The sequence below is a fragment of the Pelodiscus sinensis genome, chromosome 18 (genome assembly GCF_052426305.1).
Source record: "Pelodiscus sinensis isolate ZL-2025 chromosome 18, ASM5242630v1, whole genome shotgun sequence".
In the NCBI taxonomy this organism is placed as follows: Eukaryota; Metazoa; Chordata; order Testudines; family Trionychidae; genus Pelodiscus; species Pelodiscus sinensis.
In genome coordinates, this window is record NC_143069.1 from 13,667,908 (window position 1) to 13,809,795 (window position 141,888).

A 141,888-nucleotide genomic window follows, 5' to 3' on the forward strand; every position below is an offset into this window, starting at 1 on the left:
TGGAAGTTGCAAGTCAGCTGGAGGAGAGAGGGGCCCGGCCCGGCCTGCGCACGTGGCTTTCACCGCAGCGCTCACCTGCCCTCACGCCCCACGCTCCTGCTTTTCCCTCCCTGCGTTGTTCGACCCAACCCTCACCCAGGCATCCACCCAGTTCACCCCGATTCTCACCCCTTTTTAAACTTGTTCCTAAGAAACCCCGATCGGTTCCTGGGAAATTCCAAACAACTCTTATCAGTGGTGCCTGTTACATACCAGCTGGGTTTTCCCTTTGATATTTACATACCCACTGCCTCCTTTTCCCCCCTCCCATTTTTTCCTCCCCTATTCATTTTGGTTCTGGACATACAACACTCCAGTCGTCTGAAGAAGTGGGCTATGCCCAGGAAAGCTCATGATCCCATTGACACGGTTTGTTAATCTTTAAGGTGACTATATGTTGTGTTTTAAGTTTTTCCTGTTACAGACTCACTCAGCTACCCCTCTGAAACTCGTGGGCTCTGTCTACACTGCAGGCTTCTTGCACAAGAACTGTTTTGCAGAAGAGTTCTTGTGCAAAAGGTCTTCCATACGAGCGCGTCCACACTGCCATGTGCTTTTGCAGAAGAGATGTGCTTTTGCACAAGAGCATCCATGGCAGTGTCGACACTCTCTTGCACAAGAAAGCTCTGATGGCCATTTTAGCCGTAGGGGTTTTTTGCGCAAGAAATTCATGTTGCCTGTCTACACTGCCGCCTTCTGGAAGAGCTCTTGTGCAAGAGGGCTTATTCCTCGTGGGGAGAGGAATAACTCTTCCGGAAGAAGCCCTGTTTGCTGATGCTGTACTGTAATACTTGTGCAAAAACAGAGGAGGGAAAAATAGGGGGTAAGGGTCAGAGAGGAAAGGGCTTGTGCTGAGGGGAGGGGGGCATGTCAGGAGATGAAAGGGGAAGGCACCAAGGGTCAGGGTGTAGGAGAGAGACAAATGCCCGGGGGCCAAGTGGAGACAATGAGGAAAAGGGCAGGAGGGGAGGTGTCAGTGAGGGGGGGGGGACAGGATGATGCTAGGAGAGGAGAGGGGAAGGGCTTTGGGGGCTAGAGGGGAGAAGAGGAGGTGCTGGGAAAAGGCTTGAAAGAAGGGGTGGGCATGAGGAAGGCAGAGATGGAGCAAGGCACGTGTAAAGGCACAGGGGCATGAGGGGAACGGGGGCAGAGGGTGGTGAGGGAGTGGGCAAAGTGGGTAGGGGCAGTGAGGGAAGGGGGAGGCACCAAGAGGGTGCAAGGGTAAGGGAAGGTGCAGGTGCCAGGGAGTCCGGGGGTGAAGCAGAAGGGCAGACACCTGCAGGGGAGGGACCAGCACCAGAGGAGAGAGGCAGGACAGGTGTGTAGAGGGAGGTGTTAGAAGAGGGGATGAGGAGGGGTAGCTCACATGGTCAGAGTGGGGCTACTGGAGGAGTGGGCACAGGGGGAGAGAGAAAGGCTGCTGGAGGGGGCAGGTCTCGGGAAGGCCGAGGGCAGTGAGAAGGGCAGGAGTCAGGACAGCAGAGGTGGGTGAGGGATTGGGGGGGCAGTAGGCACCAGGGGAGCTGATGGAGGAAGGGAAGGAGACAGGGCAGCAGAGGGGACAGGTAAGTGGTTCATAAGATATTTATGAATAACTTGGGTGCCACACTGACACATCCAAACAAGCCACAAACTCAGTACTGGTGCACAACACAAAATGTATTGTGCTCATGGGAGGAAACTCTTAGAGGGAACACTTCCCCCAGCCTCCCCACCCCCCGAGTTAATGTCTCACACATGGGTTAATGCAATTGCAGGATTGTTGCATGAGGGGGGTTTGGTGAGGGCCAAACTAATCCCTATTGGTAAGTGGATGGTGGGAAAAGTCCTTGGGGGGGGGAGGTCACATGACACCTTTTATTTCTGGTCATGTGTCCATATTGCCCTAAAAGTGTTACCTCCAGAGGCTTGGTAATGCGGGTCAGGGGGCGTGGCTAATGGGGGTCAGGGGGCGTGGCTAATGGGGGTCAGGGGCGTGGCTAACGGGGGTCAAGGGGGTCAAAGAGTACATTTAAAAACATTCTTTGGGTGCACACCCTAATGAAATGTGCTGCGCACGCCTATGGGCAGAGAGCAGATCCAGTCCTGGGAGCAGGGCTGCAGCCACAGAGTTATAGACGCCGCCCAGAGAGCAGATCCGCATGCTGGGAGCAGGCCTGCAGCTGTAACCCACCCCCCTGATGTGGGTCACTATCCTATGGAGTGGCACTGAGACCACGTCCAGCAAGCAATTATTACAAGGGAGCTCTTCAGCCTACGCTGAGAGGCAACTGACTTATAACTCAAGCTGTAGCAGCTCCTGCCCTAAGCTCCAACAGTCCCAGGTTCTAATCCACCTGGTGGCAGTTGCACAGCCATGGAAGCAGAGGGGCATAGGGAACCCTCTGTACAGGACCCCCCCCCCCACACACACACACCCTTGCTTCCTGGAATCAGCCACCTAGGTGAATAAAGCTGGAAACCCCCATGCCTATAGCTGTGCGCCTTTGCTTTCAATTGCTACAGCCATTCTAAAGTGCCCAGATCTCACAACTAAAAAGAAGATGTCCCAATGAGCTGCTAAGCTGTGCTGCCTGCCTCGGACAAGTAGCTCCAAGAAGAGTGAGTGCTGTAACTCTGGAGCCTAATGATGGTGGTGTCCTCCAGCCATTTTCAGATTATTACAGCTGCCTCCCTGTGAACCAGGTGCCAGCTGGCCATGGGGTCCATGGGGTCCCATAGACCTGGCTTGTGCAGCCTAACCTGATAACCAAGCAGCCCATCCATTACTAGCCAGCCGATTACCTTGGACATGGGAGACCATCGCACTCGTAATTCCTGGGGCCTTCACGCACTGACAGGGTTTGACTCGATCGGCCAGCTAGGGAGAAAGAAATAAACAGAAGGCAGAGGAGTCACCAAGAGATCAGAAGACCAGCATGATGCCTTACAGGCCATTCAGCTGTGAAGAGTCACCAAGACAGGGCAGGTGATGCTAACCTGAGTTAGTCCATTAGCTGCGGCGAGGCTGGGCCATGAGAGGAGAGACAGGCAGTAAAACTGCAGCTGTCAGACCACAAGGAGGACACGGAGGTTTCGAACCAGCTCAGAGAACAGGGCTGGGTAAGATGCAACCCACCTAACACTGTGATCTGGCCACTTTGTGTTTAGATCCTGCTGCCCATGCCGCCGAATTCTAAGTGGTGACTCAGGCAGCGGGATCCGATTTTAAATGATTCACGGCTCATGGTTACGGCAGGGGCAGGAGCCACGAGCCCTTTAAAAAGCTGCAGCCACGCTGGACAGCTGCCAGTAGTGGCAAAGCTGTGAGCTCTTTTCTGTGCTTTTAATTGAAAGCCTCAGCCACGGAGAACTCTGAGGGTGGGCTAGTCCACAACACCGCCCCTTCTGCCTCAGGCTCCGCCCCTTCTGTGGGTGGAGCCGGCCTATGACCCCATACCAAAATCCATTAAGTGGCCCCCTTCTGAAAATTATCGCCCAGCCCTGTCACAGAATCATAGAAAAGTCTGAGTGGAAGGACCATGATAGGTCCAGTGTTTCGCAAACTTTTTTTATAATGTACCCCCTTTAAAAAAAAATGTGTAAGTACCCCCAGTACCTACAGTTTTCAGACACACACAATTTTTTTCTACCGTTGCAACACATTTGTTTAAACAACTGCATCGTAGCCGGGCGGGCGATGGCATTTTTGGGTGTAAAAGGTACAAAAAGAATAAAGCGCTGTCAAACTGAAAACTAAAATTAAGTTTTCTCCAAATTTCAGTTGTGTTGACGTGTCCCCCAGACATCTCTTGAGTACCTTTAAGGGGACTCGTACCACTGGTCGAGAAGCACTGATCTAGTCCACCCCTGCACCGAGACAGGACCAAGCATGTTTGTCTCACCTCTTGGCTCCTAGGACACGGCTTGAACTAACGCACTTGGAAAGACATTATCGTATATACGCCCAAAGTGCTTCGTCTCAGGGTATTACCATAAAATCTAACTGACCAAACTCTGACCTTTCATTTCCCTGTCACTTGGCCAGCCACAGCCTCACAAGCCTTCGGCATCGATCTCAAAGCCTTCGTCACGCTTTTACACAGCTGTGCTGACACGCTTGTGAGCCAGGCACACTTGTGCGACACGTCCCAAAGCACTTGCTCCAGGGCATTACATCGCACTTGCCTGCCTTTGATGGACAGGGAAAGGGAGACCTGAAAGGCCTCTCCAAGGTCACCAGCGCGGGAGTGAGCGCAGAATTGAGGAGCAAGGGTCTAACACACAACTCTGTGCCTTAGTCACTAGGTGGCATTAGATTAGAGCCCGGGAGTTCTTACACCCAACCCCCTGCCCCCTCCACTAGGCCATGCTGCTGGCCTCCCGCCTCTCCCCCAGGGCTTGGAGACAGACGGGAGGCTGGAGCCAGCCTGCGCAGAAGGGGCTGTAACGCTTACAGCACGTTCATGACACTGCCCCTGCGCAGCCCCTCTCAGATCCACACTTGGAACCCACAAGAAACACCCCAAGAGCGGAGATGAAACCGCCACTCACCTGCCACCCAGCTTCCAGGAAGGGCAAAGCAAAAGCGGAGCTCGCGGATTCCAGCCCAGCCTGGCACCTGCTTCCTGAACTTTGGCCCCTTTCCTCCAAGATAGCAGGAGGCTGCTCTGGGCCTTTTGTGCCCACGACGGGGCAGAAAAGCAAACTCAGCTGTTGGTTCCATCTTGCGGGCAGAGCCCCGGCAGACAGTGGCAGGCGGGGGTATCGACTGACCCTCCAACCCAGGATATTCCCCCCACACCTGGATTCGCTTCCTAGTCATCCCCATCTCCCTGCACGATCCTTGTTTCTCATCCCGCCGGTCCGAGAAATTGTCAGAGCAGGTTGATCCCGACCTTGCCAAGGGCTTAGGTTACATCACAAGGCTTTGCCGCCACAGCTGGCTTGGCTTGGGTGTGTGGCAAAAGCCCCCCCCCCGCCCCCTCCCCCCGCTGGCACAGCTATTCTGGCAAAGCCGCCAGGGCAAATGGCAACTCTGCCGAAAAGCATCTGATGGCTTTAAGCTCCCTGCGAGCTGTTCTCATCGCTCAGCCATCACCACCACTGCCCTGCCTCTGTCCTGCTCCTCATCCCCGCCCCCACTCCTATCCCCTGCTCTCCTCCATCTCCTCCCCCTTCCCTTCTCCTGCCCCTCCCCATTTCCACCTGCCCTGCCCATCCCCGTCCTCTCCCTCCCCCCGTCTGTCCCCCTCTTATGTGAGGGCTTTGCTGGAAACGCCCCCCCCCCCCCCAAGCCAGGGAGATCTCCCCTCCGGGAACAATTCAGCCCCCCCCATCTCGCTCCCTCCACTCCACAGTATTTCCTCCATTCCCCACAGTTGAAAATTGAGCTCCCCCATCCCCTCAGGTGACAGTCGGGCTCCCCCATACGCAGCTGCCTAGGTAGGCACCTCCGCAGCCAGAGCCTGCCCCTGGCGCCCACGTCCCCTCCCCGACTGCCTGTCCCAGGCGACCACCTGAACCTGCGTCCCCCATTCCCTCAGATCACAGCTCCCTCCCTGACCCTGCACCCCCCGACACCCCTCCCCCAGGCCAGACTCCTCTCTGGCACCCGCACCCCCTCCCCCAAACCCTCTGCTCCCCCTTCACCCAGGTCACAGCTCCCTCCCTGACCCTGCACCCCCCCGACACCCCTCCCCCAGGCCAGACTCCCCTCTGGCACCCGCACCCCCTCCCCCAAACCTTCTGCTCCCCCTTCACCCAGGTCACAGCTCCCTCCCTGACCCTGCACCCCTCTAGAGCCCCTCCCCCAGGCCAGACTCCTCTCTGGCACCCGCACCCCCTCCCCCAAACCCTCTGCTCCCCCTTCACCCAGGTCACAGCTCCCTCCCTGACCCTGCAACCCCCCGACACCCCTCCCCCAGGCCAGACTCCTCTCTGGCACCCGCACCCCCTCCCCCAAACCTTCTGCTCCCCCTTCACCCAGGTCACAGCTCCCTCCCTGACCCTGCACCCCTCTAGAGCCCCTCCCCCAGGCCAGAGTCCTCTCCTGCGCCCATACCCCCTCCTGGACCCTGCACCCCTATCCACCGCCCCAGATCATACCCCCCCCCCTGCACCCAGGCTCCACCCCTAAGCTCCCTTCTGCACCCAACCGCCCCGTCCCAGACCCCAAAGCCCTCGGTAGAAATGTGGCCCTTGATCAGTTGCCAAAATGGCCCCCCCATTACAAATTATTGACCAAGCCTGATCCAAATGTTTTTTGAAACATTGTTTAATGAGAATGTAAATACAATTCAATACAATTGGGAGGGTTGGGGGGAGGGGGACGCAGCTGCTGGCTCCTCAGCTCTTGCTGCTCTCACTGGGTGTCTTCCTGCTGCAAGGGAAGCAGAATCCGTCACATTCATCCCTGGGGACTCAGGGGAACTGGCCCCCCAGCATTTCCACCCTCCTCCCCCTGCTCTCTGGTCACCCCCCGTCAGGCCCGCAGGGTGAGCTCCTGACCCCCCAGAGCTCCTGACACCTCGGCCCCCTCCCGCCTCCTAGGACAGTTTCTGTGTTCAGAGCCTCCCCCACCCCCAGGGACGCTCGCAGGGGCAGGAGGGCTTCTGCCAGCAGGGACGTGGGGTGGGGGCAGCCTGAGGAAAGGGGCGGGGGACTCCCTGAGGGGATGGGAAGGAGACCCTGGCCCTGCCCCACTCTCCTGATCTGCTCCGGCTGCTCACCATGTATTCCAGGAGCTGATGGGCCTGCCCATGCAGAGCGTGGGCCAGGACCAGCCCGGCCTGGCTGGGGCGCCGCAGGGGGGAGCGGGCAGCGAGCAGAGCCTTGTCCAAAAAGCAATTCTCCTGCTCTGGTGTAAAGAGCTGCCCAAAGACCTGGAATCAAGAGCACAGGAGGTTTCAGCTGACGGCCCAGAGCCCGGCCCCAACTCCTGGGGCTAAAACAGCTTCCTCCTCCCCCAAACTCCCTTCCAGACCCTGCACCCAGACGCTCTCCTCACCCGGCACCCCAACCCCTGCCCCAGGTCACAGCTTCCTCCTGCCCCCAAGACCCTCCTACCCCCACGAGGGCCCCAGCCAGCCCCACCCCCGAGCCCTGCCCTGCCCTGGCAGCGCGTCCTTACCTCTCCCACCCTCACGCTGTTGCTGTGAGCCAGGACCCATCTTTCTTTGTAGTAGTGTCTGCACCACAGGTCCTCTGCCTGGTGGATGTTGAGGCCTGCAAGAGACACAACAGGGTCATTCTGCTGGCAGGTCTGAGCCCTTCCCCTCCCACGGGTCCCTGCAGGCATCCCTGGGCAAATGGAGGGGCACAGGGGGCAGAAGGGGAAGACAGAGGGACGCATCCCCCCTTGGGCCAGTCTGGGGGGAAAGGGCTGGGTCCCCTCCCCCCGCCGCCGGCACCCTCAGGGTGTCCCTGGGGCCCAGGTCCCGGCTGGGTTCCTTACCCCTGTGGTGCAGGAGGAGTTGATACAGGCTGTGCACCCCCTCCCGGGCCAGCCGGCTGACGTCTTCGGATGGGTCCGAAATAAAAAGGCCCAGCTGGGCCACGTGGTGACCCATCCTCGGCCAGTCGGCGGAGTTCTGAGGGGAGAGAAGAGGGGGGGTCCCTCAGCATCCTGGGGCTGCACGTCCCATGCAAACGGCTGCCGAGGCGGGTCTGAGCTCGGGGGACGGACAGAGACACCTCCCGGGGCGGGGCGGGGCCGGCCTTGCGAGGAGACAACCCAGAGCAATGGCCCCGACTGAAGGGTCACTCCGGGGGTGGAACAAGGGGATCCACTGACGGCCACTCCCCAGTCCCCAGGCCCAGTCCCTCAAGAGCCCCCCTGAAGGGCCCAGGGTCGCCCCTCCCCGGGGAAAGGAGAACGCGGCCCATTCCCGGCCCATTCCCGGCCCTGCCTCTGCCTCCCGGGGACGCTCCCAGCCCCGCGCCCTGCAGCCCCAGACCCCCCGGCTCCGAGGTCACTTACGTCAAACCCCGGGAGGGTGGTGGCGACTCCCAGCAGGGCCGTGGTGCTGCCAAGGGCCCTGGCTCGCTCCTGGGGCAGGCGGGACTCCAGCCACGGGCTCAGGTGCTGGGGGGGAAAGAGGCAGGTCAGGACCCGTAGGGAGGTGCCGGTTCTGGGCAGAGCCTGGGGCTCCTCTCGGACTGTGCCCCCCCCAGCCACTGACACTGCTCCTCTCTCGGCCCCCCGAGGAAGCAGGGACAATGGCCCCGTCCCCCCCACGGGGCTCACCTCCATTATGAGCTGCAGCCGGGCGGTGTCTGGGGACTCGGCGAGGAGGCTCGCCAGTAGGGCCTGGAGGTCGTAGGGAAGGGCCCGGATGAACTGCTGCAAGACAAGGGGGAGCCCTGGGTCAGAGGGGGGTTGGGGAATCCAGGCCACCCGCTGGCTCCGGGGTCCAGCCTAGAGCAGGGTCTGAGCCGCCTCGCAGAGCAGGGAGGAGCCCAGGCTGGGCATGGAAGGGACGGGCCCCCCGGGAGAGCAACGGGAACCCTGGAGGGAAGGATCCAAACCTGCAGCTTCTTCCCTCCCTCTGCCCCCCCCCCCTCCTCTCTGGAGCTCCAGCCCAGCCCGGGAGCAGGGCCCGGAGGGACGTACCTGTGTGTGGATGGGCTCCTGCTGCCAGTCCCCAGACACAGTCTGTCCTACGGCCGCCGTCAGCAGGGGCTCAGGAGCTGGGCCCGCAGGGGAGGCTGCAAGGTGCTGGCAGGAGAGAGGGGCAGAGACTGTTAATTCAGCAGCAGGAGACAGAGACTTTCCCACTCCCTGGCCAGGGGATCTGCTCTGGGGGGAGTCGGCGGGGGGGGGTGTCGGTACCTGAGGCTGCAGGCGGCGTTGAGGCAGTCGGCCAAGACCAGCGGGGGGGGCGAGTCCTCCATGATCTCCTGTGAGACCCAAGGAGACAAAGGGGCGTGTGAGGCTGGGCCCCCAAGAGATGCTCACGCGGCCAGCGCCCCCACCCAGCAGGATCCAACCCCACTGCCTCCCGCTGCCCTGTAGCCCCCCTGCCCGACACAGGGCCCCTCCCAGCACCCCCCTCCCAAACCGGGACCAGCTCAATCCTTGTCCCCAGGCCGTCTCCTGCCCCTCCCTGCCCTGGTGACCAGCCTCTGAACCTCCTCATCCCTGCTCCCCAGGCGCATCCCCAGCAGCCCGCTCGGCTCCCTTCCAGCCCCCCATGGCCCGGGGAGACCCCTCCCTGTCCCGAATCCCCCTTCCTGTCCGGCACCCCACACCTGCCCCATTTCTGTGTCCCTCCCTCCTCCAGCATCCCCACCCACCCTCCCCATGTCCACCTCCAGCCCTCCTGGCTCCACCCATCCCGTTTCCAGCACCCCCACCCGCCGCCATGGCCCAGGCAGACCCGCGTCCACCCCACGTATCCCCTTCCCTCCTCCCGGCCGCCGCGACTCGCTTACAATGATCCTGGCCATCACGGTGTCTTTGCAGCAGCGCGGCACCAGGGTGTCCTCGCCCCTTTGGAGGGCGGCGAGGCAGGCGGGGGTGACGGCCAGAAGGAACCGCTGCAGGGCGGCTGGGCTCTGCACCCCAGAGAGAGTCTATGAGCCTGGGGCCTGCCTGCCCCCCACGGACAGCTGCAGGGCTCAGGTCTCCCAGGAGTGGAGGTGGGAGCTGCTGGTTGTCCAAGCACCCACACTCCCCCCCCCAACTGCTGCCTCAGGCTTGTGGGGGCCCAGCTGGTGCATGACAAGAGCCCCCAGCTTGGGGGGCCCAGGTCATGCAGGAGAAGGGGCCCCAGGGGGATCCCCAGGGACAAGCCCCTCCCGGAGGGGGGGACGTGCTGGGAAGGGGCCGGACAATCTCGGGTCCCCCCCGTGTGGAGAAGGTTCCTACCGTGTCCCGGGTGTGGAGCTGCTCTTCGATGTCGTAGATGGCCCCTTCCTCCACCCGGGAGTCCACCCGCTCCTGGCAGAGCTCCGCCGAGGCGCAGGGGGGCTCTGTGCGGGAGGGAAGGGACCAGGGTGACTCCAGCGGCCAGCAGGGGTCACGCGCCCCCATGTCAGGGACCCAGGGCAGGTTGGGCCCCACACGCCCCTCGCAGGGACCCATCCCCCTTCCACCCTCACATCTGCCAACGCCCTCAGCAGAGCCCCCACCAGGAACAAGAGAGCCAAGCAGCCCCCGCCCCCATCCATTGGCCTGGCTGCAGGGCAGACACTGGGGCTGCCCCCCCCCCCGGGTACTGGGTGAGCCCCTGGGCCCAGCGTGTTCACGGCCCCTCACCTGGGTCTGAGCGGCTACGGGAGGTGGCCCGGCTGCAGCTGGAGGCCCAGGCGCTGCTGCTGACGGACTTGGACCCACAGCTGCAGGGGCTGGTGCGGGGAGCGACGGGCTGGGGGCTCCCGGAGACTGGCAGGTCCCCGGGGGCCGGGCAGGGCGATGCCCCCTGGTGGTAATGGGGGCTGGGCTCCCGGGGCAGGTGTTTCTCTCCACAGAGGAGGCCCCGGAGCCACCCTACCCGGCTCCCCCGCTGGGCTGGGTCCCGCCTGCCCAGCCGCCTCTGGAGCCAGGTCCGGGGGGGCCTGGCCGGTGGGCGAGTCGCCCCGAGCTGGTGGGATCCAGTTTCCCCGCCCGCGGGGACGGAGAAGCTGCTCCCCACCGGCCCTGGGGCCATCTTCAGGGCTTTCTTGAACCACAGCCGAAAACGTTTGGCCATGCTGGAAATGAGGGGAGCAAAGGGGAGCTTGGGGCGCAGCCTGCAGAGCGAAATCCAGGGGTTCCAGCTCCCCAGAGCGACTGCCCCCAGCCCCCAAATGGCCCCTTGCTTATCGGTTCGGTCTTGCACAGGCACTGCAAGGACCTGAGGGTATGTCTACACTACCCCGCTAGTTCGAACTAGGAGGGTAATGTAGGCATACCGCACTTGCAAATGAAGCCCGGGCTTCATTTGCATAAGCGGGGAGCCGCCATTTTTAAAACCCCGCTCGTTCGAACCCCGTGCAGCGCGGCTACACGGGGCACGAACTAGGTAGTTCGAACTAAGCTTCCTAGTTCCTAGTTCAGATTCAGAGGAATCACCTTCTGGCCCTTGACCGAGGGCTGGGCCTGCCTGGAACCCAGCCGGCCCCGGGCGGGATCCAACCCCTGGGGGCTCTTACCTTCGTCACAAAGGTGTCGGGATGTGGAACTCACAGAACGCGAATGAACCGTGAGGAGGAGACGCACCAGAGCTAAAGCAACCGGGGGTCTCCAAAGTCCCCTGGGCCCGCCCCCAGCTTTTATCAGCCTGAGATGTGGGTCCCTCTGTGAGGTCACCACCTCCCCACCTGCTCTTTGCCTTATATGCTGAGGGCTGCCCAAAGCCCCTGTGAGGTCACCGCCCCCCCCCCCACCCTGCCAGGCAAATGTCCTGCCTCTGGCCACCCCCCTGGGAAGTTTGAGCCATTACTAGGGGTCCCTCCCCCTCCCTCATAGGCTGCTCCCTGCCCTACACTGCAGGCTTCTTGCACAAGAGCTGTTTCACGCCGGAGTTCTTGCGCAAAAGGTCTCGTGCAAGAGTGCCTCCACCCTGCCATGGGCTTTTGCACAAGAGCGTCCATGGCAGTGTGAACGCTCTCTTGTGCAAGAAAGCTCTGATGGTCATTTTAGCCATAAAAGTGTCTTGCTCAAGAAGCCCCTGGTGCCCGTCCACGCTGCCTTCTTGCACAACAGCTCTTGCACAAAGGGGGCTTAGTCATCGTCGGGAGAGGAATAACTCCTGTGCAAGGAGCCCTGTTCTCTGATGCTTTACTGCAAATTTACTTCTGCAAGAACACACGTAGAGTGTAGACGCGCCACAAGTTTTTTCGCAAGAACACACAAAAACAAGCCATGTGGATGTTTTCTTTTTAGGCAAAAGCCCCTTTTTGCACAAGATCGGTCGGCCTTTTTGCAGGCATAGGGATCTTGTGGGAAAAGGGGGTTTTTTGCACAAAAAGTAAACATCCACACGGCTCGGTTTTGCGCACAAACCCCGAGCACAAAAACGGATCGGCAGAAAATATTCAAATGAGCAGCATCTCATTCCCAGACGCGCCTGTGCAGGCAGTTCTGTGCCCTTTTCACCCCCACCTGCTTGGGTTACCAGATGGTTTAAAAAAAATACCGAACAGCAGGGGCCGGGGGGGGGGGGGCGTGACTGGCTGGAAGAGAGGGGGTGGGGGGGAACCGGCCGCCGGGAAGCAGGGCTGGCTGGGAGGGGGCTGGAGGGAGCGGGGCTGGCCGGGGGCAACCAGCCGTCGGGAAGCGGGTCTAGTTGGGTTGAGGACCAAGAGGTGGGGGAACCGGCCGGCAGCGCTGCAGAGATGTACCAGAGCCTGGGTCGGATTCATCTTTGGTGGGCCCTGGCTCCTAGACCATAGACACACTCCCCCCCCCACCCCCCCACCCCCCCCGGAGGCCCTAGGGAAAATGGCACCCCGGCCCTGTGGACATGGTGCCCTCTCTGTTTCCCTTGGCCCCGTAGGCACTAAGCTCCACTCCTGCCGCCCAACTCCTACAAGGCCCGACGGATTTCTCTGTGGCCCCCGACCCAAAAAAGGATCCCCCCAGCCCTGTGTTAGGGGATACGAGGGAGTCTGGCTGGGACGTAAGTGCAAATAACTCTGCTCTTAGCAGCTCTGAACCGATGGGCTCTGCCCTGTGCCCCAACCAAGAACCCTAACATAAGAACGGCAGTACTGGGTAGCCTGTCTGCTGACAGTGGCCAGCACCAGGTGCCCCAAAGAGGGTTGACCAAAGACAATGATCAAGCGATTTGTCTCCTGCCATCCTTCTCCAGCCTTCCACAAACAGAGGCCAGGGACACTATTTCTATCTCCTGGCTAATGGCCTTTTATGGACCTAACCTCCGTGAAATTATCTAGCTTCTCTTTAAATCCTGTTATAGTCCTAGCCTTCACAGTCTCCTCTGGCAAGGAGTTCCACAGGTTGACTACACGCTGTGTGAAGAAGAACTTTCTTTTATTAGTTTTAAACCTGCTACCCATTAACTTCATTTGGTGTCCTCTAGTTCTTCTATTATGGGAACTAATAAATCACTTTTCTTGATTCACCCTCTCCACACCACTCATGTTTTTATAGACCTCTCTCATATCCCCCCTCAGTCTTCTCTTTTCTAAACTGAAAAGTCCCATCGCTTTAACCTCTCTTCATATGGGACCCGTTTCAAACCCCTAATCATGTTAGTTGCCCTTTTCTGAACCCTTTCCAAGGCCAAAATATCTGTTTTGAGGTGAGGAGACCACAGCTGTACACAGTATTCAAGATGTTGGTGTCCCATAGTTTTATACAGGGGCACCCTGAGTTACCAAACCACATGGCAGTGCCCATTAAAAACCCACCAGGACTTACCCAGCGTTTATATGCAGAGGTCCCGCACCAGCAGCGGTCTGCACTGGACAGGAAACCATCCGCCCAGCACGCGCGGGAAATCACAGGAACCCAGCCTGGACGGTCCGATGCCCCAGCCCTGACAGAAGAAAATCAAGGTGTGCTTGAAGTGCCACGCCCACCATCCCTTGGTCCCCTGGGGCATTCGTCACATCCTGCTGGGTGAAAGGGCCGGTCACAGCTCCAGGGTCTGTCACACTTCAGGGCCTTTGCCAGCTCCTATTCACCGGGGTCAGGCAGATAATCGCCCCGAGCTTTCCCAGCACTTTTCAGCATCAGCTCTCAAAGGGGGGCAGCGTGACCCCCATGGGAGCAGGGGAATGTCAAAGAAGGAATGGGGCGGGGCGGGGCAGGCAGCCAACGGCTTCTCCTAATTCAGTGGTCCCCAACCATTTGAGGTTTCCCGGCGCCAAGGGGCGTGGCATTTTGCCCGCAGGGCGCCCTGGCGCGGGGACCCCCATTGTGCACCTGGGGGCGGGGACCCCCCCATAGCCACATTGCCAGGCGGGGGCCCCCCATAGCCACATTCCCAGGGCCGCCCCCCCCCCACAAGCACCGCGCGCCCAGGGCCGGGCCCCCCGCCAAGCGCCGCGCGCCCGGGACCGGCGCTCTCCCCACAAGCACCGCACGCCCAGGGCCGGGCCCCCCGCCAAGCACCGCGTGCCCGGGGCCAGCGCACCCTGCAAGTGCCGCGCGCCCGGGGCCTGCGCTCCCCCCATGCGCTACGTGGCCAAAGCGCGGCAGCCAATCTGCGGCGCCCCCGGGGCCGGCGCTCACCATGCACCATGCGCCCGGGGCCAGCTCCGGCACCGCACATGCGCCACGTGCCCGGGGCCAGGCCAGCCCTGAGCAATTGGCGGGCGCATACAAATGCGGGCACCGTGTTGGGGACCACTGTCCTAATGTTAGCAGTGGGGACACCAAGTTCGGAAGTGAATGGTTAACCAGTAAGCCGGTTATGGATAACCAGAGGGGGCTGGAGCAGCCCTCCACCAGCCATAGGCACAGGGCACTCTGGCACGCCACGGGTAGGGTTGCTCAGCAGTCACAGCAGTGTGCCACGGGGGTAGGTGTTGGGGCTGCTCCAAGGCCATCTTTAACACGTTCTACGTGTCCCATTTAATCGGTTAACTGGTTCAACATATTGTTTAACTGGTTTTAGCTAATTAAATGAGATTTTACATCCCTGGCACCAAGGTGGCTAAAAGTAGGGTTGAACTGGGACTAGAAATTCCAGGATTTTGACTTTTTTTTCTGATCTCACACAGTTCTGCAAATAAATGCACATTTTGTTTAGATTTTAACTATTTTTAAATGTATTACGGTGGATTACGGAAGATAAACTTTAAAGAGACCAAACAAAGAGTCATTTCAGGAATGGAAAACTACATTTTAATGTTCTGAAATGGTGGAGTTTTCCCCTTCCAAACAAAAGGTCACTAAAATCAGCGTTTTCCAATGGAAAAACACCCCCTCTGAAAACTTCCTTCCAGCTCTAGTTAAAACGGACGTATTTTGAAGTGTATAATCAACCTCTGGAACTCACTGCAAAAGGATATTAATGATGGCGAAGGAAAGGGGAGGGAATCATAGAATCATAGAGCTGTAAGAGACCTCAGAAGGTCATCAAATCCAGCCCCCTGCTCTAGGCAGGACCAATCCCAACTAAATCAACCCGGCCAGGGCTTTGTCAAGCTGAGACTTAAACACCCGCTGTGTACAGCCTGTCTGATCCCTTCTGGGGAAGCATGGGTGGGAAGAAAGAATTAGACAGGGTTAGACAAACCCGTAGGTCTTGGTTGACTTTGTCCTGCTTCAGGGCAGGGCGCTAAACTTGGGGACTGCTCTAGTCAGACCAACATTTCAATCAATCTTGTCAAGAAACAGGCAAAAAAAAACCCCAACCCAAAGCAGGGAGAAACACGTTGCTTGGTTTGTAAACACAGACACAGAGAACAGCTCCTTCCGCTGGGGGGGGTGGGAATAAAGAAAATAATCCCTCGCCCCCTCTCCTTCCTATTTGGTCCTAAAGGATGAAGATTTGTGCAGGCTGCGGGGGCAGGACTGATACTCAGGGAATGGGAGCATGGGGGAGAAGGGGGCAGCTTGCTTACAATCCAGGGGCAACCCCGTGTCTCGGGGCTGGCCCAGCAGAGGCGGGATTTCTGCAGCGCAGGGGGACACGAGGTGAAACAAGCAGCGACTCGGCCGATTGGGGCTTGTTATTGTAGGGTCGCATTGAAGCAGACACTGGCACCAGCGTCGCCTCCAAGAGCGAGGGGAGCGCGTGGCCTGGTAACCCCGGACGGACCCGGACCTGGACCCCCCTGCGCTGGGGGGCCAGGAGTCACCGCCCCCCGCCCCTCACCTCCGCCTCCTGCCTGCTCGCAGCTCCCGGGCCCGCGGCAGCAGCTGTGCCAGCCGGCTCCGAATGTTGAAACACCAGCAACATTAGCCCTCGCTTTCCATTGGCTGGAGGGCCCCAGGGGCGGGTGCAGGAAAGGGGAAGCTCCGCCCTTCGAGGGCCACGTGGGCCGGCAGTGGAAGTTGCAAGTCAGCTGGAGGAGAGAGGGGCCCGGCCCGGCCTGCGCACGTGGCTTTCACCGCAGCGCTCACCTGCCCTCACGCCCCACGCTCCTGCTTTTCCCTCCCTGCGTTGTTCGACCCAACCCTCACCCAGGCATCCACCCAGTTCACCCCGATTCTCACCCCTTTTTAAACTTGTTCCTAAGAAACCCCGATCGGTTCCTGGGAAATTCCCAACAACTCTTATCAGTGGTGCCTGTTACATACCAGCTGGGTTTTCCCTGTGATATTTACATACCCCCTGCCTCCTTTTTTCGCCCCTCCCATTTTTTCCTCCCCTGTTCATTTTGGTTCTGGACATACAACACTCCAGTCGTCTGAAGAAGTGGGCTATGCCCAGGAAAGCTCATGATCCCATCGACACGGTTTGTTAATCTTTAAGGTGACTATATGTTGTGTTTTAAGTTTTTCCTGTTACAGACTCACTCAGCTACCCCTCTGAAACTCGTGGGCTCTGTCTACACTGCAGGCTTCTTGCACAAGAACTGTTTTGCAGAAGAGTTCTTGTGCAAAAGGTCTTCCATACGAGCGCGTCCACACTGCCATGTGCTTTTGCAGAAGAGATGTGCTTTTGCACAAGAGCATCCATGGCAGTGTCGACACTCTCTTGCACAAGAAAGCTCTGATGGCCATTTTAGCCGTAGGGGTTTTTTGCGCAAGAAATTCATGTTGCCTGTCTACACTGCCGCCTTCTGGAAGAGCTCTTGTGCAAGAGGGCTTATTCCTCGTGGGGAGAGGAATAACTCTTCCGGAAGAAGCCCTGTTTGCTGATGCTGTACTGTAATACTTGTGCAAAAACACGCACGCAGTGTAGACACTCTGCAAGTTTTTGCGCAAGAACAGCTGTTCTTGTGCAAAAAGCCTGCAGTGTAGACATAGCCTTAGAGGGGCAACCCCAACAGTCATTACTAACAAGGAGTCCTGTGGCACCTTGAAGATTTATTTGGGCATCAGCTGTTGCGGAGGAAAAGCAGGTCCAAGTGTTTTTTACCCCTGGAAGCGGATGCCCAAATACACGTGTTAGTCTTTAAGGTGCCCCAGGGTGCCTCTGTTTAAACAAGTGGAAGAGAAGGGCCTGTGTGCACCTCATAGGATGCCAGGCTAGACTGAAGATCACAATGGCCCTCTCTGGCCTGGAAGTTAATGAATGGTTACATCTGGCCAGGCTGCCTCTCTTTATGCTTGCATTAACTAACTGGGTTATTTGCAGGTGTTGTACTCAGTCCAGCTGTGTCGGAGCGCCTGCTGCTGGAGGAGAACGCAAAAGTTCTGTTACCTGGTTTGTAAGTCTGGAGCCTTCTCTACTGCATGAGGTACAAGCCACCTGGCTCTTCGCTAAAGTTGCAGAGCCGAGTCACTGTCTCTGGACATGGTCTCCGTGCCCAGAGTCCCCAGAGACCACAAACCAGATAAGATTCGAAATCGCCCAAGCAGATTTTTTGCGTAACAACATGCAATAATAGTTGCCAGCGAACAGACTCAGCGCTGCGCCGCTACACTTTATGGAAGCCGTGGCAATGTCCTAACACCCACTGAGCACCATCCAGTGCCCCCACACAGTCAGCTGGTGAACACCATTTGAGGTGAACTTTTATACATTCCTGATGTATCAGGTTGCTACCCCCTGTTACCTGGTTACCGTCCCTTACCTTGCAGAAGGGGGCTTACTTCCTAGTCTTCATACTGTCAACTTACTATCTGTTATGCTGTCAACTTTGACCTGGTCCTGAACATAGGTCGGTATGTACTTTATTTGTGGGAGGTGAATGGTACCAAGATGTTCCTTAGGACAATCCACAGAACTACAGACCGGTCAGCCTTACCTCACTCCCCGGAAAAATCATGGAGGGGATCCTCAAGGAATCCATTTTGAAGCACTTAGAATAAGGAAAGGGATCAGGAGCAGTCAGCATGGATTCACCAAGGGCAAGTCATGCTTGACCAACCTGATTGCTTTCTATGACGAGGTAACTGGCTCTGTGGACATGGGGAATTCAGTGGATGTGATATACCTGGACTTATTCTTGCCAGCACGTTAAGGAAGTATGGATTGGATTAATGGACTGTAAGATGGATAGAAATTGGGCTAGACTGTTGGGCTCAATGGGTAGTGATCAACAGCTCGATGTCGGACTGGCGGTCAGTTTCAAGCAGAGTACCTCAAAGACCGGTTCTACGGTCGGTTTTGTTCAACATCTTTATTAATGACTGGATGAGGGGATGGATTGCACCCTCAGCAAGTTTGCCTATGTCACTAAGCTAGGGGGAAAGGTAGATACATTGGACGTTAGGGTATATGGTGCAGAGTGTCCAAGACATATTGGAGGATTGGGCCAAAAGAAATCTGATGAGGTTCAACAAGGACAAGTGCAGAGTCCGGCACTTGAATGGAAGAATCCCAAGAATTGTTATAGGCTGGGACCGACTGGCTAAGTAGCAGTTCTGCAGAAAAGGACCTGGGGGTTACAGTGGATGAGAAGCTGGATATGAGTCCACAGGGTGCCCTTGTAGCCAAGAAGGCTAATGGCATATTAGGGTGCATTAGGAGGAACATTGCCAGCAGATCTAGGGAAGTGATTATTCCCCTTTATTGGGATGTGGTGAGGCCACGTCTGGAGTATTGTGTCCAGTTCTGGGCCCCCCACTACAGGAAGGATGTGGACGCATTGGAGAGGGTCCAGTGGAGGGCAACAAAAATTATTAGGAGGCTGGAGCACATGACTTAGGAGAGGCTGAGGGAGTTGGGCTTGTTTAGTCTGCAGAAGAATGACGGGGGATTTGATAGCAGCCTTTAACTATCTGAAGGGAGGTTCCAAAGAGGATGGAGAGAGGCTGTTCACAGTGGTGACGATGGCAGAACGAGGAGTGATGGTCTCAAGGTGCAGTGGGGGAGGTGTAGGTTGGATATTAGGAAAAACTCTTTCCCTAAGAGAATGGGGAAGCACTGGAATGGGCTAACTAGGGAGATGGTGGAATCTCCATCCCTAGAGGTTTTTAAGTCCTGGTTTGACACAGACCTGGTTGGGATGATTGAGTTGGGATTGGACCTGCTTTTGGGCAGGGGGCTGCACTCGATGACTCCTGAGGTCTCTTCCAGCCCTGGGATTCTATGATTCTAAGGCAAGGGACTTCTTTTATTTGAGAGCCCCAATTCCTTCAACAGCAGTATAGGTCTAATCCATGGAGCTCCTGAAGAGCAGCTCTGCATCCCTTTCTACGGCAGCCCAACTGTCCTTGGAACTGGTCAGACCAGTGTGACATCCCCCTGTGTAGGCATAATGAGCTAACGTGTCCTTCACTCCCATGCACCAACTTTGCCACTTATCAACTATGTTTTTAATTTGTTCGAAGGGAAAGCTGAATGAAGCCAAAATTAATGAGTGTTTTAACTTGTAACAAAATACAGGACTGTGTAGCACTTTAAAGACTAACAAGATGATTTATTAGATGATGAGCTTTCGTGGGCCAGACCCACTTCCTCAGATCCACTATTTGATCTGAGGAAGTGGGTCTGGCCCACGAAAGCTCATCATCTAATAAACCATCTTGTTAGTCTTTAAAGTGCTACATAGTCCTGGATTTCGTTTCAGCTACACCAGACTAACACGGCTACATTTCTATCACTGTTCTAACTTGTGTTTCTGTTCCCAGGAAATGTTGAAACGGTAGATTCCTAGGGACTGTCAAGTAGAAAGATTGACCCAAATTAGTTACTTGTTTACTTTCTTTGGCTCCACTGGAATCTTGCAACAGGGATTAACTAGCTCCATTCATATCTATAATTAACACAAACAAAATCTATGTTTAGTGACAGGTAAGGTTTCCTGAGCACATGTCTAACAATCCAGACATTTAAAATCAGAAGTTAGTGGAAGGAGGCTGAAAAAGGTGAGGCTTTCGAGAGAAAAATTGCCCGAGAAAGGGTTATTTTGAACTCCAATTTACTCTGTATCAACCCATTTTTCCATTAAACCAACCTAAAGTACTATAAATAGGACTCAAAGTTTATGTCCTATGTTTTAGTTTTTGTCATAAACACCACAAGAAAAAAATATAAAGCAAATGGGAAAAAAGGGAGGATGCGAGTTATGAAAAAGCAAACAGTTGATAGGAGAAGCTAAAATTGGGGGAAAAAATCTATAACCAGTAACATAAAGGATAATTAGGAAATGTTTAAATATATCAGGAACAAAAGAAATCAGAGGAATGGTAAAGATCCATTACTGTATAAGGCTGGTCAAATTGCCAATCATGATGAAAAAAAGAAACTTCAGCAACCTGCTTGGAATTTAATGCGTTGAACTACACACAAGCCATAAAGATTGGATGTCTTTCTAAAACATATGTGGTAGCTCAACCGAGGGATGTTAAATTGCGCTTAATCAGCTAATCCAGTAGTTGGTGGAATTTCCATCGACTACTCAATTAGTCAATAAGGGTATGTCTACATTAGCTCGTTAATTTGAGCTAGGTAGGCAAAGCAGGCAACCGGAGTTGTAAATGAAGCCCGGGATTTAAATAGCCCAGGCTTTATTTGCATGTTCCCGTCCGGTCGCCATTTTGAAATTCCACTAGCCCGAAGTAACTGCCGCGCGGCTATAGAATGAGATGTAACAGTTAATTCGAACTAAGGACTTAGTTCGAGTTACCGTTTCATTGCCACATGTAGCCGGCAGGAAGGGACCTCGAGAGGTCGAGTCCAGTCCCCTGCCCTTATGGCAGGACCCAGTACTGTCTAGACGAGTGTTTCTTAAACTTTTTAAGACCGAGGAACACCAAACAATTTTTTTTTAATGAGGATTTTTTGTTGACTCCTGAGGTCTCTTCCATTTATAGGATTCTATAAATGTGCTTGGTACCTGTGCCTGGACCTTTATGCTTGATCTGGCTTATACTATTTCTCTTTCCTGCCTGCGGTTCCACTGAGCCAAAGTCTTGCTTCCTAGATTTCAGGCCTGTTGCTGTTTTTATGTTACCGGCCTTTATTCGGGCCTGCTGATTTTATGTTACCAACCCGCAACTTACTACAGAGGCAACTGAGTCCCAAAAAGGAGGAGCAGCTTGTTCAAAAACACAGCAAGCCAGTGGCAGCGCTAGGAATAGGACCCGTATGTCCCAACTCCCTGTCCCCTGCTGTACTAACCAGACCAAAATACTTTGACCACCAGGGTCTGAAGCCCCACAGACAGGGGCCACGGATGGGGAGGGGGAGAGGCAAAGGGGGCAGTTGTCCCGGGAGCTGATGATTTAAAAGGGTCCAGGCCTCTGGGTCACTGTATCGACTATTATGACAGCCGCCACTGCCAGAGACCCGGGCAAATGAAATCAATCCTAGAGCTCTGTCTGGTGCAGGGTGGGTGGCGCTAAGGCCTGATTGGCCCTCGCCTTGCCCCTCCTACCTTTAGCTTTGCCCCTTTGAGGGGGTCTAGAGCCTTGCCCCTTTGAGGGGGTCTTGAGCCGACCCCCTCCCATACATTACCCAGGGCCCGACAACGTCTGTCACCAGCCCCGTTGACATGAATGTGCCCCAAATCCCTCAGACCCAGTACAGTCCCCCCCTCCTCCCCCCCGGATCCTTAATTCTTCTCTTGTCATCTGATTGCTTCAAGCATTGTTACAGGCTGGGGACCGACTGGCTAAGCAGCAGTTCAGCAGAAAAGGACCTGGGGATTACAGTGGATGAGAAGCCGGAGATGAGTCAACAGGGTGGCCTTGTAGCCAAGAAGGCTAATGGCATATTAGGGGGCATTAGGAGGAGCATTGCCTGCAGATCTAGAGAAGTGATTTTTCCCCTTTATTCAGCTCTGGTGAGGCCACATCTGGAGTATTGTGTCCAGTTCTGGGCCCCCAACTACAGGAAGGATGGGGACGCATTGGAGGGGGTCCAGGGGAGCTTGACCAAAATGATTCGGGGTCTGGAGCACATGACCTATGAGGAGAAACTGGGGGATTTGGGTTTGTTTAGCCTGCAGAAGCAAAGAGTGAGGGGGGATTTGAGAGCAGCCTTCAACTTCCTGAAGGGAGGTTCCAAAGAGGATGGAGAGAGGCTGTTCTCAGTAGTGAGGGATGGCAGAACACGGAACAGTGGTCTCAGGTTACAGCGGGGGAGGTCTAGGTTGGATATTAGGAAAAACTATTTCCCTAGGAGGGTGGGGAAGCGCTGGGCTGGGTTCCCTAGGGAGGTGGTGGAGTCTCCATCCCTAGAGGTTTTTAAGTCTCCGTTTGACAAAGCCCTGGCTGGGATGATTGAGTTGGGATTGGTCCTGCCTTGGGCAGGGGGCTGGACTTGATGACTCCTGAGGTCTTTTCCAACTCTAGGATTCTATGATTCATCCGTGCGATGTCACTGGAGTCGCAGGGAGGTACATTGTGGGCGAAAGCCCCGATCTTGCTTCTGGTTTTGTACAGGCGGCCGTGAAAGTAACTTTACAGTTTCTCACAGGTACTGTCCTGTTGCAGCCCAGGTCTTTGCAGTTCTTGCTGGAGCTGCGCACCAGGGCACTTTCACCTCTGTGTTCAGGATTCAGAGTTATCTCTTTTCCCAAAGATCTTCCCTGGAGCTGTTCAGAGAGAGCTTGCTCCCTCTCGCCACAGTCTCTCTTAAGGCAACCATGTTCTTCAGAGCCTCTGGCCTGACGTGGAACGGGACGGGGGACACCACAGAAGAGGCCAAATTCGCCGGGGGAAACACTCCAAGGAAATGGATGCTAAAGAGGGTCCATTCGCCAAGACTCATGTGCAGGGCCTCTTTGATTTCAGTGTTGTCACTGTAGACCAGCGCGCGCCCGTTGAGATTATGGTCCCTCAGCCTCTGTTTGTACAGCGGGACGTTTTCCTCCTTCAAGCCGATTGTGTCCATCTGGAAGAGAAGTGGGAGCACCCGTTAGTGCCGTGCATCTACTGAACATGTCGCCAAACACGTTTTTAGGAAGGGTCCGCTATAGCTCCCGAGAGGAACCTGTCTGGGCTTGCTCAGATTCTAGCAAACAAGGCGGGCCGGCCGGCTGTGGGGCCAGGTATGGTACCCGGCACACCCCACTGCCGTGTGCTTGGATTCTGTTAGGGGCACCGCTGAGCAAGTTGGCACGGCAGGGGAAATAGCATGCTCTCTGCAGGCAAAAGCTAGCAATGCAGGGACCACTGGAGGGGTGTGTTGAAATGAAGAGGGAAGGTTTCCTGACCCTGCTTGTAGGCTGGAGGGAAGCATGCAGTCAGCCTGACGGGGGTGGAGTTGGGCCTCTCGACCTAATGCTATATCTACACTGCGGGCCTTTGCAGGCAGAGAGTATGCTAATGAAGCACTCATTAGAAACTTCTTGGCACTCATTAGCATGCTCTCTGCAGGCAAAAGCTAGCAGTGTAGACATAGCCTCAGGGTTCTTGTGTGTTATTCTGGATAAGGGGTATTACGCTGCAGGCCTCCAGCAAGAGTATTTATGTTTTTGCCTCTCTTCTCTCTGGAGTGCATAACAGACAGCTACGGGTCTCCCAGTCTTAAAACCGACCAAAGTCACTTCAGAGCGTAAAGGATGAACCCGGGGAGAGCCAGCCAATGGCTTCGGGGTTGGAGGAAAGAGCTCCAAGGAACCGAGTTGTTCCAAGAAGAAATTTTTTGTGCAAACCAAGAGTCAGGAGCAGCAGAAAGTGGGGGAACTAGCAGAGCCCGGACTGTGGCCTTGCCCCCTACATCACCCTTTCCCCCTCATCCTCACTCTGCCCATTCCCCCTCATGTGCCCCCCTACTCCTGAGGCCTCAAACCCACACTGTGCCTTCCCCGAAAGCCCCCATCCCACACCGCCTGTTCCCCTCAACATCCTACCCCCACTAGTTCTCGCTCCTCTCCCTCCAGTTATGCACCAGTTATGTGGGACAGTTTTCTCTCAGCTCTGGGGCCCGTAGTCAGGGCTGTCCCTAGGCCCATGGGAAATATGTAGCTGCATAGGGCACCGGAAAATTTGGGCACCAAATTTTTGAGTTCCCCAATGCAGCAGCCATGTGTTCTTGTATGTCTGAGGATATGCCTCTGCCGGTTCGTTTCTGGGGACGCTCTGTCCTGTCTGCTGCAGGGCTTTTCCCTTCGCCCTCCCCCACGTGCTCCTCTCAGCTGGCAGTGTAATCCACACACCAAGTGTGTGTGGTTCACTGTCCCTTCGTGTGGCAATTGGACCTCTTACAGCCAGAGATAAGAACAAGGGAGCTCTACATCCTAAGCTGGGAGCCAGCTGCCTTCATGGCTCCAGCTGTCGAGGCCTCTAGGGGTGTGTCTAAACTACATGGCTCCATCGATGGAGCCATGTAGATGAGGCTGATCGGCAGAGGGAAATGAAGCCGCGATTTAAATAATCGCGGCTTCATTTAAATTTAAATGGCTGCTGCGCTCTGCCGACCAGCTGATGATCAGCTGTTTGTCGGCAGATCGGGGCAGTCTGGACACTCCCGTCGACATGAAAGCCCTTTGTCGACCTCCCCCTGATGCCTCGTGGGATGAGGTTTACCGGGGAGGTCGACAAAGGGCTTTCACGTCGACGGGGAAGCGTCCAGACTGCCCCGATCTGCCGACAAACAGCTGATCATCAGCTGGTCGGCAGAGCGCGGCAGCCATTTAAATTTAAATTAAGCCGCGATTATTTAAATCGCGGCTTCATTTCCCTCTGCCGATCAGCCTCATCTACATGGCTCCGTCGACGGAGCCATGTAGTTTAGACACACTCCTAGAGGGCCTAGGTTCAAATCTGCTATGGGGTTCAAATCAGCAGCAGCAGCAAGCTAGCAAGCAGGGAGGATCTGCAACTCTGTTCTAGTTCCTGAGCCCTGCTTGGGGTAGGGAGGTAGTAGGAACGACCAGACCTCCAGCAGAAGTTGCATGAGGGGAAAAGGCCCAGGCAATCCTGCAGAAGGGCCCTCAATTATTCAGGGCCCCACGATTTGCAAAGATGGCTCTGCCTGTAGCCGTCATCTGTGGGCAGCTGCTGTCACATGAATGACCTTCTTCTTGCGATGAAGAGGCATGGACATTCTATCGACAGCTGGCCCTGCTCGAAGGAAGGAAACCCAAGGGTGACCCACCTCTCGGCAGACATCCTCCACCGTCATACCCAGCAGAGTGCAGGCGCTGAGCTTGTCGAATTTCTTTGTCCGTTTCAGTCTGTGGCTGCCACGTTGCAGCTCCATCTGTCTTTTCAGGGATGGGTCCAAATTGACCGTGAAGGGGAGGTAGAAGAGGGCCTCCTCCACCCGAAACCTGCCGCACAGGAAAGTGTGGAACAGCTCGGGATCCTGGTCCAGTTCCAGCAGCTTTTCCATCTGGCCTTTCAGCATGTCCAGCTCTTCCATGTACTTCTCGTAGACCTCCCACAGAGACATGTCGGGGCGGAGCGGGCTTCCATGGCAGCTGCCCATTCGGCTCCTCTGCTCCTCATCCTCAATGCACTGCAAGAGCCAGCTCAGACGGCACGGCCACTGGTTGGCAAGGAGCACCCATTCCACCACCTTCTTCGGACACACTTCATCCTTGGGGATGTTACTCGCCAGCAGCCTGATGGTGATGGTGACGGTGTTCACGATGCGCCGCATCTGCACCACGTTGTCTGTCATGAATTCCTTCAAGGCGTCATCCAGGAGGTAGTCGAAAGCATCTTGAATGAGGTCTTTGGCTCGGATACCTTTCCCGCAGCTGCCGGTTCCCAGCGCTGGGGTTCCAACCATGAGAGGTATCTGGCTGTCCTCTGCAACTGGATTCTGGGCATCGTGGTTGGCCGAATGGTAGCGAGAGATGTTGAGGAAGTCAGAGCTGGCTTCCATCTTGCCATCCTGCCGGAAGCCGACCTCTGCCTCTAGCTGCTCCTTGCACGCGATGATATTCCTGATCAGCCTCCGCTTGGTGTCGCAGTCCATCCGAGGGACAGAGAAGGGCAGGGTGACGATGCGGTTTAAGAACTCGTAGCCGTTGTTGGCCATACCTCTCATATACTTGGAGCTTTCCACGCAGTCGACAATGATGCTGGAGTCAACAGCCAGGATGGAGATGAAAGGGGCGTCATCGTCTGAGAGGACAATGTTCATGGCATCAAGGACGCCCACCACCTTGTCAGGGCTGCATGTATCCAAGTGGGTGATCTCCAGCACCACCCGCAGCTTCCGCCGCTGGAAGATCTCCATGTACTGCAGGAACCCAGTGATTGTCCTGACTTCGCTTTTCACGCAGCTCATGAAGCCCAGCTGTGCGCTGAGAGCCGTCTGGTTCATCTGTCTCTCCAGCTGGCTCTTCTGGGTGACGATAATGTTTCGTACCACTGTGATAGTGAGCAGTATGGCAGCTGCTGCAGAGACGCTGACAGCCGTCACCCCAATGCCTTCCACGACAGCTATGGCGTCTCCTGAGGCATCCCCGATGGGGATCCCAAACACTAGGAGGAGACCACCCACCCCAATAGCTACCATGATCAAAAGGATCACAGCCACCCACAGCGGGAGGAAGAGGAACTTCTTGCTAACCCATTCCTGATCCCCTGGTCTTTCGATGATGCTACATTTCCTGTCTATGGTCCTGTAAATGCTCATGGGTAGGAGACCAAAGTGGCTTTCGATGCCGTCGCACAGTGTGGTAATGAGGCCTGCCCAGAGCTGGTCGCAGCCCGCGTACTCCCAGGCGCTGAAATGGATGAAGACGTGTTTCACGTTCCTTCTCCACTTCTGCTGCTCCGTCAGGAGCGGCCGGTAGAAGATCATGAGTAACAGGAGCTTGAGTAGATCCCGGCCAGTGTTGTCACGCTGCATCTTCTGCGTCCGCTGAAATTCCTCCTGGTCTTTCTTCTTCGATTCGTTTTCCATGTTCTCTGAGATAAAAGAGGAAGATATGTTAGGTACCTGGCAGTGCCTTAAATCTCTCCTCCTGAAGGGTCTTCCAGATTCACAATCCCTCCCTTCTGGGAAGCAATCAAGAATGGGTAGCTCTTGGCAAAGCCATCCTTAGGATTGATGGGATCCTACGCCGTACTATTAAACTGGTGCCCATCTGCCCAACAGCAGCCCAGATGGATGTTGAATTTTTAGCGATGTGATTTTATAATCCTCATCCACACACTAATAAACAAACACATTTTAAACTAAGGTCCTGTCGACTCTCACACTCTCATTCAGCAAACATTTAGCAGAGGTTGGCAAATGCCTGTTAAATGGCTTCATTACTATGTCGTCGATGTTCTGCCAGTAGCTCGAGCAGACTGTCACTTGTAAATTAACTAGATCTTCTAGAACTTCTGCTGCTGGAGGAAGCAGAGCCACAGACCATGGATAGGAAGAGGCAGGTGGGTGGAGTGGACATGAAAACCCAGTGCTGCTCCAAATTTTCAGGTCCCCTATGCGATTGCATAATCGGCAAATGAGTACGGGTGGCTCTGGCTCTTTGGAGATAGTTGTCATCCACTAATCCCCATCCCCACAAGGTTCCTTCCCCGTCTTACATTCCCCGGGGCAGTACTCACCCTTGATTTTGTGTAAGAGCAGGTTTTTGCAATGTCCCCATGGTGCATAAAACCCAGCAGTCACTGGCGTGGGCACAGTGTACAGGGCCTTTGCTAAAGCGAGGCAGTAGATATCTTCCTTGGTCTGGAACCCTGCAACGGGGATGAGGTAAAACACGAAGATTAGCCTCACCGAGCGCATCCGCAGTGGATGCTCAACAGTGTCTCTGCTAATATTTTTCGGTTCAAGGTACTAGGTACAAGGGGAGGGAGCAAACAAATGTCCGAAACCAGACAAGTTTATTTTAGGCTATAAATATTGGGGTGCCTGGCCTTACCCCCTTTGCATGGCCAAAGGGACAACAGAGACTTACTGACTGAATTGCTCCTCGTCCTGGGGCACTCATGAGGTGGTGCACGTGTAACCGCAAATCCAGGGCACTAGATCTGTGACTACACAGCTATAAACATGGCGAAGTGCCTCTGTCACCAGACGGTGCCTGTGGTCGGTCTTTGTGCATAACAACGAGATCTGCAGCAGGAGCAGGCTGCGTTACCTGCACTGACCACTGATAACACCAGAGCTCCAAGAACAGAAGCACTGAGCCACGCTGCTGAGGCAACCACATCACAGCTCTTAACACTAGGAGCCCGTAAGTACTCCTGTAGACCCTGCTTTCGCTGGCATTAAGCCAAACAGCGTCCACAGAGCCCCCTGGCACTCCTGCGCCCTGCTGTGTGATGCAGAGGGAGAGATGGAGAAGAGAAAGGCCCTTGTGTTCCTTTGCCCTGGCCCAGGCTAGCCTATGCCACTTCCCATGGTTCTGTGGGCCAGACTTGCAGGGCGGGGAAAAGAGATGTAGAGGTCATGGTGGGTAATCAGCAGAACATGAGCTCCCATTGTGGCGTTGGGGCTTAAAAAGCTATTGTAATTCTGGGATGTATAAACAGGAAACGCTTGAGCAGGAGTAAAGAGGTTGTCTCGCTTCTGTGATGGATGGGAGGCCCACTGTTCTTTTCTGAACATCCCAGTATTCAGTGACTAAAGGGTTAAACCTAGCTAGCTAGAAAGTGTTGGCAGGGATTTCAGATCTGCATTAAAAGGGAATCTGTCTGCTGTTTTTCTTTGTGAGTTTAATCCTGGAGCTGCGGAAGGGGATGAGGGGGGGGATGAATTGAACTGGGCAGGGACATCATGCCTAAAAAAAAGAATACCTGGGCCTAGAATTGGACTGGACCTTGGAAGTGTGGATCCTTGAGTAGATAGAGAATGTTTATTTAGATGCGATCAGGTTATTTTTTTGTTTTGTTGTTTGGTTAAACTCCTCTGTGCTAAATCCATATCCCCTTCTCTCCCCACTATAACTTTAAACTGAATCCCAGGGATGCAATTGTCTGTGTTTTAATCTGTTCTTTTCTCAGTTGCGCTATAACTCCTAGCAGCCAAGTCAGCTTTACAAATGAATACCTTTTTGTTTTCTTAATATAATCACCTATTTTAAGGCTATGATCTGATTTTGTATCCTGGAAAGTAATAGGAGGTCTGTGTATACCTGCCTAAGACTAAGAGGACAGCTATCAGAAATTACAGTTTGTTTTCATTTTTCTTTTTTTCTTTCCAAGTGCTAAATAAAGGGGAATAATCACATCTCTGGATCTGCTGGCAGTGCTCCCTCCTAATGCCCCCTAATATGCCATTAGCCTTCTTGGCTACAAGGGCACACTGTTGACTCATATCCAGCTTCTCATCCACTGTAACCCCCAGGTCCTTTTCTGCAGAACTACTACTTAGCTGGTTGGTCCCAGGCCTGTAACAATGCTTGGGATTCTTCTGTCCCAAGTGCAGGACTCCGCACTTGTCCTTGTTGAACCTCATCAGATTTCTTTTGGCTCTTGTGAAAAAGAGTTTGGGGTACCCTTCTGGAATACGTTCCCAAGTGACTTCTTCCTGTGTTCAAGAAGAAAAAGTTTTTTTCCACTTGGGTAGAGGCAGCAACCCTCCTAAGCTCAGGGAATCTGTGACCTTGGGGAGTTTTGAAGCAGAAGCCAATAGAGACACGGTATTTTAAGGTCTCTTTTGGGCCCACACCTTCTGCACTCCAAGTGCCAGAGTGGGGAACCGACTTAGCCTCTTTATTCGGCACTTGAACTTCTGCTGCTGGAGTTCTGTGCCCAGCTCTGGTGACCAGAATTCCAGATGGATGTTGATAAATTGGAGAGGGGTCATGTCAAGGCTGTTTCTCACTCTGGCACTCCAAGTGCAGAAGGTGGGGGCCCACAAGAGACTTTAAAATACCCTGCCACTGGAGGCTTGTGTTGGTGTTGCTGCCATCATCCAAATGCACAAACCCCTTTGAGAACCAGACAGGCGCATTTCAGAATTCCCTCCTGTGAGGTAACTTCCTTGTCCTTGACACTCCCTCCAGAGAGAGCTTGAAAACCTGTAATTTCTCCTAGTAGTATGGCTTGCTGTCTTAGGCACGTGCATACAGAACCTTCCGCCCTATAGGATGCAGGAATCAGATCATGGTTTTAAAAATGTGACTTCTATTAACAAAACAAATACACTTGGTGAAACATTACTTAGAATCATAGAACCATAGAGCTGGAAGAGACCTCAGGAGTCATCAAGTCCAGCCCCTGCCCAAGGCAGGACCTATCCCAACTAAATCAACCTATCCAGGGCTTTGTCAAGCCAGGACTTAAAAACCTCTAGGGATGCAGATTCCACCACCTCCCTAGGGAACCCAGCCCAGTGCTTCCCCACCCTCCTAGGGAAATAGTTTTTCCTAATGTCCAACCTAGACCTTCCCCATTGTAACTTAAGACCATTGCTCCTTGTTCTGCCATCTGTCACTACTGTGAACAGCCTCTCTCCATCCTCTTTGGAACCTCCCTTCAGGAAGTTGAAGGCTGCTATCAAACCCCCCTCGCTCCTCTTCTGAAGACTAAACAAACCCAAATCCCTCAGTCTCTCCTCATAGGTCATGCGCTCCAGCCCCCTAATCATTTTGGTCGCCCTCCTCTGGACCCTCTCCAATGCGTCCACATCCTTTTTGTAGTGGGGGCCCCAGAACTGGACACAATATGCCAGATGTGGCCTCACCAGAGCCGAATAAAGGGGAATAATCACTTCTCTAGATCTGCTGGCAATGCTCCTCCTAATGCACCCTAATATGCCATTAGGTTTCTTGGCTACAAGGCCACACTGTTGACTCATATCCAGCTTCTCATCCACTGTAACCCCCAGGTCCTTTTCTGCTGAACTGCTACTTAGCCAGTCAGTCCCCAGCCTGTAACTATGCTTGGGATTCTTCCATCCCAAGTGCAGGACTCTGCACTTGTCCTTGTTGAACCTCATCAGATTTCTTTTGGCCCAATCCTCTAATCTGTCTAGGTCACTCTGGACCCTATCCCTGCCCTCCAGCATATCTACTGCCCTCCAGCGTATCTACTTGGTTGCTAGGTGTTACAAAGAAACTGGAAAAAGAAAGATTAAAACACAGAAAATCGCTTCCCTGGGATTCAGTTTGAAGAGTTCCAGGGTAAAGGGGGATAGTTACATGTGCTTAGCAAAAAGAAGTCCAACAAACTAAAAAAATAAAGAAAATAACCTAGTAGCGTCTGACTAAAAATTCCCTGTTCTACTCACATCTCTCTTGTTCCAAGATTTAGTCTTTCCCTAGCCAAGAAAGTCGCTGGATTCTGCTTGCCCAGGTTCCTGGCTTAATTCACATCTTCCAGGCATGATCACACAACAGGCACATCACTGCTTCCAATTCAAAACCCCAAATTCTGTTTCCATTTTCTTTCCTGGCCTCCTGTCAACTCGCTTCCTGCTTCTCTAGCATTCCTGGAGACTTTCTAGGACCTTTTGTCTATGGTTTCAACCTTTCCAGGCAAGACAGTTAGGGTTAAGTCCCAAGACTTTCAGGCAACCGTCTGCTTTTGACACGACCTGCCTGTTTCTCTTCAGCTAACTCTTGCTTACTTTGGTTCAGGCCTCAGGCCTTACACCAGGCCCATGCTTCAGGCCCATCCTTTCTAGTACAGGATGTAGCCTGGTAACAAAGCCCTGACTGTGGTATCAGGAAACCTGGGTTCTATTCCTGCCTCTCCCACAGGTTGGAGAGGTTATTCCCTGTCTGTAAAATAAGACTAATGATACTAACCTTCCCTTTTTAGACCTACACACAGCAACTAGGGATTTTTATTAACTACTCAAATATCGGTGAGCCTGGCTCGCTAGATGAACCATCCGGTTCCTCTTGGAATCATGTTAAATGCTTGATCCCCATGACCAAAGTCTCAGATACTGGGAGAAGTGACACGGGGGAATAAAAGCTGCTGTCTGAGGTAAACTACCTGGCAGGAATCCCCTGGAATGGGAGCCATCGCTACCAGGAGCCCAGGAATAACAAGACTCCAAAAGTCCAGCTGCCAGGCAGTTTGACCATCTCCTTCAGGCCAGTGGCCCAGAATTCCAGGACATCTTTGGGCCTGGGTTTAAAAAGAGGCAGTACCGTGTGCTCAGCCCCTTTTTATCCATCCCCTTTCCCTCCATTGGCACGCAACCCTCAAATGGCCAAAGGTTTCCCTTTCCCTCCCTCCTTGGTTAAACAAGCTGCTTAAACAGCTCGAGGTGATGGAGTGATAAGCACCCACTGACAGAGTCGCTCGGGTTGCAGGGCCAGCGTAAGTCCGCTTTTAAAACTGCCGGCCATAGCTGCAGCTACGGGAGGGGACTCTAGCAAGGGCCTGGAACAAGGAACAGGGCTCCACTCCTGCATGGGATTCGGGCTTCCCCCAGGCAGATGCTCTGTTGCTGCTTTCCTGTCTCTCCCTTCTCCAGGTGGAAGGGGACGGTTAGCCAGTGTTCCCTGCAAGCTGAGCTCTTGGGCGGCCAGCCAGGAGACATTCAAATGCTGCCCAGTTTGCTAGCCGGTAGCATGTGTTTCTAGTGGTGGTGCATGTGGTGTACTGGGTGTAGACATAGATCTTGTTGTTATAGTAACTGCGTTAGGTCACTGGGGGTCAGCCCAGCTGGTTTGGGTTTTTTCTAGCTAGCTCCGTGCTATGCAATAAAATGGACACTTGCAACTACTCAAGCTCTCTGTATTTCCACTGATTTCTTCCCATACTGTGAAACTCCACGTGACGTAACAGTGCACATCCGTGCATGCCTTGGTGCACATAACAAAATGTATTCCGCACAGGAGTGGGGGAAAAAGTAGAGGCATTATTGCCGCTAGCTCCTTACTGAAACTCAGTGAAAGGCAGGGGAAATGAGAGATCAAGATCCTGAGACTGACAGTCCCCAGGAACAACGGGGAGAGGCTAAAGTCCCAGTTCAGCCTGACTGGCAGAGCAGGGAGCCAGGAGGGAGCCAGGGTCGGCAGAGTGGGACTGAGCTAAGGAGAGAGCAGGGGCCCGCACTGAGCTGGGGAGCAGGGCTGGCCTCGGGGAGGGAGAAGGGGAGGCCGGGGTCAGGATCGGGGGCAGCGCGACTGGCCTCAGGGAGGAAGGGGGGGTCAGGGGCAGCATGACTGGCCTCGGGGAGGGAGAAGGGGGGGCCAGGGTCAGGATCTGGCCCTTCCCCCCCAGAGCTGCTTCCCATCCCCTCTTCCTTCCAGCCAGTTCCTGCCCCCCCCCCCCCAGCCAGTCCCTCTTCCTCCCTCCCCCCTGCCCAGGATCAAGTGTGTCCGTTTTTTGGGGGGAGGGTCTACCTCGCAACCCTACGAGTCAGACCCGGCGCAGGCACCAAGTGATGGGGACTGCCGGAACTTTGGGAACCTGAGACTGCGGGGTGGGGGTTTGTGGCCCAAAAGGGGGCTGAGAAACCTAAGACAGACAGAGTAGGGGGAGCACCAGAAGGGTGACACAGTCAGGGCGACCCTAGAACTCTGTTACAGACCAGCTGGCGGCTGCTGGAAGAGGAGGGAAAAATAGGGGGTAAGGGTCAGAGAGGAAAGGGCTTGTGCTGAGGGGAGGGGGGCAGGTCAGGAGATGAAAGGGGAAGGCACCAAGGGACAGGGTGTAGGAGAGAGACAAATGCCCAGGGGCCAAGTGGAGACAATGAGGAAAAGGGCAGGAGGGGAGGTGTCAGTGAGGGGGGGGACAGGATGATGCTAGGAGAGGAGAGGGGAAGGGCTTTGGGGGCTAGAGGGGAGAAGGGGAGGTGCTGGGAGAAGGCTTGAAAGAAGGGGTGGGCATGAGGAAGGCGGAGATGGAGCAAGGCACGTGTAAAGGCACAGGGGCATGAGGGGAACGGGGGCAGAGGGTGGTGAGGGAGTGGGCAAAGTGGGTAGGGGCAGTGAGGGAAGGGGGAGGCACCAAGAGGGGGAAAGGGTAAGGGAAGGTGCAGGTGCCAGGGAGTCCGGGGGTGAAGCAGAAGGGCAGACACCTGCAGGGGAGGGACCAGCAGCAGAGGAGAGAGGCAGGACAGGTGTGTAGAGGGAGGTGTTAGGAAAGGGGATGAGGAGGGGTAGCTCACATGGTCAGAGTGGGGCTACTGGAGGAGTGGGCACAGGGGGAGAGAGAAAGGCTCCTGGAGGGGGCAGGTCTCGGGAAGGCCGAGGGCAGTGAGAAGGGCAGGAGTCAGGACAGCAGAGGTGGGTGAGGGGTTGGGGGGGCAGTAGGCACCAGAGGAGCTGATGGAGGAAGGGAAGGAGACAGGGCAGCAGAGGGGAAAGGTAAGTGGTTCATAAGATATTTATGAATAACTTGGGTGCCACCATGGCACATCCAAACAAGCCACACTCAGTACTGGTGCACAACACAAAATGTATTGTGCTCATGGGAGGAAACTCTTAGAGGGAACACTTCCCCCAGCCTCCCCACCCCCCGAGTTAATGTCACACACATTGGGTTAATGCAATTGCAGGATCGTTGCATGAGGGGGGTTTGGTGAGGGCCAAACTAATCCCTATTGGTAAGTGGATGGTGGGAAAAGTCCTTGGGGGGGGGGAGGTCACATGACACCTTTTATTTCTGGTCATGTGTCCATATTACCCTGAAAGTGTTACCTCCAGAGGCGTGGCTAATGGGGGTCAAAGAGTACATTTAAAAACATTCTTTGGGTGCACACCCTAATGAAATGTGCTGCGCACGCCAATGGGCAGAGAGCAGATCCAGTCCTGGGAGCAGGGCTGCAGCCACAGAGTTGTAGACGCCACCCAGAAAGCAGATCCGCATGCTGGGAGCAGGGCTGCAGCCACAGAGTTATAGACGCCGCCCAGAGAGCAGATCCGCATGCTGGGAGCAGGCCTGCAGCTGTAACCCACCCACCTGATGTGGGTCACTATCCTATGGAGTGGCACTGAGACCACTTCCAGCAAGCAATTATTACAAGGGAGCTCTTCAGCCTATGCTGAGAGGCAACTGACTTATAACTCAAGCTGTAGCAGCTCCTGCCCTAAGCTCCAAAAGTCCCAGGTTCTAATCCACCTGGTGGCAGTTGCACAGCCATGGAAGCAGAGGGGCCAGGGAACCCTCTGTACAGGACCCCCCCCCGCCCCCCACACACACACACCCTTGCTTCCTGGAATCAGCCACCTAGGTGAATAAAGCTGGAAACCCCCATGCCTATAGCTGTGCACCTTTGCTTTCAATAGCTACAGCCATTCTAAAGTGCCCAGATCTCACAACAGAAAGAAGACGTCCCAATGAGCTGCTAAGCTGTGCTGCCTGCCACGGACAAGTAGCTCCAAGAGGAGCAAGTGCTGTTGACTCTGGAGCCTAATGATGGTGGTGTCTTCCAGCCATTTTCAGATTAGTACAGCTGCCTCCCTGTGAACCAGGTGCCAGCTGGCCATGGGGTCCCATAGACCTGGCTTGTGCAGCCTAACCTGATAACCAAGCAGCCCATCCATTACTAGCCAGCCGATTACCTTGGGCATGGGAGACCATCGCACTCGTAATTCCTGGGGCCTTCACGCACTGACAGGGTTTGACTTGATCGGCCAGCTAGGGAGAAAGAAATAAACAGAAGGCAGAGGAGTCACCAAGAGATCAGAAGACCAGCACGATGCCTTACAGGCGGTTCAGCTGTGAAGAGTCACCAAGACAGGGCAGGTGATGCTAACCTGAGTAAGTCCATTAGATGCGGCTAGGCTGGGCCATGAGAGGGTTAGGGTTAAATCTGCAGCTGTCAGACCATAAGGAGGACACGGAGGATTCGAAACCAGCTCAGAGAACAGGGCTGGGTAAGATGCAACCTACCAAACACTGTGATCTGGCCGCTTTCTGTTTAGATCCTGCTGCCCATGCCGCCGAATTCTAAGTGGGGACTCAGGCAGCAGGATCCGATTTTAAATGATTCACGGCTCATGGTTACGGCAGGGGCGGGAGCCACGAGCTGTAGCAATGCCGGACAGCTGCCAGTAGTGGCAAATCTGTGAGCTCTTTTCTGTGCTTTTAATTGAAAGCCTCAGCCGCGGAGAACTCTGAGGGTGGGCTAGTCCACAACACTGCCCCTTCTGCCTCAGGCTCCGCCCCTTCTGTGGGTGGAGCCGGCCTATGACCCCATACCAAAATCCATTAAGTGGCCCCCTTCTGAAAATTATCACCCACCCCTGTCACAAAATCATAGAAAAGTCCGAGTGGAAGGGACCATGATAGGTCATCTAGTCCAGTGTTTCGCAAACTTTTTTTATAATGTACCCCCTTTAAAAAAAATGTGTAAGTACCCCCCAGTACCTACAGTTTTCAGACACACACAATTTTTTTGAACCGTTGCAACACATTTGTTTAAACAACTGAATCGTAGCCGGGCGGGCGATGGCATTTTTGGGTGTAAAAGGTACAAAAAGAATACAGGCAGTCCCCGACTTACGTGGATCCGACTTACCTCGGATCCCTAGATACGAACGGGGTGAGGCAACTCCCGCACATGTGCAGCAGCATTCCCGGGGCTCGCTCACCTGGGTCCTAGGATCCTCCTCCTCCTCGGGCCGGCTCCGACTGGGGTCCCGCAGAGCTGCCGGGCAGAGGAAAAGTGCCTCCCCACGCCCGCTGCCTCCCCCCACCCCTCTGCCAGCAACAGGCTGCCCCCTCCCCTGAGCAACAGGCTGCGGAACAGACAAAAGCAGCTTCTCTGCCCCTCCTCCCCTCTATACATGCCGGGCTCCAGGAGCACAGCAGGGTCCCCAGGGCTCGCTCACCTGGGTCCTAGAATCCACCTACTCCTCCTCTTCGGCCGGCTCCAACTGGCCTCTGCCTGCAGCAGCCGGCCACAGGGACAGGGATCCCGCAGAGCTGCCGGGCAGAGGAAAAGCGCCTCCCCACGCCCGCTGCCCCCCCCCCCCCCGGCCTCACATCCTGCACGCCTCCCCCCTCCCCCCCTGCCAGCAACAGGCTGCTCCCTCCCCTAAGCAACAGGCTGCCGAACAGCAGACAAAAGCAGCCTCTCCGCCCCTCCTCCCCCTATACATGCTGGGCTCCCTGGGCAAACAAAGACTCCACCAAAACAAACAAAGTGCTGGCCTCATTGTGTTAGCAAAAAAAGGACCCTCCTCCTAGAACCCTGGGTGGTGTGTGGAAATAAAGCTATTAGCTCAAAGCATGGTGCAGAGCTGTTTGGTATTTCATGAGTTACTCCTTTAGTCCTGAGTTTGTCACAGGGACAGAAATAGATGTGAAATCTTCTGAACAGGGGAACAGACAGCAAAACAAACATTAGAGGGGAGTTAACCTTTCCCTATGCTATCCAAAACTAAAAAAAATGTTTGGCTAGAGTTTCCCCTACAATATGTACCAGTTCCGACTTACATACAAATTCAACTTAAGAACAAACCTACAGTCCCTATCTTGTACGTAACCCGGGGACTGCCTGTAAAGCGCTGTCAAACTGAAAACAAAAATTCAGTTTTCGCCAAATTTCAGTTGTGTTGACGTATCCCCCAGACATCTCTTGAGTACCTTTAAGGGGACTCGTACCACTGGTCGAGAAGCACTGATCTAGTCCACCCCTGCACCGAGACAGGACCAAGCATGTTTGTCTCACATCTTGGCTCCTAGGACACGGCTTGAACTAACGCACTTGGAAAGACGTTATCGTTTATACGCCCAAAGTGCTTCGTCTCAGTGTATTGCCATAAAATCTAACCGACCAAACTCCGACCTTTCATTTCCCTGTCACTTGGCCAGCCACAGCCTCACAAGCCTTCGGCATCGATCTCAAAGCCCTCGTCACGCTTTTACACAGCTGTGCTGACACGCTTGTGAGCCAGGCACACTTGTGCGACACGTCCCAAAGCACTTCCTCCAGGGCATTACATCGCACTTGCCTGCCTTTGATGGACAGGGAAAGGGAGACCTGAAAGGCCTCTCCAAGGTCACCAGCGTGAGAGTGAGTGCAGAATTGAGGAGCAAGGGGTCTAGCACACAACACTGTGCCTTAGTCACTAGGTGGCATTAGATTAGAACCCGGGAGTTCTTACACCCAACCCCCTGCCCCCTCCACTAGGCCATGCTGCTGGCCTCCCGCCTCTCCCCCAGGGCTTGGAGACAGACGGGAGGCTGGAGCCAGCCTGCGCAGAAGGGGCTATAACGCTTACAGCACGTTCATGACACTGCCCCTGCGCAGCCCCTCTCAGATCCACACTCGGAACCCACAAGAAACACCCCAAGAGCGGAGATGAAACCGCCACTCACCTGCAGCCCAGCTTCCAGGAAGGGCAAAGCAAAAGCGGAGCTCGCGGATTCCAGCCCAGCCTGGCACCTGCTTCCTGAACTTTGGCCCCTTTCCTCCAAGATAGCAGGAGGCTGCTCTGGGCCTTTTGTGCCCACGACGGGGCAGAAAAGCAAACTCAGCTGTTGGTTCCATCTTGCGGGCAGAGCCCCGGCAGACAGTGGCAGGCGGGGGTATCGACTGACCCTCCAACCCAGGATATTCCCCCCAAACCTGGATTCGCTTCCTAGTCATCCCCATCTCCCTGCACGATCCTTGTTTCTCATCCCGCCGGTCCGAGAAATTGTCAGAGCAGGTTGATCCCGACCTTGCCAAGGGCTTAGGTTACATCACAAGGCTTTGCCGCCACAGCTGGCTTGGCTTGGGTGTGTGGCAAAAGCCCCCCCCCGCCCCCCCCCCCCGCTGGCACAGCTATTCTGGCAAAGCCGCCAGGGCAAATGGCAACTCTGCCGAAAAGCATCTGCTGGCTTTAAGCTCCCTGCGAGCTGTTCTCATCGCTCAGCCATCACCACCACTGCCCTGCCTCTGTCCTGCTCCTCATCCCCGCCCCCACTCCTATCCCCTGCTCTCCTCCATCTCCTCCCCCTTCCCTTCTCCTGCCCCTCCCCATTTCCACCTGCCCTGCCCATCCCCGTCCTCTCCCTCCCCCCGTCTGTCCCCCTCTTATGTGAGGGCTTTGCTGGAAACGCCCCCCCCCCCCCCCAAGCCAGGGAGATCTCCCCTCCGGGAACAATTCAGCCCCCCCCATCTCGCTCCCTCCACTCCACAGTATTTCCTCCATTCCCCACAGTTGAAAATTGAGCTCCCCCATCCCCTCAGGTGACAGTCGGGCTCCCCCATACGCAGCTGCCTAGGTAGGCACCTCCGCAGCCAGAGCCTGCCCCTGGCGCCCACGTCCCCTCCCCGACTGCCTGTCCCAGGCGACCACCTGAACCTGCATCCCCCATTCCCTCAGATCACAGCTCCCTCCCTGACCCTGCACCCCCCGACACCCCTCCCCCAGGCCAGACTCCTCTCTGGCACCCGCACCCCCTCCCCCAAACCCTCTGCTCCCCCTTCACCCAGGTCACAGCTCCCTCCCTGACCCTGCACCCCCCCGACACCCCTCCCCCAGGCCAGACTCCTCTCTGGCACCCGCACCCCCTCCCCCAAACCTTCTGCTCCCCCTTCACCCAGGTCACAGCTCCCTCCCTGACCCTGCACCCCTCTAGAGCCCCTCCCCCAGGCCAGAGTCCTCTCCTGCACCCATACCCCCTCCTGGACCCTGCACCCCTATCCACCGCCCCAGATCATACCCCCCCCCTGCACCCAGGCTCCACCCCTAAGCTCCCTTCTGCACCCAACCGCCCCGTCCCAGACCCCAAAGCCCTCGGTAGAAATGTGGCCCTTGATCAGTTGCCAAAATGGCCCCCCCATTACAAATTATTGACCAAGCCTGATCCAAATGTTTTTTGAAACATTGTTTAATGAGAATGTAAATACAATTCAATACAATTGGGAGGGTTGGGGGGAGGGGGACGCAGCTGCTGGCTCCTCAGCTCTTGCTGCTCTCACTGGGTGTCTTCCTGCTGCAAGGGAAGCAGAATCCGTCACATTCATCCCTGGGGACTCAGGGGAACTGGCCCCCCAGCATTTCCACCCTCCTCCCCCCTGCTCTCTGGTCACCCCCCGTCAGGCCCGCAGGGTGAGCTCCTGACACCCCCCCCCCCAGAGCTCCTGACACCTCGGCCCCCTCCCGCCTCCTAGGACAGTTTCTGTGTTCAGAGCCTCCCCCACCCCCAGGGACGCTCGCAGGGGCAGGAGGGATTCTGCCAGCAGGGACGTGGGGTGGGGGCAGCCTGAGGAAAGGGGCGGGGGACTCCCTGAGGGGATGGGAAGGAGACCCTGGCCCTGCCCCACTCTCCTGATCTGCTCCGGCTGCTCACCATGTATTCCAGGAGCTGATGGGCCTGCCCATGCAGGGCGTGGGCCAGGACCAGCCCGGCCTGGCTGGGGCGCCGCAGGGGGGAGCGGGCAGCGAGCAGAGCCTTGTCCAAAAAGCAATTCTCCTGCTCTGGTGTAAAGAGCTGCCCAAAGACCTGGAATCAAGAGCACAGGAGGTTTCAGCTGAAGGCCCAGAGCCCGGCCCCAACTCCTGGGGCTAAAACAGCTTCCTCCTCCCCCAAACTCCCTTCCAGACCCTGCACCCAGACGCTCTCCTCACCCGGCACCCCAACCCCTGCCCCAGGTCACAGCTTCCTCCTGCCCCCAAGACCCTCCTACCCCCACGAGGGCCCCAGCCAGCCCCACCCCCGAGCCCTGCCCTGCCCTGGCAGCGCGTCCTTACCTCTCCCACCCGCACGCTGTTGCTGTGAGCCAGGACCCATCTTTCTTTGTAGTAGTGTCTGCACCACAGGTCCTCTGCCTGGTGGATGTTGAGGCCTGCAAGAGACACAACAGGGTCATTCTGCTGGCAGGTCTGAGCCCTTCCCCTCCCACGGGTCCCTGCAGGCATCCCTGGGCAAATGGAGGGGCACAGGGGGCAGAAGGAGGGGAACACAGAGGGACGCATCCCCCCTTGGGCCAGTCTGGGGGAAAAGGGCTGGGTCCCCTCCCCCCGCCGCCGGCACCCTCAGGGTGTCCCTGGGGCCCAGGTCCCGGCTGGGTTCCTTACCCCTGTGGTGCAGGAGGAGTTGATACAGGCTGTGCACCCCCTCCCGGGCCAGCCGGCTGACGTCTTCGGATGGGTCCGAAATAAAAAGGCCCAGCTGGGCCACGTGGTGACCCATCCTCGGCCAGTCGGCGGAGTTCTGAGGGGAGAGAAGAGGGGGGGTCCCTCAGCATCCTGGGGCTGCACGTCCCATGCAAACGGCCGCCGAGGCGGGTCTGAGCTCGGGGGACGGACAGAGACACCTCCCGGGGCGGGGCGGGGCCGGCCTTGCGAGGAGACAACCCTGAGCAATGGCCCCGACTGAAGGGTCACTCCGGGGGTGGAACAAGGGGATCCACTGACGGCCACTCCCCAGTCCCCAGGCCCAGTCCCTCAAGAGCCCCCCTGAAGGGCCCAGGGTCGCCCCTCCCCGGGGAAAGGAGAACGCGGCCCATTCCCGGCCCATTCCCGGCCCATTCCCAGCCCTGCCTCTGCCTCCCGGGGACGCTCCCAGCCCCGCGCCCTGCAGCCCCAGACCCCCCGGCTCCGAGGTCACTTACGTCAAACCCCGGGAGGGTGGTGGCGACTCCCAGCAGGGCCGTGGTGCTGCGAAGGGCCCTGGCTCGCTCCTGGGGCAGGCGGGACTCCAGCCACGGGCTCAGGTGCTGGGGGGGAAAGAGGCAGGTCAGGACCCGTAGGGAGGTGCCGGTTCTGGGCAGAGCCTGGGGCTCCTCTCGGACTGTGCCCCCCCCAGCCACTGACACTGCTCCTCTCTCGGCCCCCCCCCGAGGAAGCAGGGACAATGGCCCCGTCCCCCCCACGCGGCTCACCTCCATTATGAGCTGCAGCCGGGCGGTGTCTGGGGACTCGGCAAGGAGGCTCGCCAGTAGGGCCTGGAGGTCGTAGGGAAGGGCCCGGATGAACTGCTGCAAGACAAGGGGGAGCCCTGGGTCAGAGGGAGGTTGGGGGATCCAGGCCACCCGCTGGCTCCGGGGTCCAGCCTAGAGCAGGGTCTGAGCCGCCTCGCAGAGCAGGGAGGAGCCCAGGCTGGGCATGGAAGGGACGGGCCCCCCGGGAGAGCAACGGGAACCCTGGAGGGAAGGATCCAAACCTGCAGCTTCTTCCCTCCCTCTGCCCCCCCCCTCCTCTCTGGAGCTCCAGCCCAGCCCGGGAGCAGGGCCCGGAGGGACGTACCTGAGTGTGGATGGGCTCCTGCTGCCAGTTCCCAGACACAGTCTGTCCTACGGCCGCTGTCAGCAGGGGGCTCAGGAGCTGGGCCCGCAGGGGAGGCTGCAAGGTGCTGGCAGGAGAGAGGGGCAGAGGCTGTTAATTCAGCAGCAGGAGACAGAGACTTTCCCGCTCCCTGGCCAGGGGATCTGCTCTGGGGGGAGTCGGCGGGGGGGGGGGGGGTCGGTACCTGAGGCTGCAGGCGGCGTTGAGGCAGTCGGCCAAGACCAGCGGGGGGGCGAGTCCTCCATGATCTCCTGGGAGACCCAAGGAGACAAAGGGGCGTGTGAGGCTGGGCCCCCAAGAGACGCTCACATGGCCAGCGCCCCCACCCAGCAGGATCCAACCCCACTGCCTCCCGCTGCCCTGTAGCCCCCCTGCCCGACACAGGGCCCCTCCCAGCACCCCCCTCCCAAACCGGGACCAGCTCAATCCTTGTCCCCAGGCCGTCTCCTGCCCCTCCCTGCCCTGGTGACCAGCCTCTGAACCTCCTCATCCCTGCTCCCCAGGCGCATCCCCAGCAGCCCGCTCGGCTCCCTTCCAGCCCCCCATGGCCCGGGGAGACCCCTCCCTGTCCCGAATCCCCCTTCCTGTCCGGCACCCCACACCTGCCCCATTTCTGTGTCCCTCCCTCCTCCAGCATCCCCACCCACCCTCCCATGTCCACCTCCAGCCCTCCTGGCTCCACCCATCCCGTTTCCAGCACCCCCACCCGCCGCCATGGCCCAGGCAGACTCCTGTCCACCCCACGTATCCCCTCCCCTCCTCCCGGCCGCCGCGACTCGCTTACAACGATCCTGGCCATCATGGTGTCCTTGCAGCAGCGCGGCGCCAGGGTGTCCTCGCCCCTTTGGAGGGCGGCGAGGCAGGCGGGGGTGACGGCCAGAAGGAACCGCTGCAGGGCGGCTGGGCTCTGCGCCCCAGAGAGAGTCTGTGAGCCTGGGGCCTGCCTGCCCCCCACGGACAGCTGCAGGGCTCAGGCCTCCCAGGAGTGGAGGTGGGAGCTGCCGGTTGTCCAAGCACCCGCACTCCCCCCCAACTGCTGCCTCAGGCTTGTGGGGGCCCAGCTGGTGCATGACAAGAGCCCCCAGCTTGGGGGGCCCAGGTCATGCAGGAGAAGGGGCCCCAGGGGGATCCCCAGGGACAAGCCCCTCCCGGAGGGGGGGACGTGCTGGGAAGGGGCCGGACAATCTCGGGTCCCCCCCATGTGGAGAAGGTTCCTACCGTGTCCCGGGTGTGGAGCTGCTCTTCGATGTCGTAGATGGCCCCTTCCTCCACCCGGGAGTCCATCCGCTCCTGGCAGAGCTCCGCCGAGGCGCAGGGGGGCTCTGTGCGGGAGGGAAGGGACCAGGGTGACTCCAGCGGCCAGCAGGGGTCACGCGCCCCCATGTCACGGACCCAGGGCAGGTTGGGCCCCACACGCCCCTCGCAGGGACCCACCCAGCGTGTTCACGGCCCCTCACCTGGGTCTGAGCGGCTGCAGGAGGTGGCCCGGCTGCAGCTGGAGGCCCAGGCGCTGCTGCTGACGGACCTGGACCCACAGCTGCAGGGGCTGGTGCGGGGAGCGACGGGCTGGGGGCTCCCGGAGACTGGCAGGTCCCCGGGGGCCGGGCAGGGCGATGCCCCCTGGTGGTAATGGGGGCTGGGCTCCCGGGGCAGGTGTTTCTCTCCACAGAGGAGGCCCCGGAGCCACCCTACCCGGCTCCCCCGCTGGGCTGGGTCCCGCCTGCACAGCCGCCTCTGGAGCCAGGTCCGGGGGGGCCTGGCCGGTGGGCGAGTCGCCCCGAGCTGGTGGGATCCAGCTTCCCCGCCCGCGGGGACGGAGGAGCTGCTCCCCACCGGCCCTGGGGCCATCTTCAGGGCTTTCTTGAACCACAGCCGAAAACGTTTGGCCATGCTGCAAATGAGGGGAGCAAAGGGGAGCTTGGGGCGTAGCCTGCAGAGCGAAATCCAGGGGTTCCAGCTCCCCAGAGCGACTGCCCCCAGCCCCCAAATGGCCCCTTGCTTATCGGTTCGGTCTTGCACAGGCACTGCAAGGACCTGAGGGTATGTCTACACTACCCCGCTAGTTCGAACTAGGAGGGTAATGTAGGCATACCGCACTTGCAAATGAAGCCCGGGATTTGAATTTCCCGGGCTTCATTTGCATAAGCGGGGAGCCGCCATTTTTAAAACCCCGCTCGTTCGAACCCCGTGCAGCGCGGCTACACGGGGCACGAACTAGGTAGTTCGAACTAGGCTTCCTAGTTCAAACTACCGTTACTCCTCATTCCACGAGTCTCCTGCCCATCAACAGCCCCTTCTTGGCCAATCAGGGGAGAATCTAAGGTGTGGGGGGTGGAGCGTTCTCCCCAAAGACACCGGCATAGACTTGTTCCAGCCCCACCTCCCCAGTCCCCACAATGGGGGCTGCATCCCCCACCCCACGGCTCCTGCAAACCACCCCCCGTCCTTCAGCTAGTCTGTTGGGTCCCAAGCTGGGGGAGGCAGCAAGGGAAGGTCACAGAGGAGGCAAGAACAGAGCAGAAATGTGGGGGGATGGAGGAAAAGGGAAACCAACCAGGAGAAAGCCCCAGTGGCGCTAAGGACGCAGCCCAGGTGAGGAATCACCTTCTGGCCCTTGACCGAGGGCTGGGCCTGCCTGGAACCCAGCCGGCCCCGGGCGGGATCCAACCCCTGGGGGCTCTTACCTTCGTCACAAAGGTGTCGGGATGTGGAACTCACAGAACGCGAACGAACCGTGAGGAGGAGACGCACCAGAGCTAAAGCAACCGGGGGTCTCCAAAGTCCCCTGGGCCCGCCCCCCGCTTTTATCAGCCTGAGATGTGGGTCCCTCTGTGAGGTCACCACCTCCCCACCTGCCCTTTGCCTTATATGCTGAGGGCTGCCCAAAGCCCCTGTGAGGTCACCGCCCCCCCCTCACCCTGCCAGGCAAATGTCCTGCCTCTGGCCACCCCCCTGGGAAGTTTGAGCCATTACTAGGGGTCCCTCCCCCTCCCTCATAGGCTGCTCCCTGCCCTACACTGCAGGCTTCTTGCACGAGAGCTGTTTCACGCCGGAGTTCTTGCGCAAAAAGTCTCGTGCAAGAGTGCCTCCACCCTGCCATAGGCTTTTGCACAAGAGCGTCCATGGCAGTGTGAACACTCTCTTGTGCAAGAAAGCTCTGATGGTCATTTTAGCCATAAAAGTGTCTTGCTCAAGAAGCCCCTGGTGCCCGTCCACGCTGCCTTCTTGCACAACAGCTCTTGCACAAAGGGGGCTTAGTCATCGTCGGGAGAGGAATAACTCCTGTGCAAGGAGCCCTGTTCTCTGATGCTTTACTGCAAATCTACTTCTGCAAGAACACACGTAGAGTGTAGACGCGCCACAAGTTTTTTCGCAAGAACACGCAAAAACAAGCCATGTGGATGTTTTCTTTTTAGGCAAAAGCCCCTTTTTGCACAAGATCGGTCGGCCTTTTTGCAGGCATAGGGATCTTGTGGGAAAAGGGGTTTTTTTGCACAAAAAGTAAACATCCACACGGCTTGGTTTTGCGCACAAACCCCGAGCACAAAAATGGATCGGCAGTAAATATGCAAATGACATTGTGTGTCATAGAGTCCCTCGTTAGCATATTTGTTGCCAAAAAAACTCGTTGTGTAGACGTAGCCTAGGAGAGAAGCGATCTCAGACACAAAGCCCTTCAGTAAGAGGGCATAGCCCTGGGGCGTGGTAGGAGACGTACGGCAGACATGGGAGGTCACTCTCCTAGCTATTTGGCACGGAGGAGGCCTCAGCTGGAGCACTGTGTCCAGATCTCAGGGCCATGCTTTAGGAGAGAGAGTCCAGAGGGGAACTATGAAAAGGGATTAGGGACGTTAGATATTCACTGAGTAGTCAATTAACCTCATGAAATCTTATGATTTCTTAGGGCTGCTGCCAGCTTGTGCTGCTGCCTCTGATACAGAGGCAGCAGTACGGAGTGCCAGGAGGGAACTGGTCTAAAAAGCACCTCCCCTTGCGACCTGGCTGCCTGTCATCCCACGCTGCTGCCTCCGTTTTTGGCGAGAGAGAGCCGCCTGTCTTGAGACACCGGTGGGGAGTCGGATTTTCAAAAGGCAGGTCTCTGTCCTTTGTGAGCCTTCCAAAGCGCTTCGGTGGGGGGAGGGGGCAGGAAGGCGGACGACACTCAGGAATTGTAGCACCCAAATCCACGGAGTGTTTCGCCAGCACCTCCTGCAACAGAGCCCAATCCCTGGCAGGCTTTTAGGCAAGATAGATCATTTGAAAAAATGACAGACACAGGGTTTTCCGTCACCGCTCTCCCTTTCTTTTATTTCCCTGGGCTAACTGGCTTGTTCCTCTTTGGCTAAGGATGGAAGGGTATGTCTACACTACAATGTTAGTTCGAACTAACGGACGTTAGTTCGAACTAACATTCATAGCCGCTACACTAGCGCTCCGCTAGTTCGAATTTGAATCGAACTAGCGGAGCGCTTAGTTCGAACTAGGAAAACCTCATTTTACGAGGCTTAAGCCTAGTTCGAACTTACTAGTTCGAATTAAGGGCTGTGTAGCCCCTTAATTCGAACGAGTGGGATGCTAGCCCTCCCCAGGTTTCCCTGGTGGCCACTCTGGCCAACACCAGGGAAACTCTATGCCCCCCTCCCGGCCACGGACCTCTTAAAGGGGCACGGGCTGGCTACGGTGCCCGTGCCAGGTGCAAGCCTGCCAGCACCCAGCCAGCATACCCTGCACCTGGCACGGCACAGAGCCACCCACCCGATGTCCCCCAGCCCACCCCCTCTTCCTGGGACCAGGCTGGCGGCTCCCGGAAGCTTGCCCGGGACCGCAAGAGGCGGGTACATTCCTGGGCTAGTGCGGACATCGTGGACCTCGTCCACGATCTCTGCACTAGGCACAGGAAAGTGGCCATCTAGGGCAGGAGAGCTGCCAGCCTGGCCACCCAGGAGCAGGTTTGCATGAAAATCAAGGGGGTCCACTGAGACCCCCGAACCTGAGCCCTGAGCTTACAATGGCCGTCCTGGGTCAGACCAAAGGTCCATCTAGCCCAGTAGCCTGTCTGCCGACAGCGGCCAACCCTAGGGACCGTGGAGGGGATGGACCAAAGACAGTGACCAAGCCATTTGTCTCGTGCCATCCCTCTCCAGCCTTGCACAAACTTTGGGCAGGGACACCACTCCTACCCCCTGGCTAAGACTACTCCATGGACCCAACCTCCATGACTTGATCTCACTTCCCTTTCAACTCTGTTCTAGTTGTAGCCTTCACAGCCTCCTGCAGCAAGGAGTTCCACCGGTTAACTATTTGCTTTGTCAAGAACAACAACTTTCTCTTACTAGTTTCAAGCCTGCTACCCAGTCCTTTCCTTTGGTGTCCTCTAGTCCTTCTTTATGGGAACTCATGAAGAACTTTTCGGAATGCACCCTCTCCACCCAACCCCTGCTTTTAGAGACCTCTATCCTGTCCCCCCTCCGTCTCCTCTTTTCTAAGCTGAACAGTCCCAGTCTCTGTAGCCTCTCTTCATCTGGGACCTGTTCCCAACCCCTTATCATGTTAGTTGCCCTCCCCTCTCCCAGCCTTAATCTTCCCCTCTCCCACCTCCTTTTCCCAGTCTCCCCCAGTTTTGTTCAATAAAGACAGAGTCAATGTTGGAAGAAACGTTATCTTTATTTTGTACATCAAGAAGAAGGGGGGCTAGGGAAGGGTAAATGGAAGGAGGTGAGGGAGGAATGGGGTACGAGCCCCCGATGGGGAGGACTGGGCTGGCTCTGCAGGCTTCTGGGGGTGGAAGCTCTCCTGCAGCCCCCCGATTACCCCCTCTCCCCAGATGGCAGCCTGCGGCAAGTGCAGCCGGGCTGATGGCTGAGTGGTGTGATGTGCCCAGTGTGGGTACTCCGGGCACTCCAAGCCAGGACTGGTTTTCAAGCGGGGCACCCCTTAGAACTGTCTGTCCGGGGTGGGGGTCGGGACCCTTTAAGCGCAGCCCTCGGCTAGCCTGAGACTGCATCTCCACGCTCTAAGTCCTCCTCTGATGCCCTGCTGGCACTGCTTCCGGCCATCCTTAAGCCCTGTTCAGAGTCCACTCAATGTGGACTTGCTAGTTCGAATTAGCAAAACTAGTTTTTAGTTCTAGACGCGTTAGTTCGAATTAGCTTAGTTCGAACTAGCGCTGTAGTGTAGACATACCCGAAGAGAGGAGCCAGCAGGGGTAGAATGAATTGTGTACCAGGTCCTGGAAACAAGAGCATCTCCTCCAGATCACCCATCCACACCTGAACTGTTTAAAAGCTTGGCTGCCAATAAAGACACCTTAGCTCAGCAAATGCCAAGCCAGGCACCTGTGTTTGGACACGAGGGGGCCCTGTGAGGAAAGGCTGCAGGGCAGAGCTGTGCACAGAGTTGTTAGGGTCTGATGCAGGAAAGCCTTAGTGACCTGCGTGTTGATAGTCCATCCACCTGGCTGAGTCGTAGTTTGTGACCATCTATGGGGCAGAGACTCTCCCCTTCATTGCTGATCTGTGCAACTCTGGATACAGGGGGTCCTGATTCCAGACTGGGGCTCCCGGGCACGACAGTAACGTACCTAATAAATATTGTACAGCACCTAGCACAGTGGGGCTCTCACCCCTGATTGGGGCTCCAGGGTGCTACTGCAACACAAATTACTAATCACAAGGACAATCTCTTTCATCGTCTCTTTGATCTGTGCATCCACCCAGCCTCCCCAAACCAAAGATCATTTCACTGGGTCTATCTCATCTCTCTCCCCCCATCCCAGGCACACTGGGGACAGGGGATCTCAGGGGTGTCTCTGCCATGTCTGACTGTACATTTGCTAACACGGCTCGGCCTCACTCTCATACCCACCTTTCTTCCTCAGCAAACAAAGCGCCACAGCCAGCACCAGGACAGCAGGGACTGCAATTCCCAACAGGAGCTTTAGATCCAGCCCTAGGAAAGAACCTCGCTGTGAATGGCCCCTCCAAGCAGCCACCAGCCAGTTCCCACCGGCTGGACCTGGCTGAGTCCTGTGGTAAGTGACCCCTGACGTTTCCATGAGTATACCTGGAAGCTCACCTCACGGTTACCTGCAGGTCAACATTATCTGCTGTTCTTTGGGAGTAAAAGTTCACTGAAGATTTTCAACCAATTTTTCTTCCCAAAGTTTGTTTTTATCCAAACATCGATTACAGGAAAACAAAATTTTCCCCCAAGCAATTCATGTGCTAGGACCTTCTTAGTCTTTCCTACAATAATTTGGATACGGAAGACACCGTTTTGCTTGGTTTAGAACCAACAGGCTTGTTCCATTTTAGATTTCCAAATGCAGAAACAGAAGACAAACGTCGCTTGGAAAGGAAACAAAGCCAAACCCTCTGTGTATCCAGCTGACATTTTAGGTCATGTTCTGAACAAGGAAACTGCCAAGTCAAAGTAAGACCAAAGGAAAACGTTTGTTCAGTTTCATGATTTTTTTCCCCCATCAAAACAGTGACATTATCCATGGCACGTTTTGTTCATAATTTTTTCTAGAAATAAATCTGGTTCTACCATCCCGCCAGGGCAAGTTCCTCAAGCAGGAAACATTCCTGTGGGAACTGCCCTGCTTCCAGGAAGCATCACAATTCAGCGCAGCACAAATAACTTTCCACAGGTGCTTAAAATGAAGCACATACCTAGGGCTATGTCTAGACTGCAGGCTTCTTTCGAAAGAGGCTCTTTCGAAAGCATCTTTCGAAAGAGCCTCTTTCGAAAGATCGCGTCTAGACTGCAGGCGGATCTTTCGAAAGAGCAATCCGCTTTTTCGAAAGAGAGCACCCAGCGAGTCTGGATGCTCTCTTTCAAGGAAGCCCTATTTACATTGAAGAACGCCATCTTTCGAAAGAGGAACTTTTGAAAGAAGGCGTTCTTCCTCGTGAAATGAGGTTTACCGCCATCGAAAGAAAAGCCGCGTTCTTTCGAAATAATTTCGAAAGAACGCGGCTTGAGTCTGGACGCAGGGGAAGTTTTTTCGGGAAAAGGCTACTTTTCCCGAAAAAACCCTTAAGTCTGGACACAGCCTAAGTGCTGTCCTGGATAGGGCTGGACTTGAGCTCATACTTGAGAGCTTCCTGGGCATCCAGCAGACACATGTGTGGGGCCGATCTACCTGAAAGCCACCTACTGGGTGTGGGTCCCTATCCCATATAGTGGCACTTAGACACTTACAGAGATACCATGAGTCTGCTCCACAACTGACTTTTAGCTCAAGCTGTAGAGCTGGGGTGGGGAACCTCAGACCCGGGGGCCGCATCCAACTACTGGTTTGATTGAATCTGGCCCCAAGGCTCAGGCTCCACACTGACCCACCCCACAGCCCCTACTAGGAGCACACAAAATCTACTAGGCTGCTCCTCCCCCCAGACTCTGGAGTATGAAGAGTAAATGGGCAGTGTCTGTCTCCTCATTTGGGGGCCAGGAACTTTTGTCTGGGTGTCTGGCTGGTGAGTCTTGCCCACATGCTCCGGGTTCAGCTGATCGCCATATTTGGGGTCAGGAAGGAATTTTCCTCCAGGGTAGATTGGCAGAGGCCCTGGAGGTTTTTTGCCCTCCTCTGTAGCATGGGGCATGGATCACTTGCTGGAGGATTCTCTTCATTTTGGGGTCTTTGAACCATCGTTTCAAGGACTTCAATATCTGAGATATAGGTGAGAGGATTATTCTAGCAGTGGGTGGGTGAGATTCTGTGGCCTGCACTGTGCAGGGGTCAGACTAGATGATCAAAATGGTCCCTTCTGATCTTAAATTCTATGAATCTATGAGGAATGTTTTTTTTTTTTTTTGCTTGCCACTTGTGTGTGGCCCCCAACTGATTTTCCTGCGGGTCAGTGGCTGCAACCCAAAAAAGGTTCCCCCACCCTGCTGTAGAGTCTCATGCACTAAGCTCCAGCGCTCTCAGGTTTGGTTCCACCTGTCGGCGCTACATACCCAGCAGAGCAGTTTTCTGTGGAAAACGCTGTTTCTTCAAAATAAAAACTTTTCAACGAGGTCACTTCAGTGTTGCTAAATTTCTGTTCCATGGAAAAATCTGAATGTTTGACTATTTCCCCTGATTCAGGATGAAAATACAATCGAGGAAGGTCAGAATTTGTTTGCTGATGTGGACACTTTGCAGGGAGTTGGGGCAAACAGCCAGGTTTGGGCTCTGATCAGTTCAGTTCCTGGGGCTCGGTTGCTCCCTGGGAACCAGACACTGGTGCTGGGCTGAGGTTCCTGGCAGAGGGGTTTGCCCACACGCCGGGTGTGACACTCTGGGCCAGGCATGGAGCACAGAGCATAACTAGCTAATGACACAGAGACAGAACCTGGGAGCCCAGGTGGGATGATGCGTCTGGTGCCTCCTGCCAGAGCAACCCCCCACCCAGTGAATGCAGAGAGGGGCAATAACTCACTGGCTGCTGGGTTAGCAGAGGGGGCAGGGAACTCCAGAGGAAACTTGCCCATCCCATGAATTTAGATTCCCCCTCTAGAAGAGCCATTTTCCTTCCCTGTGAAGATGTTGCCTGGCTCAGCCATGCTGGATAAAGTCTAGGAAAGGGGCAGGGAGAATGTTCTGTGTTGGAAGATCCCGTCACCCTGTTACATGTGGCGTATTTCCTACATCCATCGTCATGGTGATCACACTAAGACTCGGGCTGCCCAGGCCAGGACCTACTTTGCCCTAAATAAAGACCCCACAACACAGAAACACTTCAGAAGCATTTACCTGGGGGGAATGAACCAACGTCACTGCCTCTGCTGGAGCCATCACCTGGGCAATAAACACACAAGAGCCATTGTCATGGCAATTACACTCAGACTGGGGGGTTATCAGCTGAGGACCCACCTTTCCCTACATAAGGACCCAGAAGGAAAAATGCTCCAAAAGCATTTACCAGGAGTGGGAGGGGGAGAGAAGATCTCCCAGCATCCCCACCGCTGGGTCCATCCCCTCTAGGCAATAAACACAGCCGAGATCAGAGCAGGCCCAGTCCAGGCCCCTACGCTGCTCTAGCACAGCTAGCCACTGGCAGCCACTGGCTGGGGGTAGGGCTGCTGGGCTCAGGGTGAGTCACAAATTGGATCAGAGTCAGCAATGGGAGTGTGTGTAAGACAGGGGAGGTGTCAGCTGACAGCCCAGTGCAGCATCAGAAGCAGCCCATGGTGTGGGGGCCGCTCCAAGCCAGCCATGGAGAGAAAGGGGAGGGAGGTGCTGCAGCCCGGCCTTCGTTAACTGGTTAAACTTAATGTTTCAGCAGTTACCTAATTAAACAGGATTTTACATCCTTAACAGGTTTAGTCTTGAGAGAAGAAGCCGGGGACCATGGTAACAGTCTCTAAATCTGCTCAGGGCTGTTACACAGGGGCCGGGATCAGTGGTTCTAAGGGCCCACGGAGGGCAGGGCTAGAGGCGATGGGGCTAATCTGCAGCAAGGGAGGGTTCGGTTCAGTAGCAGGGAGGAGAAGCTCTGGAACCGGCCTCCAGGGCAGGGTCTGGAGTCCCCGTTGTCAGAGCTTAGTAACAGGCTGCACAAGCCCCGTGTCAGGGCTGGTCTAGGTTCACTCTGTCCTGCAGGCCTTGGCGGCATCTCAAGGTCCCTTCCAGCCTGACATTTCTATGATGATCCCGTCACCCTGGTGCCAGGGCTGGGCCAGCCGAGCTGAGCTGTGTGAAACATGGGACGGGGTGAAACACACAGCAGGGGTGAGGGTGAAATACGGGACAGGGTGAAACACACAGGAAGGGGTGAGGGTGAAACACGGGACGGGGTGAAACACACTGGAAGGGGGGGGGGTTTGCCTGGGACACACTTTGCACAAAGACGTTTTATGAGATATTTTGTTTCAGATTTTGGAAATTGATGAATGTAAGTTTGGATTGGGGGGGGGGGTGTCATTTAATTGCTGTTCTCACACTGTCATTAACCCCATTCCCAGGATGCTGAGTTTCTGCTGGGCAGGGCTACAATAGGATATGTCACCCACAGACACGCACGGACGCACAGCTCACACCTTACCAATTACACTGATGTGTTGTGTGTGGCTGAGCTGGGATCTGGTCACCTGATTGTCGCTGTCCTTGATCTCATACCTGCAGGAGAAATTCCCAGAACTGCCCCCGGACACCACATGCTCATAGTCGTAGGTGGCCTTCTCCTTTGAGCCCGTCTGGACTGAAACCTCCTCCCCGTCCTTGCAGAAGACGATGCGGGTGGCCAGGTGCCAGGAGGACATGAATCACCTGACCTGCACGGAGTCCCCTGGCCGGGCCAATGTCTGGTTCAGGTAGAGGGTGGGGGCAGGGAGAGCACCTGGGGAGGGGAAGGGGGCAGAGCTGTCAGTGGGGTGTTGCTGGTGCCTGGTGCTGTCAGTGGGGTCTGGGCCGTGTCTCAGATGGAGGCTCTGACCTGACCGGAGGCTTTACCCCAGGGGCTAATGGGCTGTGTACAGGCCTCAGGGCTTGGTCGGGCTGGGTGCCAATGCCTGGTGCTGTGCACTGTGCTAGAGCAGGCCCTGCTGAGGTCACTGACGGATGCAGCTGGGGCAGGACGGCTGGGAGTGAGGCCAAGGGCTGGGAGCTGGTGCTGAGGGAAGGTAAATCCTTGGGTCAGAGCTGGGAGGCAGCAGGGCAGGGAGAGGTCAGTTGGGAGGCATCTGCACCCTGCTCAGGCCCTCACCCAGGCCTGCCCCTCTTCCCAACCCATTGCTGTTGGCACCGCATTCAGCAGCGAGCAGCCAAAGGGGTGGTGGCTGGAGTGCCCGGTGGGGGAGAGGTAAAGGCCCTGGGTGCATTGAGGACAGACAGACTGGACTCACCGGGAGCTGAGCAGATCTCCTGGCTGCTGCGGCTCAGTGCTGGGAACAGAAAGGGGACGTGGGGTCAGTGCCAGTCTGGAATCTCCCCTGCGGTGAGATACCAGGGACAGCTTCTGGGGCCTCTGTTCCCCACACTGATTACAGGCTCCATTTTATGCCCTGCCTGTCCCACCAGGAGCACCCCTGCCTGTTCCATGAGGCTGTGCCAGGCACCGTGCAGAGCCCTGACCCCCAGGTTCCCTCCTGAAAAGAGCTGAAGTGACTTGGGCCCAGCCCTATAATGAGTCTGACCCCAAGACCCAGAACCCCTGAATTCTGGGTGAACTCATAACTGGAGCCCAGCCTCGAACCCATCTCAGTGTCTCTGGCCTGTCAGTAACAGGGAACTCTGGAGCCAGATGCTGATAACCCCCTGTGGTGAATAGGAGGAGTTCTGGCCAGCATTTGGTGACTAAAGGGTGAAAGTCAGATAGCTATGGGGGTGTTGGCAGGGAGCCAGAAGAGCCAACAACAGAGGGTGTTGAAATTTGAATTGAATAGATCTACCTGCCTGCTGATCTCTTTGTGTGAGTTTAAGGCTGCGTCCACACTACACCCTAAACTAGAAATAAGAAATGCATTTCTTATTTCAATGTTATTTTGAAATAGCTTATTTTGAAATTTGGCGCACCTACATGGTGCCAAATTTTTTTAAATGAAGTGCTATTTTGAGCCATCCCTGATCCCTCGTGCAATGAGGTTTACCAAGATGGCAAAATAGCGCGCCCGTTATTTAAAAAAATATTTTGAAATGACTGGCAGCTTGTGTAGACACAGGGTAGCTGTTTTGGGCTCTCTCCAGTATCCCAAAATAGCCTTGCAGTGTAGACATACCCTAAGGTAGGAGCTGGGGGAAGCAAGATGAATTGAACCTACAAAGAGTACTGGGCATGGAAATGGACTGGGCTTCAAAGTATGGATCACCACAGATCATGAGTAGATTGAAAAATGTATATTCAGTTGCGATTAGGTTATTTTTCTTTGTTTTGTTGTTTGGTTAAACTCTGTGCTAAGCCCATGTGCCTCCCTCCTCCCCCTCCCCCTGACACACACACACACACACACACACACACACACACACACACACGCTATATCTAAGCTGCACCCAGAGATATTATTATTCTCTATGTTATATTTTGTTTTTCTCAGTTGCTCTGTAACATCTAGCAATCAAGTAGTCTTTATTAGTATATCTGGGTATGTCTACACTACAACGCTAATTCGAACTAACGCGTCTAGAACTAAAAACTAGTTCGAATTAGCGTTTTGCTAATTCGAACTAGCAAGTCCACATTGAGTGGACTCTGAACAGGGCTTAAGGATGGCCGGAAGCAGTGCCGGCAGGGCATCAGAAGAGGACTTAGAGCGTAGAGATGCTGTCTCAGGCTAGCCGAGGGCTGCGCTTAAAGGGTCCCGACCCCCACCCCGGACAGACAGTTCTAAGGGGTGCCCTGCTTGAAAACCAGTCCTGGCTTGAATTGCCCGGAGTACCCACACTGGGCACATCACACCACTCGGTCATCAGCCCGGCTGCACTTGCCGCAGGCTGCCATCTGGAGAGAGGGGGCAATCGGGGGGCTGCAGGAGAGCTTCCGCCCCCAGAAGCCCGCAGAGCCAGCCCAGTCCTCCCCCTCGGGGGCTCGTACCCCATTCCTCCCTCACCTTCTTCCCTAGCCCCCCTTCTTCTTGATGTACAAAATAAAGATAACGTTTCTTCCAACATTGACTCTGTCTTTATTGAACAAAAGTGGGGGAGACTGGGAAAAGGAGGTGGGAGAGGGGAAGAGAAAGGCTGGGAGAGGGGAGGGCAACTAACATGATCAGGGGTTGGGAACAGGTCCCAGATGAAGAGAGGCTACAGAGACTGGGACTGTTCAGCTTAGACAAGAGGAGACGGAGGGGGGACAGGATAGAGGTCTCTAAAAGCAGGGGTTGGGTGGAGAGGGTGCATTCCGAAAAGTTCTTCATGAGTTCCCATAAAGAAGGACTAGAGGACACCAAAGGAAAGGACTGGGTAGCAGGCTTGAAACTAGTAAGAGAAAGTTGTTGTTGTTGTTGTTGTTGCCAAAGCAAAGAGTTAACCTGTGGAACTCCTTGCTGCAGGAGGCTGTGAAGGCTACAACTAGAAGAGAGTTGAAAGGGAAGGGAGATCAAGTCATGGAGGTTGGGTCCATGGAGTAGTCTTAGCCAGGGGGTAGGAGTGGTGTCCCTGCCCAAAGTTTGTGCAAGGCTGGAGAGGGATGGCACGAGACAAATGGCTTGGTCACTGGCTTCGGTCCATCCCCTCCAGGGTCCCTAGTGTTGGCCGCTGTCGGCAGACATGCTACTGGGCTAGATGGACCTTTGGTCTGACCCAGGACGGCCATTGTAAGCTCAGGGCTCAGGGTCGGGGGGTCTCAGTGGACCCCCTTGATTTTCATGCACACCTGCTCCTGGGTGGCCAGGCTGGCAGCTCTCCTGCCCTAGACGGCCACTTTCCGGTGCCTAGTGCGGAGATCGTGGACGAGGTCCACGATGTCCGCACTAGCCCAGGAAGGTGCCCGCCTCTTGCGGTCCTGGGCAAGCTCCCGGGAGCCGCCAGCCTGGTCCCGGGAAGAGGGGGTGGGCTGGGGGGCATCGGGTGGGTGGGGTCCGGGGCCGGGAGGGGGGCATAGAGTTTCCCTGGTGTTGGCTAGAGTGGCCACCAGGGAAACCTGGGGAGAGCTAGCCTCCCACTAGTTCGAATTAAGGGGCTACACACCCCTTAATTAGAACTAGTAAGTTCGAACTAGGCTTAATCCTCGTAAAATGAGGTTTTCCTAGTTCGAACTATTCGCTCCGCTAGTTCGATTCAAATTCGAACTAGCGGAGTGCTAGTGTAGTGGCTATGAATGTTAGTTCGAACTAACGTCCGTTAGTTCAAACTAACATTGTAGTGTAGACATACCCTCTTTTAGTTTTGTTAATAAAAACAACTTTTTTAAGGCGACGCTATGATTCTTGTATCCTAGAAAGCAGCAGGAGGTCTGTGTACGCAATCCTAGACTGAGAGGTCATCTAGCAGAGATTACAATTTGTTTTCTGTTTTTCTTTTCCAAGCTCTCTTGGCGGAAAAGAGTTTGGGGATACCCCCTTGGAAGAACTCAAAGCCTAAAAAGAAAGGTGGGTTTTTTATTCACTTGGCAGAGGCAGCTACCTCCCAAGGTGAAGGGATCTGTGACCTCAAGGAAGTTGGTTTTTATTTTTAAGCAGAATGCTGTTAAGGCAAGGTCTTTAAGGTCTCTGGCAGGTCTGTACCTTCTGCACTCTGAATGCCAGAGTGGGGAACAGAGTTGACCACCCTCCCCCTCCAATGGCAACAGCCTCCCTGCTCTCTGCCTCCAGGCTGCGCTGACACCCCAGGAGCATCTGAGCCCAGCCTGGCCTGACCCCATGGGCCTGGCGTGGGGAGCTGGGCCCAGTGACACCCCAGGGGTGGGATCCAGCTGAGTGCCAGGTCCCAGCTCCCCAGGGAACGCCGCCGCCCTGCAGCCTGGGGTCTGGGTGGGGAAGCAGGGACCCAGGGAAGGATTTAGGCCCCGGGGACAGTAACTGGCCATGAGCTCCCAGGGCACCGCGGGGCAGCTGGGCCGATGGGCCCCTGGGCTGTGTAACGAGGGGGCAGGGAGCAGGCACCGGGGGGGGGGGATTTCCCCAGCCTGAGGCCTTGGGGAGGCCGATCCTGGATCATGCACCCGGCTCGGGCCCCATTTCAAAGGCTGCTGGCAAAGTGCAGCGGGGGCAGGGCAGGACCCTCTGCTGCTAGAGGGGATTTGCCGACTCCCTGGGCTTCCTTGGCTCCATTTTCTCCCACCCCCTGCGAGTTAGCCCAGGCTCTCACACACTCACCGAGCAGCAAGAGGAACAGAGACAGGAGCATCGGGGCTGCGGCAGGAACCGAGAGGGTGGAAATGGCCAAACGACGTCTGCTTCTGACGAGACCAGGAAGGGACAATCTGCAGTCGCTGTCTGCTCCGACCTGCCCCCCGCTGCCCCTCTGGGCTCACAGCAGAAAGCCCCCCTCCCCGTGCAGAGTCTCTGCCAGCCCCTCAGGGCTGGGCTGGGAACCCAGATGCTGTCGCTGCTCTGATCCTCGTCAGGGCGTACGGTGAGGGAGCAGAGATGCCGCGGCCCTTCTGCTCTGCCCCGTCCTCTCCTCGTGTCTGATCGTCACTGTTCTTCATTTCCTGTCCTCTACATACCCCACCACCACCCACATCTTTATTTAGCGCCGGAAGCCTGAGAATCAAACACGTGTAGTTACAGGACTCAGCGAAAGCTACCATGTTAGATGTAGTCCTGGCCTCGCTGGAAGGTTTAACATGAACTACACTGAACTCATACATAGAGCTCAAAGTGCTGTATCAGGGAAACAGGTGGGGAAACTGAGGCACGGGAAGGTGGGAATGGGAGTGTCCTGAAGTCACCCAGCAGGACAGAGCCAAGAATAGAAGTCAAGTCTTTGTCTATACATTCAGCATTAAAACACTGAGCGCACCGGGTGATTTTTTACACCTCTAAGCAATGTTCCCTCTAATTATTTTCATTTGTGTGCGCCATAAATATTGTTATGTGCACTGAGGTATGTGTGGATATGCATCACCAGTGGCAACACCTATTCCTGGCTATGGGCACTGTGCTTCTCAGCTGGGCTGCATATAAATGAAGGGTAGCGGTGGTCGGAGACTCTCTTCTAAGGGGGACGGAGGTGCCCATCTGTCGCCCTGACATTTCATCCCAGGAGGTATGCTGTCTGCCGGGGGCCGTATCCAAGATTTTACGGAGGCATTGTCAAGGATTATCCGGCCCTCTGACTACTACCCCATGCTACTCATCCATGTGGGCACAAATGATACTGAGAGGTGTGACACTGAGCGGATCAAGAGTAACTACAGGACACTGGGGGTATGTCTAGACTACAGGCTTTTGTCGACAGAAGTTTTGCCAACAGATACTGTGGACAAAGCTTCTGTCAACAAAGAGCGTCCAGACTACTTACAGTTCTGTTGACAAAGCAGGCTGCAATAACGCCTTCTATTGACAGAACTCTGTTGACAAAAGGTGTTATTCCCTGTAGAATGAGACCACCTTGGCTTAACCACGAGATCTTGCATGATCTAAAAATAAAAAAGGAGTCATATAAAAATGGAAAGTAGGACAAATTACAAAGGATGAATATAGGCAAACAACACAGGAATGCAAGGGCAAGATTAGAAAGGCAAAGGCACAAAATGAGCTCAAACTAGCTACGGGAATAAAGGGAAACAAGATGACTTTTTATAAATACATTAGGATGAAGAGGAAGCCTAAGGACAGGGTAGGCCCACTGGTCAGTGAGGAGAAACATAACAGGAATGGCAGAGATGCTTAATGACTGCTTTGTTTCGGTCTTCACTGAGAAGTCTGAAGGAATGCCTAACATAGTGAATGCTAGTGGGAAGGTATTTAGAAGATAAAATAAAAAAAGAACAAGTTAAAAATCACCTAGAAAAGTTAGTTGACTGCAAGTCACCAGGGCCTGATGAAATGCATCCTAGAATACTCAAGGAGCTGATAGAGCTGAGCCTCTAGCTATCATCTTTGGAAAATCATGGGAGACAGGAGAGATTCCAGAAGACTGGAAACGGGCAAATCTAGTGTCCATTTATAAAAAGGGAAATAAGAACAACCCAGGAAACTACAGACCAGTTAGCTTAACTTCTGTGCCATGGAAGATAGTGGAGCAAGTAATTAAGGAAATCATCTGTAGACACTTGGAAGGTGGCAAGGTGATAGGGAACAGCCAGCATGGATTTGTAAAGAACAAATCATGTCAAATCAATCTGATAGCTTTCTTTGATAGGAGGCAGAGGCAGGCCGGGAATGGGCCGGGACTGAGCCGCGTTCTCCTTTCCCCGGGGAGGGGTGACCCTGGGCCTTTCAGGGGGGCTCTTGTGTGACTGCAGCTGGGCCCCAGACTGGGGAGTGGCCGTTAGTGGATCCCCTTGTTCCATCCTCCGGAGTGACCCTTCAGTCGGGGCCATTGCTCAGGGTTGTCTCCTCACAAGACCGGCCCCGCCCCCGCCCCCGCCCCCGCCCCCGCCCCAGGAGTTGTCTCTGTCCGTCCACTTAGCTTAAAACCGCCTCAGCAGCCGTTTGCATGGGACGTGCAGCCCCAGGATGCTCAGGGACCCCCCCCTCTTCTCTCCCCTCCGAACTCCGCCGACTGGCCAAGGATGGGTCACCAAGTGGCCCAGCTGGGCCTTTTCATTTCGGACCCTTCCGAGGACGTCAGCCGGCTGGCCCGGGAGGGGGTGCACCGCCTCTACCAACTCCTCCTGCATCACAGGGGTAAGGAACCCAGCCGGGACCTGGGCCCCAGGGACACCCTGAGGGTGCCGGCGGCGGGGGGAGGGGTCCCAGGCCTTTTCCCCCAGACTGGCCCAAGGGGGGATGCGTCCCTCTGTGTTCCCATCCTTCTGCCCCCTGTGCCCCTCCATTTGCCCAGGGATGCCTGCAGGGACCCGTGCGAGGGGAAGGGCTCAGACCTGCCAGCAGAATGACCCTGTTTTGTCTCTTGCAGGCCTCAACATCCACGAGACAGAGGACCTGTGGTGCAGGCACTGGTATAAGGAGAGGTGGGTCCTGGCTCACAGCAACACAGTCAGGGTGGGAGAGGTAAGGACGCGCTGCCAGGGCAGGGCAGGGCTCAGGGGTGGGCTGCCCCTTTGTGACGCTGTCCCGGCGTTTCAAGGGGGCGGCTCTTCCTAGGGGCAGTGACGCACGGAGCCCTGGATCTCCCGTAGAAGGGGAGACAGGGTGGGGGGGAGGTAACACTTTCTGATGTTGGCCAGTGGTCTAGGGCTGCTCTGTTCTGCGGAGGGGGGTGAGGTCTGGGAGGATTTTGGGGGCAGGAGGAAGGTGTGACCTGGGGCAGGGCTTGGGGTGCAGGGTCAGGAGAGCGTCCAGGTGCAGGGTCTGGAAGGGAGTTTGGGGAAGGAGGAAGCTGTTTTAGCCTCAGGAGTTGGGGCCGGGCTCTGGGCCATTAACTGAAGCCTCGTGTCCTCTTGATTTCAGGTCTTTGGGCAGCTCTTCTCCCAGGAGCAGGAAAACTCCTTTTTGGAGACGGCTCTGCTCGCTGCCCACTCCCCCCTGCGGCGCCCCAGCAAGGCCGGGCTGGTCCTGTCCCACGCCCTGCAGGGGCAGGCCCAGCACGTCCTCGGCTACATGGTGAGCAGCCAGAGCGGATGCAGGAGAGTGGGGAGGGGCAGGGTCTCCTTCCCATCCCCTCAGGGAGTCCACCCCGCCCCTTTCCTCAGGCTGACAGAATCCCTCCTGCCCCTGCGAGCATCCTTGGGGTTGGGGGAGGCTCTGCACACACACGTGTCCTGGGAGATGGGAGGGGGGAGAGGTGTCAAGAGCCCTGGGAGGGGGGTCAGGAGCTCACCCTACGGGCTGCTGGCCTGACAGGGGGGTGAGCAGGGAGCAGAACAAGTCTCAGCACTGGGGGCAGGAGGGTGGAAATGCTGGGGGGGGGCCCAGTACCCCTGACTCCCTGGGGATGGATCTTTGTCTGACAGATTCTGCTTCCCTTGCAGCAGGAAGACAGCCAGTGAGCGCACCAGGAGCTGAGGAGGCAGCAGCTGCGTCCCCACTTCCAACCCTGCAAATTGTATATAATTGTATTTTAATTATGATTAAACAACATTTGAAAGAACTTTTGGAGCAGGCTTGGTCAATCATTGTTAATCCCTCAGTCTCTCCATACGCAGCCAACAGTGGACAGCAGTTTTATATTCTGGAATGCAACATTAAAACATTAGCCGGAAAGTCACTTTAAAAAGGAAAATCGAGAGGTTCCCTTTCAATCTGCTGGCAACAACTCATTTACCTGTTTTTTTTCATTACCCAGATTTTTGTGAAAATTGACAAGTTTCTTTGAGGTGTTTCAATTTTGATGAAACTGCATTTTCCAGTGGAAAAGCATTGCGCTGGAAAAATTCCAGCCAGCTCTAGGAAATAGGTAATACACCAACCAATGGCTCTCAGGAATATGTAGCATAGCTCAAGAGTGTACTAGAACGAATAAAACGGCCTTGTCATGCACTGCAAGAGGCTTTTTGTGTTCAGTTATTTCCTTTTTTTAAAAGCCCTTCACCCCAGACAGTTGCAGCTTCCATCCGTGCAGGACTCTGCTGGAGAACACACAGCACGCTGGCTGCCCAAGTTTATCGTCCACATGATGCCCCCTCTGGGAAAGGTGAGAAGGTTGCTCTGTGGTTGTTTGGTCCTCTGGTCGCAGCTCCTCACTGGTTCCCCTGCACAGACATCCCTCTCTGAAGAGCTACACAGCACTTGAGTTGCAACCTTTCCTGTCACTTCACATAGCACCATGATCTGATCTATGTTGATTTTCATCTGGCTTTTGGCATTGTCCCTCATGGCATTCACACCGGAAGACTGGGGAAATGTGGTCTAGATGAAATTAGTATAAAGTGAGTGAACAACGGCTTCTACATTTTGTAGATTACTTCAAACTGGGATGGGTTGCAAACACATTGTAGAATGGGATTACAATTCAAACAGATCTTGAGAAACTGGAGAATCGGGCTGGTATCCCGGATTCTGACTGCACCTTTATACAGCCACAGCCTCCTGCCCTGGCACCAACACTGACAGCGGATGGTGATGGCTTCCCCCATGGCAACCACCCCGCCGGGGCTGATGGAGATGGAGGGTCCGGGCGCAGGGAGCTCTGCATTTACACACAGACAGGAGTGAGCTGGGGAGGCACAAACTCCTCCCCGTGTGTTAGCACCCACCCCCAGGGATAGCGCCGGGGCTCACAGACACCTCTCTGCACCCACAGGGGCCCTGCGGGCTGGGGACTGATCTCTGCCCCCCTTAGAACAATCTGGAGTCACCCCCGACTGCCCTGGGAGTAGGGCCTGGTTCAGATCTAAGGCCCCCAGTGTCGATCCGCAGTCACCCCCCAACTGCCCTGAGGACCCGTCCGGATTCTGATCTAAGCCCCCCAGTGTCAAAACAAGGAGGTGGAACTCAGCTTTGGGGTGAACATTCAGGTATCAACAGCTCTTCTCTGTCCCCACCTGTCCCAAAGAGAGATACTCATGTCCCAACACCCTGAATTGCTCCGCCAGCCAGCATCCTGGAGAGGAGACAGCTCATTAGGGACCAGAACTCAGAGCGATTGGATCCCACACCCTGGTCTCGGATCTCCCACACACACACCTGCCATAGGCACATGCCCCAGCTGTCTCTGATACTCACCGAGGAAGAGGACGGTGATAGCAGATGCCATGATGGGGCTGTGAGGGGCCCCTTAGCACCACCACCAACGCCCCAGTGCCCAGTTCTACCCAGTCCCATATAAGGAGCTCAGATGCTAGCTGCAGCTACAGGAAGATGTCGATGTCTTGTCACTTCCTGCGTCCGTCACACCTTGTCTCTGATCTTCAGGTGAAATCTAGTGCGGTGACAGTTAGCAGCAAAGGTCCCTGCACAAATCAGGAAACCCTGCAGCCAAGTGTCACGTAGCTCGCAGCTGGCCTGTTTGTTTTGGGGAGGGGGAAACTGGTCACCATCAAAGTACTCTGTGTCCTGGGCTAATGTGCATCTGAGTGAGATCTAGGAAGCCGCAGTCTCATCTTCCATCTTTAATCGACGACTATTTCCTGCAGATTACACACACCCCTTTTTTTACAAATGATCCAAAGGATGGCATCACAAGCCACGTGACTGAGGGGGCAGAGTTAAGGGCATTTGGGGGACAGTCACTGTGTCATTTCCAGTTGCTGGAAAGTTTGATTCTGCAGCCTCCCCTCCTAGCCTGCCCTGGTGCCATGCATGGAGAGGACGCAATGGGGGGCACCTGGGTTTGCTGCCTCTTATGCCATAGTTCAGCGGTGATGATGGCTTAATGCCTGGAGCTAAGCGTGTTTTCTCTGTGTGTGAATTAAATCAACCAAGTTCAAAAGGAAACGGAAACAAGATAAATTCGATCCTGTGCCCCCAGTAGGTTACCAATGAGGAGAGACCCAGGGACTTACTCATGCCCCACAGATACCCTGCCCCCAAGTGGCCAGTGGGTGAGTGGCCAGGTCCCTAGCAAGGGATGGGACACGGGCTGTGTTTGTGCTACCGCTGGCTAGAGAGCAGGAGAAAGCTGGGGGCCGGGAAGGTTTGATTCTGATCCTGGCTCTGGGAGGCGAGTGGGGACTAGTGGTTAGAGTCGAGGGCCTGGCAGGCAGGACTCCTGAGTGTTGCCAGCAGAGGTCGCTGTAGGGCAGAAGAGGGGGTTGAGAGAAATGGGACGGGAGCTGCAGGGCAATAAGGGTTGGGAGGGAGATGAGCCGAGGACAGTGCTGAGAGATGGGCGAAGGGGTTTGAGAGCAGACAGGATGGGGCAGAAAGGACGGAGATTTGAGGGGACATGGGAAGGGGCAGCAGGGCGGAGGTTTGGGGGGAGATGGAGGAAGGTCCAGCGGGGGCCCCAGACATTGTTGGAAGGGGGTGGCGAGAGGGGGGATGGGAACGGTTCCCCCCTCACCGAGTCAGGGTCAGCGGATGGGGTGTGGGGATTTGTTTTCCCTCCAAAACTCCAGCTGAGCTGGGGCAACTCTGTCCGGTGGGGAGGGGGGGAACAAGGGGCAGGCGACACCCCCCATGGGCATGGGGCAGATACACACTGACACACTCATGAATGGGGAACGCTGGTGGCTCCGGTGCTTTTCACTCTCTGTGTGGACAGCAAGGGCTGTGGCTGACCCTGCTCCCAGTGTAAGCGGGGGAAAGGCCCTCGTAACCCCAGCAAGGCTGGGCCAGGATCCCTGGAGGCGCGACCCCCCTGTCTTGTCCTGGGCACTTAGCACAGGGGCAGGGAGTCCCCAGCCTGGGGTGGTCTCTGTGCTCCGGATTCTTCCCGACCACAGCTCGTTACATAGAGCTCAGGGCAAACACAATTTATTAAACAGCAATTAATTAAAAAATAGAGGAAAGAGGGGGAGGTGAAAGGAAACAAGTGACCGTCCTGTGGGTACAGGGACACCACAGAGAGCCATCTTGGCAAGGGAAAGGAAGTTCACAATCTGTTTCTCACACGTGCCAGGCCCTGGCCGTGCTGCGCTGACACCCCACGGTGACCATCGTACCTCAGAGCAGCCCCCGGCAGCCCGTGTTCCCCACAGCGACAGAGCCGGGCTGGGCTGGGTACAAAGTGTTGTGCTAGCAGGGCCAGCTCGACCATACAGGCGAATTAGACGTTGCCTTGGGAGCCAGGCTTCCTGGGGCACCAAATTAAACAGAAGAGATTTTGTCTGTATTTCAAATATCTTCACGTGTGTGATCTCCTCTGAACAAAGTGTCAAACATTGTACCTGTCAAACAGCACCACGTGGCCATGTCAGAAGCTGAGCTGCTTATAGCACCTAGAGGAGCACAGTGGGGTACGTCAATCCAGTTAAAACGTGGCCGGGCACAGTTTGAAAAGAGCCACGCCGAGGTCTGCTGACTGGCAGCTCAGTTGGTTTCAGTAGCCCAGTGCTGGCCAGTCACACAGCTCGGTCCGTGTTGCTCGCTCCTTAGCGAAGGCCGGTCAGCCACCCGCAGCAGCTGTTTGCCGTGTGACGAGCCGTGATCCCGAAGGCGCTGTGCCCATGAGAATCGTGTCTTGTGCTGGACTTGAAACGTCTGGGAAGAGGTTTTATCCTGATTGTAAAAGGAGCATCACAAGTACTTGGAACATTTCTTGTCGACTACTGCAGTTAAAGTAGCAGTAAGGCCGGTTTCCTTGCTCTCTACGGCAATGAAATTCTGCCGTAGAAATTCTGCCCTTTTGTTTAATTGTTAAATAGTTTAAAAACAGTTCTCAATGAATGCTGATATGATAAAAGAAACGAGAACTTACCAGCTGTATGGCACTGAGGTGGCATCGCATGCACGGTAACATGCCCAGAAAGATGTCAGTAAAATAGAGAGCTACTCACTCAATTGTAAAGTCGTCACTTTTCTCTTGCCTTGTGTTATTTATTTCCTCCATATTCCATCATTCTTACTAATCCTTTTGTTGATAGCCCTGCCCAGAAACACTGGGTGCAACTCAAAATGGTTAGAACGCAAAGGTTTATGTTGAGCCAGGTGGTTTGGGGCCAAAAAGCTTGAGAGCCGCTGCTCTGGGATGTGCCCTGCAGCCTCAGGGGGAGGGGAGGTCAACTCCTCTGAAGCTGGGTGGGGGGAGAGGGAAGAGGTTTCTGCTGTAGGGCTCCCTAAATCTGCCGTGGCCTCTGTCACGTGGTGGTGGGGGGGGTTTCTCTGTGTTTCTGATGTGACTTGAGGTATTGCCCCTTCCTGACAGCACGTCCCTGCCCCCAAAAGTGGGAGCTGGAAAAAAAACTGTAAAGAGTCTCTGAGGAGCAGGGTTATGTGCGTGTGGGGGAGACCCCCAGACACCTGGGCACAGAAAGGGCAGCTCCCCTGGGCCCTGACTGGGCTCTCATCGCCCAGACATCCTCACCACTGCCCTACTTCTGTCCTGCTCCTCATCCCCCACCCTCCGCTGTTCCCATCCCCTGTTCTCCTCCATCTCCTCCCCCTTCCCTTCTCCTTCCCCTCCCCATTTCTACCTGCCCAGCTCTCTGCCCATCCCCATCCTCTCCCTCCTACCCATCTGTCCCCCTCTTATGTGAGGGGCTTTGCTGGAAATGTCCCTTCCCCCCCCAGCCAGGGAGATCTCCCCTCCGGGAACAATTCACCCCCCCATCTCGCTCCCTCCCCTCCACATTGTTTCCTTCATTCCCCACAGTTGAAAATTGAGTTCCCCCGTCCCCTCAGGTGACAGTCGGGCTCCTCCTTCCCCTCAGGTGACAGTTGGGCTCCCCCATATGCAGCTGCCTAGGTAAGCGCCCCCCAGCCAGAGCCTGCCCCGGCACCCACATCCCCTCCCCCACTGCCTGTCCCAGGCGACCACCTGAACCTGCATCCCCCTTTCCCCAGGTCACAGCTCCCTCCCTGACCCTGCACCCCCCCCGACACCCCTCCCCCAGGCCAGACTCCTCTCTGGCACCCTGTGACGGCACGTTGGGGTCCCCCGCCTCCTGCACCCCCGTAATGGCACGAACAGACTCCACCAGCCGGTAGAATAGAGGTGGTTTATTGCTTCTTCAGGATACAGCACAGCACAAGATGTCATCAGGCTGCAGGGCAGGTCTAGGATGCCTCAGCCCCCCTTGATATAGGGAAGGGGGTCTCGGCTTCTAAACCCCCCAGCCTGTAGCTGAGGCTGCTTCCTCCATGCTCCCAGACAGAAACTAACTAACTCTCCTCCAGCCCTGCCCCCCAGCCAGGGCAGACTTCCACCCCCTCCCTGCACCCAGGCTCCTACCCTAAACTCCCTTCTGCACCCAACCACCCCGTCCCAGACCCCAAACCCCTCGGTAGAAATGTGGCCCTTGATCAGTTACCAAAATGCCCCCCCCCCCTTAAAAATTATTGACCAAGCCTGATACAAATGTTTTTTCAAATGTTGTTTAATCAGAGTTTAAATCCAGTTCTATACAATTAGGAGGGTTGGGGAGAGGGGGACGCAGCTGCTGGCTCCTCAGCTCCCTCACTGGCTGTCTTCCTGCTGCAAGGGAAGCAGAATCCGTCAGCGGTTCATCCCCCAAGGACTCAGGGGTACTGGGCCCCCCGGGATTTCCATCCCCCTCCCCTCTGCGCTGAGACTTGTTCTGCTCTCTGCTCACGCCTGTCAGGCCTGCAGCCCGTAGGGGGAGCTCCTGACCCCCCCAGGGCTCCTGACACCTCTGCCCCCTCCCGCCTCCTAGGACACGGTTTCTCCCCCAACCATGCGGGTAGGACATGGGGTGGGGGCAGCCTGAGGAAAGGGGTGGGGGGGACTCACTGAGGGGAAGAGAAGGAGACCCTGCCCCTGCCCCATTCTCCTGCATTTGCTCCGGCTGCTCACCATGTATTCCAGGAGCTGATGGGCCTGCCCCTGCAGGGCGTGGGCCAGGACCAGCCCGGCCTTGCTGTGGCGCCGCAGGGGGGAGCGGGCAGCGTGCAGAGCCGTCTCCAGAAAGGCATTCTCCTGCTCTGGTGTGAAGAGCTGCCCAAAGACCTGAAATCAAGAGCACAGGAGGTTTCAGCTGACGGCCCAGAGCCCGGCCCCAACTCCTGGGGCTAAAACAGCTTCCTCCTTCCCCAAACTCCCTTCCAGACCCTGCACCCAGACGCTCTCCTCACCCTGCACCCCAACCCCTGCCCCGGGTCACACCTTCCTCCTGCCCCCAAGACCTTCCCAGACCTCACCCCCCTCCGCAGAACAGAGCAGCCCTAGGCCACTGGCCAACATCTTGGAGCAGCCTCCATCAAAAAGTGTTGCCCTCCCCCCCCCGCCCTGGTTCCCCTCCTACGGGAGATCCGGGCTCCGTGCGTCACTGCCCCTAGGAAGCGCCGCCCCTTTGAAACACCGGGACAGCGTCACAAAGGGGCAGCGCCGCCCTGTCCACGGCTCGAATAGTCGAGGGAAAATGCATCGACCATTCGATCAGCGACTCACTCCCCGCTCCCCCCCCGCGTCCTACCCGCACGAGGGCCCCAGCCAGCCCCACCCCCGAGCCCTGCCCTGCCCTGGCAGCGCGTCCTTACCTCTCCCACCCTGACGGTGTTGCTGTGAGCCAGGACCCACCTCTCCTTGTACCAGTGCCTGCACCACAGGTCCTCTGCCTGGTGGATGTTGAGGCCTGCAAGAGACACAACAGGGTCATTCTGCTGGCAGGTCTGAGCCCTTCCCCTCCCACGGGCCCCTGCAGGCATCCCTGGGCAAATGGAGGGGCACAGGGGGCAGAAGGACGGGAACACAGAGGGACGCATCCCCCCTTGGACCAGTCTGGGGAAAAGGGCTGGGTCCCCTCCCCCGCCACCGGCACCCTCAGGGTGATCCTGGGGCCCACTTCCCAGCTGGGTTACTTACCCCTGTGGTGCAGGACTAGTTGGAAGAGGCGGTGCACCCCCTCCCGGGCCAGCCGGCTGACGTCCTCGGAAGGGTCCGAAATGAAAAGGCCCAGCTGGGCCATGTGGTGACCCATCCTCGGCCAGTCAGCTGAGTTCTGAGGGGAGAGAGAAGAGGGGGGGTCCCTCAGCATCCTGGGGCTGCACGTCCCATGCAAACGGCCGCCGAGGACTCTGTGCCGGAGGGAAGGGACCAGGGTGACTCCAGTGGCCAGCAGGGGTCACGCGCCCCCCATGTCAGGGACCCAGGGCAGGTTGGGCCCCACACGCCCCTCGCAGGGACCCATCCCCCTTCCACCCTCACATCTGCCAACGCCCTCAGCAGAGCCCCCACCAGGAACAAGAGAGCCAAGCAGCAGCCCCCGCCCCCATCCATTGCCCTGGCTGCAGGGCAGACACTGGGGCTGCCCCTCCCCGCCCCCCCGGGTACTGGGTGAGCCCCTGGGCCCAGCGTGTTCACGGCCCCTCACCTGGGTCTGAGCGGCTGCGGGAGGTGGCCCGGCTGCAGCTGGAGGCCCAGGCGCTGCTGCTGATGGACCTGGACCCACAGCTACAGGGGCTGGTGCGGGGAGCGACGGGCTGGGGGCTCCCGGAGACTGGCAGGTCCCCGGGGGCCGGGCAGGGCGATGCCCCCTGGTGGTAATGGGGGCTGGGCTCCCGGGGCAGATGTTTCTCTCCACAGAGGAGGAGGCCCCAGAGCCACTCTACCCGGCTGCCCCGCTGGGCTGGGTCCCGCCTTCCCAGCCGCCCCTGGAGCCAGGTCCGGGTGGGCCTGGCCGGTGGGCGAGTCGCCCCGAGCTGGTGGGATTCAGCTTCCCCGCCCGCGGGGACGGAGGAGCTGCTTCCCACCGGCCCTGGGGCCATCTTCAGGGTGTTCTTAAAGAATTGTCTGAAGCGTTTGGCCATTCTGCAAATGAGAGGAGCAAAGGGGAGCTTGGGGCGCAGCCTGAAGAGCGAAATCCAGGGGTTCCAACTCCCCAGAGCGACTGCCCCCAGCCCCCAAATGGCCCCTTGATTATCGCCTCGGTCTTGCACAGGCACTGCAAGGACCTGAGGGTATGTCTACACTACAATGTTAGTTCGAACTCACGGACGTCCCCCAGCCCACCCCCTCTTCCCGGGACCAGACTGGCGGCTCCCGGGAGCTTGCCCGGGACCGCAAGAGGCGGGCACCCAGCTGGGCTAGTGCGGATATCGTGGACCTCGTCCACGACCTCCGCACTAGGTCACAGGAAAGTGGCCGGCTAGGGCAGGAGAGCTGCCAGCCTGGCCACCCAGGAGCAGGTGTGCATGAAAATCAAGGGGGTCCACTGAGACCCCCGACCCTGAGACCTGAGCTTACAATGGCCGTCCTGGGTCAGACCAAAGGTCCATCTAGCCCAGTAGCCTGTCTGCCAACAGCGGCCAACCCTAGGGACCCTGGAGGGGATGGACCGAAGACAGTGACCAAGCCATTTGTCTCGTGCCATCCCTCTCCAGCCTTCCACAAACCTTGGGCAGGGACACCACTCCTACCCCCTGGCTAATAGCACTCCATGGACAAAACCTCCATGACTTGATCTCATTTCCCTTTAAACTGTGTTCCAGTTGTAGCCTTCACAGCCTCCTGCAGCAAGGAGTTCCACAGGTTAACTATTTGCCTTGGGAGATAGGCCGGCCCTTGCCCACACACAACCCGCCAACCTGAAGCAGATTCTCACCAGCAACTACACAACGCACCATAATCACTCCAACTCACGAACCAATCCTTGCAACAAACCTCGCTGCCAACTCTGCCCACATATATACACCAGCAACACCATCACAGGACCTAACCAGATCAGTCATACTGTCATTGGTACATTCTCCTGCACATCCACCAACGTAATATATGCCATCATGTGCCAACAATGACCCACTGCTATATACATCGGCCAAACAGGACAGTCCCTACGGAAAAGAATCAATGGACACAAATCTGATATTAGGAACGGCAACATACAAAAACCTGTAGGGGAACACTTCAATCTTCCTGGACACACAATTGCAGATCTAAAAGTAGCCATCCTGCAGCAAAAAAACTTCAGGACCAGACTTCAAAGAGAAACTGTGGAGCTACAGTTCATCTTTAAGTTTGACACAATCAACTCTGGATTAAACAAAGACTGTGAATGGCTTGCTAACTACAAAAACAGCTTCTGCTCTCTTGGAATTCACACCTCCAGATCAGCTGCTAGAAGTGGGCCTCATCCTCCTTGATTGGATCCACCTCCTCATCTCCAGCCTGATCCTGGCCTGCATATTTATTCCTGCCTCTGGAAATTTACACTACATGCATCTGACGAAGTGGGTCTTTGCCCACGAAAGCTTATGCTCCTACACTTCAGTTAGTCTATAAGATGCCACAGGACTCCTCGTTGCTTTTGCAGATTCAGACTAACACGGCTACCCCTCTGATACTTAACTTTCTCTTACTAGTTTCAAGCCTGCTACCCATTCCTTTCCTCTGGTGTCCTCTAGTCCTTCTTTATGGGAACTCATGAAGAACTTTTCTGAATGCACCCTCTCCATCCAACCCCTGCTTTTAGAGACCTCTATCCTGTCCCTGCTCCATCTCCTCTTTTCTAAGCTGAACAGTCCCAGTCTCTGTAGCCTCTCTTCATCTGGGACCTGTTCCCAACCCCTGATCATGTTAGTTGCCCTCCCCTCTCCTAGCCTTTCTCTTCCCCTCTCCCACCTCCTTTTCCCAGTCTCCCCCAGTTTTGTTCAATAAAGACAGAGTCAATGTTGGAAGAAACGTTATCTTTATTTTGTACATCAGGAAGGGGGGCTAGGGAAGGGTAAGTGGAAGGAGGTGAGGGAGGAATGGGGTACGAGGCCCCGATGGGGAGGACTGGGCTGGCTCTGCGGGCTTCTAGGGGTGGAAGCTCTCCTGCAGCCCCCCAATTGCCCCCTCTTCCCAGATGGCAGCCTGCGGCAAGTGCAGCCGGGCTGATGGCCGAGTGCTGTGATGTCCCCAGTGTGGGCACTCCGGGCACTCCAAGCCAGGACTGCTTTGCAAGCGGGGCACCCCTGAGAACTGTCTGTCCGGGGTGGAGCTCGGGACCCTTTAAGCGCAGCCCTCGGCTAGCCTGAGATAGCATCTCCACGCTCTAAGTCCTCCTCTCATGCCCTGCCGGCACTGCTTCCGGCCATCCTTAAGCGCGGTTCAGGATCCACTCAATGTGGACATGCTAGTTCGAATTAGCAAAACGCTCATTCGAACTAGTTTTTAGTTCTAGACGCGTTAGTTCGAATTCGCTTAGTTCGAATTAACTAATTCGAACTAAGTTAGTTCGAACTAACTCTGTAGTGTAGACATACCCTGAGTCTCCTACCCATCAACAGCCCCTGCTCAGCCAATCAGGGGCGAGTCTAAGCTGTGGGGGGTGGAGCTTTCTTCTGAAAGACACCGGCATAGACCTGTTCCAGCCCCACCTCACCAGTCCCCACAACGGGGGCTGCATCCCCCGCCCCACGGGCTCCTGCAAATCTCACCCCATCCCTCAGCTTGTCTGTTGTGTCCCAAGCTGGGGGGGGGGGGGGAGCAGCAGGGGAAGGGCACAGAAGAGGTAAGAACAGAGCAGAAATGCGGGCGGGATGGAGGAACCCAGCCGGCCCCGGGCGGGATCCAAACCCCTGGGGGCTCTTACCTTCTGCACAAAGGTGTCGGGATGTGGAACTCACAGAGCACAAAGGAACCGTGAGGAGGAGACGCACCAGAGCTAAAGCAACCGGGGGTCTCCAAAGTCCCCTGGGCCCGCCCCCCCCTTTATCAGCCTGAGATGTGGGTCCCTCTGTGAGGTCACCTCCTCCCCACCTGCCCTTTGCCTCATATGCTGAGGGCTGCCCAAAGCCACTGTGAGGTCACTGCCCCCCCCTCACCCTGCCAGGCAAATGTCCTTCCTCTAGCCATCCCTCTGGGAAGTTTGAGCCATTCCTAGGGGTCCCCCCCACTCCCTGACTGGGCATCCTGCGGCCAGCAGCTCCAGTAGCCCCACAGGCTGCTCCCTGCCCTACACTGCAGGCTTCTTGCACGAGAACTGTTTCACGCAGGAGTTCTTGAGCAAAAGGTCTCGTGCAAGAGCGCCTCCACCCTGCCATGTGCTTTTGTACAAGAGTGTCCATCGCAGTTGAATGCTCTCCTGCACAAGAAAGCTCTGATGGCCATATTAGCCATAAAAGTGTCTTGCTCAAGAAGCCCCTGGAGCCTGTCCACGCTGCCTTCTTGCACAACAGCTCTTGCACAAAAGGGGCTTATTCCTCATGGGGAGAGGAATAACTCTTGTGCAAGAAGCCCTCTTTTCTGATGCTTCACTGCAAATTTACTTGCGCAAAAATTCATGTGCAGTGTAGACGTGCCACAAGTTTTTGCACAAGAACAGTTGTTCTTGAGCAAAATGCCCGCACTGCAGCCGCAATGTGTACGTTAGGCATGTCCACTGGGAGCAGAGGAGAGGGTAGAGGAGCGGGGTCCTGGGATGGGCATGTTAATGTGGGGTGCACCCTTGGCTCACTCTGCACCTTTTGGGTGACCCTGCCTTGTTCTGTGCCTCAGTTTCCCCCCACTGCACCATGGGACCAGGGACTCTGCCCCACCTCGGTGTGCTTGGATGCAGTCAGGCCAGTCTGTGACAATTATAAAATTGTCAGACATATGGATGAACATAATTTGTTGGGGAAAGTCAACATGGTGTCTGTAAAGGGAAATCATGCCTTACTAATAGCCAGAGTTCTTTGAGGGAATCAACTATCATGTGGTCAAGGGGGATCCAGTGAAGATAGTGCATTTAGATTTCCAGAAAGCCTCTGACAAGGTCCCTCACCCAAGGTTCTTAAGTAAAGCAAGTTGTCATGGGAGAATAGGCTCGGCTTATGGTCTCCCCATAACCCTCCTGCAGCTGGTTCTGCCGCATCCAGCCGCTCAGACCCATACCCTCCCCATTGGACACATGCCTCAGTTTCCCTCCAATGGGCACATGCCCTGGTCTCAGATCTCCCCACAGGCGCATGCCTCTGGCTCTCTGCAATACTCACCAAGGAAAAGGATGGTGAGAGCAGATCCCATAATGGGGCAGTGAAGGGTACCACCGATCCCCTAATGCGCAGCTCCACCCCTCCTCAAATAAGGTACTCAGCTGGTGGTTGCAGCTACAGGAAGTCAATAATATTTCATCTCTTCTGGTATCCCTTGCCTCTTATCGGCAGGCGACATCTCGTGCAATCACAGTTAATTAGAGGTCTTTGCAAAACCGAGGAAATGATCAGCCTGGCTCAGTGTCCTGCAGCTCCAGCTTGTCCGTATCCCTGTGGGGAGAAAGGGAAGTCTCCTCTGTCTGTGGGGAGCCAGGAGACCACAGGTTCTGAAATTCAATCATTGACTGACCATTATTTCCATGACGATTCCCCTCCCCCTTTCTTTGTTTCTAGATCCAAGTGGTTGGTGACTCATGTAAATAAAATCAGGAAGTGATCATGCAATTAAAGGAAGCCGTTGTGAGGCCTGTTAGTGAAGGGACAGAGTTAAGGGTGTTTAGGGAACAGTAAGTGGCATTTCCTGGCTTTGGAGGCTTTGATTCTTTAAAGCCTCCTGCTCAGCTTGCAAACCTGCCCACGTGCAACACAAGCCCTGGCAGCATGCGAGGAATGGGCATGAAGGGGAACACCTGGGTTCACTGCCCCTTGCACCATAGCTGAGCGGTGTTGGCGGCTTTACGCTGTAACGCTTGGTTCTAAGGGTCTTTAGTCAGCCTGTGAATTAAATCAGCCAGGTTCAAAAGAAAATGGGAGCAAGAGAAATTCCATTCAACCCAATGGGTCACCAACCAGGAGAGACTCAGGGACTTTCCCATGTGCCACATAAACCGTGCCCACTGAGATGCCAGTGGGTGTGTGGCTAGGCCCCTAGAGAGGGACATAAGCTGTGTTTGTGCAGCTGCTGGCTACCTGGCAGGAGTAAGCTAGAAGTCAGGCACATTTGGCCCTGGTCCCAGCTCTCGGAGGGGAGTGGGGACTAAGGGTTAGAGGAGGAGGTTGGGAACTAGGACTCCCATGTAACAGCTAAGAACCAAGCCCTTTCTGTTTGCAGATCCTGGTTGGGCCTGGGCAGCCCTTAGACCTGCTGTGGGGAGCCAGGCTCATAAGCCTCCCCCAGCAACACACAGACAGCCCCTTCCCTCCCACTCTCCCCCCCCCCCCCCCCGACAGCTGCAGAACGATACAGATGCTGAGAGCATCTCTGGGCAGGCTCAGCTGAAGGGACTTGCCCCAGGCCAGGTGTTCCCCTCCCTTGGAGACCAACATCATTCCCCTTCTCATGGGCCCACAGGTCACATCCACACTTGGCCCGTTGGCCCTGGGGGAACCCGCTTCAGGGCGACAGCCCCTTCTCGTATGGTCCTTGGGGCCACACACTCCTGGGGGGGCACTAGAGCCCTTTATTTCCAACCTTCTACTGTGCTGCTTTCCATGGGAACCTCCCAACCAGCACACACAGGGACAAGGGCCGGCAATTCCTCCTGTGGCCGCTAGGTGGCGCTGCAGCCTTGCACTGCCCCATTCCCCAGAGAATCTGGATTTGTGCTGATCTGATCTGGCCCCTCTGCATTTGATGGGATAAATGAGGCCCTGTTGCACTCGCGGCTGGCTGAGTCAGGCTATGTCTGCACTCGCGGCTTCTTGCCTGAGAAATATGCAAATGAGGCTAAGCGTGGAATATCGCCTAATGAGCCACCATTTTTGCAGAAGAGGCTCTTGCGCCAGAAGGAGCTGTCTGCACGGCCCCTTTCTGTGCAAGAAAAACCCTCTTGCGCGATGCTGTTACGCCGATTATTTTCAGGAATAACGGCATTGCGCAAGAGTGTAAAGCTGCAAAGTTGCCATCCCCACTCAGCTATGCAGTAAAGAGCAGCAAACCCATCACACCTGCTTTTCTCCCCATCACACCTGTTCTTCTCATGGTGCCAGGGCTCATGTTGCACATGGGCAGGATTGCAGGCTAAGCAGTAGGCTTTGAATAGTCAAACTCTCCGGAACCAAGAAATGCCACTTACTGTTTCCCAAACACCCTTAACTCTGCCCCCTCAAGCACATGCCTTATGACACCTTCCTTTAAATGGTCAGTCAAAGACTGAATTTCAGATCCTGTACACATCTGTGTCAAGGCTGTCCCCAACTCTGGCATGATGAATGCAGAAGTGGGTCCCTCAAAAGCACTCCAAAATCTTGCCTCTGCAGGCTCTGGTACAACTCCTCCCCCTAAAAAAATCCTAATACCCAGATTTTGGGGAATCTGCTGCCACCACCTAAGTAAATCCAAGAAAACCAGGGAAGAGATCACTTGGGAAACCTCCTACCTAAGGTAATACTCTCCCCGTGCCCCAAGCTCTGTTTTACTTGGAGTTGGGAAAACAGGAGATTCACAGACAACAATGAACTCTGCCCTTGTAAGTAGGCACTGAGTCCTAAGGACACAACAATCAACCAATCCCGGTTAATTACAAGATACAACAATTCTTTATTATCAAAATAAAACTACAGTAGCAAGCACATTAAAGTGGTTAGATGGAAAGAGCCACCAAATTGATAAAGATACTCAGGGAAACCCCATGGGCTAAAACTTGGTTACAAAGAAAAAAGAAAAACACAATTAACAGCTTAGACATTATTTCCAAATCCCCAAACAAGGAAAACAACAAATCCTGACGGACTAGCTAAACTTTTCCCTACTTACACATTCTAAGAAATCCGTTCTTGGAGAGAGAATCATAGAATCATAGAATACTAGGGCTGGAAGGGACCTCGAGAGGTCATCGAGTCCTGTCCCCTGCCCCCTTGGCAGGACCAAATACTGTCTAGACCATCCCTGATAGACATTTATCTAACCTACTCTTAAATATCTCCAGAGATGGGGATTCCACAACCTCCCTGGGCAATTTATTCCAGTGTTTGACAACCCTGACAGTTAGGAACTTTTTCCTAATGTCCAACCTAAACCTCCCTTGCTGCAGTTTAAGCCCATTGCTTCTTGTACTATCCCCAGAGGCCAAGATGAACAAGTTTTCTCCCTCCTCCTTATGACACACTTTTAGATACCTGAAAACGACTATCATGTCTCCTCTCAATCTTCTCTTTTCTAAACTAAACAAACCCAATTCTTTCAGCCTTCCTTCATAGGTCCTGTTCTCTAGACCTTGAATGAGTCTTGTTGCTCTTCTCTGGACCCTCTCCAATTTCTTCACATCTTTCTTGAAATGCGGTGTCCAGAACAGGACACAATACTCCAACTGAGGCCTAACCAGCGCAGAGTAGAGCAGAAGAATGATTTGTCATGTCTTGCTCACAACATACCTGTTAATGCATCTCAGAATCATGTTTGTTTTTTTTTGCAACAGCATCACGCTGCTGACTCATATTCAGCTTGTGGTCCACTATAACCCCTAGATCCCTTTCTGCCGTACTCCTTCCTAGACAGTCGCTTCCCATTCTCCCATTTCCCTCAGTCTTGGAAGAGACTACTCTACCTCTCAAACACAGAAGAGAGAGAGAAAACCCCTGTTTTTCAGTTTGAATTTTCTACCTGCATTGTTATTGACTTACCACCTGATACTTGGCTAGCTACAGGGTTAACCCCTTAGTCACCAGACACTGGTCAGCACTCCTGATTATGACAACCCGGCTCCCAGCCTAGTGTACCCTCCCCAAAGAAGACGACCTCCCTCCCTTCCTCCCTCCCTCCCTCCCCACAGAGACATGGACAAGCTGGTGCTGCTGGACATTTGGCTAGGCTGATGATTTCAGGGTTTCCTCGGTTTTGCAGAGACCTCTGGTAACTGTGACCACATGAGATTTTGCCTGCAGATGAGAAACAAGGGGTGGTGGATGCAGGGGAACTCCTTATTTGAGGCTGGGTGGAGCTGGGAAAAGGGGTGTGGCTGGTGCCCCTCACTGGCCCATTATGGCATCTGCTCTCACCATCGTTTTCCTCAGTGAGTATTGCAGATAGACAGGAGTGGACAGGGGGGATCTGAGACCAGGGGGTGGGCCCATTGGGGTGGATCTGAGACCAGGGGGTGGGCCCATGGGGGTGGGTCTGAGACCAGGGGGTGGGCCCACAGGGAGAGGGGAGGGAATCTGAGACCAGCGCATGTACCCATGGGACTGAGGGTGAGGCATGTGACTGGGTGGGGCAGTACCAGATGCGGGCGGGGGAAGGGATTCAGGAGAGACCATAAGCTGAGCCTGTTCTCTGGGGGTTGTCACTGCATTACTCTCTGGGGACCATCCTCCCTGCCCCATTGATCTAGTGACTTCCTCTATGGGGGCAGAGGACAGGTGCTGACTGCGGCATACAGGATGGGTTTGGGGACAGGGCCCCCCGCTTAGTCTGCAGCGCTGGGGGGTCTAGTTCGGCATAGGTGAGTCCCTCAGTGCTGGGGTTGGGCTCCTGGGGTAGGGAGGGAAGAGAGTCACTATGTGTATGAGTCAAAACCAGCACACAAACACACACAGCCACACACCAGACAGTCCTGATCCCAGACAGCAGGGGGTATTCATATGCAGTGAGGGGATGCATGGTGCATTGGTGTGGGGTGAGGCAAGGCACAGAGCTGGGGAGTTTTGGGGGGCACTTACAAAGACATCTTGCAGTTTCCCTTGGCCCACGAGGGCATCTGTGGAACAAAGACACTCAGGGGCAGGGAGGGTGTGAGAAAGCCGGAATCTGTGCTAGTTATACAGGGTGTCTATACACCATGGGCTGAGCCAATTCCCTGGAGTGAGGATGGGACACAGGGACTGGGGCTGGATCAGTGTCCCTGGGATCGCAGGATGGGTCCCAGTGAGACCCTCAGCGAGATACGGCCCCTGCCTGGCTCCATGGAAACCACAATCCCTAATGACTCGTGCTAATCACCAGGAGCCCTGTCCTGGGTGTGAAAGTAGAAAGAATTATACTGTAAGAAAAAGATGAATTGTGCTGTATTAATTGAATAAGTTGAAGGAATTCTGTTTGTCTTTTTAAGAGGAAGAAGAAAAGTATGTTAATGTTGATTGTAGGTATGCAGATCAAGGTGCTAGCCAATTTGGGCCTGAGTTTAACAGGAAAAGAAACATTAGGTGTTAGACAGGAAACAATTCCAGATAATCAGGGAGATATAGCCAGGAGATTGCTGTGTGCTTAATACTGAAATGAAGAGTACTTGAGTAGCCTCACACTAACTATGTGAAGTTTTGCCCCCCTTTTAATCCTGTTAATTTTGGCTTTCTTTTGACTGTATAAATCAAGAGGTTTGAACCTTGTATGGCACTCACATTTTCTGAATGCATTTTAGCAAAGCTTTGCTGAAATAAACAGAGCAGTCTGCCAAATCTGTGAGTCCTGTCTGACTTTGACAATTTGGAGGTCCCACTGAGATGGCAACCGTCTTCGCTGAGGCTGTGTGATCCCTGACCGTCTTGCAGGATGACCGTGGTAGCCGGCACCTGGGCATTTGGCCTGAGCGGTCCTCCACCAGAACGGAAAGGTGCACAACCATAGCGAAGTCTACGCCATCGAACCTGTTGGTTCCTGCTCTGTTCTGGTAGGGATCCCGGGATCTAACATCAGGACTCTGGTCAGGTAATTATTTTGTCCGGACTGAGGACTGTCTTGTCTCTGTGTCTATCCGTCTTCCCTGTGGTGTGAGTGAGTCTGGGAGCCATCCCTGTCCAGGGACTGGCCGACCAAGGGGCTCCTGTCCCCGCGGTCTGTGTGACTGGAATCTGCACAATCGCAGCCGCACCGCACCTTGGATAAAATCCTTGGAGTGAACGCAAGGGCGATTGAGGCAGTAGCCTGTGGGCTTCTTTTGTGTGTTGCACTGGGCACCGCTCTGACGAACCCGAATTTCCTCCTTGTGTGATTGGTGTATGAAGTCCTCCTGTATGGGTAACTAGACGTCTAAGCAGGGATAGTTCCCTAAAGGGACCCTGGCTCAGTTTATATATTTTAGAAAGGGTCCGGACTCCTGTAAATTTCTGGAAAAATGATCTAGATTAACTCTGGGGGGATCCCAAAACTCAGTGGCCACTGTTAGGATCTTGGAACAAAGACCAAGTGGACGTCTTAAAAGACAAACTTGGCCTTCCCAAAACTAAATTGGCTAGAGGAGAGGTAGATTGCTTCATGCAGTGGTGGGACGAGGCAAATCTTAAATGAACTGAATCGAAGCTCGCCTCCCTTAAAAATTCTAATTATAAGAAAAAGCTTTATTGGAAACCTCCTCTCCCACCACCAGACCGAGCGCTTCCCTTTACCCCGTCCTCCAAGAAGACTCAGACCGGTCCCACTTGAAGCTATAAACCCTGGACCCACACGGAGCTCCACTCGATTTTAAAAGGTTTTCCAAAGCCCCAGGAAAACCCTACCAAATTTGCAGAGGAATTTTGCTAGTGTGCAATGCCTATGAACCCTCTGAAGCAGACCTCCTGCAACTGTGTAAACTACTTATAACCTCGTAAACAGCAACAAAGAAAAAAACCCGGGCAACTATCACACAGACTGACTGATGGTTTTTTTGTTTGTTTGGTTGGGTTTTTTGGGTTTTTTTGGGATACAGCAACCAGGTAAAAATGGACAGGGCGCCCTGGCGCATGCGTTTGTTAATAGCCTCTTATCTGCTATTAGCAGTATGTTAAAGCAAATAAGTGTTGGATGGGAGGCCAAGACCATGGACAAATTGCAAGCAGTGGCAGAGCATTGCCACTGCACTCTAAAAAGAAAGAGAAGCAGTCCTCACAAAAGTTGATAGCTCTGCAAATACAGCATTATTCAGGGCAGGGCAGACAGTACTGGGAATGGGGAGGGTACCAAGAATGGGGATAAGGTCAGAGAAGGGGTCGTGGCACCGGGTTTTTGGGATTTAAAGGTTTCAGCTCCGGTCATATCCACCCTGTGGGAACAAGGCATTATTGTCCCCTGTTCCAGCCCCTGTAACACCCCTATCCTCCTCCCAGTTCGAAAAGCTGATGGTAAATCATGGTGGTTTGTTCAGGATCTTCAAGCTATTAACTGCATTGTTGTACCCACCTTTCCTGTAATCCCTAACCCAGCAACTAATCTGGCTTCTATCCTGCCAGATGCAACTCATTTTACTGATGTTGATCTGTGTTCTGCTTTCTTTTCTGTCCCGGTTCACCCTAAGTCCCAGTATCTTTTTGCCTTTTCTTACAAGGAGCAGCAGTATGCTTCCCAAGGGGTACACGGAAAGCCCGTCTTACTTTTCCCAAGCATTAGCCAAAGACCTTGTTGACCTGGTCTTCCCCTCTGGGTCCACATTGGTCCAATGTGTAAATGATCTACTCCTCTGTTCCCCTTCATTATCTGCCTCAGAAACTGACTCTTTAGTGCTTCTCACTGCCCCCCCCCCCCTCCGCCACCTTAGGGTTACCTGACTACTGTAAGCCTTTACCCTTTTCTGCCACGAGCAATCTGGTTGTGCACTTGGGGTTCTTACTCAGGAGCATGGTGGCAAAAATCGTCCAGTAGCTTATTTCTCTGCCACCTTGGATCCTGTTGCCCAAGGTCTACCCCCCTGTCTGCGTGCTGTGGCTGCCGCGGCACGCCTAATTGAAATGTCTGAGTCCCTTGTCCTCCGCTCTCCTGTTTCTCTCATGGTCCCTCACTCTATAGATACTCTCCTGCTACAATGTAATACAGCTCACCTTTCCTCCGCCCGCCTCACTTTTACTGCTTTCGGCTTCGCATATCACCATAAAGTGCTGTTCTCAGTTGAACCCTGCCACTCTCCTTCCTCTGTCTAATGACGGTGAACCCCACGACTGCCTTGCAAGTGTCTCTGCTGTCACCGTCTCATGCCCCAACCTTTCTGATGTCCCTCTCCCTAACTCCGACCTTGTGTTACTCACTGAAGGTTCCTGCTTTAGAGATAGCCAAGGTCGTCTCCTCGCAGTTTACGCTGTGGTATCACTCTCTGAAACCCTAGAAGCTGCGCCTTTACCTTCTGTCACCTCAGCACAAGTCGCTGAACTAGTTGCCCTAACCCGCGCTTGCTTTCTGGCTGAGGGACGCTCCGCCACCATTTATACTGATTCTCGATATGCTTTTGGGGTTGTACATGACTTTGGCACCCTCTGGCAAGCTCGGGGTTTCCTTACCTCTGCTGGTACCCCTATCAAGAATGGCCCCTACATTGCTGCTCTCCTGTATGCACTCCCATCTGCATTAGCTATTGTTAAGTGCCCTGGTCACTCCACAGCAGATACTGATGTTGCTAAGGGTAATGCTGCCATAGAACCTTCCCCAGGTGCGTTTCTCGGTTCCCTTTCTGTTTCTGTACCACCGCAGTCTCTTTCTAAAGTCACCCTGCTCCAAGACTCTGCCTCAGAAACAGAAAAGGGCTCCTGGGTCGCCCAGGGTTGCTCTCTACACCCTGATTCCCTTTGGCGCCCCCTTATTGGTGCCTTTGTGGCCCCCTTTTCGCTCTACCCAGCTCTGGCCGCCCTGCTACACGGCGTTTCGCATGTCGGAAAGGAGGGTATGATCTCTGCTGTAACTAAGGCAGAATGGTGGGCCCCCCATTTCAGCTCTTTTGCAGCTCACCACTGTGCCGCCTGTACCACTTGCCAAAGCTACAATGTTGGCAAACCTGTAAAGGTAGCTCAAGGGTTCTGGGGCCTGCCCCAAGCACTGTTCTTGCATTGGCAGCTTGATTTTGTACAAATGCCTGTGTGTCAACTATATGAATTTATTTGGGTTATTTTTGGGTTGGATTGAAGTCTTTCCTTGTCGCAAAGCTGATTCGCTGTCTGTTGCCAAATGTTTGTTAAATCATATTATACCTGCCAAAGAAACTCCTGCCACTCTGTCCAGTGACCGGGGTACACATTTTACTGAACAACTTGTTCAGCACCTGGATCGTGTGTTACATGTCACACTCCTGCTGCACTGTCCCTACCATCCCAAAGACATAAACTAAGTCCTTTTGAAATTGTTTATGTGAACAATGGCTACCATTACTCCAGTCTCAGACTTGAACTTGACTCACAGTACACTCCTTCAGTACTGCAAGGGACTAATGCAAGCTGTAAGTCACTTCCATTCACAGGTTCGAGCCGCCTGGCCGACGGAACCCACCTCGGATGCCTGCCACACTCTCGAGACAGGTGATTGGGTCTACGTACGACACCACCAACGAAAACACGCCATGGAACCCCGGTGGAAGGGCCTGCATCAGGTGCTGCTCACTGCCCAGACGGCTGTTAAGCTATCCGGCATCGCAGCATGGATACAGGCTTCGCAGTGTAAGAAGGCACCATCCCCAGCGGACCAATCATCACCTCAGGACCATGCAGAGTCAATTTTGACTCCAGAAGAAGACGTAGAGGAACAGCCTGCAATACCTTACAACCTACGTTCGCGTAAGGATTGCCTGAAGCAGATGAGGACCAAAAGCAAGGCCCAAGAAGAAGCAGTAGTGAGCCTAGCGCCTGCTGCCTGGTGGACATAAAACCGTAACTGCGGTTCCCTCAGTGGAGGTTGTCAGAACCAAAAGGGTCTTGCCTCCAACATGTGCCTCTGGTGGGGCCTGTTCCTCGGCCACTGGTGTCTTAAGATCTGGGGAATCCACAATGACAATGACAATTCTTTTATCCACCAGCAAGTATGGATCGCTCAGACCCTTAATATCTCTAATTGCTGGGTCTGCAGCCACATTCCATCCCACTCACAAGCTGGTTCCTGTCTTGGCAATCCCACTTAATTCCCCAGGCCTCACCCGTTTAACAAGACATGGAACAGTAATGACACTTGGGAAGCAGTGGGAATAATTGTGGGAATAAATGTATCTAAACGGATAAGTGTGGAGGAGAAAAAAGGTCACTGGTGTTTGGTGTGTAATGGGACGGGGCTGAATCTGGGGAGGAGCAGTTGTCTCCAGCATATTGTAACATCAGTACAATCTTTAATGCCATGCAAATAACACCACTCCCCGTAAGGAGAATCACCGTGTGCCCTTCGGGGGATATTACTCCTCCTTTGTAGACACCTATATGGCAAAGGGGTGCAACCGACCCTTCCCGGCTTTGATAGGGCATCATTGGGTCTGTGGAACAAAGGCCTATACCACATTACCAGTTAACTGGTCAGGTATCTGTTATCCCGCCCAACTCTTCCCACAATTCCGAGTGTTAGAGTCCTTCCCATGAGAACCCCTCGGTAATTTTAGGCGAAAAAGAAGGGACTTGTCGGATGCCCAATGGTATGTGAATCACATAAGCCCTTTAACTTGGGAAGAGGCTATTGGTGGTTCCTTTGACCCACTTGGGGGAGTAATACATCATGCAAAAAGGCTTCTGAGGTTACAAACAGTAGTTAAAATCATGGAAAATGAAACTGGAAAAAGTTTAAGGGCCCTGGCCAAAGAAACAGGAGCGATCAGACAAGTGGTCCTCCAAAACCGTCAGGCATTGGATATAGTGCTGGCAGCAAAAGGAGGGACCTGTGCTCTCATTGGCAAAGAATGTTGTGTATATATACCAGACAACACCAATGATATAATAGATCGCGCTAGCTACTTAAAAAAGATTGCATACCTTTCCAACGAAGAGCCAAGTTCCCTGTGAAAATGGCTAAGTAACTTGTCCAATTTCTCTGGCATAGGAAACTGGTTGTTTCAGGAAGCCCTGACTATCCTATTTGGAATCTTAATAATTTTTGTATGTTTTCAGTTAATCTCCTGTTGTATCCAAAACTATGCAAGACATGTCACAGACATGTCCCCTCACCAGAGTGCTAATCTGATGCTTTTAAATATCACTAATGAACAAAAAGACAAAGAACGGTTAATGCAAGGAACCCAGTAATTGTTGGTCATAGGCGAGGCTTGACCAAAAGGAGGGATTGTGAAAGTAGAAAGAATTATACTGTAGGAGAAAGATGAATTGTGCTGTAATAATTGAATAAGTTGAAGGAATTCTGTTTGTCTTTTAAGAGGAAGAAGAAAAGTATGTTAATGTTGATTGTAGGTATGCAGATCAAGGTGCTAGCCAATTTGGGCCTGAGTTTAACAGGAAGAGAAACATTAGGTGTTAGACAGAAAGCAATTCTAGATAATCAGGGAGATATAGCCAGGAGATTGCTGTGTGCTTGATATTGAAATGAAGATACTTAACCACACTAATAATGTGAAGTTTTGCCACACCCTTTGATCTTGTTAACTTGGCCTTTTGACTGTATAAAATCAAGGGGTTTGAACCTTGTATGGTACTCACATTTTCTGAATGCATTTTAGCAAAGCTTTGCTGAAATAAACAGAGCAGTCTGCCAAATCTGTGAGTCCTGTCTGACTTTGACACTTCCCAGGGTGCCCTGGTGGCCACTCCAGCCTCAACCAAGATCACTCCTCTCCTTCCTCCCTCCCCGGAGCCTTTAGGGGTTGACTCTGGCCACAGTGTCTGTGCCAGTTCCAAGCCTGCCAGGCCAGAGCCAGCAGTCACTACCCCTGATCCAGTGGCCCCCAAACATGAGCCAGCAAAGACTGGCAGCCAGCCCTCCACCACTCGCCAGGAGCAGTCTGCCAGCTCCCAGGAGCCTGACAGGGGCTGGAGAAGGCGGGCACCTTCCTGGTCCAGGGTGGAGATCATGGACCTTATTCAGGTTTGGGGGGATTGCCCCCAATGTCCATGATCTCTGCACTAGAGAGAGGAATGCGGCCGTCAATGGCAGGATAGCTGCCAGCGTGGCACTAAAGGCCACATGTGAACCCAGGAGCAAGTTTGCATGAAAATCAAGTTGGTCTGGAGAGCCCCCCAACCCTGAGCCTTGACCTTCCCCTCCCCTTTCTTCCCCTTGCTTCCTCCCCCCAAGTTTTCCCCCTTCCCTCTCCCCCCCTCTCTTCTCCCCTCTCCCGCCTCCTTTCCCCAGTCTCACCAGAGTTTCATTCTCCCCCCTCTCCCCCGGGGTTTTGTTAAATAAAGATAGTTTGTGTTCATGAAAATACGTGTATTTTATTTGACATCAGGAAGGGGGCTGAGGGAGAGGTAAGTGGAAGGACGTGAGGGAGGAATGAGGCACAAGCCCCCAGTGGGGCAGACCAGAGAGGCTCTGAGGGCTCCTCAGGATGGAAGCTCTCCCGCAGGGCCTCCTGGATACTGACAGCCCCCTGATGGACCTCTCAGATGGCAGCCTGCAGAAAGTTCAGACAGGTCCGCAGCAACGCGTCCACGAAAAGCACCAGAGTGCCCAGGGGCAGCTCTGGCTTCACGTTGCAGAGTGCTGTGATGTCCCGAGTGAAGGCAACCAGAGCACACAGAGACAAAATGGTTTCCTGTCCCTCATGGAGGTAGGCAAGTGTGACGGCGCGTTGGGGGTTCCCCGTCTCCTGCACCCCGAAATGGCACAAACAGACTGCACCAGCCAGTGGAATTGAGGGTGGTTTATTGCTCCTCCAGCACAGCGCAGCACAGATGTAATCTGGTTACAGGAACTGGGCTAGGATGCCTCAGGCCCCCTTGAGATGGGGGAGACTGGGCCCCTAAACTCCAGCCCCTTCCCCTAGGCTGTCTCCTCCATGCCCTCCGACAGCCAGCAACCAACTCACTAACTTCCAGCCCTGCCCCCCCAGCCAGGGCAGCATTCCACCTTCCTTTGTTCCTCTCCATGGGGGGTGTCTGGCCACTGGTTTGCATAGTGACTCATCCTGTTTTGCTGGGTCGTGGTCCCCACGACAGCCAGTGGGGGTTACTCCAGAGCCAGCAGCATAGAAACCAGCCAGGTACCCCCACTACGTCACAGTTCTCCCCCCTCCGAGAGCGAACTGAGCAGGGTCACTCCACTCGTGACCTAGGGAAGTTCGGGTCCTCTGCGTGGGAACCCGCCCCGGGGACATGGGTGCTCCCCTTGACTCGGGCCGGCCATGGCGAGGCCCCACATGAATTGGCTTCCCTCTGTCCACTCGCTGCCCCGCTCCAGGGCGACTGGCACAGGCCTGTCCTCGGGGGTCACACCCACCCTTCCACTGGCCTTGATCTCTGGCCAGGGTCTCTCGGGCCGGGGCCATGAGCCCAGCGAGCCTTCTCTGGACAGCCAGGGCGGCTTCCACCCCCGATGCTCCATCCAGGGAGGACTTCCCCTCCCATAACTCTCTCAGCAAGCCCAGAGGGTCCTCTATCTGGGGTAGAGACCCCCAAGCCGCTTTCCTACTGTCTTGGGCCTTCCCGCCCCTCTGGCAGGAGTCACAGGACCGGCAGTACCGCTGCACGGCTGTAAAGATTCCCGGCCAATAGAAGTGCTGGAGCAGCTTCAGCCGGGTGCTCCGGATCCCCCGGTGGCCCCCATCGGGGACATCGTGGGCCAAATACAGCAGCTTGAGGCGATACTTTCGGGGGACGACCAGCTGCCGCTCTACGCTCCATGCCCTCGCCTTCCTGGGGGGGAGCCACTCACGGAACAGGAGCCCACGCTCCCGCAGGAATCTCTCCTGGCCACCTCTCCCCCGGGGCTGAGCTGCATGGAGGTCAGCCTGGTCCCTCAGCCTCTGCAAGGAGGGGTCTGCCTGCACCTCAGCCTGGAATTCAGCTCCTGAGGCAGGGATCGGGACCTGTCCCCCACCTCTGCCTAGGTCCGGAGTCCCAGCCTGGCTGGACCCCGTGTCCACTGGGATGGGACCCTGAGGATGCTGCCAGGAGTCCTTCCCTGGACCCACGTTGTCAGCCCCCCGCTGGCTCTGGTTCCGGGTAGTGACTAGAGCCCGCTGGGATTCATGGGGCCACTCCTCTAGGTCATTCCCCATCAGCACCTCGGTGGGCAAGTGCGGGTGCACCCCCACTTCCTTGAGGCCTTCCTTCGCCCCCCATTTCAGATGCACCCTGGCTACAGGCACCTTAAACGGGGACCCGTCTATGCCCTTCAGGGTCAGCTGCGCGTGGGGCAGTATCCGCTCCGGGGCCACTATGTCGGATCGGGCCAGAGTCACCTCCGCCCCCGTGTCCCAGAAGCCCGTCACCTTCCTACCATCCACCTCCAGGGGTATGAGGCACTCGCTCCGCAGGGGCCGTCCTGCCCCCACCCGGTACACGGAGAAATCCGCCTCCTGAGAATCAGACCTCCCAGGGGAGGTGCACTGAGCCTCCTTCCCCTCTCTCTGAGCTGAGGTTTGCCTGCCAGCCCCTGCCTCTGGGGCAGCCTGCCCTTCCTCCCGCCCCAGCCAGTTAACCCTGGAAAGTCCCCGGTCCTGGGACCTGGTGCACTGAGCCCTCTTGTGGCCTTTTTGCCCACAGCGATGGCAAGTTAGGCTTTGGACTGTCTCTGTCCAGGCCCTGGCTGGTTCTCTGGGGCGCAGACGACCTGTTCCTTGGTCTCGCCCCGTAGTTGACTCCCTCCGTCGCTCAGCCGAGATCCGGTCTCTGCGCGGTTCCCTCTCTCTCCGGGACTCCCGTTCACACCCGGACCGGCTCTCCGTGAACTCATCCGCCAGTCTCCCGGCCTCCTGGGGGTTCTCTGGTCTCCGGTCCTTGAGCCACAGCCTCAGTTTGGGTGTGCACGCTTCATAGAACTGCTCCATCATAACCAGCTTGAGCAGCTCCTCTGCGGTCTGGGCTCCGGCTCCAGACACCCACTTGCGGCAGTATTGCGCCAGGCGGGAGGCCAGGTCCACATAGGTCTCCCGTGGCCCTTTCTGTACCCCCCGGAACTTCTTCCTGTACATCTCGGGGGTCAGCCCGAACTTGTGCAGCAGGGCCTCCTTGACTCGCTTGTAATCCCCTGGCTGTAGGTCCCCCAGCTGACTGAGCACTCCGGCCGCCTCCTGGTTCAGTGCGGGGATGAGCTCCTGCAGCCAGTCAGCCGGGGGAACCCGTTGCAGTCCACAGGCCCTCTCAAAGGCACTGAGGAACCCGTCTATGTCGCCCATGTCCTTCATTTGGGCCACCACGGGCCTCTCCAAGCGCCTGGCAGCCCCGGGACCCTGGGGCCCATCCGCACTTGGCGCAGCCGGTGCCCCGCCGGTTCTCCGCTCTGTCATGGCCAGCTCATGCTGTCGCTGCCTCTCTTGATCTTGGCGCTCCTTCTCTCGATCCTGGCGCTCCCTCTCTCGGTCCTGGCGGTCCTTCTCTCGGTCCTCTACTTCCAATTCCCTGATCCGCAGCTGGATCTCCAGCCGCCGCAGCTCCGCTGGGCTGGCCCCTGCCCTAGATGGGCTACGGCTTGCAGGCCTCCCGGGAGACGCTGTCTCATCTCTCCGGTGGGTTCCAGCGCTCCTCCCCCTCTCTGAGCCTGACACACTCTCCGGGGGGGTCTGGCTGCTTCCCCTGGGGACAAGATCCTGGCCCTGTGGCTGGTCATTCTCTTCCAGCTGGGTAATCAGCTGGGCCTTGGTTGCTTTCTGCACAGGCAAGCCCCTCTCTCTGCACAGCCCCACCAGCTCTGCCTTCAAGAGTCGGGCGTAGGCCATCTGCCCGCTGGGCCCCTCGGTGCAGACTCACCAGGCTAGTGCTGCAGCGCCCCACGATTCCCAGGAACCGCTTCGCTCTGTCTCCAGCACGCCTGGCTCCAGGGCTCTTGCTTCTACGGCGCCTTGTCACTTGCCGCTGGAAGCTCCATCCACGGGGTGCAGTGCATCCCACTTCTGACACCAGTGTGACGGCACGTTGGGGGTTCCCCGTCTCCTGCACCCCGAAATGGCACAAACAGACTGTACCAGCCAGTGGAATTGAGGGTGGTTTATTGCTCCTCCAGCACAGCGCAGCACAGATGTAATCTGGTTACAGGAACTGGGCTAGGATGCCTCAGGCCCCCTTGAGATGGGGGAGACTGGGCCCCTAAAACTCCAGCTCCTCTCCCTAGGCTGTCTCCCATGCCCTCCGACAGCCAGCAACCAACTCACTAACTTCCAGCCCTGCCCCCCAGCCAAGGCAGCATCCACCTTCCTTTGTTCCTCTCCATGGGGGGTGTCTGGCCACTGGTTTGCATAGTGACTCATCCTGTTTTGCTGGGTCGTGGTCCCCACGACAGCCAGTGGGGGTTACCCCAGAGCCAGCAGCATAGAAACCAGCCAGGTACCCCCACTACGTCACAGGAGGGTAGTGTAGACATACCCTCAGAGGCTTGGCCTGAGCCAGCTGGGCTCACCACTAGAGGGCAACACCAGCACACGCAATGGGATGGGGGGTTAGCCTCCCACTGCAGAGAGGGCCATGGGGCCTAGCAGTTAGCGCAGGAGGGCTGGGAACCAGGTTTCATCCCCAGCTCTGGGAGGGGAGTGAGACCTAGTGGTTAGAGTGGGGGGTGGCTGCCAGGATACCTGGGTTCTGTCCCTGGCTCTGGCAGTGGCCGTGTTGTGCAGGGACTTTGCACCTGTTTCCTCCCCCATCCTGGGTCATCGGCAGGGATTAGCCCTCCCCAGGCCAGGACAGACCCTCAGGGAGCTCGGGGGCTGAGAACAGCCCTAGTGCTGGGTGCGGGTACCTGGGCTGGCGACGGCGGCTCCGTCCTGGGCACCTGCAGCAAAAGGAACGGTCACAGTAAAGGGAGGAGGGGGCCAGAGGGGCCAGGGTTGCAACTGGCTCTGGGAAGGAGCCAGACACCAGCAGAGGGTGTGAAGGGAATCCCTGAACTCCAGCCCCTGCCCCCTTCTATCCTGCCCCCTTCCAGCTGCGCAGAGACCTGGGCAAGAACAAGGGCCAGCAAGCAACCTGCCTGCTGGCTAGCTGGGCGGCCCATAATGCCAGCCCGCCCCTCCCCTAATCCCAGCCCCCCAGCTGGGCACCAGACCGCTCCTCTAATCCCAGCCCCCCAGCTGGGCACCAGACCGCTCCTCTAATCCCAGCCCCCCAGCTGGGCACCAGACCGCTCCTCTAATCCCAGCCCCCCAGCTGGGCACCAGACCGCTCCTCTAATCCCAGCCCCCCGCTGGGCACCAGACCGCTCCTCTAATCCCAGCCCCCCAGCTGGGTACCAGACCGCTCCCCTAATCCCAGCCCCCCAGCTGGGCACCAGACCGCTCCTCTAATCCCAGCCCCCCAGCTGGGCACCAGACCGCTCCTCTAATCCCAGCCCCCCAAGCCACTGGCAGCACCAGTCATGAGCAGAGTTTGGGAAGAGCCCGCAGAGCCTCTGACCCTGCTTGTGAAAATCCAGCCAGCCCAGGCTGTCACTATCCTGCTGGGCTCTCTGGCACCATGGGGTGCTCCAGGAACCGGGGCTGTTCTGGGCTGTGCCGGCCCAGCCAGCTCCCCTAGACACAGTGATGGGGGGCAGGGAGTCCCTGCCCTGCAGGAGGGGTGTGATGGGGGCTGCTGCCCACACATGCCAGCTGCCCCGGAGCCCCTTCTGTTCAGCACAGCCCCTGGTTCCTGCCCCAGCAGTGGGGTCCGGCTGCTCTGGGTGGGGCAGGTCTGGGCCTCAGGGCCTCACCGGTCACACGCAGCATCCTGGAGAGGCTCAGGTTGGAATTCAGCAGCTCCTTATTGTCACTTCTGTGCTGGTACCAGCAGGAGAAATTCCCAGCGTCCCCCGGGCCGGAGACGCGACGGGTGAGGTGGTAGGTGAATGGCCCGGGGGTGAACACTTGGCTGGCAGCCTCCCGCCCGTCCTTGCAGAAGATAAAGCGGGTCACAGGGGACGCTCCAGGGACCAGACACCTCATGGTAACAATGGCCCCAGGGACGCGTTCAGAGAGAGCAGGGGAGCCGGCAGGCACCCTGAGGGGAGACGTGGGAGTGAGAGCCCAGCCGGGGAGCCGCAGAGAGACTAGAGTCAGTCTAGTATCGCGTGTACAGCTGGGGGAGAGCTAAGTTCCCCGCAAGCTGTTCTCATCGCTCAGCCATCACCACCACTGCCCTGCCTGTGTCCTGCTCCTCATCCCCGCCCCCACTCCTATCCCCTGTTCTCCTCCATCTCCTCCCCCTTCCCTTCTCCTGCCCCTCCCCATTTCTACCCACCCTGCCCTGCCCATCCCGGTCCTCTCCCTACCCCCCCGTCTGTCTCCCTCTTATGTGAGGGCTTTGCTGGAAACGCCCCCCCCCCCGACCCAAGCCAGGGAGATCTCCCCTCCAGGAACAATTCACCCCCCGCATCTCGCTCCCTCCACTCCACAGTATTTCCTCCATTCCCCACAGTTGAAAATTGAGCTCCCCCGTCCCCTCAGGTGACAGTCGGGCTCCCCCATACGCAGCTGCCTAGGTAGGCGCCTCCCCAGCCAGAGCCTGCCCCTGGCGCCCACGTCCCCTCCCCGACTGCCTGTCCCAGGCGACCACCTGAACCTGCGTCCCCCATTCCCTCAGATCACAGCTCCCTCCCTGACCCTGCACCCCCCGACACCCCTCCCCCAGGCCAGACTCCTCTCTGGCACCCGCACCCCCTCCCCCAAACCCTCTGCTCCCCCTTCACCCAGGTCACAGCTCCCTCCCTGACCCTGCACCCCCCGACACCCCTCCCCCAGGCCAGACTCCTCTCTGGCACCCGCACCCCCTCCCCCAAACCTTCTGCTCCCCCTTCACCCAGGTCACAGCTCCCTCCCTGACCCTGCACCCCTCTAGAGCCCCTCCCCCAGGCCAGAGTCCTCTCCTGCGCCCATACCCCCTCCTGGACCCTGCACCCCTATCCACCGCCCCAGATCATACCCCCCCCCCTGCACCCAGGCTCCACCCCTAAGCTCCCTTCTGCACCCAACCGCCCCGTCCCAGACCCCAAACCCCTCGGTAGAAATGTGGCCCTTGATCAGTTGCCAAAATGGCCCCCCCATTACAAATTATTGACCAAGCCTGATCCAAATGTTTTTTGAAACATTGTTTAATGAGAATGTAAATACAATTCAATACAATTGGGAGGGTTGGGGGGAGGGGGACGCAGCTGCTGGCTCCTCAGCTCTTGCTGCTCTCACTGGGTGTCTTCCTGCTGCAAGGGAAGCAGAATCCGTCACATTCATCCCTGGGGACTCAGGGGAACTGGCCCCCCAGCATTTCCACCCTCCTCCCCCTGCTCTCTGGTCACCCCCCGTCAGGCCCGCAGGGTGAGCTCCTGACCCCCCAGAGCTCCTGACACCTCGGCCCCCTCCCGCCTCCTAGGACAGTTTCTGTGTTCAGAGCCTCCCCCACCCCCAGGGACGCTCGCAGGGGCAGGAGGGATTCTGCCAGCAGGGACGTGGGGTGGGGGCAGCCTGAGGAAAGGGGCGGGGGACTCCCTGAGGGGATGGGAAGGAGACCCTGGCCCTGCCCCACTCTCCTGATCTGCTCCGGCTGCTCACCATGTATTCCAGGAGGTGATGGGCCTGCCCATGCAGGGCGTGGGCCAGGACCAGCCCGGCCTGGCTGGGGCGCCGCAGGGGGGAGCGGGCAGCGAGCAGAGCCTTGTCCAAAAAGCAATTCTCCTGCTCTGCTGTGAAGAGCTGCCCAAAGACCTGGAATCAAGAGCACAGGAGGTTTCAGCTGACGGCCCAGAGCCCGGCCCCAACTCCTGGGGCTAAAACAGCTTCCTCCTCCCCCAAACTCCCTTCCAGACCCTGCACCCAGACGCTCTCCTCACCCGGCACCCCAGCCCCTGCCCCAGGTCACAGCTTCCTCCTGCCCCCAAGACCCTCCTACCCCCACGAGGGCCCCAGCCAGCCCCACCCCCGAGCCCTGCCCTGCCCTGCCCTGGCAGCGCGTCCTTACCTCTCCCACCCTCACGCTGTTGCTGTGAGCCAGGACCCATCTTTCTTTGTAGTAGTGTCTGCACCACAGGTCCTCTGCCTGGTGGATGTTGAGGCCTGCAAGAGACACAACAGGGTCATTCTGCTGGCAGGTCTGAGCCCTTCCCCTCCCACGGGTCCCTGCAGGCATCCCTGGGCAAATGGAGGGGCACAGGGGGCAGAAGGAGGGGAACACAGAGGGACGCATCCCCCCTTGGGCCAGTCTGGGGGAAAAGGGCTGGGTCCCCTCCCCCCGCCGCCGGCACCCTCAGGGTGTCCCTGGGGCCCAGGTCCCGGCTGGGTTCCTTACCCCTGTGGTGCAGGAGGAGTTGATACAGGCTGTGCACCCCCTCCCGGGCCAGCCGGCTGACGTCTTCGGATGGGTCCGAAATAAAAAGGCCCAGCTGGGCCACGTGGTGACCCATCCTCGGCCAGTCGGCGGAGTTCTGAGGGGAGAGAAGAGGGGGGGTCCCTCAGCATCCTGGGGCTGCACGTCCCATGCAAACGGCCGCCGAGGCGGGTCTGAGCTCGGGGGACGGACAGAGACACCTCCCGGGGCGGGGCGGGGCCGGCCTTGCGAGGAGACAACCCTGAGCAATGGCCCCGACTGAAGGGTCACTCCGGGGGTGGAACAAGGGGATCCACTGACGGCCACTCCCCAGTCCCCAGGCCCAGTCCCTCAAGAGCCCCCCTGAAGGGCCCAGGGTCGCCCCTCCCCGGGGAAAGGAGAACGCGGCCCATTCCCGGCCCATTCCCGGCCCTGCCTCTGCCTCCCGGGGACGCTCCCAGCCCCGCGCCCTGCAGCCCCAGACCCCCCGGCTCCGAGGTCACTTACGTCAAACCCCGGGAGGGTGGTGGCGACTCCCAGCAGGGCCGTGGTGCTGCCAAGGGCCCTGGCTCGCTCCTGGGGCAGGTGGGACTCCAGCCACGGGCTCAGGTGCTGGGGGGGAAAGAGGCAGGTCAGGACCCGTAGGGAGGTGCCGGTTCTGGGCAGAGCCTGGGGCTCCTCTCGGACTGTGCCCCCCCCCAGCCACTGACACTGCTCCTCTCTCGGCCCCCCCCCGAGGAAGCAGGGACAATGGCCCCGTCCCCCCCACGGGGCTCACCTCCATTATGAGCTGCAGCCGGGCGGTGTCTGGGGACTCGGCGAGGAGGCTCGCCAGTAGGGCCTGGAGGTCGTAGGGAAGGGCCCGGATGAACTGCTGCAAGACAAGGGGGAGCCCTGGGTCAGAGGGGGGTTGGGGTTGGGGAATCCAGGCCACCCGCTGGCTCCGGGGTGCAGCCTTGAGCAGGGTCTGAGCCGCCTCGCAGAGCAGGGAGGAGCCCAGGCTGGGCATGGAAGGGACGGGCCCCCCGGGAGAGCAACGGGAACCCTGGAGGGAAGGATCCAAACCTGCAGCTTCTTCCCTCCCTCTGCCCCCCCCCCCCCCCCTCTGGAGCTCCAGCCCAGCCCGGGAGCAGGGTCCGGAGGGACGTACCTGTGTGTGGATGGGCTCCTGCTGCCAGTCCCCAGACACTGTCTGTCCCACGGCCGCCGTCAGCAGGGGGCTCAGGAGCTGGGCCCGCAGGGGAGGCTGCAAGGTGCTGGCAGGAGAGAGGGGCAGAGGCTGTTAATTCAGCAGCAGGAGACAGAGACTTTCCCACTCCCTGGCCAGGGGATCTGCTCTGGGGGGAGTCGGCGGGGGGTGGGGGGGTCGGTACCTGAGGCTGCAGGCGGCGTTGAGGCAGTCGGCCAAGACCAGCGGGGGGGGCGAGTCCTCCATGATCTCCTGGGAGACCCAAGGAGACAAAGGGGCGTGTGAGGCTGGGCCCCCAAGAGACGCTCACGCGGCCAGCGCCCCCACCCAGCAGGATCCAACCCCACTGCCTCCCGCTGCCCTGTAGCCCCCCTGCCCGACACAGGGCCCCTCCCAGCACCCCCCTCCCAAACCGGGACCAGCTCAATCCTTGTCCCCAGGCCGTCTCCTGCCCCTCCCTGCCCTGGTGACCAGCCTCTGAACCTCCTCATCCCTGCTCCCCAGGCGCATCCCCAGCAGCCCGCTCGGCTCCCTTCCAGCCCCCCATGGCCCGGGGAGACCCCTCCCTGTCCCGAATCCCCCTTCCTGTCCGGCACCCCACACCTGCCCCATTTCTGTGTCCCTCCCTCCTCCAGCATCCCCACCCACCCTCCCCATGTCCACCTCCAGCCCTCCTGGCTCCACCCATCCCGTTTCCAGCACCCCCACCCGCCGCCATGGCCCAGGCAGACCCCTGTCCACCCCACGTATCCCCTCCCCTCCTCCCGGCTGCCGCGACTCGCTTACAACGATCCTGGCCATCATGGTGTCCTTGCAGCAGCGCGGCGCCAGGGTGTCCTCGCCCCTTTGGAGGGCGGCGAGGCAGGCGGGGGGGACGGCCAGAAGGAACCGCTGCAGGGCGGCTGGGCTCTGCACCCCAGAGAGAGTCTGTGAGCCTGGGGCCTGCCTGCCCCCCACGGACAGCTGCAGGGCTCAGGCCTCCCAGGAGTGGAGGTGGGAGCTGCCGGTTGTCCAAGCACCCACACTCCCCCCCCCAACTGCTGCCTCACGCTTGTGGGGGCCCAGCTGGTGCATGACAAGAGCCCCCAGCTTGGGGGGTCCAGGTCATGCAGGAGAAGGGGCCCCAGGGGGATCCCCAGGGACAAGCCCCTCCCGGAGGGGGGGACGTGCTGGGAAGGGGCCGGACAATCTCGGGTCCCCCCCGTGTGGAGAAGGTTCCTACCGTGTCCCGGGTGTGGAGCTGCTCTTCGATGTCGTAGATGGCCCCTTCCTCCACCCGGGAGTCCACCCGCTCCTGGCAGAGCTCCGCCGAGGCGCAGGGGGGCTCTGTGCGGGAGGGAAGGGACCAGGGTGACTCCAGCGGCCAGCAGGGGTCACGCGCCCCCATGTCAGGGACCCAGGGCAGGTTGGGCCCCACACGCCCCTCGCAGGGACCCATCCCCCTGCCACCCTCACATCTGCCAACGCCCTCAGCAGAGCCCCAACCAGGAACAAGAGAGCCAAGCAGCCCCCGCCCCCATCCATTGCCCAGGGTGCGGGGCAGACACTGGGGCTGCTCCCCCCCCCTCCGGGTACTGGGTGAGCCCCTGGGCCCAGCGTGTTCACGGCCCCTCACCTGGGTCTGAGCGGCTACGGGAGGTGGCCCGGCTGCAGCTGGAGGCCCAGGCGCTGCTGCTGACGGACCTGGACCCACAGCTGCAGGGGCTGGTGCGGGGAGCGACGGGCTGGGGGCTCCCGGAGACTGGCAGGTCCCCGGGGGCCGGGCAGGGCGATGCCCCCTGGTGGTAATGGGGGCTGGGCTCCCGGGGCAGGTGTTTCTCTCCACAGAGGAGGCCCCGGAGCCACCCTACCCGGCTCCCCCGCTGGGCTGGGTCCCGCCTGCCCAGCCGCCTCTGGAGCCAGGTCCGGGGGGGCCTGGCCGGTGGGCGAGTCGCCCCGAGCTGGTGGGATCCAGCTTCCCCGCCCGCGGGGACGGAGAAGCTGCTCCCCACCGGCCCTGGGGCCATCTTCAGGGCTTTCTTGAACCACAGCCGAAAATGTTTGGCCATGCTGCAAATGAGGGGAGCAAAGGGGAGCTTGGGGCGCAGCCTGCAGAGCGAAATCCAGGGGTTCCAGCTCCCCAGAGCGACTGCCCCCAGCCCCCAAATGGCCCCTTGCTTATCGGTTCGGTCTTGCACAGGCACTGCAAGGACCTGAGGGTATGTCTACACTACCCCGCTAGTTCGAACTAGGAGGGTAATGTAGGCATACCGCACTTGCAAATGAAGCCCGGGATTTGAATTTCCCGGGCTTCATTTGCATAAGCGGGGAGCCGCCATTTTTAAAACCCCGCTCGTTCGAACCCCGTGCAGCGCGGCTACACGGGGCACGAACTAGGTAGTTCGAACTAGGCTTCCTAGTTCAAACTACCGTTACTCCTCATTCCACGAGTCTCCTGCCCATCAACAGCCCCTTCTTGGCTAATCAGGGGAGAATCTAAGGTGTGGGGGGTGGAGCGTTCTCCCCAAAGACACCGGCATAGACTTGTTCCAGCCCCACCTCCCCAGTCCCCACAATGGGGGCTGCATCCCCCACCCCACGGCTCCTGCAAACCACCCCCCGTCCTTCAGCTAGTCTGTTGGGTCCCAAGCTGGGGGAGGCAGCAAGGGAAGGTCACAGAGGAGGCAAGAACAGAGCAGAAATGTGGGGGGATGGAGGAAAAGGGAAACCAACCAGGAGAAAGCCCCAGTGGCGCTAAGGACGCAGCCCAGGTGAGGAATCACCTTCTGGCCCTTGACCGAGGGCTGGGCCTGCCTGGAACCCAGCCGGCCCCGGGCGGGATCCAACCCCTGGGGGCTCTTACCTTCGTCACAAAGGTGTCGGGATGTGGAACTCACAGAACGCGAAGGAACCGTGAGGAGGAGACGCACCAGAGCTAAAGCAACCGGGGGTCTCCAAAGTCCCCTGGGCCCGCCCCCCGCTTTTATCAGCCTGAGATGTGGGTCCCTCTGTGAGGTCATCACCTCCCCACCTGCCCTTTGCCTTATATGCTGAGGGCTGCCCAAAGCCCCTGTGAGGTCACCGCCCCCCCCCCACCCTGCCAGGCAAATGTCCTGCCTCTGGCCACCCCCCTGGGAAGTTTGAGCCATTACTAGGGGTCCCTCCCCCTCCCTCATAGGCTGCTCCCTGCCCTACACTGCAGGCTTCTTGCACGAGAGCTGTTTCACGCCGGAGTTCTTGCGCAAAAGGTCTCGTGCAAGAGTGCCTCCACCCTGCCATAGGCTTTTGCACAAGAGCGTCCATGGCAGTGTGAACGCTCTCTTGTGCAAGAAAGCTCTGATGGTCATTTTAGCCATAAAAGTGTCTTGCTCAAGAAGCCCCTGGTGCCCGTCCACGCTGCCTTCTTGCACAACAGCTCTTGCACAAAGGGGGCTTAGTCATCGTCGGGAGAGGAATAACTCCTGTGCAAGGAGCCCTGTTCTCTGATGCTTTACTGCAAATTTACTTCTGCAAGAACACACGTAGAGTGTAGACGCGCCACAAGTTTTTTCGCAAGAACACGCAAAAACAAGCCATGTGGATGTTTTCTTTTTAGGCAAAAGCCCCTTTTTGCACAAGATCGGTCGGCCTTTTTGCAGAAATAGGGATCTTGTGGGAAAAGGGGGTTTTTTGCACAAAAAGTAAACATCCACACGGCTTGGTTTTGCGCACAAACCCCGAGCACAAAAACGGATCGGCAGAAAATATGCAAATGACATTGCGTGTCATAGAGTCCCTCGTTAGCATATTTGTTGCCAAAAAAACTCGTTGTGTAGACGTAGCCTAGGAGAGAAGCGATCTCAGACACAAAGCCCTTCAGTAAGAGGGCATAGCCCTGGGGCGTGGTAGGAGACGTACGGCAGACATGGGAGGTCACTCTCCTAGCTATTTGGCACGGAGGAGGCCTCAGCTGGAGCACTGTGTCCAGATCTCAGGGCCATGCTTTAGGAGAGAGAGTCCAGAGGGGAACTATGAAAAGGGATTAGGGACGTTAGATATTCACTGAGTAGTCAATTAACCTCATGATTTCTTATCGGTTACTTGACTTTTCGATAGTCCCCAGGGGCCAGCTGTCTCAGTCCCGGCTCGCGCTGGGTCCGGGACCTACCCCCTCTGCGGCTCTGCATTTACAGTGTGTTAGGAGCCAGGCAGGCAGGCAGCCTCGCTCAGTTCCAGTTTGCACCAGGTCCAGAAGCTCAGACCCAGCCCCCAGGCAAGGGCTGCTGCCAGCTTGTGCTGCTGCCTCTGATACAGAGGCAGCAGTACGGAGTGCCAGGAGGGAACTGGTCTAAAAAGCACCTCCCCTTGCGACCTGGCTGCCTGTCATCCCACGCTGCTGCCTCCGTTTTTGGCGAGAGAGAGCCGCCTGTCTTGAGACACCGGTGGGGAGTCGGATTTTCAAAAGGCAGGTCTCTGTCCTTTGTGAGCCTTCCAAAGCGCTTCGGTGGGGGGAGGGGGCAGGAAGGCGGACGACACTCAGGAATTGTAGCACCCAAATCCACGGAGTGTTTCGCCAGCACCTCCTGCAACAGAGCCCAATCCCTGACAGGCTTTTAGGCAAGATAGATCATTTGAAAAAATGACAGACACAGGGTTTTCCGTCACCGCTCTCCCTTTCTTTTATTTCCCTGGGCTAACTGGCTTGTTCCTCTTTGGCTAAGGATGGAAGAGTATGTCTACACTACAATGTTAGTTCGAACTAACGGACGTTAGTTCGAACTAACATTCATAGCCGCTACACTAGCGCTCCGCTAGTTCGAATTTGAATCGAACTAGCGGAGCGCTTAGTTCGAACTAGGAAAACCTCATTTTACGAGGCTTAAGCCTAGTTCGAACTTACTAGTTCGAATTAAGGGCTGTGTAGCCCCTTAATTCGAACGAGTGGGAGGCTAGCCCTCCCCAAGTTTCCCTGGTGGCCACTCTGGCCAACACCAGGGAAACTCTATGCCCCCCTCCCGGCCCCGGACCCCTTAAAGGGGCACGGGCTGGCTACGGTGCCCGTGCCAGGTGCAAGCCTGCTAGCACCCAGCCAGCAGACCCTGCACCTGGCACGGCACAGAGCCACCCACCCGATGTCCCCCAGCCCACCCCCTCTTCCCGGGACCAGGCTGGCGGCTCCCGGAAGCTTGCCCGGGACCGCAAGAGGCGGGTACATTCCTGGGCTAGTGCGGACATCGTGGACCTCGTCCACGATGTCCGCACTAGGCACAGGAAAGTGGCCATCTAGGGCAGGAGAGCTGCCAGCCTGGCCACCCAGGAGCAGGTTTGCATGAAAATCAAGGGGGTCCACTGAGACCCCCGACCCTGAGCCCTGAGCTTACAATGGCCGTCCTGGGTCAGACCAAAGGTCCATCTAGCCCAGTAGCCTGTCTGCCGACAGCGGCCAACCCTAGGGACCGTGGAGGGGATGGACCAAAGACAGTGACCAAGCCATTTGTCTCGTGCCATCCCTCTCCAGCCTTGCACAAACTTTGGGCAGGGACACCACTCCTACCCCCTGGCTAAGACTACTCCATGGACCCAACCTCCATGACTTGATCTCACTTCCCTTTAAACTCTGTTCTAGTTGTAGCCTTCACAGCCTCCTGCAGCAAGGAGTTCCACCGGTTAACTATTTGCTTTGTCAAGAAGAACAACTTTCTCTTACTAGTTTCAAGCCTGCTACCCAGTCCTTTCCTTTGGTGTCCTCTAGTCCTTCTTTATGGGAACTCATGAAGAACTTTTCTCAATGCACCCTCTCCACCCAACCCCTGCTTTTAGAGACCTCTATCCTGTCCCCCCTCCGTCTCCTCTTGTCTAAGCTGAACAGTCCCATTCTCTGTAGCCTCTCTTCATCTGGGACCTGTTCCCAACCCCTGATCATGTTAGTTGCCCTCCCCTCTCCCAGCCTTTCTCTTCCCCTCTCCCACCTCCTTTTCCCAGTCTCCCCCACTTTTGTTCAATAAAGACAGAGTCAATGTTGGAAGAAACGTTATCTTTATTTTGTACATCAATAAGAAGGGGGGCTAGGGAAGGAGGTGAGGGAGGAATGGGGTACGAGCCCCCGATGGGGAGGACTGGGCTGGCTCTGCGGGCTTCTGGGGGTGGAAGCTCTCCTGCAGCCCCCCGATTGCCCCCTCTCCCCAGATGGCAGCCTGCAGCAAGTGCAGCCAGGCTGATGGCCGAGTGGTGTGATGTGCTCAGTGTGGGCACTCCGGGCACTCCAAGCCAGGACTGGTTTTCAAGCAGGGCACCCCTTAGAACTGTCTGTCCGGGGTGGGGGTCGGGACCCTTTAAGCGCAGCCCTCGGCTAGCCTGAGACAGCATCTCCACGCTCTAAGTCCTCTTCTGATGCCCTGCCGGCACTGCTTCCGGCCATCCTTAAGCCCTGTTCAGAGTCCACTCAATGTGGACTTGCTAGTTCGAATTAGCAAAACGCTAATTCGAACTAGTTTTTAGTTCTAGACGCGTTAGTTCGAATTAGCTTAGTTCGAATTAACTAATTCGAACTAAGTTAATTCGAACTAGCGTTGTAGTGTAGACATACCCAGATATACTAATAAAGACTACTTGGTTGCTAGATGTTACAGAGCAACTGAGAAAAACAAAATATAACATAGAGAAAAATAATATCTCTGGGTGCAGATTAGATATAGCGTGTGTGTGTGTGTGTGTGTGTGTGTGTGTGTGTGTGTCGGGGAGAGGGGGAGGCGGGAGGCACATGGGCTTAGCACAGAGTTTAACCAAACAACAAAACAAAGAAAAATAACCTAATCACAACTAAATATACATTTTTCAATCTTAAAGTATTTACGCAAGAGAGCGTCTACACTGGCATGTGCCTTTGCACAAGAGCATCCGTGCCAGTGTAGATGCTCTCTTGCGCAAGAAAGCTCCGATGGCCATTTTAACCATCGAGCTTTCTTGCGCAAGAAATTCATGTTTCCTGTCTACACTGGCCTCTTGCGCAAGAACAGTTGCACAGGAGGGCTTATTCCTGAGCAGGAGCATCACAGTTCTTGCACAAGAAGCACTGATTTCACACATTAGAACGTCCGTGTTCTTGCGCAAGAACTCCCCTCCAGTGTAGACAGGCAGCACGTTTTTGCGCAAAAGCGGCCACTTTGGCGCAAGATCGTGCCAATGCAGACACAGCCTACATGTTCCCTCAAATGTTGAATGGCTATTCATTTTCACTAGGGCAGGTCAAAAACTTCTCTCTAATCTAATTATTAATGGAAAGCTGGACTCTCAATTACATCACATTTTTCACAAAAAGTGATTTTTCACAGAAAATGTCTTTTGTCTACAAATTCATAAGGGTTTCACTCCTATTCAGGAGATGTGGCTATTCTTTAGATCGGGGTGGACAAAAGTCTCTCAGCGGGCTGGATCCAGCTCGCTTTGGGCTTTGATCCGGCCCGCGAGGCAATTACAGACCCCTCCTCCTAATGACAGGACTCATGATGGGGAGGAGCTCAGCTGAGCCCCTACATGCCCCACACTGCCACTGGAGAGGAGGCAGCGCCAGGACTCAAGCACCTCTCTAGGGCCAGCCTGGAAGCATGGCTACCGCAGCCAGGCAGCCAGGGGCCAGCCCAGGAGACACTGCTTCTGCGGCCACGCAGTCTGGGGTTGGCTCCGGAGGATGGAGACGCTGATACCACGGCACCTCCAGGGCTGGACCCGGACGGCCTGGCTGCAGTAGTGGTGCCTCCAGGCCAGCCCTAAGACACAGTAGCAGCACCTTCAGGGCCAGCCCTGGGTCACATAATTGTGGTAGCAGTGACTCCAGGGCGAGCCCCAGGCCATGTATCCGCAGTAGTGGCACCTCTGGGGCTGGCCCCGGGCCATGTGACTGCAGTGCCTCTGGGGCAGCCTATAGGGCCTGCTGTGTAGCCATGACAGTGGCACCTCCTGGGCCAGCCCCAGGCCATGGTGCCTCTGTGGCAGGTGGTACCTGGGGTCCGGCCGCGTGGCTGCGGCAGTGGCACCTCCAGCCTCTGGGGTGGCCTGTGGCTGCAGTGCCTCGGGGTCAGCCCTGGATCGCATGGCCACAGCCGCAGTGTCTCCGGCCTTCGGAACCACGTGGCCCGCAGAAGCAGGGCCTCCCTCTGGGGCAGCAAGGACAGCGTGGCTGCAGCCATTGCTGCAAGGGAGCACGAAGCCAGGTAAGGTTCCCCCGCATGTCCAGACCCCCTCACTTACACCCTAATCCTGTCATTTACCTCCCCACCAACACCCAGCATCCCCAGCTTACTCCGACACCCTCCTTTGTCCTTTAACCCTCTCTCCTGGCCACACACTGCACCCTCCCTCGTTCTTGCTCCCTCCAACTGGCCAGAAACCCTACTCCCAGCCTGCTTCTGCACCCCAGCTACCTCCCAGATCCTGCACCCTGTCCCTATCCTACTTGCTGGGAGTCTTGTCTCACACACTGTCCCCTTGGGGACAGCCACCACCAGTGTCACAGAGAACCAACCTGGCACCCTTGAACACAGGAAGGATAAAGGGGGCCCTGAAGGTAGGGAGGTTGGAGGGCTCCTTCAGTGTCACAGTGGATAAGGTACCTACCTCTGAAGCCTCATTTTTATCCCTACGCCAGAGTCTAATCCACTAACTCCAGAACTCCAGAAAAATAAGTCTGGTCTATGGGAAGCCTGGAACCTCAGTTTCCCCCTTCACTTTCCCTCACTCTGTGGGGGAAGTTGTGGCCACGAGGAGTAACGGTAATTCGGACTAGGAAGCCTAGTCCGAACTACCTAGTCCGTGCCGCGCGGCACAGGGTTCGAACGAGCCGGGATTTTAAAATGGCGGCGCCCGGCTTATGCAAATGAAGCCCGGGAAATTCAAAGCCCGGGCTTCATTTGCAAGTGCGGTATGCCTACGTTACCCTCCTAGTTCCAACTAGGAGGGTAGTGTAGACATACCCCTAGAGTCCCAGGAGAGAACAGCATTGGCAGTATTTAATGATCACACAGCGGTGTCAGAGCTGTTCACATTTCTCCAGCAGGGAGAAGGGCCATTTGCAATGACCATGCAGAGCGAGAGCCTGGATGGCCAGGTCTCAGCTGAGCTCCTTTGGGCACTAGAAGACATGTTGATCTCATAAACAAACTTTGCCATTTGCTAGAAGTGCCTTCTCCTACCAAGTACTGCTGGCCCTTGCCCATGCTATTGGCTCCTCTGTCTCCTGCTGCCTCTCATCCATTTATCCCTCTCTTTTGCTATTTCTTTCCTCCCCCTTCTCTTGGGACCCATCTAATTTTCATCCTTCCTGCTGCTGCCACCTCTGCTCCTGCCCTGTCACCCATTTGCTGGTGCTTTCTCCCACTTTTAGCTGTCTCCACCGTCAATTTGCTGCCTTCTGCTGCTGCTATTACCACAGGCTTCTCCCTCCTCCCTTCCTAACTACTCTGTGATCTTGTCCAGGAAGACTGCTGATGCTGGGGGGTCTAGATTGGGATCTGATAAGAGCTGATCCAGCTGCTGTGGCATATGGTGGATCTGGCCAGCAGGAAGGTGTTTGTCTGAGAACGGCCCCCACAGACTCAGGGGATGGGATTGCCCCTGTGCATTCAGCAGGGAGTCTGGAATGATAGGATGGGGAGGGAGTGGAGATTATAACAGATTGGCTATCCAGCTGCCCAGGGGAGTTGAGGCTGGAGCCTGTGCGCACTGAGGAGAAGGTGCTGCCTTGGCTAGCAGTGCAGATGGAGTTAGGCAGTAGCCGAGACCACCCCATGAGAGGGCTTGTGGTCAAGCAAATTACTGCACCAAGCCCTGTTGTGCGCCCACCCACACAGGCTTTTTCCTTGGGCCTCCAGCCTGGGAGGCAGCTGTCCTGCATGCTAGGGGTCACTGAGGGGGGAAATGCAAAGCCTTGCTTCCCATAAGCATTCAGAGACTTTCTCCTTGGCCTGGGTGTTTGCTCAGTACTCTATACCTCACCTGCACCCTAACACTGTGCTCCAGCCTAGAGCCCCTTTCCTGCACCCAGTTTCCCTCCCAGAGCTTGCATCTCTTACCCCCTCCTGCTCCCAGAACTCTTGGTTCCAGCCTGGAGCCTGCACCCCCTGTCCCAGCCTAATGAAAGTGTGTGTGTGGGGAGAGCAAGTGATGGAGAGAGCGGGGAATGAAGTCTGTGGAGCCTCAGGGGTAGGGTGGGAGTTGCCCTAATACTTAAAAAATGTTCTTGTGCATAAAAAGGTTGGAGGCCACTGGTGAAGACATTAGGGATGTAGGCAGTTCCCAGGGATGTAGCTTCACTGTGGCAGGGAAACCACTTCCCTGGGAGCCAGGCCAGCAGGGGCTGACAGGCCTGCTCTCAGGGAGGCATCGCTGTGGGCTCAGCAATATAATGCTTATTTAAGAGCATGCAGCATGTTGCCCATGAGATTTTCAGTGGTCACGTAGTTACCTATTTAATCAACTTTTAACATCCCTAGTAGACATACCCTGTCTGCTCCATTCACATTCTCACTCAGCATGGGTGCTTGATACGAACAAAGGAATGGCCAGACTGGGTCAGACCAAAGGTGCATCTAACCCAGTATCTTGTCTGCCAACAGTGGCCAACACCAGATACCCCAGAGGGAGGGAATACAAGTAATCCTCACGTGATCCCACAGATCCTCTCCCCTGTTCAGTTGGAAAACAGTACTTCTCGTGGGATAGCACTCATCAGGCTTTCTAATGCACTGCAAGAGCCCAGCATATAAATTACTTCTAACATGTTATTAATATTTCTAAACCCAAGCATAACAAATATCTCAGGTCAGGCCTGAAAAAAGTCATTCATTTGGCTTAAAAATCATGAGGTTTTTTTAAAAAAATATTATTTTTGGACTGTTTTCTGGATTCTGAGTCATTTGGGTGAACTCATGTCATATTTTAAACTTCTCTGTAATCATGACGGATAGAAACTTACTTTTTGAAGGCAAAAACTGAGTTGTACATAATCATGAATCCAAGAGCTAGGGCTTGGAGGAAAAACAAAACTAAACAAAACAAAATCCTGCTAAAGTTGGCCACACACATAGATAATCATACTGTGCTGAGAAGCTCTCAGTATCTGTAGCTCCCACTGACATCTGTGGAAGTTGATGACACTAAGACTTTTGCTCATTGCTTTGGATCCGACATGCCAGCCTTGGAGTTTATGGATGTAGACTGTCGCTCTCCATAGACAGCTCAGCAAGTGTGTGGATACATTTCAAAGTGCTTGCTATTCCCTGCCTACATGTGCTCTGCATGTTAGGAAATAAAACGGGTTTAAGTTGTATTTCCTAATGATTATAGTTGTACAAGTTGACAGGCATATATCACTACACGTTTTTATGAGTCCCTGCCTTTGAGTCAGCCTTATGTGTGTCACATCATTTCTTTAAAAGAACAAACTAACTGTTGGGCTACTGTGTATGCAGGCATGTATGTGCGTGTCTGAAGAGATATATCCCAAATAAATATCCTTTACTCCTTAATCTTTCATTGTGTCTGTGTAGAGTACCATTGACATGAATGCAGACACACAGATCTATCTGTGTGGATCATTTTGTAGGAGTAGGGCCCAGATCCATAAAGGTATTTAGCCTTCTAACATCCATTGAAAGCAATGGACTTTAGGGCTACGTCTAGACTGCAAGCTTCTTTTGGAATAAGCTTTTCTGGAAGGGTATGTCTACACTAGCCCCCTAGTTCGATCTAGGGAGGCTAATGAGGGTGACCGAAATTGCAAATGAAGCGCAGGATTTAAATATCCCGCGTTTCATTAGCATGTTCCCGTCCAGTCGCCATTTTAGAAATTGACTAGGCCGAAGTAACTGCCCGCGTCTACACGCGGCAGTGAAACGGGATTCCAAATTAAAGCCCTACATTGAATTAGCTGTTATTCCTCCTGCAATGAGGTTTACCAGTAGTTGCTTCTGGGTGCTGTTGCCTAAGGCTAGCTGAGACATGTGCTTAAAGGGACCCCGCTGCTTGCTTACCTCTCCGAGGGACAGCAAAGCTTTTGCAGTGTGTGCTCTGGTTGCCCGGCTTTTGGACACCACAGCATACTCTTTGCCATGGAGCCGAAGCTGCCTGTGGGCATGCGATGGCCCCACACTGCTGCAGCTTCTGTTTGTGCAGGCTGCTTCCTGGCCCTGCACGAGCTCCACACCGAGCTCATCATTGAGACCCTCTCCCTGTGTGCGGAGCAAGGCCCTGGCAACTGCATCCCACAGTGAAGAGACGGTTTTGGAGGCTGGACACCAGTTCCGACTGGTGCGACCAGCTGGTCATGGAGTGGTGGGACAACCAGCAATGGCTCCATAACTTTCATATGAGGAAGGCCACCTTCATGCAGCTGTGTGCCTGGCTTGCCCCTGCCCTCCATTGACGGGATACCCAGATACGACCCGCCATCCCCCTGGACAAGTGGGTCAGCATCGCTGTCTGGAAGCTCGCCACCCCAGACAGTTAGTGGTCTATGGGCAAGTAGTTTGGCATGGGAAAGTCCACTGTCCGGGCCCTCCTCATGGAAGTAAGGTGTTCTCAGAATCTCTGGGGGGGGGGAGTCTTGGAAAAGGGGACCCTAGGGAAAGGGGTGCGAGGCTGTGGGGGGTGGGCTGGGAGTGGAGGGAAAGTCCCATCCCTGGGGGGGATGTGCCATCCCGCCCTCACACAGCCCTGCAGGGGGTGGGGGACGACTCATAGGGGGTGGCTCCTGCGGTGTTTGAGGGGGAAAGGAGGAAGAGGGACTCCGGAACCTCCCAAGGGCTCAGGCACCCCCTCTCATTCTCTGTTTTCTGTATTTCTTTGTCTCCTTCTGCAGGTGGTGAAGGCCTAACTCCATCCTGCTATACAGGGTCATCTGCTTGGGAGACCTGGACCCCATCATGGCCAGATTTGCCACCCTGGGCTTCCCCACCTGCGGTGGGGCCATAGATGTAACCCATATTCCCATGCATGCACCACAGCATCGAGCCACCCAATACATCAACTGCAAGAGCTATTTCTCCATGGTGCTGCAGGCCCTGGTCTACCACCATGGACAGTTCATGGACATTTTTGTTGGGTGGTTGGGCAGAGCTCACGATGCACACATTTTCAGGAATTCCAGCCTCTACCACTAGCTGGAGGTTGGCACATTCTTCCCCCAGCGTGACTGTCAGGATGAGGATGTGCAGATGTAGGGATAACATATTAATATATTGAAAATGATTCCCCCAAATGAAAGTGACTCCCCATAATTTGTTCCCCACAACTTAAAGTGTTTAGATTTATTATTAATTCTTCTTCTTCTTCTTCTTATTATTATTATTATTATTTGTTAAGATTGTTAAATGTTTAGATTTATCATTATTATTGCCCCTTTAGAATATAATGTATTAGGTTATGTAATTTAGAACTGTTAAGAATATAATCGTATGTAGCCAGAAACAGCCCCCCCTCTGTGCTCCAGGGCATGCTCAAGCTTGTGCAAGGAGGCTGCTTGAAATTGACATTGCAGAGATACATTGTAACAATGCACTGTCAATCCACTAACTCTGCTATGGGAGCCAAGCCCTGTAATTGACTAAGGGCATTATTACTTACTTAACGCCTGTTCTCTTTAAAACATTGTAACTTTATTCAGCACTCAGAGAATGTTTTAAGCAATACCATCCAGAAACTTTTTGTAACTACAACTCTGAGATATGTAAAGTTATTATTATACAAAAATATTGTATGGGAAACATTAATTAAGGAATGTATGTAAGAGAGAGAGTGCTTGGATGATGAGTGAATGGTTCTGAGAGGTGCCAGCCTGAGAATACAGCAACAAAGGGCTGAAAAAGGCGTCAGGTGCCAGTGCAACCAAAAGGTGTCAAATACTGAAGGTCCACCCGACGAGATCACTGTCAAGCACCTGGCAGCCACCCTGGAGACATCAGCATGATGCAGCAATTTCCATAGACTGGCATAGGAAAAAATTCCTATAAGAACTGGACTAAAAAACTATGGAATCAGAGTCCAAGGTTCTGCTGCCAGCCTACCAGGAGCTTCAGATGCACATCTGATCAGGACTTCGCTCCCCACTACCATCACTTGTGTACAGAATACCTGGCCATTTTTCTGTCACAAGCAACTTCCAGGCTGGTAACTATAACAAATACACAGAACCTGAATAAATGGATGAATGAATGTTTATATGTATAAGGGTTAAGTAGTTAAACAACGTTGTTTGCTTCTATCTTTTCTTTATTTTTTATTATTATCTTTACAATAAACGTGGCTTTTTGCCTTATCCCCCTCATAAGATCCTGCTTGCTTTTATTTGGTATAACATAGATGCCACTGTGCATCATGGGGGATGTGGCCTACTCCTCATGCCATGGCTGATGAAGCTATACACCTGCCACCTGGACCTCAGCAGGGACCAATTTAATACCCACCTAAACAGGGCCTGTATCCATGTGGAATGCGCCGTGCACAGCTACCATCCATCAGGCCCATCAAATGAGGGTGCACATCTGGGAAGCTCTGAGGGAGAGTTTCTTTGAAAGACCCCACCAACTCTCCCCATGACCCCCTCCCCCCCCCACTAGAGGCCTGTGCCTTGCCCCTCTCTGCCTTTCCCACAACAATCTTTCCCTTCCTCCCTTCCTTGGTATCAGTACAGATATCAGTACAAGAACTTTGTATTTTGTCCATAATAAAGGTAACTAGGGAGGAGCAGGATTCAGAACCTAGAATCATAGAATCATAGAACCATAGAGCTGGAAAAGACCTCAGGAGGTCATCAAGTCCAGCCCTCTGCTCTAGGCAGGACCAATCCCAACTAAATCAACCGGGCCAGGGCTTTGTCAAGCCAAGACTTAAACACCTCTAGGGATGGAGACTCCACTACTTCCCTAGATAACCCATTCCAGTGCTTCACTGCCCTCCTAGTGAAATAGTTTTTCCTAATATCCAACCTGGACCTCTCCCACCACAACTTGAGACCATTGCTCCTTGTTCTGCCATCTGTCACTACTGAGAACAGCCTCTCTCCAGCCTCTTTGGAACCTCCCTTCAGGAAATTGAAGGCTGCTATCAAATCCCCCCTCACTCCTATCTTCTGCAGACTAAACAGACCCAACTCCCTCAGCCTCTCCTCATAAGTCATATGCTCCAGCCCCCTAATCATTTTGGTTGCCCTCTGCTGGACTCTCTCCAATGCGTCCACATCCTTTTTGTAGTGGGGGCCCCAGAATTGGACACAATACTCCAGATGTGGCCTCACCAAAGCCGAATAAAGGGGAATAATGACATCTCTGGATCTGCTGGCAATGCTCCTCTTAATGCAACCTAATATGCCATTAGCCTTTTTGGCTACAAGGGAACACTGTTGACTCATATCCAGCTTCTTATCCACTGTAACCCCCAGGTCCTTTTCTGCAGAACTACTACTTAGCTGGTTGGTCCCCAGCTTGTAACTATGCTTTGGATTCTTCCGTCTTGTTGAACCTCATCAGATTTCTTGTGGCCCAATCCTCCAATTTGTCTAAGTCACTCTGGACGCTATCTCTGCCCTCAAGCGTATCTACTTCTCCCCCTAGCTTAGTATCATCTGCAAACTTGCTGAGGGTGCAATCCATCCCCTCATCCAGGTCATTAATAAAGATATTGAACAAAACCGGTCCTAGAACCAAACCTTGGGGCACTCCGCTAGAAACCAACCACCATCCTGACATCGAGCCATTGATCACTACCCGCTGGGCCCGGCCTTCTAGCCATCTTTCTATCCATCTTACCGTCCATTTATCCAATCCACATTCCCTTAACTTGCTGGCAAGAATATTGTGGCAGACGGTATCAAAAGCCTTGCTAAAGTCAAGTATATCACATCCACTGACTTTCCCACGTCCACAGAGCCAGTTACCTCATCACAGAAGCTAATCAGATTGGTCAGGCATGACTTGCCCTTTGTGAATCCATGCTGACTATTCCTAATCAGTTTCCTCTCTTCCAAGTACCTCGAAATGGATTCCTTAAGGATCGCTTCCATGATTTTTCCAGGAACCGAGGTAAGACTGACCAGCCTATAGTTCCCTGGATCGTCCTTCTTCCCTTTTTTGAAGATGGGCACTACATTTGCCTTTTTCCAATCATCCGGGATTTCTCCCGACCTCCACGACTTTTCAAAGATAATGGCCAAAGACTCCTCAATGACATTTGCCAACTCCTTCGGTACCCTCGGATGCATTAAGTCTGGACCCATGGATTTGTGTACGTTTAGCTTTTCTAAATAGTTCCTAACCTGTTCTTTACCCACCAAGGGCTGTCCATCTTCATCCCATCTTGTGTCATTTAGCGCATTAGTCCGGGAGCCCACCTTGTCCGTGAATACAGAGGCAAAGAAAGCATTGAGTACTTCAGCTTTCCCCACATCATCTGTCACTAGGTTACCTCCTTCATCCAGTAGGGGCCGCACACCCTGTCTGATCACTTTCTTATTATTAACATGCCTGTAGAAACCTTTCTTGTTATCCTTCACATCCGTAGCCAATCGCAATTCCATTTCCGCTTTCGCCTTCCTGATAACCCCCCGGCCTTCTTGAGCTATACATTTATAGTTCTCCCTGGTCATTTGTCCAAGTTTCCACTTTTTGTAAGCTTCCTTTTTGTGCTTAAGTTTAGCAAGGATTTCCCCTGTAAGCCAATCCGGTCTCCTACCATGTTTGCCTCTCTTGCTACGTGTCGGGATGGTTACTTTCTGTGCCTTCAATAAGGCTTCTTTAAAATACTGCCAGCTGTCCTGGACTCCTTTCCCCTTCATGTTAGCATCCCAGGGGATTCTGCCCATCCGGTCTCTGAGGGAGTCAAAATCTGCTTTTTTGAAGTCCAAGGTGTGTATTTGACTACTCTCTTTTCTTCCTTTGGTCAGGATCCTGAAATCTACCATCTCATTATCACTGCCTCCAAGGTTGTCACCCACCTCTACTTCCCCTATTAGTTCCTCCCTGTTTGTGAGCAGACGGTCAAGCTGCGCATGGCCCCTGGTTGGATCCTTTAGCACTTGTGTCAAGAAGTTATCCCCAATATTGTCCAAAAACTTCCTGAATTGCCTGTGTACTGCCATATTGGTTTCCCAACAGATGTCAGGGTGATTAAAGTCCCCCACAAGAACCAGGGCCTGAGATCTGGAAGCTTCTCTCAGGTGTCCGAAGAAAGCCTCATCTACCTCATCCACCTGATTCGGTGGCTTGTAGCAGACACCAACCACAACATCACTGCTGTTGTTTGCTCCTCTAAACTTAACCCATAGACTCTCAACAGGTTTTTCTCCCTCTTTATACTGGAGTTCAGAGCAGTCATAGTGCTCTCTTACATATAGTGCAACTCCTCCTTTTCTTCCCTGGATAGGGCCAAGGAGGAGGGGGACTCAGGGCTGGGAATGGTGCGTGGTGCAGCTGGAAGTGCCACCTCAGGTCTCAGGACCTCGGCAACCTCGGGAGGTGGGTGGGGCCTGGGACAACAGGAGAAGCAGGAGCAGGGAGGGCAGTGGGAGCAGCGGGGACAGGGACAGGGACAGGAGCTGGGTGTGCCATCATTTCATATATGGTAGCACACATGTTTTGGCTCTGCTGCACCATCTGAGCCCATATTTGGGTCCCATCTAGACTGCAAGCCTCTTTCGAAAGAGCATCTAGACTACAACCGGTACTTTTGAAAAAGCAAGCCACTTTTTCAAAAGAGAGCACCGAGACAGTCTGGATGCTCGCTTTCGAAAAAGCACAGTTTGCAATACATAGTGCCTTTTTTTGAAAGAGCACTTTTGAAAAAAGGCGTTATTCCTCGTACAACGAGGTTTTCCATAGTTAAAAAACCAGCCATGGTCTTTCGATTTACTTTCAAAAGAACATGGCAGCAGTTTAGATGCAGGGGAAGTTTTTTCAAAAAAAGGCCACTTTTTTGGAAAAAACCCTGTAGTCTAGACACACCCTGGCTACATCTACATTGGCAAGATTTTGCACAAATACTTTTAACGCAAGAGTTTTTGCATTAAAGTATTTGTGCAAGAGAGCGTCTACACTGGCATGTACTTTTGTGCAAGAGATGTGCTTTTGCGCAAAAGCATCCGTGCCGGTGTAGACGCTCTCTTGCGCAAGAAAGCTCCGATGGCCATTTTAGCCATCGAGATTTCTTGCACAGGAAATTCCTGTTGCCTGTCTACACTGGCCTCTTGCGCAAGAACACTTCTTCAAGAGGGCTTATTCCTGAGCGGGCGCATCATAGTTCTTGCGCAAGAACTCGCGGCCAGTGTAGACAGGCGGCAAGTTTTTGCGCAAAATCTCGCAAATGTAGACACGGCCCCTGAGCGTCCTCCTGGTCCTTCTGGGCCAGGATCCGTTGCATGCCTTGGAGGATGACCACGTGCTGTCTCATCAGGTCCCCCTGGACCCTCCTGCACTTGTAGCTCCCCCAGGGTCAGGCGGCTGCCTCAGCTGGCGGTGATCGCCCATTAGTGATGCTAGTCCGGCTGTGGAGAATAAAGAGGAAGAGGCGGTCAGTCATCCATGCAGACACTGTCCCTGAGTCCGTGCCCTCCTCTGTGAGTTGAGAACAAGAGTCCTCAGGCTAGAGGGCAGGGATGTTCCAGGAGCAAGGCTATGTGTGGCCTGGACATCGGCCCTGCCTCACAGAGGCCCTGAGGTGCCCAGGGGACCATGCTTCTTGCTCCCCCCCATCCTCATCCCACAGACAGGCAGGGCAAGGGAAGTGGTCGGCCACAGTGGGATGCCATGGGCAGGAGAGGGGCCTGGAGCAGTCTGCTCTTCCATGGGGGCTGCACGCACACCTGCCAGCGCTGTCCGTGGAAGTGGGTGGTGCCTCAAGTGTGCAGGCATTCCCGTGTGTCGTGTGCGGCACTCCTAAGTCTGTGTGCAGCCATGTGTGTGCCCTTGTCCCCAGCCTGCTTCCAGCAGTGGTTAGTGGTGGGAGGGCATCTCCCACAGGGGTCAGATGTGTGTGTGGCCTCCCCAGAGCCCGTGAACAGGACCCTGGGGACAGGGCCGGATGGAGGCATGGGTGAGCCGGGCAGCTGCCCAAGGCGCCAGCCGATGAGGGGCGCCTAATGGCAGCTGTAAGGGGTACATGGTGTCCCTTACAGCTGCCATCAGGAGCCACGTGCCCGGATCCCGCAGCGCCGGCCCCGCGGCGCTGGCCAACAGCACCCTTCCACCCATGGCTGCGGGGCCCTGCACGGCCCAGCGTGCGTGCCAGCAGCGCTGGCCGGACCAGGCTGGGCAGCGCATGTGCTGTGCACCCTGGGGGCGGCCCCGGGCTGCGCGCCAGTGGCCGTGACCAGCTCGCGCATGCGCCGAGCGCCCTGGGGGGCAGGCCCACGCATGCACCCTGCAGGGCCTGGGGGTGGCGCCGCATGCCTGGGCCCAGGGTGCCAAAGGGCTCGGGCTGGCCCTGCCTGGAGGTGCTTTGGGGCTGCCTCCTGGGGCTGCATGTTGCAGACTGGCACTGCATGTAGTTCCACGTGCACGGAGTGTAGCACAATATCCAGGCCAAGATGACCAAGCGACGATTGCATCCCATCCCCTCTGCGCCCGCCTTCCCTGCCCTGTGTGTGTGAAAAACAGAGCACTCACCTGATGATTCCTCCCCGTCCTCAGAGAATGCGTGTAAGACATCCAGGCCCTGGGGTACGGGCTTGAGGGTGAGGGTGACTGTGCTGGCTGTCTCCTCCCCCTCCTCCAGCTCGTCGTCGGATTCTTCCTCCTCCTGGCCTGGGAGCCCTGGGTTGGCAAAGATGAGCATCTCCAGCCCCAAGTCCACCACCAGGGGTGAGGAAGGGGCTGAACCACCCCCCAGGATGTGGTGGAGCTCAGCGTAGTAGGGCTAGGAGTGGGGTCCTGCCCCAGAGAGAGAGCTGTGCTCCCTTGCCCTCGCATAGCCCTGGCAGAGCTCCTTCACTTTGCTCCATACTTATATGAGGTTCTGGAAGTGGTGGCCTCTTGTGGCCCGAGCCTCGGCCATCCAACCGTATATGTCGGCGTTGTGCCACTGGGAGCCGAGATCCTGCAGGGTCTCCTGCTCACCCCACACCTACAGGAAGGCCAGGATCTCTGCCCCGGACCACGATGGCACAAACCTCTTCGGGCCTCTGGCTGAGTCCTGGGAGCCCTGGTCATGCTCCCTGTGAGGGCCAGAGAGGTCTCAGGAGGCTTGTGGCTGGGCCAGGGGTCCCAATTAGTGTGGCAGTCACAGCCACGCAGTGAGGTGCAGCTCTCTGGGCCAGCCCCCTGCCACAAGTGTTGTCCCAGGTGCCTGCAGCTTTAAGAGCTGGCCGGAGACAGGGACTATAGAGTTCTGATTAGTTTGGACGGAGTGGCCACCAGGGCACCTGTGCTATTTCCTGGAGGCCTCTTCTTTCAAAAGAACTCCCTCTTCTGCTCTTTCAGACAAAGACGTCTTCCTCGTGAAAGAACCCCTTGGTTCTTTCAACTTTTTGTCAAAAGAATGCAATAGCAGTATGGACGCAAGTATTTTTTTCTGGACTAACGGCAGTTATTCTGGAAAAACACTGCAGTGTAGACATACCCTAAGAGCCGAAATACCTCTGAGGTTCTGGGCATAAGGCCCTTAGACTTGGTGTCTGCCCTTTAGGTCTGAATAGGGTTTCCTGCCCCGCATGTATACTAAGAAAGACATGACACTCCCTCACTCCCGCCTAATTCTCCACTTGTGTCATTTTCTCCTGTTTTTTGTCTTGTTGCTGAAACTTTCAATTTTCTCTTTTTTTTAAAAAAAAATATTGTTTTGAGTTTCCCCTGCCACTCTTTTGTGCTACTGTTCTGTCACCTGACGTGGCTACCATTGCATTGAGTCAGCTTAGGGTTATCATCTTTCCTGACCAGAGGGATGGGACACCATTGCTGTAAATGGCGTCCAGTCCATCCAGTTGGGAAAAATGGTAAGCCTAATTGTCAGCTCTTCCTAGTCTTGCCTGTGTACAAGAGATGCTTCATTAAATGATGCAACACAGGAGGCAGTTTGTATTGGCCCATGAGAGACACGGTTATATAGGCCTCTCCGAGCTGTCCAGGCCCCACAGTGGATGCCTCAACCATCAGATGGATGGGACCCATGGTGCCCAGGTAATTATCTGGGAAAATCTAGCACAGGGCAGTCAGAGGGGGTCATGCCCCCAAGCACACACCACAGTGGTGGGACCTGGAACAATCAACAGCCTACTGTGCTCCACCATCTCCCAGCTGGGTTGCTCTACTTCACTATGGTGGTGGCCGGGAAGCAGAGTGTCCTGGCCCTAGTCTCAGTACCCAGTGGGGTGAAGCAGGAGTGGGATTTGGGGGAAGAGATAGAGAGGGCTTGGGGCTCTCAAGTTTTCCAATAAGGGCTGCTGCTAATGCAGCAGCAGCCAGAGCCCAAGACCCTATCAATTGCTGCTGGAGCACCACGCACTTTGGGTAGCTCGGAGGGAGGAAGTGCCACACCCCTTATGCGCGAAGCCATGTCCCTTCACCTCACCCGGGGTCCACAAAGGACATCATATGCAGAGACACAACTGGTTTTAATGAAGGAATAAGCCATGAACAGGAATTAATGACAATATTGGACTGCTCTCTGTAACAGAGCAGCATTCACCTCTCTTGAGTACCCCTTCTGGCTAAGCACATGTGCCTGCACTCTCTTGTCTGACTTCGGTGACACAGTCTCTGGCCGAGTCTCACTCATTGTGTGTGCTCATCAAAACCCCTTCCAGGGTACACATCTAATCGGAGCCTATCTTGGTTAGCTCTCTTATGTCCTTTCAAGTTTGTTCCCCACTCAAAGAGAGTGGTGTCCCCAGAGCTACCCCACCAAAATACAGCATTTTTGCCCTTACCTCAGGGCTTTATTTCAAAGTCCCATCACAGTCCAGCACTCGCCAATAGCTCTTCACAAGAGCTGTGTCCAGACTCAGGGGTTTTTTCGAAAAAAGTAGCCTTTTTTTGAAAGAACTTCCCCTGCGTCCAGACTCAAGCCGCGTTCTTTCGAAAGTAAATCGAAAGAATGCGGCTTTTCTTTCGACGGCGGTACACCTAATTCTACGAGGAAGAACGCCTTTTTCGAGTGAGATCCGTCGAAAGTAAGTGAATGTGGACGGGGGGAGCCCTTTTTTTCGAAAGTATTGGCCTCCAGGAAGAAGCCCTGGTGGACAATCTGGGCCATGGGTTGCATGTCTGTGGTTCCTGGCTGCAGCCATTCCTTAAAGGACAGGCACCTCACAGCCACTTGTTGCAGAGAAGGAGCCAGAGCACACGGCTACTTTGCTGCAGCATGTCCCAGCCCCAAGAGCGTCCTGGCCCTTCCACCGAGCCTTCTGGGGACCCAGCCAAGGGCTCCAAACGCCGGGCACCATCCTGGTCTGGCGCAGAGATCAAGAGCCTGCTGGAGCTCTGGGGAGAGGAGGAGGCCTTACAGGCCCTCAAAAGCCGGCGGCGAAACGCAGATATTTATGGCCGCATGGCTGAAGCCCTGGTCCAGAAGGGCCACTACCCCCGCACCCAGGAACAGGTGCGGTCCAAAGTAAAACAGCTGTGCCAGGGGTACGTCAAAGCCAGGGAGGAGAGCTCCCGTTCTGGGGGAGCCCCCCACTACTGCCCCTACTACCCCGAGCTGAACCAGATCCTGGGTGGCAGTGGAGAAGCACGCACACCACGGCGGTTCGTACAGTCTGGATTGGCAGACCCCATGGTGGACGCTCCCGAGCAGGACCCAGAGCAGTCTGGAGACGGGGACATGGTCCCAGAGGAGGAGGACAGTGAGGAGACGGCGACCCTCACCCTGGAGCCAGTCACCCAGACCCCAGAGGCCTCCCAGGCATCATCTGGTGCAGGAGAGGAAGCAGCAGGTGAGTGCAGTGAGGTTGTGTCACACCCGGGGGGGGCGGAGGTAGGTGGGTGGGTGCACAGTGGGTGATGCACAAGGGAAACCTGCCATGCTCAGGCTGATGCGCAGGTCACACACACACACACAGTGTAACCTTCAGAATGTCTGATTCCCCTGTCTCAAGGGAGAGGGCATGCCCTTTTGGACAGCTGTTGCACACATGACTGATTGTGATAGAAATGTAGCCGTGTTACTCTGATCTGAGGAAGTGGGTCTGGCCCACGAAAGCTCATCCCCTAATAAACCATCCTGTTAGTATTTTAAGTGCTACAGAGTCCAGTTTTTAGGACTGATTGTGTGTTCTTCTTTTCCTCCACAGCCGGACCAGCCGTGGAAGAGCACCCCAGCCCCACATCCATCTCCATCTCGGGGACATGGGAGCTGCAGACACAGGCGTGTCTATGCGGACATCCTCAGGCAGCACGTGGAGGCCGTGCAGGAGCTGAACTCCATCCTCAGAGAGAGGGCGGAGGCAGAGGATCGCTGGCGTGACCGGCTCATGGACGAGCTGGTCCTGCAGCGCACGTCCCTGTGTGCCAACCTCAGGGAGGTCTGCGGCTTGCCTGCTCCTGTGCCTGGTCCTGCTCCTCCAGCACCCCATGACCCCACCCCACCAAACCCCCCTTCCACAACAGCATCCCTTTCCCTCCTTGGACCTCCCTCTCCCCCAGCCCCCCCAGTTCCCCAGCCCCTCTCTCCCCCTGGCCCTCCTCCCCCCCAGGCTTCCACATCCCAAGAGCACCCCAGCCAGCCAACCGACAGGTGCACCACCCGATCCCGTAGCCGTGGAGCACCCCAAACACGAGGCCCAGGCAGGAGAGGGAAATCTGGCAAGCACCGTGCAACCTGATCCACTTCCCCCCTCCAGGTTTCCAGTCCCCTTCCCCCCTCCAGGTTTCAAGCACCCCCATCACCCCAGTTAAAGCACAAACAAAGGGTTCAACAAAATGTTTCTTTATTGTAAATAGTGTTTTCAACAACAAAAATGAAAAAAAAAATGTGTTATGTTTGCTACATTTATACTATTGTTTGAGAATATGTACAAACATTAAACATAACATTTTATTTTGCAACACACCCTGGTGTTACTGATGTGTCCAAACAGGGTCAGGAGATGGGTTGTGGAGGGAAGCTTCTATTGGGCCAGGGCCCAGTCCCCAGACAGAAGCCCCTAAGTAGAGTCAGTGGCCTCCACTGGAGAATTGCTCCCGGAGGGCCTCCCGGATGCCAACAGCAGACCGGTGAGCCTGGCGCATGGCAGCTGTCCGGGGCTGGGCAAAGTGCCTCTCCTGGCCATCAGCACCTCTACCCCACCCTGGTAGGAAGGCATCCCCTTTCCTCTCCACCAGGTTATGGAGAACGCAACACGCGGCCACCACCTCAGGGATGTTGCTCTCCCCCATGTCGAGGAGTGTGAGCAAGCACCGGAATCTGCCTTTTAAACGTCTGAACGCACATTCCACCTGGTTGCGAACCCGGTTAAGGTGAGCATTAAACTGCTCCTTGCTCGCATCCAGGTGGCCGGTGTAGGGCTTCATCAGCCACGGCATCAGGGGATAGGCGGCATCAGCCACTATGCACACCGGCATGTGCACATCCCCAACCGCAAACTCACGATGCGGGAAAAATGTTCCTGCCTGAAGCCTCCGGTAGAGGTACGAGTTCCTGAAGATGCGGGCATCGTGTGCCCGCCCTGACCACCCAACACAAATGTCCGAAAACTGGCCACGATGGTCGACCAGGGCCTGGAGGACCATAGAAAAGTAGCCCTTTCTGTTGATGAATTGGGCTGCTTGATGGGGCGGTGCACGGATTGCAATGTGTGTCCCATCGAGCGCTCCTCCGCAATTCGGGAAGCCGAGGGCAGCAAAGCCGGCCATGACGCTGTCCAGATCTGGTAGACAGATGAGCCTGTTGAGCAGCTCTGAATTGATGGCCCTCACCACCTGCAGAACGAGACAGACAACAAAATGTTAGAAGGGGTGCCTTATCTCTTAAATATCTCCAGAGATGGGGATTCCACAACCTCCCTGAGCAATTTCTTCTAGGCTGTGTCTAGACTGCATCCTTTTTCTGTAAAAGGGATGCAAATTAGACACATCGCAATTGCAAATGAAGCGAGGATTTAAATACCCCCGCTTCATTTGCATAAACATGGCTGCCGCTTTTTTCTGGCTCGGAGCTTTGCCGGAAAAAGCGCCAGTCTAGACGGGGATCTTTCGGAAAATAAAGCCTTTTCCGAAAGATCCCTTATTCTTTTTTTAAGAGGTATAAGGGATCTTTTGGAAAAGGCTTTATTTTCCGAAAGATCCGCGTCTAGACTGGCGCTTTTTTCCGGCAAAGCTCCGAGCCGGAAAAAAGCAGCAGCCATGTTTATGCAAATGAAGCAGGGGGGATTTAAATCCCCACCTCATTTGCAATTGCGATGTGTCTAATTTGCATCCCTTTTACGGAAAAAGGATGCATTCTAGACACAGCCCTAGTGTTTGACTACCCTGATAGTTAGGAACTTTTTTCTAATGTCCAACCTAAATCTCCCTTGCTGCAGTTTAAGCCCATTGCTTCTTGTTCTATCCTCAGAGGCCAAGATGAACAAGTTTTCTCCCTCCTCCTTATGACACCCTTTTAGATACCTGAAAACGGCTATCATGTTCCCCCTCAGTCTTCTCTTTTCTAAACTAAACAAACCCAATTCTTTCAGCTTTCCTTCATAGGTCATGTTCTCTAGACCTTTAATCATTCTTGTTGCTCTTCTCTGGACCCTCTCCAGTTTCTCCACATCTTTCTTGAAATGTGGTGCCCAGAACTGGACACAATACTCCAGCTGAGGCCTAACCAGCGCAGAGTAGAGTGGAAGAATGACTTCTCATGTCTTGCTGACAACAAGCAGTATAAGAACCTCTATAGAGTAGTGAAGGAAAAAAGAGCCTCTTCCCAGGATTATCCCTGTCCCTGTCCCTACAGATAGAATCATAGAATCATGTGGAGTATAATTTGATGTATTTCTACAACAGGGAATATAAATAACAAACCCACACCACTAGGTGGAGGCAGATATTTTGAGGAGTTTGTGAGAAAACTTTCAAAAAAGAGAAGTAATATTGGAATTCTGCTTTAAGTCATTTGGCTCACATCTCAGCAGAGTGATCTGTACAATGCTGGATCTTTAATTTTTTTCCATGAAAGAACCTGGTTAAAATCTTTGAAATAAATCATGTTATTTCCACTCTCCTATTTGTCTGTGCTCTAATAGGGATAGAAAAAATATAATTATTGGCTAATAATGGCTTATATTTGAATCAGAGAGTTAGTAAAATTATTTAAAAAGGAAAATCTCTCTAGAAATGCATATTGTTGTTGCATCAAATTCTGCCCTCCTTGCTCAGATCCTCCCAGGTATTGAGATTCCTGGCTCCCATTGGTTTCAATGGAAATTAGTCTAAATACCTTTGAAGATCTGGGCCTCATACCCTACTCTGACAAAACTTAGGTTGAATTAGAGTCAGTCAAACGCTGAGCGGGATTAAGGTGTGCATCTTACTGCACATTGTACAAAAGCTTCTTGCTATCAGTCTATTTTTGGCAGTACAGCTGCTCCCCGAGTGGTCGAGTTACGACCGTTCGCACTTACGACCAAAGCTCCCATGGAGCAGTCGTAAAGGCGGTCCCCGTGTTACGAATGTGACCCGCGCTTACAAACAGCGTGGTCACGTGTAACTCAATGGGGTCCAAGTTACAAACTGATCGAGTTACAGCCAAGTGTTTGGTCTGTAAGTCGGAGAGAGGCTGTAATGTTTTTTCTGTATTCACCAGTTTTGTTTTCTTGCCTCCTTGGACATGTTGGACTTTGTACATAATGGTGAATAAATGGTATATTTATCATCCTCTCTGACTGTAATGTGTTTTGAGTGATGGCAAATTGTCAAGCCATATTCAGTACAGGCTGATCAATTGATACCTATTAGTGAGATAAGCATGTGAATTGTAAGCCCAGGACTTGCTAAGGGCAGGATCCCACTACTACTTGCTGCAGGACAGTGTGCGTTGCTGCAGAACTCTTAGTTGTGTATGTGCACATGACTTGTTTTTGTAAAAATCTGGCCCTGGGGCAAATAAACTAACATTCAACCAACGATTCAGCTTTTTATCTTGTAAAATACAACCAACTGATAAGTAAAATACAACCAAGTAATAAGTAAAGTTTCCTTTTGAGGATATACTATTGCACCAAGATCGGAATGAAGGTTATATGCTAACTTATGAGTTCCCTGACGTCTGCACGGTGTTTGTGATGACTTTGCTACACACATTGGTGTCCTTAATCTGTTCTGTGGTCCTGGGGTTATTTGTCACATGCACAAACATTATTCCTATTGCTGATCCACCCATAGTGGACTGATATTGGATGCCTTGCTCTCATGTGAACAGATACAACGAACAAGCATTGTTACAGTTACCTGTACATGATGCTGTGTTTTTGAAAGGCCTGAACTTATGGAGCAGGCGTAGACAGTGAGAGATGGGGTCGATCTGACCACAAAAGGGAAGGACATCTTAATGCAGTGACTCACCAATCTTATTAGAAGGGCTTTAAACTAAGTTGAGTAGGGGCAGGTGACAAAAGGCAACTAGGTTCAAAAGGTATCTTTAATAGAGGACTAGTTCTTTGGGGAGAATCAGATATGGAAAATTAGAGTAGAATTACAGGAGCAACAAGAGGGAAATCCCTGGGGGGAATTTGATCAATCCCTTAGATCAGTGTTTCTCAAAGTGATCCGTGAAACCACTTTGAGAAAGTTGCTAACTGGCCGCGCCGGTGTGTTTATTTATGTTGGAAATAAGCCAGGACACTCTGGATGCAGGTGAAAACAAGCAGAGGATTTATTATACATCAGCTGATGGAGTGACACGCAGGGGTTACCCTGGTGAACACTGGTTAATTAACACAATACAATAGATTATATAGTCAGCAGGTGGACGGAGGAAAAATGATTTGATAGGTCTAGCAGCAAGACGAAATGAGCACATAAGCCAATAGAACTACTCAAGATTACATAATATCTCCACCCATTGCAAAGTAACAGCTCGTTAATTAATATACAGGTGGTTATTGTTCAAATGCCAAAACATGTCAGCAAAACAGTAATAACATTTTAGTCTCCATAGATGATGATGTTGCTATAGGAGGCGGGTATGGCCTTGATGTGGTGCAGCACTTGGTTCTCAGGCTTATTATCTAGGAGTGAAGCAAGACAGTTTAAGCAAATTTTATGAATGTTATCTCAAGCAAAATGTGTTACGTTACCAACTGAGACCCAGTTCGAGTGTTTTAGAACGTGGTTGCTATGGTGCCCAGGGTCTTTTACTGTCTGCAGTTCTTATCCTGACTGTGGTGTTCCCAGGCCTTAATCCTAGAATGGAGTTATGCTGTTTAGAGGCCTACTAGCACATTTAGGGCTGCCTCAGTTTACCCTACAATTTACCAGCACTGAGGCCACGGAGCCTTGCAGGTCCCTTTGGCTCTGGTTAGCCAGTCATAGCAAAAGGAGCTGTGGCTGCTGCTTCCCATGGCTCCCTTTGGCTGCAAACAGCAAATCGGATCCAATGGGAGCCACGAGGCTTTGTGGCTGCGGCACCAGTAAATAAACACACCAGTGTAGCCAGTTAGCAGTTTTCTCAAAGTGGTTTCATGGACCATTTTGAGTATCACTGCTTTAGACGTCTACTCACAAATTCAAGGAATAACAGGAATAAGCAGTCAGAATTGGGAGTACTAATAGACAAGTCATAACTGAGCTTAAGTGGCATCTCAGATACTTGATGGGATAAATCTCATAACTGCAGTATTGGCATAGAGGGGTACATCTTGTTCAGGAAGAGCATGTAGGAATAAAAGGGAGGTGGTGTTGTATTGTACACTTGTTCTGAGTTCCAGAAAGAGGCAAGAAGCAGACCAGCTGAAAGTCTCTGGGTAAAGACGAAGTGGGGAAAACACATCCAAACCAGGAGGAGGAGGGAGATGAGGCATTTCTAGAACAAATAAAACAAATATCCAGACCCTTATAGTAATGAGGGACTTTACCTACCTAGACATCAGTGGGAAAAGTAATATGATAAAACACAAAATAGCCAATAAGTTCTTGGAATGTCATGGGGACAATGCTTTGTTTCAGAAACTGAAGGAAGTAACCCAGGGCATAGGCATTTAAGAATTGATTCTGACCAACAGGGAGGAGATGGTTGTGAACCTGTAGGTAGAGGCCTATTTGGGAGAAAGTGATTATGAATAAGGCTGTGAATCATTCATGGAGGTCACAGAAATCATGAAACAAAAAACAGGACTATGTAGCACTTTAAAGACTAACAAGATGGTTTATTAGGTGATGAGCTTCCGTGGGCCAGACCCACTTCCTCAGATCAAATAGTGGAAGAAAATTGACACAACCATATATACCAAAGGATACCATCAAAAAAATGAACACATATGAAAAGGACAAATCAAATTTCATGTGTTCATTTTTTGTATTGTATCCTTTGGTATATATGGTTGTGCCAATTTTCTTCCACTATTTGATCTGAGGAAGTGGGTCTGGCCCACGAAAGCTCATCACCTAATAAACCATCTTGTTAGTCTTTAAAGTTCTACATAGTCCTGTTTTTTGTTTCAGCTACACGAGACTAACACGGCTACATTTCTATCACAGAAATCATGGATTCTGTGACTTTCTGGGACCTTTGTGACTTCCACAGTAGTTGGCGTGGTACATCTCAGGGCATCCCTGGGGCCAGATGCTGTGCTGGAGCATTGGTTGGAGAGCAGTCAGGGTACCCTGGGCAGTTCACCCACCTGGAGTGGAAGTAGTAGTGGCACCCTAGCCTGCTCTCAGAGCAGTGGAGTCTGCTGGAGTGCTGCCTTTCCCCAGCACCTAAAATTTATTTAGGGCAATTTTTAGTAAAAGTCATAGACAGGTGACAGGTCATCTTAACCATAGTTCTCTCCAGCAAAGTGACAGAGTCCCTGTGTGCCTACCTGGTCATCAACAGTTTATGGAATTTGCTTTGGTCACAAGGATGTCACAATAGTGCTTGTGTAAGTTTAACTGGAAGTTCTGGTTGACAGACTGAGAGGCCATCTATCTCTCAGTACTGGAGCTAGTTGGAGAAAGGATTGAGAGAAGGTGTTGAGGAAAGACTAAACCATGAATACATTTGTGAGTGAACAGGAGGTAATTGATAGAGGTAAGGGTCACTATTGTGTTTTTTATATCCAACCTGTATCCACACATACACATTCAAGAGCATGGGTGCATAGAAACGTGTAATATTCTCCATTTATATGACCAGATCATTAGCTGCTGTAAATCCAGTGAGCCTCTACTGACTTCCCTTTTAATTGACTTGAGTTGAAGGACTGGCCTACAGCCTCTGAACCTGGAAACTTTCCTGACAACCTGTGTCACTATTGGATGTTATGGGGAAGGTCTTCTTTCCTTTCTCTGGTTGTTTTATGTTGTTAATATGGGTCCTTATTTTATGACTTCTGCATCCTTGGAGCCAAAATCTAGTGGTGCAAAGCATTAGAGATGGGAGAAATTAGAAGGACTTCTCTTCTAGCTGACTGTGTCTAGACTACAAAGTTCTATCACTTTTCTTTTGAAAGAGGCTTTTCTGACAGTTGGCCCGTCTACACTGGGCCAAATGTCAGAAAAAAAGCCTCTTTCAGAACATCCCTTCTTCCTCGTAGAACGAGGTTTACTGAGATGCTGAAAAAACATGTCTGCTTTTCCAATATTTTTTTGGAAAAGCAGACGCATTCCTTGGACGTGGCAGAGCTTTTCTGGGATATCTCTGGTATCCTGGAAAAACTCTGCAGTCTAGATGTACCTGCTGTCTACTTAAGATATTAAGTGGATAGCTAGCATATTAAATGGAGGATAACAAAGCGTTTCTTAGCAACACTAGTGCTCTTAATCCTTCACCATTACTATTGCAACTGTATGGGCAATGTAAGTTACAGTTCTGATTCCATCTGCATCTGGGTGTTGGAATCGAAGGGTAAGGATGGGTAATCGCCTAATCTTGAGCAATCTTTCATGGGAAGGGTAAATTCTGATCAATTCCTCCTCCATGCCTTGGAATGCTGTTACAATGGAGACAGATAAATATGGCATTTCAGATTTCTTGTTAAATATTAAGTCTCCAGGAGAATTTCTGCTGAGAGACACATGGGAGATAAAATCCTGATTTTATTAATACATCAACTATTTCACAGTTTCATAGAGTTTAAGGCTGGTAGGTCATTAGATCATGTACTTTAATCTTCTGTATGTCACAAACCATTACGTTTCACCTAGCAACCCTATGCTGAAACCAAAACTTGTCTTGGACTAAAAATTGTCACTCCTGAAGGGTATGTCAACACAGCAGTGTTAATTTGGAATAACTGATGTTATTGCAAAATAACATAGTCCGCATCTACACAGCAAGCCATTATTTCAACATAATGTCAAATAATGTCAAGCTGGAGGACTTCTTTCTCCGACTCCTATAACCCGCATTTTATGGGGAGTAAGGGAAGTAGGAGGAAGAGTGCTCTTTCCCCGACTTCCTGCTGTGTAGACAGCGCCAAAAGCCGAAATAAACTATTTCAACTTAAGCTGCACAATTGATAGCTCAAGTTGTGTAGCTTATTTCTGCTTTAGCCCTGCTGTGTAGATGTGCCCAAGGCCTAGGAGACTAAGATGCTGTGTGCTGCAGACAGAGGATAAGAGAAACTGAAATGCTACCAATGCCTGAGGCCTTGGCAATGGTAGAGAAATGATTAGGTCAGAAATGCCCTGATGATCCTGGTGGTTGATCAGTGCCCCATACTCCCGAAGAAGACAAATTCCCAACCTCCCAAACAATAATCCCTGCTAGTCTGACCCAGGGAAAATTCCTCCCCACCCTCAAATCTGGAGATCAATTGCATCCTGACCAATGTTCTCTCCAATTCTACGTGTAGAATACATTTTATGTGCATTGAGGCATGTACGGATGTGTACAACCATTAGAAACACATGTCTGCCACCCAAGTGCTCAGTTTACAGGTAACACTGATCCTGACTATGTGAGCAAGACTTAACAAGACTTAATCTCTGAGGCTTCACATAAAGGTATGGGGCAATCACCCTACCCATGGAAAACACCTAGCTAGATAATTTCATGGAGGTTAGGTCCATAAAAGGCTATTAGCCAGGGGATAAAATGGTGTCCTTGGCCTGTGTTTGTCAGAGGCTGGAGAGGGATGGCAGGAGATAAATCGCTTGATAATTGTCTTCTGTCCACCCTCTCTGGGGCACCTGGTGCTGGCCACTGTCGGCAGACAGGATACTGGGCTAGATGGACCTTTGGTCTGACCCAGTACGGCCGTTCTTATGTTCTTATGTTGTGCATTGGGGGAAAATCTTTTAGGGTCTCTAGAGGCAACTGGACAAATACCTATTCCATGTGTCTTCTCTGCAAGTATTTAAATTACCATAAAATAAAACTGAAGCCTTTTTTCAAAACAGAGTGCATAAAGTTTGACTTCTCAATTCATACAGTGGGGTCTTTAAAAAGTGGCTTGATTTTCAAGAGATACTGAACCCCTAGAAGTTCTTTGCACCATCCATAGGTAATTCTGGGTGCTCAGCACTTTTGGAAATGACACCCTGACTAAGCAAAACACTTCAGCATGTGTTTAACTTTAGATTTATTTGTTGGCATTGAGTTAGGCATGTGATTAATTTGTTGAATCAGGATGTAGGCGTGTTAATATGGATTTAGGAGTTTTAGTTTAGGCACCCAGTTTTAAAAATCTTGGCTATAAATTATTCTGTGTGCTATCAAAATGCCTACATTAATAGTAAAGGTGGAAAAGATTATTTTATGTGGGGATCTTATTTAAAAGGAGCAGCTTTTCCTTATTATAATCCGTCCCCCCACAATAGCTCTGCAAACAGACATGGTCACCATGAGGGAAGAAAAGGATTTGCATGATTCCCAGGTCCACTTATCACCATGTCTGGTCTCCTACAGAGTCTTTACTAGATAGTGAATTAAAGACACAAGCACTGAATCCCAACATCAATGATAACCAGCAGAATCCTTTCCTTTAATTTCAGCTGTTTACAGCGAGATTGTTTTCCTCCTGGACCATATGGACGATCAAGATAAGGCCTCTATTGCCCTTCAGATTGTCAAGATAGCTGAGACCAAACTGGCTGTCGTTGTGACTGTTCTGCTAGAAAAACTTCAGCAGGATGAGGTAGGGCAGTTTCATCAAATCACATCTGTTTTCCATGTTTCCACTCCAAATTCTGTTTGACTTCATGGAAGTAATTCAATACAGAACTTGGCTCAGCCCACCTTCAGTGTAATCAGTATTTACCCTTCTGTCTTCATGCAAAACTCATCATGCAAAATTCTGTTACAGATCAGGATGGTATAATAAAGAGACACTCAGAGGAGCACTGTCCTTTTGTACACACTGGAGTACATGGGCTGTATATTATAAAAGTGCACTGTAGGGGTATCTATAATCTCTTATAGCAGTGTTTTGTCCTCCTTTAGCATCTTCATCCAAAAACCTCAAAGCACTTACCTACTTACGCATGAATTAGGTTTTACAGCACCTTTGGGAGAGTGATAAACATCCCCATTTACTGATGGGCTGTGTCATGGGGAATTAAATAACTTGCTCAACACCACATAGTGAGTTAGTAGAAGAATGGTGAATAAAACCCATGTGAACTGACTCTCTGCTCTAAACCCAAGACAACACTTCTTAATTATAATGACATATGATTGGGATATAGCTCTGAAGGGTTCTTAAATAATCCAACCCCCTTTTTCTTTTATTAATACTCGCATCCAGCAAAGTCCATTTCTCTATTAAGGGTCAACACAGAAGGCATTTTAGTTTCAAGTACCAGGAAGCCAAGACAAGCAGTTCATTTCTGGCTCGCTTGAATAGTGTGGGGCTCTTGTATTCATAAGTTATCAATTATGATTTTCAATTAAAAATCCTCCTTACATTTAAAAATGAATGGAAAGAGGCAGAGCCTCTCCCCACTAGAGCAGTAATAATAGCAGTTTGCAGCAGCATCCTTTAAAAGCACAACCACTGGAATGTGTAGCCAACCATTGGCTTTGAACATTCCAAAGTGCTTTATGACCTTAGCAGGCAGTTCACACCTTCAGCTGCCTGAATTCAGAGTTATAGACTCACAGGAGACAGATGTGAAAGGCTTGTTGGATCATCCAATTTCCCAGCAGTGCCTTTTTCATTTTTTGGGGCCAAACCAATTTTAAAAGCTCCTAGTGACTGGGTTTCCACCACTTTCCAATGAAGACGATGTAATAACCTGATAGATGTCTTATAGCTGGGGCATTTTTCCTCATGTTAAAGTCTAAATTTTATGTCTCTGATACTGCCCCCTGCTGTGCAATGTACGTGCTGCAGGGTAAGAAACACTGACTCCTAAGCATCCTCACTCCACAGTGCATGCTATGCAGCAAGGAGGTGGTGGCTGGCTGGAGTAGGCAGTCACGGTTGTGCTGACTCTGTGGAGGAGAGCTGACCTGATCTGAGCCCAGGGGAGTCCAGTTGTTTTCCCACTGTGATGTGATACGATTCATTTTAGATCCAAGAGAAACCAGGACACTCCAGGGATACTTAACCACTTTCTTATTTATTGCAAGCTTTAAGCAGTTATGACAGTTGTTTAAGTTTTACAAGCCTTAAAAACAATTACTACACAATTTAAACCTTAAATGCCATACATTCTAAAGCAATAAGATAGTGCAAAGCAATGCAAAAGCAATTAATAAAAGAGCTACTATAATACAATAAGAAAGACTAGTTCACTTACACTTCACCCGTATGCTACCTACAGTAGCAGGCAGGAGGTCAGGGTTCCTTTTCTTCCCATGCATTGGAACACCATGCACTGGATCACCGGTGTGAAGGGCCTATTTACTTCTAGTTACATCGAGCAGTACCTGTGGGTCAATCCTGCTCATTCCCTCCCACGGATTGTTCTTACTAAGCCCATTTTATAGCAAAGCGAGACTTGGTTGTTCTAATAATATTTACCAATTGATTACGTATTGTGTAGGATATGGAACATGCCCAATACCCTATCTGGAGTACATCCTGTCACTCAGGATGTTGCTGCTATGTGCATAGTTGACAGTTGTATGGCTGCATCTGTAATTTGTGGTTATCAGAAACAGAAGTACCTGTACAAGATTGCTTGCCATGTGTTCTTGACATAGTCTCACGTACCATGCTTCATCTGCATTGTTATGCAAAACATTCCTTCCTCTCACAGCTTCTCCCATGACCTTGCCTGCATGCTTATGTGCACCAGACTTGAGACAGGCCTGGGTTTTGCTTGTTAGAGATCCGCACGTGTTAAAGGGAGACGTGGCCATTTATTGTCAAGGCAGGCTCCCCTACACCCACCCAACCTCACCCTGATGCATGAGGTCAGATCCCATAGAGGTTGCAGGTCTCTATTTAAAAGTCAGTTCTGCTGGCCTCCCTGCACTTTTTAAAATTTTCTCCTGAATTACTTCCAAGCTGTTGATCTTTTCTGGGGAATGTGGTGCCAAAAAAGTGAAATAAGCCAGAAGCAGTCACACCTCAGATGAACAATGAGAAACTGTTGTCTTCCTGCTTTATGACAAGATTCCTGTATGTAACAAACCCAACCCAGATGGCTGACTTTTTTTTTCACTGTCACTCCAGGTCACTTGTTGTTTCCCACTTTTCTCCCTCTCATGATGTCAGTTATATTGACCCCCTCTCTAGGTGCGCTAGTTTGCAGTTCTCTGAAATCAGTCTTGTTCTGCTCAGGTTTCTAATTTCTCTGTGCCCCTCTTTATTATTTCTCTGTCACAACTCATACCTTCAACTCCTCCATAGTTAGTATCATCTGTGAATTTGAACTTTGATGGACCCCATAAAAGAGACCTTCAAGTGTGCTACTGTCAATGTAGAGGTAACTCCTGAGCTAATTTTCCCTAAAAGCTGCAGAAGATTTACTGCAGGAGTTGGGTATTTTATCATTGTATTTACAAATTCTGTCTGGAGTGGATAAAAAAAGGCATGATGCTAATAATAACAATAACAACAATAACAATAATAATAATAATAATAATAACAACAATAATAATAATAAACGAAATTAGATAAGGGGGCAGTGCAGGGCCCTTATTCTGATTAAAAATTTGTAAATTGCTCAGCTTCTTCTGAAATACTGCTAGCTGGGGTGATTGTGGAGGGCATAGCAAGTTTTATACAAATGAAGACTAGGGGTTACTTGAGTGAGTATGCAGGCTGTGGAATCAGTGTGGTCTAGTGGAGAGGACTCCAGATAGTGAATCAGAAGACCTGAATTATTTTCCTGGCTATTGATCTGCTCTTTTAGCCTGGGCTAGTTGTTTCATGTTTAGATTGTAAACTCTTTTGGGCAGAAGCTTATTAGCGTAAGTGTTACTATATTGCGTTACTATATTAGCTTATAGCATTACTATATTGTCATCAAGGAAACATTTCCCCCAATTGTTCTTTTATGTTTTGTCCCCAGAAAAACAGAGTAGACATTTACTGTATCCTGGAGAAAGTATTACAGCAGGATGCCCAGGTCCTAAAGAGAAGGCTACTGAGCAAAATAATAACACTTGCCTCAAAGCACATGAGAGAGACTCAGGTAAGTTAGATTAACGGAAGTGTTGGAGCATAAGCTTTTGTGGTCAAAGACCCACTTCACTGCTTTTGCAGATTCAGACTAACACGGCTACCCCTCTGATACTCAGGTAAGTTAGTTTTCCCTATATGCTAATGACAGGAATGAAAGCTTAAACTAATTAAAACATTGTTTGTAAACTATATACTGAAACTCCAGGATTAATGACTGCTAGGGGCCCACAGATCCCCACACCGTCCTCCAGAAATCCCAGGTCCTAAGCAGCATGTGACTAGTTTCATCTTGTTCAAGTTACACTTAAGTGCTTTGTAAGGTCAGGATATTGTGACATATATCAGATGCAGAGAGGCCTACCGTTTCTTAACAAGCAAGTATTTTGTGAAGTCTCCTAGGGATTTCATTATTGATACTGATTTTGTGTGGAAGGTGCTCTGATACTATGGTGTTAAGCAGCAGGATGAAACCTTTAAACAGAATCGGAGATGTTTCCAAAAGAAGCAGTATTTGGATTTAGGGTATAGTTTATTCAGGAAAATTCTCTGAATATCTTGAAGCTGCCCACCTCCTCTGAGGGAAAAAATATCATGTCACTATGATAGCCAATCATCCACCACAAATAGCTAATAGCGAATAGTCTAAGCAGCTTGCAAACAACTGAAAGGCTGACAAGTGTTTAGGCAAACGATTCAATGATTATTTATGACTCATGATTCTGTTCTCAGAAAGTTGGGTGGAAAACAGAAATAAGAACTTGATTCATTTGAGCAGCATTGGCTGGTGTAGTTGGCTTTAATCACTTCAGTCTCTCTCTTTTTGTATTTTTTAAGGACGCAACAAATGAACTAAAAGTGGCAGCGAGCAACACATTAGTGGCTCTGGCACGCTGCTATTTCAGTGAGGTGATGTATGAGCTTCAATGTCATCTGAATCCACTGAAGCTGTCTGACGTGTTCACTTTGATTACGCTGGGCAACCTATCATCAGCTTATCGTATGTCAACTTCCATCTTTTGTTTCAAAGTTATTGTCTTCCATTTAAGGACAGAGGTTCACACTCTGTACAGCTACACAGAGTGCTATTTGGGGGGCATGAGATGAACTGCTGTGGCTGGTTCCAGTTGCTAGACCATGAGCTATCCACACCAAGGTGCAAGCTCTTATGCCCCATTTGAAGTTCTTAAAGGACAGGATTGAGGAAAATCAGGTCTAGTGGAGCTCTTCTCCATTCCATTTCTCATCCCTTCCCAGTGCTCTCTCTCCTACTCTGGGAGAGGATTGGGCATCTGGCACAGCTGCACATTGGTGGAGAATGCTCCTCCTCAGGGTAAATCCCCCACTGATATTTTACTTCTGCCTTATCATTTGTGTACGCAGCACAAAATGACCTAAGAGCCCATAGCATCCGACCCAGCGGTGTTTCTAAATGCGATAGTAAGAAGGCAGATAACAGTCAATTGTCTCTCTTCCTTTTCTTCTGGTCCTTCTTTTCAGCACTCAAGTGCATTCCTTTTGTGGGAATGACCCTGTACGGCATGAGCTCCATGCGGATGTTAGATGACGAGAGCAGGCTGATGCAACAATTTTGTGGTGGTAAGTGCCAGCACTTATTGCAGATGTCCAAAATGGATATTTAGGGGCCTTGGTACAGAGTTAAGTGACTGATCGTTACAAACAGGCTCTGAACTGGATTGTACCAGGGGCTGAGTCCTCATGCTCCTGTGGCACTCAGTGGAGTTGAGAGTACTCCTTACTTTGCTGGAGGTGCTGAGCATTTGTAAGTTCAGGCCCTTTATGACTTGTGGCTATTTTAAAAATAAACAAAAGCTGATGCTGCCCATGTGCCAGGAAACTCCTGGGGGAGAATGTGCAGGCAACAGACTGAATTACATTTAAAAATTTCCCGTTTTCCACCCCTCCACCCATTCCTCCTCTTTAGTTGCTTAATTATCATCTCCTTTCACCCTCTTTCTCTGTCCTCTGGTCTTCTCCACTTCTCTCTTCCTTTGCTTTTTAGTTGATGCTCAAGTAAGGCCACGTCTACACTATGCAGAAGATCAATGCTGCTGCAGTTGATCACCAGGGTCCAAATTAGCAGGTCTAGTGAAGACCCACTAATTCGAACTGAGTGGGTGCTCCCGTTGGCACCGGTAGTCCTGCTTCTCATGAGGAATAACACTCCTGTCAACCTTCCACTGTGTGGACAGTCTGAAAACACGATTTAAGATACGTCAACTCCAGCTACATAATTAACATAGCTGGAGTTGCGTACCTTAAGTCAACTTTCCCCTTTAGTGTAGATCAGGCCTAAGGGATTAATCCTACACCTTTGAGATAAATGGGAATTTTGCCATTAGCTTCATAGAACATAGGATTGAGCCTTAATTTTCCTTTCAAGGGCAGCGGGTGCATCTAATTTTAGGGCAAAATGCTGTCAAATCTCAGTATAGCTAATAGGAGTTAGGGGCACTGAACATCTTTCAGACAAACTGTAACCCAACAGGAAATCATACAGTTTTAGGGCTAAATAAGCAATGACTGCAGAGGACATGAATCATTCAGAAAACAGCTGGTCAAAATATTTTGTTTTTGTATTACATTTTTCATATTTTTTTCCAAGTTGATGGAATATTAAACTGAAAAAATGTCAATGACAGTTTTAATCAGGATGTGTTCAGTGTTTTTGTGCAGCTAAAAAGGTGGCTGAAATTTGTTGATTTTTGAAACATGTGAATGATCTTTGTAATTTGAAATTTTGAAAAAAACAAGAGTAAACACTTTTAATTTAATTTCAACTACCTTTACAATCAGCTCTAATTAAGAGGTAACAAGGGAGAAAAAAATATGTTTTCAAATGATGGGAATTAAAAAGAGATGGAGAGAGACAAAAGAGAAGAAAGCCTTTTGAGAAACAAGAAACGGAAAGGAGGGAAGAGAAATCATTCAAAACTGTTATTGGATTTCATCAGCTGTTCCTGAATTGGGCATGGAATTGTAATAAACTACAAGCCTGGGTGTCTTCACTGATAAAACAACGTATCCTTATTACTATTGCATCCTTTTCATATTGCCTGTCTTTTTTCCTTCCATGCAGTTCTGGAAAAATGGTCAAGGGCAGTAAATGTATATTTTAGTAACTGGGAAAGGTGGCCATTTCCCAAAATGGGTAAATCTCAATTCTGTGATGAAATTCTTCCCCTCTATCGTCATGTGACAAGCAAATGGACCACATGTGAAGATTTGGAGGTGAGAATTGTAGGCTTTCTAAACCTTTATGAGAAATTGTATTGTTAAATTCTCTGTGTATGGCACTCTTTGTGATGATGGAGTTCAATGGCAGGTTCTTTGGGATAGAACGGAGTATGATGTAAAACATTTAAAAAAGATTATAATGTCACAATCTCATGGAAATTCTGTCTGTACATAGTGTACATAGATTCCAGTTTTGTCACCTGACATGCAGATGAATATAGGAGAATGGGCTAAATTCATTCCTGGCAGATGTCTATTCAGTTCCAGTAGAGTTACAGCAGGAATGAGTTGGTTTAGTGTGCATACTAATCTGGGGAAATATCCCACTTGGGAAAGTTGTGAGGTGCAGTAGAATATAATTCTGAAACCAACACCATAGCTGTGTCTAGACTGGAAAAACTTGCCAGCTGTCTACACTGGCTGCTTGAATTTCCGGAAAAGCACTGACGATCTCATGTAAGATCGTCAATGCTTTCCCGGAAATACTATGCTGCTCCCGTTCAGGCAGAAGTCCTTTTCTGAAAGACTTTTGCACAAAAGGGCCAGTGTAGACAGCACAGTAGTGTTTTCTGCAAAAAAGCCCCGATCGCGAAAATGGCAATTGGGGCTTTTTTGCGGAAAAGCGTGTCTAGATTGGCCACGGACGCTTTTCCGCAAAAAGTGCTTTTGCGGAAAAGCATCCTGCCAATCTAGACGTGCTTTTCCGAAAATGCTTTTAACGGAAAACTTTTCCGTTAAAAGCATTTTCGGAAAATCATGCCAGTGTAGACGAAGCCATGCATGAGTCTTAACTCTTTACCAGGAAATATTGAGATAGGGCTGTTTCAACAGTGGAAAAGGGAAATTGCACTCGTCAGCAGTAGAAAAGATGGGCCCATTGCATGATATTGAATGAATTTGTAGGAACATAAATTCTGTGTCTCTATGTAGCTCAAGCAGGCCATTATCAAAGCCCTTGGTACTATGATGAGCCTCCTCCTGCATAAAGAAGAGCATCAAGATAAGGTGTTCGAACAGATCCCATGGCTTCTTGAGCAATATAAAGAGGATGTTAATGTTTTTCATGTCACCAAGGTGAGATACTTATTAAAATAACTATCAATGTGTGCGCATAGGTGAACTGCACTAGCTGCTACCAGTGGCGTTTCCTGGTCTACATAGTGACTTGTTAGATAATAGATAAACACACAAGTCTTGATTTTATAGACATGGTGACCCAGGTGACAAGTTTTGTAGGTAAAAGCCTCTCATGAAAAGTATCTTCTGTTTCTGGAGATGATAAGGAGGTAAGAAACAAAACACCTTTTCCCTCCCCCCCCCCCCCGCCCCATAAGATACTCCCTCCTTGTGATTTACTGGTACATCCTATCAACTCTGTGTCTCTCTTTTAGATTATAAATAAACTCCTCAGAGCAGGGGCTGCAGTGTGTTGTCTCTGGGCAGTATTAAGTAAACTGCCAGTAGCTGAAAATTAATACTAAGAAGGCCTGAAGTGCATTGCTTTAGATTCTATAACTAGATAGATATAAAATCACTGTCTATTTCATCTACCGTTGTGTACAGGGCTGTTGTAGCTGTGTTGGTTCAAGGATATTAGAGAGACAAGGTGGGTGAGATAATATAATTAAAGATATTATTTCACCCACCTTGTCTCTCTTATTTCATCTACCCTCAGTATCACATGACCAAGGTAACTCTTGTCTGCTGATAGTGAGAGGATGGAGTGAGGGCAGTTGGCTTCAGTAGTATGATTGAGCATGCTCAGTCTATGTGAGCTGGCTCAGTACAAGCCAAGCAGCAAATCCAGGGCCACAACCCTGCTGCCCTTCCCCCCTCCCCACTTCCTCCATGGTTTACTCCCAATCTATGTTGGCTTTCTGGTCCAGAATATGTGGTTGCTTTTGGGATTGGAATGCCCATGACTTTGAGGGAATCAATGTCTCATGGACTTGACTAAAAGTATCAGAGGACTACACAAGAGCCTAAATGTAGTAAAATATGTAGATTTCATCAGAGATATCCTGGAAGCTTCAAGCAGCAAAGAAGAAAAGTGTGTAGGTACAGGAAGGAGTTAGACTGTCATCTCATTATCAATAGCCTGGAAGAGAACTTAAAATCATCATTGATAAAATTGGCAGATGAAATAAACATTGGGGAGTGGTAAATAATGGAAAGGACAACTCACTGATTCAGAGTGATATAGATCATTTGGTAAACTGGGTGCTAACAATAAATGTGCATTTAAATATGGCTGAATGTAAATAGATGCATCTAGGAACAAAACAATGTAGGTGATACATACATGTTGAGGGATGCTTCCTGAGAAACAGTAACTCTGAAAAATATTTTGGGAAACTTGGTGAATACTCAGCTGAACATGACCTACAAATGCGATGCTGTGGCCAAAAAAGCTGAAGTGATACTGGGATGCATACATGGGGAAATCTCAAGGAGGAATATAGTGGGAAATGCAAAGTTCATTTCCACACTAGAACTGACCAACAGATATTGGTAGATACCCCTGATACCGGCTTCCTGTGAGAAGAGTGCCTTCCATACCCTGCTTGGCTTATAGCAATTCAGCAGGATGCCATTTGGGCTGCACAGAGCCTCAGCCACTTTTCAGCAGCTCACGAACCAAATATTGCAAACTTATATGCAATATACAGCCGTGTGCATTAAGAATATTGTCATCCACAGCACCAGCTGGGGGAAACACCTCTGACATCTTAGCAAGGTATTGTAAGCCCCAATAGATGCAGGACTCACTGTGAATCCAGCCAAGTGCCATCTTAGTGAACACAGTAGGAAGGGGAAAACTATAGCTCCTTGATAAATAAGGTCTAAGGCTTGTGTGACTGCCCCACCTCCATGACAAAGAAACAGGTGCCACAATACTTCAGACACAGTGGCTGCTTAGTACTCAACTTCATCACACTGGGCACCCTATTATTGGACCTGATGAAGAACACCCAATCACAGAAAGTCCAGTAATCAGAAGACTGTGAGGAAGCCTTCCAGGCCCTGTGAAAACATCTGAACCAAGAGCTGGTCCTATCCCATCCAACTTCACAAAGCCTTCTATCCTTCAAATGGAGGTCTCGGAGGTAGGACCAGGAGTGGTACTATCTCAAGAAATAGGTGGGAAGGAGCACCAGATCCTTTATCTCAGCTGCAAGCTGTTCTCCTGAGAGACCTGCCGCCCTACTATAGCAAGGGAGGCCCTGGCCATGAAGTGGGTGATCTACACCCTGGGGGTATGTCTACACTACAAAGTTAATTCGAACTAACGGATGTTAGTTCGAATTAACTTTGATAGGCGCTACACTAGCGCTCCGCTAGTTCGAACTTAATTCGAACTAGCGGTGTGCTTAGTTCGAACTAGGTAAACCTCATTGAACGAGGACTAAGCCTAGTTCGAACTTACTAGTTCGAATTAAGGGGTGTGTAGCCCCTTAATTCAAACTAGTGGGAGGCTAGCCCTCCCCAGCTTTCCCTGGTGGCCACTCTGGCCAACACCAGGGAAACTCGTCTGCCCCCCTTCCGGCCCCGGACCTCTTAAAGGGGCACAGGCTGGCCAGCACCCAGCTAGCAGACCCTGCACCTGGCACGGCTCGAGCCAGCCACCCGCTGCCACCCAGCCATCCCCCTCTTCCCGGGACCAGGCTGGCGGCTCTCGGGAGCCTGCCCAGGACCGCACCCGCCTGGTTTAGTGCGGACATCATGGACCTCGTCCACGACCTCCGCACTAGGCACAGGAAAGTGGCCGTCTAGGGCAGGAGAGCTGCCAGCCTGGCCACCTAGGAGCAGGTGTGCATGAAAATGAAGGTGGTCCACTGAGACCCCCAACCCTGAGCCCTGAGCTTACAATGGGCGTATTGGGTCATACCAAAGGTCCATCTAGCCCAGTAGCCTGTCTGCCGACAGTGGCCAACCCTAGAGACCCTGGAGGGGATGGACCGAAGACAGTGATCAAGCCATTTGTCTCGTGCCATCCCTATCCAGCCTTCCACAAACTTTGGGCAGGGACACCACTCCTACCCCCTGGCTAATACCACTCCATGGACCCAACTTCCATCACTTTATCTCACTTCTCTTTAAACTCTGTTCTAAGTTCTAGCCGTCACAACCTCCTGCAGCAAGGAGTTCCACAGGTTGAATCTTTGCTTTGTGAAGAGCAACTTTCTGTTAGTAGTTTGAAGCCTGCTACCCATTCTTTTCCTTTGGTGTCCTCTAGTCCTTCTATTATGGGGACTAATGGAGAACTTTTCTTAATGCATCCTCTCCACCCCACTCATGCTTTTATGGACTTCTATCCTATCCCCCCTTAGTGTCCTCTTTTCTAAGCTGAGAAGTCCCAGTCTCTTTAGCCTCTCTTTATATGGGACCTGTTCCAAACCTCTGATCATTGTAGTTGCCCTCCCCTCTCCCACCCTCTCTCTTCCCCTCTCCCACCTCCTTTTCCCAGTCTCCCCCAGTTTTGTTCAATAAAGAGAGATTCTATTTTTGACCACACGTTTTCTTTATTTTGTACATCAGGAAGGGGGGCTAGGGAAGGGTAAGTGGAAGGAGGTGACGGAGGAATGGGGTACGAGCCCCCGATGGGGAGGACTGGGCTGGCTCTGCGTGCTTCTGGGGGTGGAAGCTCTCCTGCAGCCCCCCAATTGCTCCTTCTCCCCAGATGGCAGCCTGCGGCAAGTACAGCCAGGCTGATGGCCGAGTGCTGTGATGTGCCCAGTGTGGGCACTCAGAGCACTCCAAGGCAGGACTGCTTTGCAAGAGGGACACCCCTGAGAACTGTCTGTCCGGGGTGGGGGTCGGGTCCCTTTAAGCACAGCCCTCGGCTAGCCTGAGGCAGCAGCTCCACGCTCTAAGTCCTCATGTGATGCCCTGCCGGCACTGCTTCCGGCTATCCTTAACCCCGGTTCAGGGTCCACTTAATGTGGACATGCTAGTTCGAATTAGCAAAACGCTAATTCGAACTAGTTTTTTTAGTCTGGATGCATTAGTTCGAATTAGCTTAGTTCGAATTAACTAATTCGAACTAAGTTAGTTCGAATTAGCGCTGTAGTGTAGACATACCCTGGGATATTCTGTACTGGGGAAGCCCTTTCAACTGGTCACCAACCATGCACCCCTCAGATGGATTAATAACATGAAGGACACCAGTGCCTGAATCATGAGGTAGTACTTCCCGCTCCAACCCTATGACTTCTGTATGTTACGCTGGGCCAGGGAAGGCTCATGCAAACACAGACTTCTCCCAAGTGGAAGGAGACGATGAAGAGGAAGGTCCACCAATGGACACCCTCTTAAGGGGGAGTGTTTGTGACAGAGGATACCCCCCATGCATGGTTCAGCGGGGGCTAATCATGATCTGTGGGCTATGCCCCTTCATACTTGCTGGGAATGCTCCAACTGGAACCAGGATATAAAAGGGAGCAGCTCAGTTCTGTCTAGGCTGACAGCTGAAGGGAGCAGAGGTGCTTTGCAGGCTTTTGTGGAGGGACTGCCAGTGCCCTAGGATGCAGAAACCAGCCAGCCTGTGGTTCCAGTTGACCCCCCCACAACCATCCAATGCCACAGATGGAGGAGAGACCACGGAGTTACTGAGATGACCTGCTGCAGAAGAATGGTGGGAAGCAATCTATGTGAACTAAGCATTATTGAGTTGAGGTATTAGTCTTTGACTCTGCATGTTTTGGAAGAAACCCCATTGAGCTGCAAGACAAGGCCCTGGGCTGGGACCCTGTGGAGTAGGTAGAGCCTGGTGGAGAAGGGCTGGCCACTAGGCAACACTGGTTTGCCCCAAAGGGTGGTTGAGCACTAGGTTGCACGGTCGTACCTAGAAGGGCTTGGGTCGTTGAGCTGAAGAGCCTTATTAAAGGGCTGCTGCACTGACCCTGACTATTAGGCAATGCTGCTCTAAGAACCAGGCCTGCTATGGTGGTTGGGGAGACTAGGTCACTTGGGCTGCCTTAGTTCTTTAACTCCTCCACAACCTGATACCATCCAAACAGGGTGGACCTACCCTGTGACAGGTGACTTACTTACAGTCTATAATATCTGCATGGGGAAATATATGTAATGACCTAGCAGAGAAAGGCATGACATGATCCAGTGGCTACAAACTGAAACAGGAGACATTCAGATGGGAAATAAGGTCTACCTTTTCAGTGGTGGGATATTAGCCATTCAAACCATTTACCAAGAGTCAAGGGGATCATTTTAAAATCAAGATTGGATTTTTTTCTGAAAGTTCTGCTTTAGGAATTATTTTGGCAATTTCTAAGGCCTGTGTCATACAGAAGGCCTGACTAGTTGATGACAATCATCCCTTTTGGCCTTGGAATCTATGAATTCCATGAACCTGCTTCAGTCATTGCATATTGCTCCTTTGTATGCCCACCTTCTAACTTTCACCCTCTCTTGTAGAGTCTGAGGCAGCTCTTGGAAGTCTCTGGTGAATATAAGATCCTTCTACCTGAAGGGAAATTTCAAGCCATCTGCAGTGCTCTGCACGACCGGGTGAGGGGAACTTGTTCTTGTATCACTTGAGCTTAAGCACAGCAGATCTGAAGCATATTAAGAATAAACATCTTTTGAATGCTAGTGAAGAGCCCGGAGACCTTCTCATGCCTTATTGGTTTCTGCTGGCTTAAGAATAAGCAGATAGTGGTCTCATTTTATTAGCTAAAATCCAGCTCAGTTTGTAAAGCAATTTTAGCATAAGCCAGTTATTAGAGGGAGTTAGAGTTAGATAGTAAAAACTGATCCCATCCAAATGGGGAGGACCTATCCTGTGACAGGGTGACTTAATTGCAGTCTATAATATCTATGTGGGGAAACATATGTAATAATCTAGCAGAGAAAGGCA

The 141,888-nt window shown here is 53.7% G+C and overlaps 3 long non-coding RNA genes across 4 annotated transcripts; all 3 read right to left on the reverse strand.

The window, feature by feature from the left end:
• Positions 1 to 6,291: 6,291 nt before the first annotated feature.
• On the reverse strand, positions 6,292 to 36,775 carry LOC149523243 (uncharacterized). 2 transcript variants are annotated; one of them, XR_016347219.1, is made up of 3 exons: positions 36,637 to 36,775; positions 35,365 to 35,440; positions 6,292 to 6,400 (listed from the first exon to the last, which is right to left on the reverse strand). It is a non-coding gene; the product is annotated as an uncharacterized LOC149523243 (long non-coding RNA). The 2 variants fall into 2 exon arrangements; XR_016347220.1 differs by lacking the exon at positions 36,637 to 36,775 and adding an exon at positions 36,397 to 36,570.
• A 4,061-nt stretch (positions 36,776 to 40,836) lies between these two features.
• LOC149523244 (uncharacterized) lies at positions 40,837 to 94,801 on the reverse strand. Its single transcript, XR_016347179.1, has 3 exons — positions 94,709 to 94,801; positions 41,355 to 41,459; positions 40,837 to 40,954 (listed from the first exon to the last, which is right to left on the reverse strand). It is a non-coding gene; the product is annotated as an uncharacterized LOC149523244 (long non-coding RNA).
• A 285-nt stretch (positions 94,802 to 95,086) lies between these two features.
• Positions 95,087 to 96,541, reverse strand: LOC149523245 (uncharacterized). Its single transcript, XR_016347085.1, has 3 exons — positions 95,906 to 96,541; positions 95,304 to 95,371; positions 95,087 to 95,186 (listed from the first exon to the last, which is right to left on the reverse strand). It is a non-coding gene; the product is annotated as an uncharacterized LOC149523245 (long non-coding RNA).
• Positions 96,542 to 141,888: the final 45,347 nt, after the last annotated feature.